Source organism: Dendrobates tinctorius, unplaced genomic scaffold (assembly GCF_039654945.1).
Source record: "Dendrobates tinctorius isolate UK_male_01 unplaced genomic scaffold, ASM3965494v1 ptg000069l, whole genome shotgun sequence".
NCBI classification, from domain to species: Eukaryota; Metazoa; Chordata; class Amphibia; order Anura; family Dendrobatidae; genus Dendrobates; species Dendrobates tinctorius.
Window position 1 is genome coordinate 30430912 of NW_027361737.1, and position 144179 is coordinate 30575090.

General features: G+C 43.6%; 1 protein-coding gene and 1 long non-coding RNA gene across 2 annotated transcripts in view; one reads left to right on the forward strand and one right to left on the reverse strand.

Annotated features, from left to right (window-relative positions):
• LOC141095328 (vertebrate ancient opsin-like) overlaps window positions 1-4377 on the reverse strand; it is a 310270-nt gene extending 305893 nt beyond the window's left edge. The window contains exon 1 of the mRNA XM_073581300.1: window positions 4017-4377. Within this exon, the coding sequence (XP_073437401.1) occupies window positions 4017-4374 (358 nt within the window). The 5' untranslated portion in view covers window positions 4375-4377. The remainder of the gene's footprint in view (window positions 1-4016) is intronic.
• Window positions 4378-51429: 47052 nt separating this feature from the next.
• On the forward strand, window positions 51430-106133 carry LOC141095371 (uncharacterized). The gene is made up of 3 exons (XR_012233367.1): window positions 51430-51581; window positions 99067-99122; window positions 105828-106133. It is a non-coding gene; the product is annotated as an uncharacterized lncRNA (long non-coding RNA).
• The last annotated feature ends 38046 nt before the right edge of the window (window positions 106134-144179 follow it).

Genomic DNA, 144179 nt, shown 5'->3' on the forward strand with positions numbered 1-144179 from the left:
CCGCCGCTAAGCCCCGCCCCCTGCCCGCCTCCTCCGGTCATCTCCGCCTAGTATCGCACACGGCTGCATGCGATCTGCACACCATATGTTTAGCATAGTGTGCGAAGACCATGCGCTGACCGTGCGCTAGTAGAATTTTGCATGCGCTGCGCCCTTTTGACGATGCTTGGAGCACACCGAAATGCAACATGGTGCGTTCGGCGCACACCGGCACACCGTCAAAAGGGCGCAGCTCACGCAAAATTCTACTAGCGCATGGTCAGTGCACGGCCTGCGCACGCTATACTAAAGATAGGGTGTGCAGATCGCATGCAGCCATGTGCGATACTAGGCGGAGATGACCGGAGGGGGCCGGCAGGGGGGCGGCGCTTAGTGGCGGCCGTGCGCTTCGGCCCAAAACGCTAGTGTGAAGCTAGCCTAAGTGCTGCTTAGAGACCCGCAGTGTACCTTAGATACCAGCGCGCTGGTGCAGGGAGCTGGTAACCAAGGTAAACAGCATGTTTCTAAGCGCCACGCAGCGCTTAGAAACCAGCTGTTTACTTTGGCTACCAGCTCCCTGCACCAGCGCACTGGTATCTAAGGTACACAGCGACGCACACGCTCGTCGTCGATGGTGCTGATTGCTGGTGAAGCTGCCTGATTGGCAGTTCACCAGCGATCATGTAGCGACACACCAGCGATCCTGACAAGTTCATATCGTTGTCGGGATCACTGGTGTGTCGCTCTGTGTGACGGGGCCAGTAGTCTCATATTGAATCACTGCATCAGGCTTACACTGCACCTCTATGTTGCTTCATGGATAAAAGTAATGATGTAGTATTACACAGGTATATCTCCATCACAAATATACATTATTGACTGCTGTAACAACCCTGCTGGCATAACTACATGGCCTCCCATCCCCCGCACACCAACTTACTTTCTGCTTCAAGCCATGCTGTGAATTCTGTCTGTTGCCAGCTCTGTGCCTCTGCTCTCCATGTTTCCAGACTGTGTGTATAGGGGGGTGCGGCCTGAACTCTCTGGTTCTTATGCAGTCAGGGTGCACCTGGGTAATCTGTCCCTGACCAATCACCTGGAGCCCTTGACTATTTAGTTTCACCACTCCCACTGAAACATTGCCTGTGCAATGTCTATACTCAGTTAGTATCTTGCTGCTGAGCTAGCCAGGCCCTGTTCTGTGTGTCTCCTTCTCTGGAGGATTACTCTTGTCTTGCCTTGTACCTTGTCTGCCTGCCAGGAGGCTGAATATCCTGGCCCTTGAGTCTTGTTCCCAATACCTTGTCTGTACCCTGTCCGCCTGCCAGGAGGCAGAATATCCTGATCCTTGTGTCTTTGTCCCAGTGTCTCTGTCTGAACTCAGTCTTACCTCTGTCTATCTCCTTGTTTGTGGTTCCTTCTCTGCCGTGTCTTTCCTTGTGTCCCCCCTGTCTGTGCATCTGCACCCTCGCAGCTTTATCTGTGCATCTGCACCCTCGCAGCTTTATCTGTGCATCTGCACCCTCGCAGCTTTATCTGTGCATCTGCACCCTCGCAGCTTTATCTGTGCATCTGCACCCTCGCAGCTTTATCTGTGCATCTGCACCCTCGCAGCTCTGCCTGCTCCGCACTCCTGCGGCTCTGCCTACCTGCACCTCCTGTGTGAACAGGTCCAAATCTGTTCTCTCATATACCAGTCCTTCCTGCCTATATCCATAGCTGCATCTCCGGTGTGAACAGGTCCAAACCTGTTCTCTCATATACCAGTCCTTCCTGCCTATATCCATAGCTGCATCTCCGGTGTGAACAGGTCCAAACCTGTTCTCTCATATACCACTCTTTCCTGTCTATATCCATAACTGCATCTCCTGGGTGAACAGGTCCAAACCTGTCCTCTCATATACCACTCCTGCTTGCCCTGTGTCTCAAGCCGTCACCTACCTGTCCTGTGTCTCCAAGCCGTGCCCGCCTGTCCTGTGTCTCCAAGCCGTGCCCGCCTGTCCTGTGTCTCCAAGCCGTGCCCGCCTGTCCTGTGTCTCCAAGCCGTGCCCTCTTGCCCAGTGTCTCAGCCTGCCTGTTAGTGACACCTGTCCGAGTGACTTGTCCCTGAGTGGGATCAGCAGCCACAGCCAGACACCACCCTGGAGTGGCACCCGACAGCTATCTGCCGCACAAGCCTGACCTCACCCTCAGAGGCTCCAGTGAAGACCGAGGCAGCTGTCATAGTCACACACCTTCCAGGGTAGTCTGGTTTGTGGCACAGTGGGGCCACAACCCCCGGCTCGTGCTACTCAGCCAAGGCGCGAGCGTGACAACTGCCTAGGGGTCTGTATTAGTGATGAGCAAACGTGTTATTGGAGCATACTTTGGTGTTATCCTAGTACCTTGAGTGTGCTTGGATAATATGTTCGAGTACCTGCGGCTGCATGATTTACGGCTGTTAGACTGAACACATGCCTGTTTGATAGACAGCCTCAACACATGCGGGGATTGCATGCTTGTTAGACAGATTCAACACATGCGGGGATGGCATGTTTCTAAGGCTAGTTTCACACTAGCATATGGAGGAGCTGTAGACTTCCTCCGTGAAGCTCCACCCACTGCCGTGCCTCCTCCTTTCAGCTCCGCCTATGTCGGCATGCGGCCTGTGCACCCTATCTTTAGCATTTGGTACGCGGGCCATGCTGATGTATGGGGATGCCTCTGCATGCATCGTTTTGACTGTATAGCGACCACAACAAAATCCAACACGTTGCGTTCGGCCTTAGACAGCCGCAACACTTGCAGGGATTGCCTGTTTGTTACAGTCGCAACATATGCGGGAATTGCCTGTTTATTAGACAGCCGTAAAACGTGTGGGGATTGCCTGTTTGATAGACTTCCGTAACACATGTGGGGATTGCCTAACAGCTGCAAAACATGCAGCTGCACTAACTCGGACATATTATCCGAGCACGATCAAGATACTCGGATAAGCACGTTCGCTCATCACTAGTCTGTACGCAATATGCCATTCAGGCTCTGTGTTCATATCTTTGTGATGTGTGTGATCCTTTAGGCTGCCAACAGCAGAGGTTCCACTGTGATACCCGCTGCAGACATACTTTGCATCATGTGCATGAGATTTCTTAAAATAATCATACACTTTGCTGGCAATGTAAAATGCAGCAGAACTTATCCTTAGGGCTCATTTATGAGTCAGTTTTTCGAGTATCAGTGCTATACGTGGTTTTTACAGAAAGCAATCCTACCTACAAAAGTGTACGGGGCTGTTCACATGCCCATGATTTTTGAGGACCGAGAGGTCAGTGCAAATTTCTGAATCATGTCCTATATTACCGTAAATCCTAGGGTTGGCTCAAATTCGGCAATGAAAGTCTATGGGTCCGTGAAAAAAAAAATCGGATCGTACTCGGATGCCCTCCGAGTGCTGCCCGTTTTTCATGGACTCATAGGAGAAGGTGAAAAAACTTTCTTTTTCCTCTTATCAGACAAAAAAAAAAATGAGACTGTGACCAAACTCTGTTGAAGATCTGATGAAACTATTAAAAGAGACTTTTCACAGAAAAAAATCACAGATGTCAGAATGAGCCCTGAGGGTACAAGGTGTTGATGAAAACTTGGGAAAACTTCAAATCCAAATATTTCTTTGCCTGCTAATAGTCTGAATTTTATTCTAAATCTTTTATTTTATATTTTATCATGCTATAGTTGCAAGTTATTACTTTTACTTATGTTTTTAGTACATTGAACGCATAGCAGGCAAAACTTAGATAAACTCCTAAAGAACTCATTGCCGGGCATGCCCATGATTCAGGAGATGCATAAAACAAGTTTGATTTATGGCAAATAGAAAAAAAAATAAGATTATTAACTTAATAAAACTTGTCAGTTTCATGGACAAATATAGCTCTAACATTTTAGATTTCAAACTGCTGAGCACATTGCGCTTTTACCTTGAGCTACATAAGAAAATCAACAGCTCAGCAAACTACGGCATAATTGCTCTACAAAGATTAATAAAAAATGCGACTCACCAAAAAGCGTATTGACAAATCCATACCAAATGCAGCCAGCCCTGCCAATGAGCCAGCGTCCCTGTGTACTTGCTGCGAAGCTGAATGGAGTGCCCAGGATGCAGACCATTAAGTCACTCATGGAAATGTTCATCAAGAGCATATTAATGGGTGAACGCAGGACCTTGTATTGGCAGAAGAAGACAAGCACCAGCAAGTTATTGAAGAAGCCCAAACTTCCAATGATTCCAAGGGACACAGCTACCAGCAGGTGGCCAGTTGGGGACAAGTTTGCCTGGTCTGTTCCATAGTGATGATTGATTCTGCAGGTAACACTGCTGCTGTTACTGCAGCTGGGACTCATACTCTGGTAAGCCATGTATATTGTGGCAGTAGCATGCAATGCAACACAAACAGCCTCTCATATATATCCTACTTTTTTTTTCCGTGGAATTTTTTTTTTTTTTTTTTTTAGGAATTTTGGGCTCTAAGGGGTTAAAGGCATCTGTGTAAGAGTGCACAGTGCCTGCAAGGCTCCACCATGTGGCCATTTGGCAGCTGGATCAGCTCTGCCTTTTTATGTGTACTGGATTTAAAGGGGGTGCGGCAAGCATCTCTGGGGGGGGGGGGGGGTTGGGGGGGCTGTCATCCAGTAGTGGGGGCTGAGCTCAGACCAGCATTGATGCCTGAGAGCAGAGAATCAGCTGCAGAAGGCTGTAGCATCCTTCTTGGTCTAGCAGATATCATATCCAGAATGCAGAGAATTAACTCAGTTGTATGCCTAACGTTCTGAGAAAAGTGATTTATTGGTGAAAAATGCATAAAAACACTAGATAATGATTTACACATTTTATATACAAATATAGAAGTTATTCTAGAATGGAAAGGCGACCTATGCAAAAACACTGTTTAATGTGGGAAGAGTACTTTCCAAAGAAACAAAAAGTCTTTTACCTTATAATGCATTTTTAACCCAAAATACACATTTTAAAAATGCAACTAAAATGATTTATCAAAGAATCTGAATAATGTCCATTCTTTGCTCTCTAAAAGTCTATTCATCTATTTGGGGTTATCATTATTTATTTTACAGCAATTTTCATTCCAGGTCGCAAGTACACTATATACTAAGGGACTGTGCTATACATAATAAGTGAGTACACTATATACTAAGGGACTGTGTTAGACATAATAAGTGAGTACACTATATACTAAGAGACTGTGCTATACATAAGTGAGTACACTATATACTAAGGGACTGTGCTATACATAAGTGAGTACACTATATACTAAGGGAATGTGTTAGACATAATAAGTGATTACACTATATATTAAGGGACTGTGTTATGCATAATAAGTAAGTACACTATATACTACGGGACTGTGCTATACATAATAAGGCTGCATCCCTGTATCTGTGTGCAGTGTTGGTGTGCTGCCCGCTTTTACAGACGTATTTGAGAATGTCCTATTTTGATCCTCAAAAATCGGATCAGAACAGGACGTTCTCTGACCCTCTCGGATCTCATTCCTAGATCTGTGATTTTTATGTATATGTGAATGGACCTATAAAACTCTTTGAGTCCGTGTGCCATCCGATAAAATAACCTGAAAGCACATGGACATTTCACACAAATGTGAGAATGTAGAATAAGGGATTTTACAAAAAAACATTATCACTCCACGTCACACAGTGCAAATACAGAATAATATCTACATCCAGGCTCTTACAGCTGATGTCTCATCTGATTAGAGACACTTTCTACTGTTTGTTCTCCATCTGGTCAGACCTTCATGTTGACATCTCTCAGCCATGACTCATTTTGTTACAATGACTATCACAGCCCTGAAAATAACAAGGTCAGATATATTGTATACATACATGTGTCTCCCCCCGAATACAGATATGCACAACACCATTAATATACAGTGGGTGCAGAAAGTATTCAGACCCCTTTAAATTTTTCACTCTTTGTTTCATTGCAGCCATTTGGTGAATTCAAAAAAGTTCATTTTTTTCATTAATGTACACTCTGCACCCCATCTTGACTGAAAAAACAAAAATGTAGACATTTTTGCAAATTTATTACACACCTGGATTTGGGGCTCTACTGCCATTTTTCCTTGCAGATCCTCTCCAATTCTGTCAGCTTGGATGGTGAACGTTGGTAGACAGCCATTTTCAGGTCTCTCCAGAGATGCTCAACTGGGTTTAGGTCAGGGCTCTGGCTGGGCCAGTCAAGAATGGTCACAGAGTTGTTCTGAAGCCACTCCTTTGTTATTTTGGCTGTGTGCTTAGAGTCATTGTCTGGTTGGAAGGTGAAGCTTCGGACAAGTCTGAGGTCCAGAGCACTCTGGAAGAGGTTTTCATCCAGGATATCTCTGTATGTAGGGGGGTGCAGGTGAAGCCAAGGCTGAGGCAATTAGGTGATGATGAGGTGATATTGATGCTGATAGGCGGGGAAGGCGTGCTGATCCCACAGAAACTGGGGGGTGACCCACTTCTTGACGCAAACAGACTGCAGACTGAGACAGGAAAGTGCATTCAACAGGTCCGTGTTTTATTCACCAACTTCCTTGACGACTTCCACAAACCATGACAGGACATTTGGCAATCCCTTTTCACACAAACCCGGGTACCTTCTTTTTCTCTCTGTGTCACCGTCGTGGTGTCCCCTGCGGTTCTCCTCACTGTGGCTGCCCTTGGCACTTCCATCACAGCGTTTCCCCGATCAGAGTACACTGTCCCTTAATTCGCCCAGACTGTCTCCGTCTGATGCTTCTGTGTTCCTGGGTCACCCCCCGTGACCGTCTCTACTGTCTGGTGCTCTCTGAGGGCTCTCCACTGCGCAGAAGACCCTCCTTACTAGTGAGCTCCCCTGGATGACTGCCTTTCTGGAAGCTTCTCCCAGCATTTTATCCTACCAGCCTAGGTAGCTCCCCCCACTGTCACCTGACAGTCACCTTTGACCAATGAGAGTTACCTTGACCTGTGGCAGTTATGTAACACTCTCTTCTGTGCTCCCCACAGCCCTCTAATGGTCACTCTCAGTATGGCACCCTTTTCTCTTCTCAGTGCCTCAGTCAGGTCAACCTCCCCACAATTTTCCTACCTTTAACCATTGTCGTCCTCGACAATCTCGTCCTGGGGTGAAAGTGGAGTCAGGGACCTGGCACTGTCATGGTCGGCATCTGGGTCACACAGACCCTTGGTCACACAGACCCCTTTGTCACACAGACTCTTGGTCAAACAGACCCCTTTGTCACACAGACTCTCAGTCACACAGACCCCTTTGTCACACAGACCCTTGGTCACACAGACCCTTGGTCACACAGACCCCTTTGTCACACAGACCCCTTTGTCACACAGACTCTCAGTCACACAGACCCTTGGTCACACAGACCCCTTTGTCACACAGACTCCTTTGTCACACAGACCCTTGGTCACATAGACCCCTTTGTCACACAGACTCTTGGTCACTCAGACCCCTTACTCATGTACCCAGTCTGTCTGTCTGTCTCCTTCTTGTCCTATCGTACTGTCATCTTGGACAAGTCGTGGTCATCATACTCTCCATACCCGGGACCTGCTGAACACACATTTTCTTTTTACAATAAATAACACTTCAAATTCACGACACATTTTTCCATATTTGCTGCAATATGTATTTATCACAGCAGAAAAATTTTCCTATAGATTTTTTTTTAAAACACACTCAAAAAAAAAAAAAAACATCTTAACCAGATGAGGACAGGGGTGCTCCCCCTTCCTTTAAGAACAACAATTCCTGTAGGCATCCTTGATGCACCAGGAGGGTATGTTTGCTATGGGGATGCGGAACAGTCCCCTCATTGTGCAACGGTGCACTGCAGTCCCGGCAGTCCAATGTAGTTGGTGCTCCAGGCCACCTCCTGGCAGCCGATGTCTCACCATAACTGGGACTCCACTGCCATGGAGTCTCTGGGATGCCAAAAATACCTCTGGGCCTCGAGTGTCCCTGATGCCCGAGTCCTCGTCCTTTTATGAAGGCTTGTACCCCTCAGGGTAGGCGATGAAGGCTACCGCGTAATAGCCGCGGGGGCAATACTCCTTATAGTAGGAGACTAGATCTCCCGGTTGAGGAACCCGGCCATGTCTGATGGAGGCCACGTTTAAAATATACTTTGCAGCCGGTGTTGTCTCTAATAAAGCCATAGCCCTTTTCAGTGTCCATATATACCAGCCGCCCGTATGATCGTGGAACAGACATGGCGGCCTCTCCTTTTTCATGCAGCAGCCCCCAGATCTCCCGCTCTCTGGCCTTTTTTCCTTCAATGACCTCCGCAACCCAGGCGGAGGGTCTGGTATAGGCCGCAGAGTCCGGTGGGCGGGTCGCGGTTGAAGGGGCGGAACAGAAGTGGCTGCAGGTTCCGATAGTGAATAGGCCGCAGCCGGCTTTGACAGCGACGTCGGCACGGCCGCAGGGGAGGCCGCAGCTGGTACCAAAGCTCCCACGGGCTCCGGCAAAGCAACCACAGGTAGGGCCACAGATGAAGCAGCGGCCACACTTTCCGGTGAGTCGGACACTGCAGCTGTTGGCTCGATTTCAGTAGTGGCCGGGAGTGGGACCGATGCATTGGAAGTCAGCTTGACAGGAGCTACGCTCTCGCTCAGAGCGGGTTGCACCACAACATAAAGAGGTGGGCGGGGAGGCCAAGGATCGGTGTCAAGGCCCCGTAGCCTGTCTGCTGCATTGTGCGTGGGGACAGGGTAGTCCTAGGGTGTCGCCGGCGGGGCAAGGGGCACGCTCACCTGCCCAGCCGCTGCGGCTTCCAGCAGACTCTCCCACCTCTCCTTCGTCGGCCGTTGATTTTCACCCCGCCGTCCGACAGGGCCAGCCTCCAGGCACAACAGCTCCGCGGGGAGGCTCCCTGAGCAGGTCTCCCGACGAGTCTCCAATTCTTGGCGCCATCGCCATTCCTGGCATCCGATACCCTGACAGCTACAGCGTCTCATGCCGTCCGAGGTCCAGTAGCTGAATGGAGCCAAACAGCCACAGCAGGTCTCTCCACCCGGGCCACTCCCGTTCTTGGGGGTTGCGGCGGTGGGCTCTCCACCCATCTTCCAGGGTCCAACATAAGGGAACAGTTCTCTTCAGGCTCACACCACTCCCCTCAGGGGCAGATTTGACAAAGCCCCGGATCATCCAGCAAAATCAGCAATGTCTGTACCTCTTTCTTTGGGCGCCAAATCACCACAGCCATTTTATTGGCATCCAGCAATCCACAGTCCAGTTTTTAAATTGTAATCCACAGGGAACAGCAACGAAACAATTCTTCACCCCACACAGCTTGGGGCCTTTGCTACTTGGTGGCAGACCTGCCGCTGAAGATGTTGTATTGGCAGCAATTGATCCTGCTGACTACGCCAAATGTAGGGGGGTGCGGGTGAAGCCAAGGCTGAGGCTGAGGCAATTAGGTGATGAGGTGATAATGATGCTGATAGGCAGGGAAGGTGTGCTGATCCCACAGAACTGGGGGGTGACCCACTTCTTGATGCAAACAGACTGGAGACTGAGACAGGAAAATGCATTCAACAGGTCCGTGTTTTATTCACCAACTTCCTTGACGACTTCCACAAACCATGACAGGACTTTTGGCAATCCCTTTTCACACAGACCCGGGTACCTTCTTTTTCTCTCTGTGTCACCGTCGTGGTGTCCCCTGTGGTTCTCCTCACTGTGGCTGCCCTAGGCACTTCCACCACAGCGTTTCCCCGATCAGAGTACACTGTCCCTTAATTCGCCCAGACTGTCTCCGTCTGATGCTTCTGTGTTCCTGGGTCACCCCCCGTGACCGTCTCTACTGTCTGGTGCTCTCTGAGGGCTCTCCACTGCACAGCAGACCCTCCTTACTAGTGAGCTCCCCTGGCTGACTGCCTTTCCTGAAGCTTCTCCCAGCCTTTTATCCTACCAGCCTAGGTATCTCCGCCCACTGTCACCTGACAGTCACCTTTGACCAATGAGAGTGACCTTGAACTGTGGCAGTTATGTAACACTCTCTTCTGTGCTCCCCACTGCCCTCTAATGATCACTTTCAGTATGGCACCCTTTTCTCTTCTCAGTGCCTCTGTCAGGTCAACCTCCCCACATGTACTTGGCCGCATTCATGTTTTCTTCAATTGCAACCAGTCGGCTATCCATGCAGCTGAAAAACACCCCCATAGCATGATGCTGCCACCATGTTTCATTGTTTGGATTGTATTGGGCAGGTGATGAGCAGTGCCTGGTTTTCTCCACACATACTGCTTAGAATTATCACCAAAAAGTTCTATTTTCATCCCATCAGACCAGAGAATCTTATTTCTCATAGTCTGGGAGTCCTTCGTGTGTTTTTTAGCAAACTCTATGTCTTTCATATGTCTGGCACTGAGGAGAGGCTTCCATTTGGCCACTGATGGAGGGCTGCAGTGATAGTTGACTTTGTTGAATTTTTTTCCCATCTCCCTATTGCAAATGTTGAGCTCATCCACAATGATCTTGGGGTTAATCTTTACCTCTCTCACCAAGGCTCTTCTCCTACGATTGCTCAGTTTGGCTGGACGGCCAGGTCTAGGAAGACTTCTAATGGTCCCAAACTTCCTCCATTTAAGGATTATGGAGGCCACTGTGCTCTTAGGAACCTTGAGTACTGCAGAAATTCTTTTGTAACCTTGGCCAGATCTGTGCCTTGCCACAATTCTGTCTCTGAGCTCCTTGGCCAGTTCGTTTGGCCTCATGATTAACATTTGGTCTGACATGCACTTTGAGCTGTGAGGTCTTATATAGACAGGTGTGTGCCTTTACAAATCAAGTCCTATCAGTTTAATTAAACATAGCAGGACTCCAATGAAGGAGTAGAACCATCTCAAGGAGGATCACAAGGAAATGGACAGTATGTGACTTAGATATGAGTGTCTGAGCAAAGGGTCTGAATACTTATGACCATGTGATATTTCAGTTTTCTTTTTTAATAAATTTGCAAGCATTTCTACATTTCTGTTTTTTTCAGTCAAGTTGGGGTGCAGAGTGTACATTAATGAGAAAAAAGTGACCTTTTCTGAATTTACCAAATGGCTGCAATGAAACAAAGAGTGAAAAATTTAAAGGGGTCTGAATACTTTCCGTACCCACTGTACTATTAGCCACGCACCATTAAAAATATAAAGTGATAAACAGCACTGTGTCCCCCATTAACTATAATCTCTGCCGCCCAATAATATAAATGATTAATTCTGTGATTCTCCCCAATTACCTGTAAGGCTATGTGCACATGGAAAATATGCAAGGTTTTACAGTACAGGAAAAGTGTGTGAGATCCCTGAAGTCTCATGCACACGCTGCTTATTTTTTCCTTAGTTAGTTACACAGCAGTAGTTATACCAAATAACCCAATACAATTTTGATTATATATGTGCAGAAAAAATGAATGGCAGACCATTCGGTGAGAACAGAAAAGTAGTTCTGGATCAGTGATCAAAAAATACAAAGGACAATCGCAATGTGTATAATAATAAAATACCTTTATACATGCAAGGGTAGAATACAGGTGATAAAATAACACCGCTAGCAAGAAGTGACCATGCCAGACCACATAGAAAAAGTACAAATATAATAAAATATTCCCAGAGTGGCAACAGAGCATTCAAATAAATTGTCACAAGTGTCCTGGTCTATGCAAAATCCACAATACATGAACAGCAGATAAATAGAATCCTGATAGCCAAATACCAGGGACAAGAGAGTTAAAAAAAAGTGCAAATCAATAAGTGAAAAAATAGTGAATAAAAATATATACAACAAGCATATAATGGGATAAAAAAGTGTAAATACACAATAAATGACTGATAAAGTGAACAGTGCAATCCAATGTAAAGTGCTGGGTGCAGAAAACCCAATATTGACCCGGTATCAGATACCATATATCAAGACCGTATTGAGATAAAATGGTCAAGAACCAGTAAAAAAATAAAGTGCTGCATGTAAAAAAAAGCTCACAATTACTGCAATCTAGAGCACTATCTGTTCTATACTGCAATATCAGTGCTTTAAAAAGGGATGTTCCATAGACAAGGGCACCAAAAATAAAAAATCAACATTACCAAAATAATAGGGCAGTGGTGTGGCACGTTCCTGACGTGCGTTTCAGAAGTATTCCTTCCTGACGAAGGAATACTTTTCTGTCTTATTTTTTCCTTGCAGATTTGTAACAGACTAAAATCTGCATAATGTCAATTCTTGCAGCGTATTTCACCCGTACTAATGTGGAAAAATACGTAACAAAAGCATGGGAAAATGTGTAAAAAAAAAAAAAATGTATTTTCTTCAACTTTCTTCCTGCCAACACATTAGGATATGCAGCAGAATCTTCTGCAAATTTTGAACGTCTGCACATTGCCTTAGTCCTGTCCTGTGTCACCCACCTCTCCCACCCAATTCATTTTGCATCCATATCTAACATCTTCCTCCAACTCTTCTTGTTTGCAAGCCCATTATATATCCCCTTTCCTCCCATCCCAATCCCCTACATCCCTCATTGTCCTCATCCCGCCGCATCCCATCATTGTTCTCTCCCCAACCCCATCTTTGCCCTCTTCACTACCCCAATCATTGCCCTTCCCATCACCTCTATCATTGACCTCTCCACCACCTCCATCCTTGTTCTCCCCTCCACCCCATCATTGTCCTCTCTGCCACCTCCATCATTGCCTTCTCCTCCATCACCTCCATCATTGCCCTTTCCACCACCTCCATTATTGCCTTCTCTCCAACCACCTCCATCATTGCTGTCCCCTCCACCACCCCCATCATTGCCCATTCCACCACCTCCATCATTGCCCTTTACACCACCACCAGTGTCCTTTTTGCCACTACCATAATTGCCTTTTCCCACCACCACCACCCCATCATTGCCCTTTCCACCACCTCCATCATTGCTGTCCCCTCCACCACCCCCATCATTGCCCATTCCACCACCTCCATCATTGCCCTTTACACCACCACCATCAGTGTCCTTTTTGCCACTACCATAATTGCCTTTTCCCACCACCACCCCATTATTGCCCTTTCCACCACCTCCATCATTGCCTTCTCCCCCACTGCCATCATTGCCCTCTTTACCACCTCCATAATTGCCTTCTTCCCCAACCCCATCATTCCCCTTTCCACCAACTTTATCATTGCCTTCTCTCCACCACCCTCATCATTGCCCTTTCCATGACCTCTAACATTACTTTCTCCCCATCACCCCATCATTGCCCATTCCACCACCTCAATCATTTCCTCCTCCTCCACCAACCCCATCATTGCCCTTGCCACCACCTCCATCTTTGCCCTTTCCACCACCTCCATCATTGTTTTCTCCTCCACCACCCCCATCATTGCCCTTTCCATCAACTCCATCATTGCTTTCTCCCCATCCCAGCATTGGCCTTTCCACCACCTCCATCATTGCCTTTTCCCCATCACCCCATCATTGCCCTTTCCACCACCTCTATCATTGCCTTCTCCCCCACCACCCCATTATTGCCCTTTCCACTACCTCCATCATTGCCCTCTCCATCACCCCTATCATTGCTTTCTTCCTCACCACCCCCAACATTGCCTTCCCCATCACCCCCATGATTGTCCTCTCCATCACCCCCATCATTGCCCTTCACCATCTACACACAGGCACACACACACACACAGCACCATTCACCTCACTACACATTCCCCGCAGCTGTACACATACACAGGCACAGCACCACTCACCTTTCTGCACGTTCTCCGCAGCTGCAGCATCTTCATTGTCGGCAGCTTTTTCTCTGGCACAGCCACTCAGATGCTGACGTAATCCAGCCGTGATGCTGTGTCAGACAGGAAACACGGGCAGGAAGCACACGACGGATCCCTGAAGCTCCGCTCCACTGCCATTTTCTCCTGTAGGTAGCGGAGGTGCAGGGATCGCTCCCTGCCCGCCGCACATAGGGCAGTCTGGCCAGGGGCTCCCTGGAGACTCAGGGCTGGATAACAGGCCAGATTGCCCTCGGTGTTAGCTGCACTGCAGGGGCCTCCCTCCCCCTCCGGGCCCCGATACAGATGCACTGGCTGCACATACAGTATGTCCACCCCTACATTACATATTATACAGCTCTGGCAAAAATTAAGAGACCACTGCAAAATTTTCAGTTTGTCTGATTTTTCTCTTTATAGGTATATTTGAGAAAAATGTAAATTGCTCTTTTATTCTATAAACTACTGACAACATGTCTCCGAATTTCCAAGCACTAAATTTTGTATTTATTTTCAGAAAATGAGAAATGGTCAAAATAACAAAAAAATGTAGTGCTTGCAGACCTCAAATAATGCTAAGAAAACAATTTCATAATCATTAAGAAACAACAATACTAATGTTTTAACTCAGGAAGAGTTCAGAAATCAATATTTTGTGGAATAACCATGAAATTTAATCACAGCTTTCATGCATCTTGGCATGCTCTCCACTAGTCTTTCACACTGTTTTTTGGTGACCTTATGCCACTCATGGTACACAAATTTAAGCAGTTCTTCCTTGTTTGATGGCTTGTGACTATCCAGAGGTTTTCAATGGGGTTCAGGTCTGGAGATTGGGCTGGCCTTGACAGGGATTTGATGTGGTGGTTGTTCATCCACACATTGATTGACCTAGCTGTATGGCATGGTGCATTGTCCTGCTTGAAAAAACAGTCCTCAGAGTTGGGGAACTTTGCCTGAGCAGAAGGAATCCTCTGTTTTTCCAGGATAACCTTGAATGCGGCTTGATTCATACGTCCTTTGCAAAGATTTACCTGCCCAATTCCAGCCATGCTGAAGCATCCCTAGATCATCACCAATCCCCCACTAAATTTCAGAGCGGGTGTAAGAACCCGTGTCTTGTACGCCTCTCCAGGTCTCTGTCTAACCATTAGACGACCAGGTGTTGGGCAAAGCTGAAAATTAGACTCATCAGAGAAGATTACCTTACTCCAGTCTAATCCTTATGGTCTTTGGCAAACTTCAGCCTGGCTCTTCCTTGCTTCTCATTGATGAAATGCTTTTTTCTAGCATTACATGACTTGAGCCCTGCCTCTAGGAGCCTCTTACGAACGGTTCTTGCCCTGCACTTCACCCCAGCTGCCATTTACCATTCCTTTTGTAGGTCACTTGATGTCATCATGTGGTTGCTGAGTAACATTTGAATAAGATGACAGTCATCCCGGTCAGTGGAGAGTCGTTTTAGCCCTCTACCGGTCTGTAGCTTTGTTGTCTCCCATGTCTGTTGCTTGACCTTGTTGTAATGGACTGTCGTCTTAGAAATTTTAAGGATGGAGGCAACATGACGCTGACTGTATCCCTCTGCTAGTAAAGCCAGAATCGATCCCTTCTTTTCCTCACTCAAGACTTATCTTTTCAACTCCTTTGGCATGGTTAAAAGTTATTTTTTCATTCCTATTACTTTGGGATATTACTAGCACTTGTTTTGCCATCCAGCTTGTCCCATTGCAAGAAGATTGTGAACACCACAGCAGGGTTTTTTATAGTTTCCTTCGTTAAATAAGATTTGGTTCAGGTGATCACCTAATCAGAAGCACATTAAGTAGAATGAGGTGTACTCTGAATGGAATTCAACTGACACTGGAATGGAATGGCTGTCAGACATGTAGAGAATCTGATTTTTATGAAACTGTGCAGTGGTCTCTTAATTTTTGCCAGAGCTGTATATCACAGTAGCATTGATGCCTTCAGGGTAGGACATGGCAGCTGGTCTAACTCCTAAAACACTACTTGTAATAGAATCTTGATTCACTACTTGTAATGGAAGCATTGTGCTCTACTTGTAAAGGAACCATGGTGCATTACTTGTAAAGGAAGTTGTAATGCTCACTCCCAGATTGGTTGTGGCCCCACTGTGCCTCAAACCAGACTTACCGTGGAGGGACATGATTAAAGGGAATCCGCGGTCTGGTCCGACGCCTCCCATCTTCATACGATGCCGTCCTCTTCTTCCCTTCCTGTAGTGGCTCCGGCACAGGCGCACTGCTCTGCCCTGTTGAGGGAAGAGCAGAGTCCTGCAGTGCGCAGGCATCGGGAGAGGTCTGGCGCCTGCGCACTGCAGTATTCTACTCTACTCTACTCTGCCAGACCTCTCCTGACACCTGCACACTGCAGATACCCGTTCAGATGCCAAACAAATGATTTTACTTTTCTTTTCAACGGTTCCGGGCACATCAGTAACATTACAGTCCATACAGCATTCCTCCTGCACTTTCTCTTTCCTGCTTTCTTTGTCCTCACACACATTACGGGCGGTACCGCAGCATCACTTCTGTAAGACCTCAAGACATAGGGGATCCCTTTCATCCTTCCGTCCCGGACTTACAAGCTTCAACCCTATTTAAGATCTGCTACATTGTGAGTATTCTGCGCCCTGCACGACTCTTGAGCCACTGAATTCTCTCCTTTTCTTGCTGCTGTGAAACACCGTAACTTCCAAGGTGCTTAGGTCTCATCCAGCACCCATCTGACTGTGCCCGTGCGCTTTTTTTTATTATTATTATTATTTATTTATATAGCACCATTGGTTCCATGGTGCTGTACATGAGAAGGGGTTACATACAAATTAAAGATATCACTTACAGTAAACAAACTAACAATGACAGACTGATACAGAGGGGAGAGAGGACCCTGCCCTTTCGGGCTTACATGCTACAGGATGGTGGGGAAGGAGACAATAGGTTGGTGGGTTGCAGCAGTTCCGGTGTTGGTTGAGGTGATATCTCCAGTAGTGGTGAGGAGGCAGCAGGGGTCATTGCAGGCTGTAGGCTTTCTTGAAGAGGTGGGTTTTCAGGTTCCATCTGAAGGATCCAAATGTGGTTGATAGTCGGACTTGTTGGGGCAAAGAATTCCAGAGAATAGGGGATATTCAGGAGAAGTCTTGGAGGCGGTTGGGTGAGGAGCGAATAAATGTGGAGGAGACAAAGAGGTCTTGAGAGGACCGGAGATTACGTGAGGGAAGGTATCAGGAGATAGCTGCTATGTTGTCCCGAGCCTATAGCCCTTGTGGACACTTCAGGCGTCCTAGCCCTTCTAACCTGTTTCTACCTCCTACACTTACTTAACCCATAGCAGCTCCTCCTACAGTTAATCATCTATGAACTTCCTATAAGCTATAACTAACAAGGCCCACTAGTATGCCCCCATCTAGTGGCCCACAACAGAACTACATTTACCCACATCTAGGAACTCTATACTAATAGCGTCCTCCTCTAATGACCCCAAAGGATGGAACAGCTTACCCTAATCTATACATAATATGCAGAACATTATACAACACAATATATTACTGTCTTTACAGCATGGTAACACATCTAATATATAAAGCTCAATGTGTGTATGTATGTATGTATGTATGTATGTGTATATGTCCAGGATTGGCATCAGCACTGTCGCAGCTACAGCCACAAAATTTTGCACAGTCACACGTCTGGACCTCAAGAGTGTCATAGGCTATGTTGTGAGGCGAAATTTTAACCTCACACGTTCCAATTCACCAAAAAATTTTGCCCCTGTGTACATAATGGGGAAAAAGTGTATGTATGTATGCATGTGTATATGTCTGGGATTGGCATCTGCACTGTCGCAGCTACAGCCACAAAGTTTTGCACAGTCACACATCTGGACCTCAAGAGCGTCATAGGCTATGTTGTGAGGCGAAATTTTAATCTCACACGTTCCAATTCACCAAAAAATTTTGCCCCTGTGTACATAATGGGGAAAAAGTGTATGTATGCATGTGTATATGTTCGGGATTGGCATCTGCACCGTCGCAGCTACAGCCACAAAGTTTTGCACAGTCACACGTCTGGACCCCGAGAGTGTCATAGGCTATGTTGTGAGGCGAAATTTTAACCTCACGTGTTCAAATTCACCAAAAAATTTTGCCTATTATTCTTATCATTTCTATGGTGTTATCATCCTTCTGTAAAGCTGAAATGACACAATTTATTACCGTGCCAACACAGACCACCCTCTGACACAGACTGCAGGGGGAGCCCAGTATCACACAGGATAGGATTAGATACACAGCTCAGCAGTCAGTATCACACAGGATAGGATTAGGTACACAGCTCAGCAGTCAGTATCACACAGGATAGGAATAGATACACGGCTCAGCAGACAGTATCACACAGGAAAGGATTATATACACAACTCAGCACACAGTATCACACAGAATAGTATTAGATACATGGCTCAGCAGACAGTATCACACAGAATATAATTAGATACACGGCTCAGCAGTCAGTACCACACAGGATAGGCTTAGATACAAGGCTCAGCAGTCAGTATCACACATGATAAGATTAGGTACACGGCTCAGCAGTCAGTATCACACAGGATAGGATTAGATACACGGCTCAGGAGACAGTATCACAAAGGATAGGATTAGATATATAGCTCAGCAGTCAGTATCACACAGAATAGGATTAGATACAAGGCTCAGCAGTCAGTATCACACAGGATAGGAATAGATACACGGCTCAGCAGACAGTATCACACAGGATAGGATTAGATACACTGCTCAGCAGACGGTATCACACAGGATAGGATTAGATACACTGCTCAGCAGACGGTATCACACAGGATAGGATTAGGTACACTGCTCAGCAATCAGTATCACACAGGATAGGATTAGATACACGGCTCAGCAGTCAGTATCACATGGCATAGGAATAGATACGCAGCTCAGCAGTCAGTATCACACAGGAGAGGATTAGACACATGGCTCAGCAGTCAGTATCACAAAGGATAGGATTCAATACACAGCTTAGCAGTCAGTATCACACAGGATAGGATTAGATACACAGCATCACACAGAATAGTATTAGATACACGGCTCAGCAGACAGTATCACACAGAATAGGATTAGATACACAGCTCTGCAGTCAGTATCACACAGGATAGGATTAGATACACGGCTCAGCAGGCAGTATCTCACAGGATAGGATTTGATACATGGCTGAGCAGTCAGTAACACACAGGATAGGATTAGATACACGCCTCAGCAGTCAGTATCACACAGGATAAAAAGGGTTAGATACACAGCTCAGCAGATGGTATCACACAGGATAGGATTAGATACAAGGCTCAGCAGTCAGTATCACATAGGATAGGATTAGGTACATGGCTGAGCAGTCAATAACACACAAGATAGGATTAGATACACGGCTCAGCAGTCAGTATCACACAGCATAGGATTAGATACACAGCTCAGCAGTCAGTATCACGCAGGAGAGGATTAGACACATGGCTCAGCAGTCAGTATCACACAGGATAGGAATAGATACACGGCTCAGCAGTCAGTATCACACAGGATAGGATTCAATACACAGCTTAGCAGTCAGTATCACACAGGATAGGATTAGATACACAGCTCAGCAGTCAGTATCACACAGGATAGGATTAGATACACAGCTCAGTACACAGTATCACACAGAATAATATTAGATACACGGCTCAGCAGACAGTATCACACAGAATAGGATTAGATACACAGCTTTGCAGTCAGTATCACACAGGATAGGATTAGATACAAGGCTCAGCAGTCAGTATCACACAGGATAGGAATAGATACATGGCTCAGCAGACGGTATCACACAGGATAGGATTAGATACAAGGCTCAGTAGTCAGTATCACATAGGATAGGATTAGGTACATGGCTGAGCAGTCAATAACACACAAGAGGATTAGATACACGGCTGAGCAGTCAGTATCACACAGGATAGGAATAGATACACAGCTCAGTACACAGTATCACACAGAATAGTATTAGATGCATGGCTGAGCAGTCAGTAACACACAGGATAGGGTTAGATACATGGCTCAGCAGATGGTATCACACAGGATAGGATTAGATACACTGCTCAGCAGTCAGTATCACACAGGATAGGATTAGATACACTGCTCAGCAGTCAGTATCACACAGGAGAGGATTAGGTACACGGTTCAGCAGACATTATCACACAGGATAGGGTTAGATACACAGATACACATGTTGTTTATCAAAAGGCTCTTGAATGAGTTGAAAATAAAATACTATCAATACTTGGGTAATCGTTTAGTTAATTTGTGTTGCAAATCTGTAGTGTTGAATATATGATGTGAAATGTTTTTATGTGCAACATAATCATTATAATTTGTTATAACTAACCACAGTTGGTTACTATGCCCAGGCATCGCCGGGCTCTTCAGCTAGTCTAATTCAGGTTTCCCAACTCCAGTCCTCAAGGCCCACCAACAGATCATATTTTCAGGATTTCCTTTGTATTGCTCAGGTGATAATTGCTTCACCTGTGCAATGCAAAGGAAATCCTGAAAACATGATCTGTTGGTGGGCCTTGAGGACTGGAGTTGGGGAACCCTGGTCTAATATATAAAGCTCAATGTGTGTGTGTATGTTTGTGTGTATGTGTGTATGTCCGGGATTGGCATCTTCACCGTCGTAGCTACAGCCACAAAATTTTGCACAGTCACACGTCTGGACCCCGAGAGCGTCATAGGCTATGTTGTGAGGCGAAATTTTAACCCCGCGCGTTCCAATTCACCAAACAATTTTGCCCCTATCTACATAATGGGGAAAAAGTGAAAGGAAAAATGTTGGCGGCAAATTGACAGCTGCCAGATGTGAACAAGGGGGACTTAAAGAATGAGAGCGATGGCACCAAAGAGTATATACCGTACAGTTGCTAAGGTGGGGCCCTGACATGGGATACTCACCACACACGGGGATATGAACACACACACAAAATGCGCCACACACTACCACGTGCTTCACCACATATACCACCCTCAGCTCACATTTCACCACACATACACCAACCTCGCCACATGAAAGTCGAAACACAAAAGTCGCCACTCAAAACTCACCACGCTGTCCCAGAGCTGTTTAAAAGATGAAAAATGAGCTGTGATTGGTTGCTATCAGCAACAGTTTTCTTTGTAGACAGTTGTGGTAACTGAGGCCTATTATTCTTATCATTTCTATGGTGTTATCGTCCTTCTGTAAAGCTGGAAATAACACAATTTATTACCGTGCCCACACAGACCACCCTCTGACACAGACTGCAGGGGGAGCCCAGTATCACACAGGATAGGATTAGATACACGGCTCAGCAGTCAGTATCACACAGGAGAGGATTAGATACACAGCTCAGCAGTCAGTATCACACAGGATAGCATTAGATACACAGCTCAGCAGTCAGTATCAAACAGGAGAAGATTAGATACTCAGCTCAGCAGTCAGTATCAGACAGGATAGGAATAGATACACAGCTCAGCAGACAGTATCACACAGAATAGTATTAGATACACGGCTCAGCAGACAGTATCACACAGAATAGGATTAGATACACAGCTCTGCAGTCAGTATCACACAGGATAGGATTAGATACACAGCTCAGCAGGCAGTATCACACAGGATAGAATTAGATACGCAGCTCAGCAGTCAGTATCACACAGAATAGTATTAGATACATGGCTCAGCAGACAGTATGGCATAGGATAGGGTTAGATACAGGGGTGGACTAAGGGTAGCCAGGGTCCTGGGCTGTTCAGACTCTGTGGGCCCCCCGGTCATGTGACGGGGTCATGTGACTGGGTCGGGAAGTCACTAGTTTTCATGACGCATACTCTGCGTCAAGGAGCGGGAAGGGGTTAAATACTGAGGTAAAAAACTCAGCAAATACACGTGTGCACGAGGTCTCACAAATACTGAGGTAAAAAACACCAAATACTCAGCGTGTCCATGAGGTCTTACAAATACTGAGTGAAAAACTCACCAAATATACAGCGTGTGCACGAGGCCTTATAAATACTGAGGTAAAAACTCACCAAATACTCAGCATGTGCACGAGGCCTTACAAATACTGGAAGGCTTCCACCCAACATCTAGTCCTGACTCACCTGTACCTAACATCGAAGCCAGCTAATAGTCTGCAATCACCTGCTGACCTGGACCCATGACCTGTCAGACAAGTTACTTCACATGAGTCACACAGAGACTTCTGCTTCATGAACCTCCCCAGAGAGAAGAATACACCTTAAAGGGGACGTCTTACTTCACTCCCCTACAGTCTCATAAAATATAAATGGAATGAAGTCTGAGTTCTGATCTTGGGATCTCTAAGGGTCAGCAAGTTATTATCTATCCTACTTGTTATTTTGGAAATACCACTTTAATGAACTTGACACTGCTGACAGCAAAACACAGTAGTCAAATCAGATTTCTATTACAGTACATATTTTTGTGCAGATACCTGTAGAAAAAAAACACGGCAGCAAAAACATTTTCTTATGTGGCAACATGGACCTAGCGTTCTAATTGCTGCCTTCGATCTGCAGAAACTAAAGTTCAATTACATATACTAAATAGGCTGCTTGGTGCACCTTTGATGTGGGTAAGAGGCTCAGTGCAACTTTCTACACATTGTATTGTATGTTCTCTCCTCCCTCACTTATGATTTAGAGCATTGACTTGCCTTATCTTTCTTTGCAGACATTGATCACTACAAGCAAGGCGGAAGGAGGTGGAAGCATTCAAAATTTTTTGGTGATAAAGTACACTATTATTATTCTTGTTTTAATCACTTACAATTGTGTGAAAAAGTGTTTGCCCCTTTCCTGATTTCCTATTCTTGTGCATGTTTGTCACACTTAAATGTTTCAGATCATCAAACAAATTTAAATATTAGACATAGAAACATTAGATAACACAAGTAAACACAAAATTCAGTTTTCAAATGAAGGTCTTTATAATTAAGGGAAAAAGAAATCCAAACCTACAGGGCCCTGTGTAAAAAAGTAATTGCCCCTAAACCTAATAACTAGTTGGGCCACCATTAGCAGCAACAACGGCAATGAAGCGTTTGCAATAACTGGCAATGAGTCTTTTACAACGCTCTGGAGGAATGTTGGCCCACTAATCTTTGCATTATTGCTGTAATTGCTGTAATTCAGCCTCATTTCAGGGTTTCCGAGCAAGAACTGCATTTTTAAAGTCATGCCATAGCATCCCAATGAGATTAAGGTCAGGATTTTGACTTGGCCACTCCAAAGTTTTTATTTTGTTTTACTTAAGCCATTCAGAGGTGGACTTGCTGGTGTGTTTTGGATCATTGTCCTGCTGCATAACCCAAGTACGCTTCAGCTTGAGGTCATGAACAGATGACCGGACATACTCCTTCAAGATTTTTTGGTAGACAGCAGAATTCATGGCTCCATTTACCACAGCAGGTGTTCCAGGTCCTGAAGCAGCAAAACAGCCCCAGACCATCACACTACCACCACCATATTTTAGTGCTAGTAAGATGCTCCTTTTCTGAAATGTTGTGTTACTTCTATGACAGATGTAATGGGACACACACCTTCTGAAAAGTTAAACTTTTGTCTTGTCAGTCCAGAGTATTCTCCCCAAAATCTTGGGGATCATCAAGATATATTCTGACCAAACTGGGACAAACCTTTATGTTCTTATTGTTCAGCAGTGGTTTTCATCTGGATATTCTGCCATGCAGGCCAATTTTGCTCAGTCTCTATCTTATGGTGAAGTCATGAACACTGACCTCAACTGAGGCAAGTGAGGCCTGCAGTTCTTTTGGGTCTGTTGTTATGGGGTCTTTTGTGACCTCCTGGATGAGTCGTCACTGTGCTCTTGGGGTAGTTTTGGTCGGTCTGCCACTCCACTCACCACTGTTCCATATTTTTGCCATATGTGCATAATGGCTCTCACTGTGGTTTGTAGGAGTACCAAAGCTTGAGACATAGCTTTCTAACCAGACTGATAGATCTCAATTTCTTTGTTTCTCATTTGTTCCAGAATTTCTTTGGATGGCGGAATGATGTCTAGGATTAGAGGATCTTTTAGTCTGCTTAACTTTATCAGGCAGGTCCTATTTAAGTAATTTCTTGATTGAGAACAGGTGTAGCAGTAATCAGCCCTCCATGTGCTTTTGTATGTTGTTTGCTTTTTTGTTATCTGATGAAGGCTGCACTATAAAAATAGCAGCTGAAACGCCTTGTACTGTATTTTAAAAATATTTTCTTTTTCTTTGAGAAAGTAAATTAACTTTTAGTAATAGATTTTCACTTGAAATGGATGTATTCAAGAAATTCTAAGGTGATTATTGCCATATTCGCTTGGAGTTTGTTTTCACTACGTCTGCCTAGGAAATTTGAACCCATCTTCCCAAAGATGTGAAAAACCAGTTAATTTATATTTTTAGGCGGGTGATGGGGGGGCAATCACCTTTTCAAACAGGGCCCTGTAGGTTTGGATTTCTTTTTTCAATAAATAAACCTTCATTTAAAAACTTCTTGTTGTGTTTACTTGTGTTACCTTTGTCTAATATTTAAATTTGTTTGGGCATCTAAAACATTTAAGTGTGATAAACATGCAAAAGAATAGGAAATCAGGAAGGGGGCAAACACTTTTTCACACAAATGTATATAGCGCCAGAGCTTTACAGACATCATCACCACTGTTCTCTAAAAGGCTACGTGTCTAGTCTATACCATCAGCTTGGACTGACAGACTCCCTTTAAATTAAGGTGGCAATCCAAAACTATTTGTCTAGTGACATTGCTGACAGTTTTTGCACTCACATGACATGTTGTAAGAAGGCCTGAAGACACAAACTCATTATGTTTGCAAATGTCTCACTGTTTAAAGAGTAAATCTACCCAAAGGGTCAATATTTACAATAATTCTTAATTCAAACCCCTCAGGAATCCTGTAAGAAAGTTTTACAGTATCTATGTTCTTGGGAGACTATAGGAAACATGGAACCCTGGTGACCAGACTAGTAGAACCTCTGATATATGGTTCATAGGAAGATAATATAGTGATGCCCAGAGGTTTTTATGAAATGTAAAAACTTTCAAAACTTGCATTCAGAGATCGACATTAACCCCTTCATGACCCAGCCTATTTTGACCTTAATGACCTGGCCATTTTTTGCAATTCTGACCAATGTCCCTTTATGAGGTAATAACTCACGAACGCTTCAACGCATCCTAGCATTTCCGAGATTGTTTTTTCGTGACATATTGGGCTTCATGACAGTGGTATATTTAGGTCGATAATTTTTGCGTTTATTTGTGAAAAAAATGGAAATTTGGTGAAAATTTGGAAAATTTTGCAATTTTCAAATTTTTAATTTTTATTCTGTTAAACCAGAGAGTTATGTGACACAAAATAGTTAATAAATAACATTTCCCACATGTCTACTTTACATCAGCACAATTTTGGAAACAACATTTTTTTTCGTTAGGAAGTTATAAGGGTTAAATGTTGACCAGCAATTTCTCATTTTTACAACAAAATTTACAAAACCATTTTTTTTAGGGACCACCTCACATTTTAAGTCACTTTGAGGGGTCTATATGGCAGAAAATACCCAAAAGTGTCACCATTCTAAAAACTGCACCCCTCAAGCTACTCAAAACTACATTCAAGAAGATTATTAACCCTTCAGGTGCTTCACAGGAACTAAAGCAACATGGAATGAAAAAATGGACATTTTAATTTTTCCAACCAAAATTTTATTTTAGCATCAGTTTTTTCATTTTCACGTGGGTAACAGGATAAAGTGTATCCTAAAATTTGTTGGGCAATTTCTCCGGAGTACACTGATACCTCATATGTGGTCATAAACCACTGTTTGGGCGCACGGCAGGGCTCAGAAGGCAAGGAGCGCCATTTTACTTTTTGAATGTAAAATATGCTTGAATGTTTAGCGGTTGCCATGTCTTGTTTTAAGAGTACCTGTGTGCCTAAACATTGGAGCTCCCCCACAAGTGAGCCCATTTTGGAAACTAGACCCTCCAAGGAACTTATCTAGATGCATAGTATGCACTTTTAACCCCCAGGTGCTTCACAAATTGATCTGTAAAAAAAAAAAGTACTTTTTTTTTTTTTCACAAAAATTTTATTTGGCCTCAGTTTTTTCATTTTCACACAGGCAACAAGATAAAATGGATCCTAAAATTTGTTGGGCAATTTCTCCTGAGTACATCAATATCTCATATGTGGTCATAAACCACTGTTTGGGCGCACCGCAAGGCCCGGAAGGGAAGGAGCGCCATGTGACTTTTTGATTGGAAAATTAGCTCCAATCGTTAGCGGACACCATGTCGCATTTGGAGAGCCCCTGTGTGCCTAAACATTGGAGCTCCCCCACAAGTGACCCCATTTTGGAAACTAGACCCCCGAAGGAACTTATCTAGATGTGTGGTGAGCACTTTGATCCCCCAAGTGCTTCACAGAAGTTTATAACGCAGAGCAGTGAAAATAAAAAAATAATTTTTTTTCCTCAAAAATGATTTTTTAGCCCGCTATTTTTTATTTTCCCAAGGGTAACAGGATAAATTGGACCCCAAAAGTTGTTGTCCAGTTTGTCCTGAGTACACTGGTACCCCATATGTGGGGGAAAACCACTGTTTGAGCGCACGGCATGACTCAGAAGGGAAGGAGCGTCATTTGACTTTTTGAGTGGAAAATTAGCTCCAATCGTTAGCGGACACCATGTTGTGTTTGCAGAGCCCCTGTGTGCGTAAACTTTGGAGCTCCCCCACAAATGACCCCATTTTGGAACCTAGACCCCCTAAGGAACTTATCTAGATGCATAGTGAGCACTTTGAACCCCCAGGTGCTACACAGAAGTTTATAACGCAGAGCCGTTAAAATAAAAAAAAAATTTTTCCCTCAAAAAATAAATTTTTAGCCTGCTATTTTTTATTTTCACAAGGGTAACAGGTTAAATTGGACCCCAAAAGTTGTTGTCCAGTGTGTCCTGAGTACGCTGGTACCCCATATATGGGGGGGGGACCACTGTTTGGGCACACGTTGGGGCTCGGAAGGGAAGTAGTGACGTTTTGAAATGCCGACTTGATGGAATGGTCTGTGGGCGTCATGTTATGTTTGCAGAGCCCCTGATGTACCTAAACAGTGGAAACCCCCCACAAATGACCCCATTTTGGAAACTAGATCACCCAAGAAACTAATATAGATGTGTGGTGAGCACTTTGAACCCCCAAGTGCTTCACAGAAGTTTATAACGCAGAGCCGTGAAAATAAAAAAATATTTTTTTTTCCTCAAAAAATTAATTTTAGTCCACTATTTTTTATTTTCACAAGGGTAACAGGATAAATTGGACCCCAAAAGTTGTTGTCCAGTTTGTCCTGAGTACGCTGGTACCCCATATATGGGGGGGACCACTGTTCGGGGACACGTTGGGGCTCGGAATGGAAGTAGTGACGTTTTGAAATGCCGACTTGATGGAATGGTCTGTGGGCGTCATGTTACGTTTGCAGAGCCCCTGATGTACCTAAACAGTGGTAACCCCCCACAAGTGACCCCATTTTGGAAACTAGACCCCCCAAGGAACTTATCTAGATGTGTGGTGAGCACGTTGAACCCCCAAGTGCTTCACAGAAGTTTATAACGCAGAACCGTGAAAATAAAAAATCTTTTTTTTCCACAAAAATAATTATTTTAGCCCCCATTTTTTTATTTTCCCAAGGGTAACAGGAGAAATTAGACCCCCAAAGTTGTTGTGCAATTTTTCCTGAGTACCCTGATACCCCATAAGTGGGGGTACACCACTGTTTGGGCACACGTCAGGGCTCGAAATGGAGGGAGCACCGTTTGACTTTTTGAACGCAAAATTGGCTGGAATAAATGGTGGCTCCATGTCGCGTTTGGAGAGCCCCTGATGTGCCTAAACAGTGGAAACCCCTCAATTCTATCTCCAACCCTAACGCCAACACACCCCTAACCCTAATCCCAACCCTAATCATAACCCTAACCACAACCCTAATCCCAACACAGCCCTAACGAAATCCCAACTCTAACCCTAACCACAAGCCTAACCGTAATCCCAACCCCAACCCTAATCCCAATTTCAACCCTAACCCTAAATTCAACCCTAACCCTAAATTCAACCCTAACCCTAAATTCAACCCTAACCCTTAGTCCAACCCTAACCCTTAGTCCAACCCTAACCCTTAGTCCAACCCTAACCCTTAGTCCAACCCTAACCCTTAGTCCAACCCTAACCCCTAGTCCAACCCTAACCCCTAGTCCAACCCTAACCCCTAGTCCAACCCTAACCCCTAGTCCAACCCTAACCCCTAGTCCAACCCTAACCCTTAGTCCAACCCTAACCCTAACCCTAGCCCTAACCCTAGCCCTGGACCTAACCCTAATGGAAAAAAATATATATTTTATTATTTGTCCCTACCTATGGGGGTGATAAGGGGGGCGGTGATTTACTTTTTATTTATTTTGATCACTATGAAAGTTTATCATAGTGATCAAAATAAATGAATGAATCTGCAGCGTTGCAGATTCGATTCGGCGCACTGCGCATGCGCCCGCCATCTTGCAAGATGGCGGCGCCCATGACGCTGGACGGCAGGACACCGGGACGGATAGCGGGAGATCGGAGGCACAAAGGAGGGTGAGGGGGTGATCGGAGGGTGGGAGGGGATGATCGGAGGGCTGGGAGGGCGGAGGGAAGGCGGGGGGGCAGATCATGATGGCGGCTGCCGATCGGTGCCGTCAGAAGGTGGCGGCAGCCGATCGGTGCCGTCAGTCGGTGTGGGGGGGGGTCGGGTCTCGGTGTCCAGCCATGTCCGATGCTATTTCAGCATCGGCCATGGCTGGATTGTAATATTTCACCAATTTTCATTGGTGAAATATTACAATCGCTCTGATTGGCAGTTTCACTTTTAACAGCCAATCAGAGCGATCGTAGGCACGTGGGGGCTAAGCCACACCCCCAGGTGTTAACTCTGAAGGGTCCTTTGTGTGCGGGTCGGGTGACCTTTCAGTGACCCCGGTCACCCGACCCGCAGGGGGGCTATTTATAGCATGACGCCTACATAGGCGTCATAGGTCGTTTGGGCACTGCTTTTCATGACGCCTACGTAGGCGTCATAGGTCGTGAAGGGGTTAAGGAGTGACCCCATCTTAGTTTATTTCATAATTGTCTTATAGCTGTGGATCTCACTTCTGAACCCACACCTTTGTGGAAATCAAGATGGGATCATTGACCCTTAATTTTCTTCAGTAACAAGAAAAAAATGGAGTTCCATACAAAAAAATTAAATTAACCCCTTTCTGCCATCTGACATGCTATCCCGTCCATGGGACCTGGGCCCCTATGCCCATGGACGGGATAGTACGTCATAGCGATCAGCGGCCGGGTGTCAGCTGATTATCACAGCTGACACCTGGCACTATGTGTCAGGGGCAGTCACGGACCGACCCCGACACATTAACCCCTGGCACACTGCAGTGTACCGGGGGTTTAGAGAAGCATCGGCAGGGAGGGGGCTCCCTCCGGGCTTCCCTGAGACCCCTGCAGCAGCGCGATATGCTGCGCTGCTGCGGGGGCCTCCTTTCCTGCAGGTCCCCAGATCCAATATGGCGGCGGGGTCCTTCGGGGCCTGCAGGGAGCTGGCTTCCTCATGCCTGCAAAGCGCAGGCATGAGGAATCCTGTGCAGCGCTTGTGTGAGATCGCTGATCTGTCACAGCGATCTGTGATGTGTCAGGTCAGCGATCTCACACATGACAGTGATGTCCCACCTGGGACAGTATAATAAAGTAAAAAAAAAAAGTGTAACAATTATTTATAAAAAAAAAAAAAATCGCTAAAGAAATTTTAAAAAAGAAGAAAAATATTCCCTAATAAATTCATTTTTTGGAAACAAAAAAACCAATAAAAGTACACATATTTAGTATCGCCGCGTCCGTAACGACCCGCCCTATAAAACTGTCTCAATAGTTAACCTCTTTAGCGAACTCCTTAAAAAATAAAAAACAAAGCAAAAAATAATGATTTATTATCATACCACCGAACAAAAAGTGCAATAACGAGCGATCAAAAAGACAGATATAAATATCCATGGTACTGCTGAAAACGTCATCTTGTCCTGCAAAAAACGAGCCACCATACAGCGTCATCAGCGAAAAAATTAAAAAGTTATAGCTCGCAGAATAAAGCGATGCAAAAATAATTATTTTTTATATAAAATTGTTTTCATTGCATAAAAGCTCCAAAACATAAAAAAAGACATAAATGAGGTATTGCTGTAATTGTACTGACACAAAGAATAAAATGGCCTCATCAATTTTACCGCACGCGGAACGGTATAAACGCACCCCCCCAAAAGAAATTCATGAAATGCTGGTTCAGATCTCGTCCCGAGATCTCGGGGGACGAGATTCAATTCTCGTCAACGAGATCTCGTCCCCCGATCTGAACCTACGCATGCGCCATCCCCGGACCGGCGGCCATCTTTCCGGTGTCCATGTTCCCGGAGGCCACCGCAAAATGGCGGCGGCCAGCAAGGGATGTGCGGGGGCCTCCGGGCTGCGAAGAAATGCCGGCGGAGCCGCCGCCCCTCCACCGGAGCACAGCCCGCCTCCACCCCCACACCGCAGAGCCCCGCCCGCTGCCACCCCCGCACCGCAGAGCCCCGCCCGCTGCCACCACCGCACCGCAGGTTAGTATATTGCAACCATAAGATGCACCCCCAACTTTTCCCCAAAATTTTGGGGGAAAAAAGTGCGTCTTATGGTCGGAAAAATACGGTATGTATATTATTTTGTGCAATAAAATTAATTATTTTTAACCCCTTTACCCCCAAGGGTAGTTTGCACGTTCATGACCAGGCCAATTTTTACAATTCTGACCACTGTCTTTTTATGAGGTGATGTGCTGGGGCTGGGGCAGCTGTGCTGTGCTTGGGCAGCTTTGCTGGGGCAGGTGGGCTCTGCGGGGTGAGGCCATTTTAGGCCTACATATTCTATGTTTTTGCAGTCTGTAAGCCAAAACAACATTTTTACCTACAGTCTAGATAGGTAAAATTGTGGTTTTCCCGAACATGTATCACATACAAGTTCGCTCCGAAATCAGCAATTTGTAGTGAACGTGTATAATATTCTAGTCCATTTACAATGGGCAAGGCACGTGGCAAGGGACAGGGAAGTGGACGTGATGGTGATGGTGCATGCCGAGGCCAAGGCCGTGGCCAAGCTGAAATTGGGCCACCAAAACACCCACATCTTCTCTCTTTTAGTGTCCGAAGTCCTAGGGGACCACGGCAAGACAACACTACTGAAGCCAGAACTGTGTGCAAAGGTTTTTGGTTGGATAGCGGATAATACTTCCAGTTTTTTATCCACCACCACAAGCACCCTGTCTTCAACTAATCCCACACTCGGACACTCCAAAGAGCTCTTCAGTTTTCCATTAGTAGATTCGTGCCTCTCTCCTGGTCCACTTGAAGCGTGCCAAGATGATATTCCATGTAGCGATGCACAAATATTTGAGCAGCCACAGTAACAAGAGGTGGACGATGATGAGACACAATTGACGGAATGTCAAGAGGGGGACCAGGGTGCGGAAGTGGAAGATGAGGTGGTGGATGATATAGTAACAGACCCAATCTGCCAGGAGGACATGCAGAGCGAGGACAGCAGCACACAGGGGGAGGTAGGCGTAGCACCCCTTCAGGCAGGAAGAAGCAGTGTGGTGGCTGCAGACAGAAGGTGTGCAACCGATCCCCGTAACACCAACATAACGGAAGTTGCCAATCCAACTGTTAGGTCTTCCCGAGTCTAGTTATTTTTTTTAAAGACTCTGCCGATAACCTCAAACAGGTCATTTGCAACACCTGTCATGCCAACATCAGCAGGGGTAGTAAAAATACCAGCCTTACAACCACCAGCATGATTAGGCATTTGGCTGCAAAGAACCTGACTTTGTGGGCCCAACCCCAGGCTCCAGGAACAGTGTCTGCGGGTGACACCACTGCTTCTTCCACTGTTGTGTGTGCAAGCCAATCCCCTGTCCACTGTGTATGCAAAGATGCCTCCTCCTCTGCACCTGCCATTGCCCACAGTCAAATAGCACCATCATGAAGCACATCCTTGTCACAAAGCAGCCTTCAGTGTCCATACCCCAGTCATTGCAGAAAAGAAATTCCAGTTTGTCAAGGAGCGCTACCAGCTGATTCATTAATTACTCCGAATATTTCAAGGAATATCCAGTTTATTATTAAACATAAAAACACAACGCGTTTCGGCTATACATAAAATTAGCCTTCATCAGGTAAACCTGTTTCGAGCTGCGGGCCAGCAGATCCAGACGATTACTCCAGTACGCAAATACAGGGTTATACGCTGAGCAACAAGACACCAAAAAGGTGAGAAGAATTTTTTATTTATATCTGACATAATTAATACTCTGCACTTAGATCTGCGCCCCCTTCTTTTTCTGGATATTCCTCGAAATATTTGGAGTAATTAATGAATCAGCTGGAAGTGCTCCTTGACAAACTGGAAATTCTTTTCTGCATACCCCAGTCATTGGAACGTAAGCGGAAATATGCAGCCAATGCTCCACAGGCCACAGTACGCTATTCTCATAGTTCTCATCTGCTTGTGCTCGAAATGTTGCCTTTTAGGCTCTTGGAGACGGAAGCTTTCTGCAACCTGATGGTGGTGGCCGTCCCAAGGTACTCGGTCCCCAGCTGCCACTATTTCTCCCGCTGTGCCGTCCCTGCATTACACAAGCACGTGTCTCACAACATTACATGTGCCCTCAACAATGCAGTCACTGGGAAAGTACACCTAACCATGGACACGTGAAAAATGCTTGTGGTCAGGGACGGTACATCTTGCTTGACAGCACACTGTCTTACATAGTGGAAGCCGGGACCCAGTCAGACCTTGGTATGGAACACGTCCTCCCGATGCCAAGGATTGCGGTCCCTACGTCAATCAGGGTTGCCCCCATTGTGTACAGCTCCTGCATCTCCTCCTCCTCTTCCTCCTTCTCTTCCGCCTCCATGTCAGAAATGAGCAAATCAGTCACAAGCTGGAAGCATTGCAGCACTGCCAAAGCCAAGCAGCAGCAAGCTGTGCTGAAGCTAATTTGCTTAGGCCTCTTTCACACTTCCGTTTTTTACAATCAGTCACAATCCGCCAGGTTTTGAAAAAAACGGATCCTCAATTTTCTTTTGAGGATCCGTTTTTTTCCCCATTGACTTGCATTAATGGCGGATTGTGACGGATTGCTGTCCGTTGCATCCATTTTTTGTGAGGATCCGCCAAAAGTTGCTGTCCGTCACCATCCTCAAAGATTTCAAAACGGAGCTTGCAACGTTTTTTTCTGTGGCGGATCCTCCAGACACTGATTTAACCCGAAATTCTTTCTGGGTGCCGGACAAAATTCATTCATTCTCTCTCTCTCTCTCTCTCTCTCTCTCTCCAGCAGTTCCTTTATATTTCCTCATTTTCAGGATCCGTCTGAAAACGGATCCTGTGCCATCCGTTCGCATCAGTTCAGAACGGATCCGCTTCTCTGACTTTTTGGCGGATTTGAACTGATGCTAAAAAACTGAAGTGTGAAAGAGGCCTTAGGAGACAAACCGCACAATACTGAAGAATTGTTGACAGCTCTGAAAGAGCAGGCAGAAGTGTGGCTGACACTGCTGAACCTAAAGCCAGGCATGGTTGTGTGTGACAATGGCAGGAACCTGGTGGCGGCTCTAAGGCGAGGCGAAATGACACAAGTACCATGCCTGACCCATGTGCTTAACCTCGTTGTTCAACTTTTTCTAAAAAGCTACCCGGAGCTGCCGGATATGCCCATTTTAAAAAGTCAGCTACAGCTTCAGACGCCCTTGCCGTGCTTCAGCAGCGATTGCAGATTCCGACTCATAGACTGGTGTGGGATCTCCCCACGAGTTGGAACTCTACACTGCATATGTTAGAAAGAATTTGTGAGCAGAAGCGGGCAGTTGTTGAATACCAGCATCAAAGGCCGTCGTTATTCAGGCTTGACTCCACACATAAGACCTCAGAAGTGGACATGGATGTCAGACATATGTAACATCCTCCAAAACTTTGAGGAGTCCACCAAGATGGTGAACGGTGATGACTCCATAATTTGCATCACCATCCCGCTCATCTGCATTCTGAAAAGCTCTCTGCTCACAATGAAAGAGGATGCATTGCAGGTGAAGCGCGAGGACATGGAGCAAGGAACTATTCAGGGTGATTACACACAGCCCAGCCTCCTGTCAGGAAGAGGAGGAGGAAGAGCAGGAGCTAATTTAATGCGCTATAAAAGGTACTACAACCAAAACTGTCATACAGTCTGTTCAGCGTGCATGGCCTGAGGACAGGGAGGAAGAGGAGGAGGAGGACACTATGGTCATTAGTCCTGTTGGTGAGGACACAGAAGGCTTGCCTGTTACCAGTCTGGCATGCATGGCTGACTTTATGTTGCGCTGCCTTTCCTGCGACCCTCGTATTGTAAAAATATTGGGTAAGCGTCATTACTGGGTAGTGAGTGACACTTTTAGACTCACGCTACAAGGAAAACTTTCAATCTCTTGTTCCAGAGGCAGACAGGTCTACTAAAATAGTTCACTACCAGAGGGCTATTGTTGCAGAATATTTAAAAAAATTCTCTTCTCAAAATGCTGGCGGCAGACATGACAGTTCATTGGACACCAAGGAGGACAGGCAAGAGAGACACAACTCTAATCCAGCAAAAGCAGGGGAACACTGGCAAAGTTCTGGGACAGTTTTCTCAGACCCCCCCATCGCCCTGGCCCTAAGGCGCGGGGTAATGTCACAAGGAATGCAATATTTTATAAGATGCTGAGGGAGTACTTTGCTGACCATACCAATGTCCTCCGTAATTCCTCTGTGCCATTTAATTATTGGGTATCCAAGCTGGACACATGGAATGAACTGGTTCGCTATGCCTTGGAGGTCCTGGCCTGTTCTGCCGCTAGGGTTTTGTCAGATCGGGTTTTTAGTGCCGCTGGTGGAATTATCACAGCTAAGCGCATTCACCTGTCAATGGAAAATGCAGACAGGCTGACTCTTATAAAAATGTCTCCACACATAAGACCTCAGATGTGGACATGGATGTCAGACATATGTAACATCCTCCAAAACTTTGAGGAGTCCACCAAGATGGTGAACAGTGATGACACCATAACTAACATCACCATCGCGCTCATCTGCATTCTGAAAAGCTCTCTGCTCACAGAAGGTGCATTGCAGGCAGAGCACGAGGACATGGAGCAAGGAACTATTCAGGGTGATTACACACAGCCCAGCCTCATGTCATCCCAACATGTATTGGTTGACAATGAGGAAAAGGAGGAGGAAGAGCAGGAGCTAATTTAATGCGCTATAAATGGTACTGCAACCACAACTGTTATGCAGTCTGTTCAGCGTGCATGGCCTGAGGACAGGGAGGAGGAGGACACTATGGTCATTTGTCCTGTTGGTGAGGACACGGAAGGCTTGCCTGTTACCAGTCTGGCACGCATGGCTGACTTTATGTTGCGCTGCCTTTCCCGTGACCCTCGCATTGTAAAAATATTGGGTAACAGTCATTACTGGGTAGTGACACTTTTAGACTCACGCTACAAGGAGAACTTTCAATCTCTTGTTCCAGAGGCAGACAGGTCTACTAAAATAGTGCAGTACCAGGGGGCCATTGTTACAGAATATTTAAGAAAATTCTCATCTCAAAATGCTGGTGGCAGACATGACAGTTCATTGGACAACCAAAGAGGACAGGCAAGAGAGACACAACTCTAATCTAGCAGAGGCAGGGGAACACTGGCAAAGTTCAGGGACAGTTTTCTCAGACCCCCCCCATCGCCCTGGCCCTGAGGCACAGGTGTTGTGAGTTCATTTTTCCCTTCACCATTGAGGTCTGATGAACTCCCTCCTCTAGTGAAGGAAGGTAGTGAGACTGATTACCAAACACCTGGGCAGCTAGATGATGACTGAGTGGCTGGAATTGAGGACTGGATATAAGGCTGCCGACGCCCTTCTTCCTGGCTGGTGATTTTCCTGCTGGATTCTTGGAGACCAGTCTGATTCCTGCATCTCAAAGCTAAGTTTTTCTGCTCTGCTTTGTACTCTTCAGTTTTGTTTTTGTTGTGCCTTGTTTTTTGGGAGTTCTGCCATCCCCGGCCGGGGGTGAGCTGAATTCCATTTTTGTCTCTGATCTGTTGATCTTTTGCTCTGTCTTCAGAATATACCTGAGTGCTGATATAGTCTTTTGAAGCCTAGCGACTTCAGGGCCTGTTTTTCCTATCAGTCGGTTGGCTCGTTTTTGTGACGTCCGCCTGCGGGTCTGGGCTGCAGCCAGGCAACACCCCGAGAAACACTGATACCCTTTACCCCTATACAGGGATCTGGATTTATAGCAGAGCCCAGGAGGTGCTGTCTGAATAGAAGCAGTGACTAGAGCAGGACGGTCGCCAGAAAGGTGTTCCAATACGGGACACAAACGTGGAGATATGCGAGTCTAAACCAGTCGGGCAGCAATGGTACAAAAACGGTAGACAGAAGCAGAGTCAGATTCAGGCCGAGAGTCATAAACCAGGAGAGTAGCAGAGGTACAGAATCGTTAGGCAGAAGCAGAGTCAGATTCAGGCCGAGAGTCATAAACCAGGAGAGTAGCAGAGGTACAGAATCGTTAGGCAGAAGCAGAGTCAGATTCAGGCCGAGAGTCATAAACCAGGAGAGTAGCAGAGGTACAGAATCGTTAGGCAGAAGCAGAGTCAGATTCAGGCCGAAAGTCATAAACCAGGAGAGTCGCAGAGGTACAGAATCGTTAGGCAGAAGGAGAGTCAGAAGTCCAGGCCAAAGTCAGTCAGTCAGAAAGCAATTCACACAGTAACACACAGGGGAACCAAGAATATATCCGGCAGCTTGCAAGACCAGTCCCAAGGTATTTCAGGGATCAGGTCACCCCTCATAGGTTCCTGGACTGATGATGTCATCAGTACTGCCCCCAGGACCAGGCCAGATGGAGATGCAGTAACCTCTTGATGACTGACAGAGGGGTGGAGCCTGCGTCCACCAGATGCCTGCGCAGGTGCCCTTACTCTGTCAGCACCATAACTCCCGGGCGAGCCATGGCACCTCCTAGTGACCGCGACAGGAGCAGCAGACCCAGAATTTAACGGCGACGTGACAGACCGGCGCCTCCTAGAGGCAAAAGCCGGGACAGTAGGCTCTGAGCCTGACGTGACAGAACCACGGCCCTGTCCAGTGGCCGAGGCAGGAACAGCCGTCCCTGAGTCTGACGATAAAGTGGCGGTCCGGCGCCTCCTAGAGGCCGCGACCGGAACAGCAGGCCCTAAGTCTGGCGGAAACGTGACAGTACCCTCCCCTCCAAGAGGGGCCTCCGGACCCTCAAAACCCGGTTTATCAGGGTGAAGGAGGTGAAACCTTCTAATCAACCCCTTGGTATGAATGTCACTAGCGGGGACCCAGGACCTCTCCTCTGGGCCATAGCCTTTCCAATGAACTAAATATTGCACAGACTTTCTCACTAAACGGGAATCAAGGATGCCCTGGACTTCGTACTCCAAGGCACCCTTGACCAAAACTGGAGGAGGAGGGGACTGGACGGGATGAATTGGGGAGCGGTACACCTTGAGAAGGGATTTGTGGAAAACATTAGGAATTTTAAAAGACTGAGGGAGCCTTAAACGAAAGGCTACCGGGTTAATTACTTCTAATATCTCGTAGGGATCAATAAACCTGGGCCCCAGTTTGGCAGATGGCACCTTAAGCTTAATGTTTCTGGTAGATAGCCAAACTTTGTCCCCAACTCCTAGGTGCGGCCCCGTGGACCTCCGTTTATTTGCGGCCGAAGCCTGCCTGACCTGGGACCCTTTCAAGTTTGTGTTCACCTCCGACCAGATTGTCCTTAAGTGACGTATGGAATTCTCTACTCCCGGAAGCTCCGACATCTTGGCCGAAAATGAACCAAAACGTGGGTGCAAACCATGATTGCAGAAGAACGGGGTGGTTTTGATAGATTCCTGGTACTGGTTATTTAGAGCGAACTCAGCTAATGAGAGATGTTCCACCCAATCAGACTGATGTTCCGAGACATAGCAGCGAAGATATTGCTCTAGAGCCTGGTTGGTACGCTCCGTTTGACCATTGGTCTCAGGGTGGTAAGCGGAGGAGAAGGATAATTCAATACCAATACGTTTGCAGAATGCTCTCCAGAATTTGGAAACAAACTGGGTACCTCGGTCGGACACGATATTCTCTGGAGCGCCATGCAGCCTTATTACATGAACAATAAACAACTTACTCAGAGTTTCTGAATTAGGTAATCCAGAGAGGGGAACAAAATGACATTGCTTACTGAACCTGTCCACCACCACCCAGATACATGTCTTCCCCTCTGAGGGTGGTAGGTCAGTAATGAAGTCCATGGAGATGTGGGTCCATGGACTCTCTGGAGCGGGCAAGGACTGGAGCCAGCCGGCAGGCCGATTGTGAGGGGACTTGGCGCGAGCACAGATTTCACAAGCTAGTACATAATCCTTGCAGTCCTTAACTACCGTTGGCCACCAAAAACTCCTAGTCACAAGTCTGGCGGTATTATTGACCCCAGGATGGCCTGCCAGGACGGAGTCGTGCGACTCCTTCAGAACTTGTAGGCGAAACGGCGCTGGAACAAACAATTTCTGGGGGGGCGTCGAGTCAGGGGCTGGTTCTGGGGACCTACGGATCTCCTCCAGAAGGTCCAGAGACACAGCCGACACAACAATACCATTGGCCAGTATTGGAACTGGCTCCGAGTCCTCAGCCTGTGAGGGGCAGAAACTTCGAGAGAGAGCATCAGCCCTCACATTTTTGGTACCAGGACGAAAGGTTATTAAGAAATCAAACCTAGAGAAGAACAAGGCCCACCTCGCTTGTCTAGGATTTAATCTTTTTGCTGACTCCAGGTAAGTCAGATTCTTGTGATCTGTAATCACAGTGATCTTATGTTTGGCGCCTTCAAGGAAGTGGCGCCATTCCTCGAAGGCCCATTTGATCGCCAATAACTCCCGATTACCTATATCGTAATTCTTCTCAGTGGCAGAGAATTTGCGGTAGAAAAAGGCACATGGGCGAAGCTGAGTGAGTGATGCAGTGCCTTGTGACAGCACTGCTCCCACTCCGACCTCAGAGGCGTCCACCTCTACAATAAACGGGCGGTCCAGATCAGGCTGAACCAAAACTGGGTTGGCTACAAAGCACTCTTTTAACGTAGCAAAAGCCTGAATTGCCTCAGGGTTCCAATTGGTCACGTCTGCCCCTTTTCGGGTCAAATCCGTGAGTGGTTTAGCAATTTCGGAGAAACCCCTGATGAATTTTCGGTAATAATTTGCAAACCCTAAAAATCGCTGCAGCGCTTTTAGCGACTTGGGTTGCACCCAAGTTTTAATAGGTTGGATCTTGGCAGGATCCATACGGAAGCCTGTGCTTGAAACCACATATCCTAAAAATTGTACCTCCTCCGCAAAAAAAACACATTTCTCCAGTTTAGCAAACAGGGAGTGTTCTCGCAGTCTCTGCAGTACAGAGCGAACGTGCTAAGCATGTGTCACAGGGTCAGCAGAATAAATCAAAATGTCATCTAAATACACGACGACATACACCCCACAAATGTCCCTGAAAATGTCATTTACAAAGTGCTGGAACACGGCAGGTGCGTTACTGAGTCCGAAGGGCATTACCAGGTACTCAAAGTGGCCAAGAGGGGTATTAAAGGCTGTTTTCCACTCATCCCCGTCTCTTATGCGGACTAGATTGTATGCCCCCCGGAGGTCCAGTTTAGTAAACCAACGGGCTCCCATTAGCTGATTAAAAAGATCAGGGATGAGTGGAAGCGGATACTGGTTCTTTATAGTGATTGCATTCAATTCCCGGTAGTCAATGCAGGGTCTGAGACCACCATCTTTCTTTTCTACAAAGAAGAAGCCAGCTCCAACTGGTGAAATGGACGGTCTAATAAACCCCTTTTTTAAGCTATCAGCTATGTACTCGTTCATAGCCTGACGCTCTGGACCTGAGAGATTAAATATTCTCCCTTTTGGGAGACGGGCATCTGGAATCAGATCTATAGGGCAATCATACTTTCTGTGAGGGGGTAGCTTTTCAGATTTTGCAATAGAAAAGACATCCTCAAAATCTCTGAAGGCAAACGGTATGTGGAGGGGTTTAACTTTAACTTGGTTTACTGTTAGCGACATGCAGTTTTCCTGACAGTGTGAACTCCAGCGTATAACATCGCCTAGGTGCCAGTCGATGACTGGATTATGCTGGCGTAGCCATGGCATCCCCAAAATGACTGCAGCAGACAAATTATCCATCACAAAAAATGACATAACCTCGGTATGCAATGCTCCCACCGACATAGTGATTTTGTCAGTAACAAATTTAACCCCCTCCTGGACAATAGATGTGCCATTAATAGCCGTAGTTTTTATAGGGGCATTAAGTCTTAATAGGGGTACACCTAGACTTTTAGCAACCAAAGAATCCATAAAATTCCCTTCAGATCCACAATCCACATATGCGTTCACACACTGAGATTTCTGACCAAAAGAAAGGGCAATAGGCAATAAAACTTTAGCCGCATCTGCGGGCAATACCTGTGCCCCTGGGCAACCATAGCCAGAGTTGCCCAGAGGCCGATGTCTCAGTAGTATGGATCTCTGACGCTCAGCTCTCTCTCTGAAGGCTCCAGACTGCAGCATACTGATGCAGGAAGATGAAAGTGCTCCTTCAGGCTGTGCACTGAACCAGGTGTTTAGGCCAGAAATCAGCTCAGTCAGAAGAAGGGAGAGAAAAAAAAAGTTCAGGGAGACTGCTTTTGTATATGCTGGATATATACACAAGAAGCAGTTTTTTTTTTATACGGCCGGATATAATGTGACGTCCGCCTGCGGGTCTGGGCTGCAGCCAGGCAACACCCCGAGAAACACTGATACCCTTTACCCCTATACAGGGATCTGGATTTATAGCAGAGCCCAGGAGGCGCTGTCTGAATAGGAGCAGTGACCAGAGCAGGACGGTCGCCAGAAAGGTGTTCCAATACGGGACACAAACGTGGAGATATGCGAGTCTAAACCAGTCGGGCAGCAATGGTACAAAAACGGTAGACAGAAGCAGAGTCAGATTCAGGCCGAGAGTCATAAACCAGGAGAGTAGCAGAGGTACAGAATCGTTAGGCAGAAGCAGAGTCAGATTCAGGCCGAGAGTCATAAACCAGGAGAGTAGCAGAGGTACAGAATCGTTAGGCAGAAGCAGAGTCAGATTCAGGCCGAAAGTCATAAACCAGGAGAGTCACAGAGGTACAGAATCGTTAGGCAGAAGGAGAGTCAGAAGTCCAGGCCAAAGTCAGTCAGTCAGAAAGCAATTCACACAGTAACACACAGGGGAACCAAGAATATATCCGGCGGCTTGCAAGACCAGTCCCAAGGTATTTCAGGGATCAGGTCACCCCTCATAGGTTCCTGGACTGATGATGTCATCAGTACCGCCCCCAGGACCAGGCCAGATGGAGATGCAGTAACCTCTTGATGACTGACAGAGGGGTGGAGCCTGTGTCCACCAGATGCCTGCGCAGGTGCCCTTACTCTGTCAGCACCATAACTCCCGGGCGAGCCATGGCGCCTCCTAGTGACCGCGACAGGAGCAGCAGACCCAGAATTTAACGGCGACGTGACAGACCGGCGCCTCCTAGAGGCAAAAGCCGGGACAGTAGGCTCTGAGCCTGACGTGACAGAACCACGGCCCTGTCCAGTGGCCGAGGCAGGAACAGCCGTCCCTGAGTCTGACGATAAAGTGGCGGTCCGGCGCCTCCTAGAGGCCGCGACCGGAACAGCAGGCCCTAAGTCTGGCGGAAACGTGACAGTTTTGATAGGGTTTTTGCGGATGGCAGACAGCAGCTTTCCTATCCTGTCCTATGTAGTTAGCTTGGGCCCCATTATTTGCTCAACCTATCTTTCTATCTGTGTTAGTGCTTTCATCTTGCTTCACCGTCATTATATGTTGGGGGCTGCCTATTGCTTTGGGGTCTGCTCTGGGGCAGTTTAGTTATTCCCCTTTCTGTCTTTAGGCTATGTAGTTCTCCGGCTGTGATCGAGGGGTCTAGGGCACCGTAGGAACCCCCCCCACGGCTACTGCTAGTTGTTGTGGATAGGTTCAGGGGTCTGCAATCTGATAGCTGCCAACCTCTCTGGTTTTTCTGGACTTAGCTGGTATTTTGTTTTTTCCTCCTTCGGTGACTCATCATAACAGAATCACCAGCCATACCGCAGATCCTAGGGTACTCAATAGCAGGAGAGAATTGTAAAAAAAGGAAAAAAAAAGGAAAAAAAAGTGTCAGAATTTTTTTTTTTTGTGTGTGCATATTTTTTCCTCTATATCTCTGAGGCCGTAGGGGGAATTTTTCTCTCAATGGAGATGAAGCAATTGTCTGATCGTGTGGAGCAGCTCGCTGCTGAAGTGCGGGGAATTTCCGCCTAGCTTGCTCATTCATATGCTGCTGAACCAAAGATTCCTACTCCTCATGTGTTTTTTGGGATCGGTCTAAATTCTTGAATTTCAAGAATAATTGGAAATTATTTTTTGCCTTGAAGCCTAACTCGTCAGGGAACTCCACGCGGCAGGTTAAAATTGTCATCTCTTTGCTGCGCGGCGATCCCCAGGATTGGGCGTTTTCTTTGAAACCTGATGATCCTATTCTGAATAATGTGAACACATTTTTTCAAGCCTTGGGGTTGTTGTATGATGAACCTAATGCTATTGATCAGGCTGAAAAGACCCTGTTGGCATTAAGCCAGGGTCGGGATTCGGCAGAGTTGTACTGTCAAAAATTCCGAGAGTGGGCGGTCCTTACTACCTGGAATGATGGTGCCTTGGCAGCCCTCTTTCGGAAGAGTTTGTCAGAAACTGTAAAAGATACTATGGTGGGATTTCCTGTTCCCTCTGGTCTTGATGATTCTATGTCATTAGCCATTCAGGTGGATCGGCGTTTACGTGAACGCAAAACTACACGAGAGATGTTGCCACCTGTTGAACAAATGTCAGAACCTATGCAATGTGATAGAGTTTTGTCTAGGGCGCAACGTCAGGAGTTCAGAAGGCTTAATAAGCTGTGTTTTTTTTGTGGAGATGCCTCGCATATTATTTCTGTCTGCCCTAAACGAGAGAAACGTTGTGCACACATGTTTTCTGTGGGTGGTGTGCAACCTAAGTTTCTTCTGGCAATTACTCTGATCTGCTCCCTGTCCACATTTTCCGCCAAGGCTTTTGTGGATTCAGGAGCAGCTCTGAACCTGATGGACTTGGATTTTGCTAAACGTTGTGGATTTCCTATGACACCTCTGCGGACGCCTATCCCTTTGAGGGGTATTGATGCTACTCCTTTGGCAAAGAATAAACCTCAGTTTTGGACCCAGGTGGTAATGCGGGTCGCCCCAGACCATCAAGAAAATTGCAGATTTTTGGTGTTGCATAATTTGCATGATACCATTGTTCTGGGGTTTCCCTGGTTGCAAATCCATAATCCAGTTCTGGATTGGAAATCTTTGTCTGTGGTGAGTTGGGGTTGTCGGTGTGCCCTTAGTGATGCTCCTGTTTTCTCCACCTCTCCCCAGTCACATGATGTTCCTGACTGTTTGGCTGACTTTTATGATGTATTTAGTGAGAATGATTCTGCGTCTTTGCCTCCTCATAGGAGTTATGACTGTGCTATTGAGCTGAACCCGGGGTGTAAATTCCCAAAGCGTCGGCTTTTCAATTTATCTGCACCCGAGCACGAGGCTATGCGATCCTATATTAAGGAGGCATTGGAGAAGGGTCATATTAGACCATCCTCTTCACCCTTAGGTGCTGGGTTTTTTTTCGTGGCTAAAAAGGAGGGTTCATTAAGGCCTTGCATTGACTATCGTGCCCTCAACAAAATTACTGTTAAATATCAGTATCCGTTACCCCTGATATCTGATCTATTCTCCAGAGTTAAAGGTGCTTGCTGGTTTACCAAGCTTGACCTCAGGGGGGCGTATAATCTTATTCGCATTAAGCATGGGGATGAATGGAAGACGGCGTTTAATACTCCGGAGGGACATTTTGAGTACCTGGTGATGCCTTTTGGGCTCACTAATGCCCCTTCTGTCTTCCAGTGCTTCATGAACGATATATTCCGAGACTTTGTGGATAAATTTTTGATTATCTATCTGGATGATATTTTGATCTTCTCCAAGAATCGGGACTCTCATGTGGAACATGTTCGGACTGTGTTCCGGATTTTGAGGGAGAATTCCCTGTATGTCAAGGGATCGAAATGCCTTTTTGGGGTACAGAGGATTTCATTTTTGGGATTTATTTTGTCTCCGTCAACTATTGAAATGGACCCGGCCAAGGTACAGGCCATTTATGATTGGGTTCAGCCCACTTCTTTGAAGGCCCTCCAGAAGTTTTTGGGTTTTGCTAATTTTTATCGGAAATTTATAGCTAATTTTTCTGGTATTGCCAAGCCATTGACTGATTTGACTAGGAAGGGTGCTGATGTGCTGAATTGGTCTCCGGAGGCTGTTTCTTCCTTTCAGGAGCTGAAGCGAAGATTCACTTCTGCTCCGGTTTTGCGGCAACCTGATGTCTCACTCCCGTTTCAGGTGGAGGTGGACGCTTCTGAGATTGGTGCAGGAGCGGTGTTGTCCCAAAAAGATCCTGTGACATCTAAAATGAATCCTTGTGCTTTCTTTTCCCGAAAGTTCTCCCCATCCGAACGTAACTATGATGTGGGGAATCGGGAACTGTTGGCCATGAAATGGGCATTTGAGGAGTGGAGACATTGGTTGGAGGGAGCCAAACACCAAGTCGTGGTCCTTACTGACCACAAGAATTTGATTTACCTGGAGTCGGCCAAGCGCTTGAATCCTAGACAGGCTAGGTGGGCCTTGTTTTCCCACATTTTGATTTTGTGGTCTCTTTTCTTCTGGGCACTAAGAATGTCAAGGCAGACGCCCTCTCTAGGAGTTTCCTTGCTGATTCTCCTGTTGTGACTAAGCCTGCTACCATCTTAGGCGAGGGGGTAGTTCTTTCTGCCATCTCGCCCGATTTGAGACGTGCTCTGGAAGAGTTTCAGGAGGACAAACCTGAGCGTTGTCCCAGTGGAAAGTTGTATGTTCCTGACCAGTGGAGGAAGAGAGTGATGTCTGAAGTTCATTGCTCTGCATTGGCTGGTCATCCAGGTATTTTTGGTACTAGAGATCTGGTGAGTCGATCTTTTTGGTGGCCCGCCTTGTCTCGTGATGTCAGGAATTTTGTGCAGTCCTGTGTGACTTGCTCCCGATCTAAACATTGTTCTCGCTCTAGTGGCTTGTTGATGCCTTTGCCGGTGCACAGGATGCCATGGACCCATATTTCAATGGATTTTATCTCTGATATGCCTGTCTCTCAGAGAATGACTGTTATTTGGGTGATTTGTGATAGATTCTCTAAGATGGTCCATCTTGTACCACTCCCTAAGTTGCCATCTTCCTCTGAGTTGGTGCCCTTGTTTTTGCAACAGGTGGTTCGCTTGCACGGGATTCCTGAGAACATTGTATCTGACAGAGGAGTTCAGTTTGTGTCTAGATTTTGGAGGACTTTCTGTTCCAAGCTGGGAATTCAGTTGTCCATCTCCTCTGCGTTTCACCCTCAGACCAATGGGCAGACGGAGAGAACAAACCAGACTTTGGAGTCGTATTTGAGATGTTTTATTTCTGCCGATCAGGATGATTGGGTTTCATTTTTGCCCTTGGCCGAATTTGCTTTAAATAATAGAGCTAGTTCTGCCACTTTGATGTCACCTTTTTTTTGTAACTTTGGTTTTCACCCTCGATTTTCTTCAGGGCAGGTGGAGCCTTCTGCCTGCCCAGGTGTTGACACTGTGGTGGAGAGAATGCACCAGATCTGGGATCAAGTAGTGGATAAGTTGTCTCTCTCCCAGGAAAAGGCCCAGCGGTTTTCCAACCGGCGTAGGACCGTTGGTCCCCAGTTTAAGGTGGGTGATATGGTTTGGTTGTCATCAAAAAATATCGCTATGAAGGTGGCTTCTCCTAAGTTTAAGCCTAGATTTATTGGACCTTACAAGATTTTGGAGATTATTAATCCGGTCTCTTTTCGGTTGGCTCTTCCTGTCACATTTAAAATTCATAATGTGTTTCATAAGTCCTTGTTGAAGAGGTTTGTTGAACCAGTAGTTCCTGTGGTGGCACCTCCAGACCCTATATTGGTTGAAGGTAACATGGAATATGAGGTAGAGAAGATACTGGATTCCCGTCTGGCTAGACGGAGACTCCAGTATTTGGTTAAGTGGAAGGGTTATGGTCAGGAGGATAATTCTTGGGTCTCTGCCTCTGATATTCATGCCGAAAGATTGGTGCGTGTCTTTCATCGGGCTCACCCAGATCGCCCTGGTGGCATGGATGAGGGTTCGGTGACCCCTCCTCAAGGGGGAGGTACTGTTGTGAGTTCATTTTTCCCTTCACCATTGAGGTCTGATGAACTCCCTCCCCTAGTGAAGGAAGGTAGTGAGACTGATTGAGGACTGGATATAAGGCTGCCGACGCCCTTCTTCCTGACTGGTGATTTTCCTGCTGGATTCTTGGAGACCAGTCTGATTCCAGCATCTCAAAGCTAAGTTTTTCTGCTCTGCTTTGTACTCTTCAGTTTTGTTTTTGTTTTGCCTTGTTTTTTGGGAGTTCTGCCATCCCCGGCCGGGGGTGAGCTGAATTCCATTTTTGTCTCTGATCTGTTGATCTTTTGCTCTGTCTTCAGAATATACCTGAGTGCTGATATAGTCTTTTGAAGCCTAGCGACTTCAGGGCCTGTTTTTCCTATCAGTCGGTTGGCTCATTTTGATAGGGTTTTTGCGGATGGCAGACAGCAGCTTTCCTATCCTGTCCTATGTAGTTAGCTTGGGCCCCATCATTTGCTCAACCTCTCTTTCTATCTGTGTTAGTGCTTTCATCTTGCTTCACCGTCATTATATGTTGGGGGCTGCCTATTGCTTTGGGGTCTGCTCTGGGGCAGTTTAGTTATTCCCCTTTCTGTCTTTAGGCTATGTAGTTCTCCGGCTGTGATCGAGGGGTCTAGGGCACCGTAGGAACCCCCCACGGCTACTGCTAGTTGTTGTGGATAGGTTCAGGGGTCTGCAATCCGATAGCTGCCAACCTCTCTGGTTTTTCTGGACTTAGCTGGTATTTTGTTTTTTCCTCCTTTGGTGACTCATCATAACACACAGGGTAATGTCACAAGGAATGCAATGTTTTATAAAATGCTGAGGGAGTACCTTGCTGACCATACCAATGTCCTCCGTAATTCCTCTGTGCCTTTTAATTATTGGGTATCCAAGCTGGACACATGGCATGAACTGACTCGCTATGCCTTGGATGTCCTGGCCTGTTCTGCTGCTAGCGTTTTGTCAGATCGAGTTTTTGGTGCCGCTGGTGGAATTATCACAGATAAGCGCATTCACCTGTCAATGGAAAATGCAGACAGGCTGACTCTTATAAAAATGAACAAGGGATGGATTGGGCCAGACTTCTCAACACCACCAAATGATAGCAGCGAAATATAACCTCCAATGTAGTGTCTTTCTGGGAGGTGTATTCCCATGCACCCCTTCACACCCACACATGGGTATATGCTTCCTGATTTTTGCTATTTGGTGTCCTCCTCCTCCTTCTCCTCATCCTCACCGTCCACCACCTCTTGATCACCAGAGTGAACGTATTCCTTTGTGCTCCAGCCACTCTATTTATCTATAAGGGTGTTATCATGTCCGTTACCAAATTTAAAAATATATGTACCCCTCCAAGGGGAAATGTTAGGCTACTTTCACACTTGCGTTTTTTTGCTGCGCGCTTTTTGCGCACACAAACGCATTAAAAAAACGCATCAAGCGTTTGTGTGCGTTTTTTTGCGGGTTTTGGTGCATTTAAAAAAAACAAACGCATGCTTTTACAATGCGCACGTATGCGCACCAATAGATTTTAATGGGTGTTTTGCTGTAAAAAAACGCATTGCGTGCGCATTAGTTTTTGGGGACAAGTCGGACGCACAAAAAATGCAACAGGATGCATTTTGTGCACCCGAGCGCACCCTGCAAAAAAACGCATGCGCATACAAACGCGTACGTGCGCATTTGTATGCGCACATATGCGCACACATGTTAAAGTATAGGGGAAAAACGCATGCCTTTTTTTGTGCTAAAAAGCAGCGCAAAAAAACGCAAGTGTGAAACCAGCCTTAGCCAGCCCATACACTTAGTGAATGGGCATTACAAGTGTAAGAGACCCGATCATTTACGTTGGGCCTATTTTTTAATGAGGCCTTCTTCCACGTCTCATCATCCACTGCCAGTGCCTCTAAATCACCAGGGTTAATGTGTTCCATGCTGCTACAGCCAGTGTCGAATTATAAACAAGGGTGGGTGATTATGCTGGGTGTAAAATACTTGTTCAGAAAAAGGTTGAGGTGTACCTCACAAGGGAAATGTTTGCCAGCCCATACACTTAGTGTATAGGCATTACAAGTCTAGGAGACCCGCTCCTTTAAATTGGGCATAATTTTTAATCAGGCCTTCCTACACGTCCCATCATCCGCTGCCACTAGATCACCAGGGTTAACGTGTTCCATGCTGCTACAGCCAGTGTCGAATTCCAAACAAGGGTGTGTGGTTATGCTGGGCTTAAAATACTTGTTATGGAAAAGTTTGAGGTGTGCCCCACAGGGGAAAATGTTTGCCAGGCAATACACTTAGTGTAAGGGCATTACAAGTCTAGAGACCAACTTATTTTCAATGGGACATTTTTTTTAATGAGGCCCTCCTCCATGTTTCTTCCAAGGGGGGATTGGAGTTATTGGGTTGCATATGACTTGGTAGCAGGGCCGGCCTTGCAGTCAATGCATAAGAAAACAGAAAGGGAGTACAAAATGAATAATGTGAAGTGGATTTTCCTGTGCCCATCCAGCACCTGGGCTCAAAGGCATATTGGGATGCATATGACTTGACAGCAGGGCAGACCTTGCTGTCAATGCATAAGAAAAGAGTATGGGAGTACAAAATGAATAATGTAAAGTAGATATTCCTGTGGCATACCAGTACGTGGCTTGAAAAGCTTATTCGGGTGCATGTAACTTAAGGGCAGGTCAGGCCTTGCATTCAATGCAGCATTTTTGAAGGAAGCCATCCTGTACATCTCGTGAAAGGGGTATTGGGGTGCATTGTAATTCTTGGCAGCCCATCCACTCTCTGCATAGGCAATAACAGCATAGGAGACGCAATGTTTAATAATGGCCCTTTAAGAAGATTATTGCTGCCTGATGCCTTTGTAAAAATAGGCTCTGTGACTTTAAGAGTCCCTCTTTCATAAATGAAAAAAGATGTTTCTGCTGATGTGTCACACACCACATGGCCAGCTAGGATTTTTAAATGTTAGAATGACGTTTCCCAGTGAATGCATATTTATATTGGGTGAAAGCAATGCTAAAGTTGAAAAACGCATAAAAAACGCTGTGTGTGAACATAGCCCATGTGGTGGAGGAACATTTTTGCTTTGGGTTAATTATTTTGTCTTAGATAAAAGTCATTAACCTGGAAAGGATGTTTGTTAACATATTTCCCAGCAAAATCCATTTTGGTTTTGTTTTTGTAGGTCTTTTGGTGTGCCTGTAAAAAGGACGTGAAAACTCTGACAACATTGTTTAGAGCTGTGACCTAGGAGTGAGAAATGCTTCCAGGGGCTTTTACCATGATGTTCCCGTGTTATTTGAGCAGTGGTTCCATCATTTTCAGAGATTTTTAGACCTTAAAAGGACCCCCCGGGGGGGGGATCGCGGTAAAAATGCTCGGGTCTCCCATAGACTTACATTGGGCTTGTTGTTCTGTCCAAGTAGCAGAGTACTCCAATTTGCTCGACCTGAGCAACGAGCACCCATGCATTTTAGTGCTCGCTCATCACTAATCATCACCTCAATAAATGTAGACTTAAGCATCCTTACAGTCTGTTTACTGGGGAAGTGGATGAGGTTTAGCTGTATGCTGAAATCCACACAGCACCATACGAGGAGGAAGGCAGAACATACTGTTTTGGAGAGCTGTGGGGGCTTCATACTGTGTATGGGGAGCTTTAGGGTCATCATATTACTTGTGGGGACTGTTCAAGGTACAAGGGCTGAGTACCAGGAGCAGTAGGATTTATTTATTTTCATTAAATTTTATTAAAAGTTAGCAGGAAAATATATGGTTTTTGTTGGCTGCTAGAAGTAAGAATAAATGTTACAATGAACCCTATCGTAAGACATGCAGTATCAGCTAATCATATCATCATACATAATTCTGCTCATTAATAAGAATTAAAATGTATGTTAGTACAAAATAATAAATCAATAATATGTTAATAATACATGAACCCTTTCACAGCACGGCCAATATCTGTTTTTGTATTTTGTTTTTTCTCTCCTTCTTCCCAGAGGCATAACCTTTTTATTTTTCTGCTCATATAGACATTTCAAGGCTTGTTATTTTGCAGGATGAGTTGTACTTTTGAGTGATACCATTCATTTTTACCACATAAAAGTCGGTCAGGAAAACTGTAAACAAAATCCAATTGGGGAGAAAATGTGAAAAAAAATACAACTCTGACATTTTTAGGGGGAATTGTTTTTACGGTGTACATTTGTGGTAGGAATGATGCAAGATGCTTTTGATCATCATTACAATTACAACGACAGCAAACGTCCACTATTGTTATTATTTTAGTGGTAAAAACAATCTGAAGTTTGCAAACAAAAAAAATTTGAGGGTTTTTTTCACCATTTTCTGAGACCAATAACATTTTCATTTCTCAGTCAATGGAGATGTGTGATGACTTATTTTTTTGCGGGGAGAGACAATGTTTTTATTTTTACCATTTTGGGATAGATATGATGTTTTGATCTTTAGTTACAGCATTTTTTGTGGTATTGCAGCAACCCAAAAGACATAATTTTGGCTTTCTTGAATATTTTTGGTATACCAATCGGATTAATTATTTTTATATTTTGATCGGACTTTTCTGAATGTGGGGATACCTCCTGGATATTTTTTATTTTTTTATCTTTATTATTAATTGGGGAAACGTAAGGTGATTTGAACATTTATTTTTTATTTTTTTATTTTTTTCATATTTTTTAAAACTTTATTTTACTTTTCACTGTAATTGTTAGTCCCCTTAGGAGACTTGAAGCTGTGATCATCTGACTGCTTGTGCTATATACAGCAATGCTATAGTATTGCTGCATATAGTAAAAATCCCAGTCTCCTTTCTCCTTTGAAGTCTGGCCACAGGCTGGTGTAAAAGAGCCAAATAGGATTCGATTAATTTCTAGCACCACAGTTCTTAATATGATGCACCTGGCTAGCTAGGTCTATGGAACCAGGCTGGGTGTTCACTTGTCAGTAAGGAAAGAGATCATTTAAAGGTGGACAGTCTACCAGAGGTGTTGGAGCTGGTGAGCAACCAGTGAATTTGAAGCAAACTGAGCTTGGTGTGGAACCTTGATCTGCTGTCTGGGAAAGACTCTGGCATTGTTTGGCCTGCAGCAAGAAAAGGACTGAATTCTGAATAGGTGAGCCACTTCTGGTAGTCCTATCTTCAGGTGCATGAACTGATTATTATTTGCTATACCTTGGTGCCCATAAGAAGGTGTTTTGTGTTTTGCAACCACTAGAGTTTTTATGAAAGCAATAAAACTTCACATGTTTGGACCAGACCACAATGCATGTTTGAACGATACAACTGTTTTTTTTTCTGGAAAGAAGTCCCAAAGAGCACAGACAATTGCAGTCTAAAGTTTAAATGTCCTGGTAAAGGGTTTCAAAGAAGCTTTGTAATGAAAAGCACAGAGGTCTTCAACATCATACTAACATCACAAGTGTGGCGAAGGGCGCATGGAATGATGCATGCTCCTCCCCATGCCTTCAGCTGTTAAAGAACCACTCAAGTGTTTGTTTTTTTCAGTGCTGGAGTGGCAATTTAAATCTAAGCCCCCTGCCTCAGGTCATATACTCACCCTTAAGCATTTTAACTGATTTTCAGTGCTGCTTTAGTCCGTCGGTGCCATCTTGTGAGCGCAACTTCAGGCTGACCGGATGTCAAAATTTATGTCACAAGCTCTCAATGCAAGTCTATGAGAGTCAGAACGAGGCTCTCATAGACTTTTGTTGAAAGTGGCCTCCAGTGTACTTCAATAAACACTGGAGCTGCAGACAAGTCACTTTTCACCGGAGATCGTCAGGACCAGCGTTGAGAAATGATGAAGGCGGCAAGTGAGTATGGGGCAGGGGAATTATTTTTAAAGCACAGCTCCAATGTTTTTGTTTGTTGCACCGTTGGAGTGGTGCTTTAACCCCTTAACCCCCGGGCCATTTTCCGCGTCTGCGTTTGTTTTTTTGCTCCCTTGCTTCCCAGAGCCATAACTTTTTTATTCTGTCAATATGGCTATATGAGGGCTTATTTTTTGCGGGACGAGATGTACTTTTGAAATACACCATTGGCTTTACCATATCATGTACTGGAAAATGGGGGGAAAAAATTCCATGTGTGGTGAAATTGCAAAAAAAAGTGCAATTCCACAAAATTTTTTTCACCATGGTCACCAAATGCTAAAACTGACCTGCCATTATGATTCTCCAGGTTATTTCGAATTTATAGATGCCAAGCATTTATAGATTCTTTTTTAAGTGGAGAAAAAAATTCCAAAGCTTGTCACAAAGAAATAAAAAATTGCGCCATTTTCTGAGACCCTTAGTGTCTCCATTTTTTGTGATCTGAGGTTGGGTGCAGGCTTATTTTATTGCGTACCGAGCTGACATTTTTATTGATTCCATTTTGGTGTAGATACGGTCTTTTTGATTACCCGGTATTGCATTTTAATGCAATGTTGCAGCAAACAAATAAAACGTAACTCTGGCGTTTTGACATTATTTTTCTTGCTGCGCCGTCTACCGATCAGATGAATTCTATTTATATATTAATAGATCGAGCGATTCTGAATGCGACGATACCAAATATGTTTGTATCTTTCTTTCATTGTTTTAATTTGAATGGATCGAATGGGGGGGTGATTTCACTCTTTTTTTTATTTTATTTTAACTTTTCACATACCGTAGTTTAATAGTTTCCATCTGATCGCTTGTGCTACATGGAGTAGGGCTTCATCCCCGCTCTGTGTAGCAGCAATGCTCACTTGCTATCATAGCAATCCAGCAATGACAACCACAAGTTGTCATGCCAATCCATCAGTGACCCGCGGTCATGTGACACAGGCACCGATGGGCGGGATTAGTGATGCACTTCCAGCGCGATCACATTTAGGGTGTGTTCACATGTAAGCATTTTTTTCGCATTTTTAAAGCGTTTTTACCGGCAAAACGCTTAAAAATCGCTTAAAAGAAGCATCCCATTCATTTTAATGAATTCTACACTTTTTGTGCATATTGATGGTTTTTTCTGCGAAAAAAACGCATTGCGGTAAACGCAGCATGCTCATTAATTTTGCAGAAAAATCCGCATCTCTAACTATTTTCTATGAGACTGGGGCCGCCCTGGGAAAAAAACGCATAAAATTGCGCTTTTTTTTTATGCAAAAAACACGTGTTTTCAGGGAAGGAGTCCGGTTTTCATGCAGACATTTTCTGCATACGTGTGCACATAGCCTAAATGCTGCTGTCAGAGATTGACTGACTGTCATTTAACTGGTTAACATGAATGGGTGAATCGTGATGAAATCAGCTGTCATGTGCCAGGAAAGATGTTGGGTCAGCGATGGAGCCCACATTAAAGGGAGAGACACGACATGCGCCGTACATGTACGGCACATGTTGGGAAGGGGTTAAATGCTGCTGTTAAAGTTTGACAGCGGAATATAACAGGTAAACAATCACTGGCAGAGTTTGTTAGAGGCAGGTACTAGCTGTAACACAAACCCATCACCTGCAGAGTATGGGGCACATTGTGAGACAACTCCATACATCTGTTTCCGGCTTGCATCATATAGGTATGGTGCATGTGGTGAAGGGGTTAATACTGAGCAGAATAAATTTTTGCCTATTAGTTTAACCTTCTAGAACAGTCATGGTCTCTCACGTAGCCCTTGAGAAGAATCATTTGTCCACCCCTGCACTATGTGAATGAGGTTTTCTACTCTCCATTCATATTTATTATACTGTACTGTACCCAAAACCTGCACTAAATCTGACTCACCTGACTGCAGCCCAAATGTAAAAATTGGAAATAAACAAATCAGAAGCATTATTGCCAATACACAATTCTAACTTTATACAGGAGCTTGTAAAAATGTAAATTTTAGTATAAATGGTTGTTTGTAACTTTAATCAGCTTTCCTCCCCATCTGTCCTACAAGCTGCTGCTACTTGGGGTTTCATTGCCCTGTATGCGTAACATTTTGCCTGCTGCCACTAATGGAGCCACACAGCTCTTTATATGCATTCTCTGATCTATTATTTCACTCTAATAGTTCACATGAATACTATCATTTATTATTGACAACTGTGCCCTCCCTCTATCCCATAATAACCGTTAAATCTCTATTAAATGCTTTTTTGAGCCTTTGCCAATGCTGCCCATTTTCTAGGTTACTGAGAGATGTGCAGTTTAAGGCTGAGTTCACACGTGGCATTTTTTTCGCGTTTCCTCGGCGGTTTTAACCGTGCGATTTTGCCGCGAAAAATAAGCATCCCATGCATTCCTATGGGATTCTGCAATGCTGTGCTAATGCTGCGGTTTTTACCGCGGTGGAATCGCTTCGCGGTAAAAACCGCAGCATGCTCATTAATTTGCGGAATCGCGGCGATCCCGCACCCATAGGAATGCATTGTTCCGCTTATTTCCCGCATGTGGCTGTGCACACCATGCGGAAAGTAAGCAGAACAATTGCGGATGGTACCCATGGTCCGGAGGAGAGAAGACTGTCCTCCGGGCTTTGGGTACCATATCCCAAAATAGAATTTAAAATAAAAAATATTGTTATTCTCACCCTCCGACGTCCCGCGCAGCCTTCCCGCTTCTCTTCACGCTCTCGTTCTCAGTAGTCCTTTGCGAAAATGCTCGCGATGACGTCCCTTCTCGCGGGATCGCGAAGTCTCAGATCCCATTGCGATCCCTGACTGACGTCATCGCGGGCATTTTCGCAAAGGATTACTGGGAACGGATGCGCGGGACGTCGGAGGGTGAGAATAACACCGTTTTTTATTTTTTATTTTTTTTACATTCTATCTTTTACTACTGATGCCGCATAGGCAGCCTCAGTAGTAAAAAGTTGGTCACACTTGTCAAACACTATGTTTGACGAGTGTGACCAACCTGTCAATCAGTTCTCCAAGCGATGCTACAGATCGCTTGGAAAACGCTAGCATTTTGCAAGCTAATTACGCTTGCAAAATGCTACTTTTTCCGCGGGAAAATCGCGGGAATTTAAAATGCGATTTTCCCGCGGACTGGAATTCCGGAATTCTCGCGGTAATTTCCGCGAGAGTTCCGGTACGTGTGCACTTAGCCTTATAACCTAACTAGATGGACATTTCCTGAAGGAAATACATGGTGCTTGAACAGCGCTGCCAGCTTTACAGCAGTGCATCAGGTGTCGACTGTAAGAAAGTAAAGTTAGAATATGAATGTTGTGTATAGTGATGGCACAACCTGGGGTGGGTTGTATATGAAGCCAATGGGGGTGATGTAGTGATGTCACTATCATATAATATCATACCTCTGTGGCCACTTGGTAGCCACTTTGACACATTCGGCCCCTCTGTAGCCACTTTGGCACATTTGGCACCTTGGTGGATACTTTAGCACATTTTGCACCTCTGTAGCCACTTTAGCACATTCGGCACCTCGGTAGCCACTTTGGCCACTTGGTAGCCACTTTGGCACATTCCGCACCTCGGTAGCCACTTTAGCCGTGTTGACACATGCTGCCACCTTGCCTCGGGGGCCACTTTGGCACTCCGGGCCCCTCAGGGGCCACTTTGGCAAAATGGGCTTCTAAAGCCACTTTGGCGTCTGACTGCAGTGATGGCGAACCTTGGCACTCCAGCTGTTGGAGAACTACAACTCCCAGCATGCCTCAACTGCTGCAGGTTGCAAGGGCATGGTGGGAGTTGTAGTTTTACAACAGCTGGAGTGCCAAGGTTATGTGTTGAAGCTGCATTTGCATAGATGCCTTCTTTGTAAGGTCACTGCACCTGCGCTGTGGCTTCAATCCATGTCAGTTGGGGGTCATTGAAAGGTCACCATTAATTCCTATGGGAAAATTTTTGCTTAATTTTTTTTTTTTTTTAAATCACAAATTGGATCGACTCCAAAAATACACAGAACACCTGTCCCCACCAAGGGCTTCGAATCGCCGCCTGAATGAGATCTCTGCGCCCAGCGGTTCGGGCTGCATTAATTGCAGAAAACGTGGAGAAGAAGTAGAATAATAATGATAAAATATAAGAAATTGGATTACAATATGTTGCTTGAACCTAGAGGTTCAAGCACCATAAATACAGATAATAGCAAAACACGGACATGACATTGTGATAGACCTCATTACAACACCCCTAATGAAGGCTGCTTGGTCAGTGTCACCACTATAGTGTTGTACTAATATTACATTGTGCTATTATATTCCACTGCACTTTACATACATCACTATCAGAGTATGAGCACACGTTGCGGATTAACGCTTGTAAAAATCTGTGAGGATTCTGAGGATTCTTCCCCTCTTGGCAGAAAACGCAGTTGAAAATCTGCACGTTTTTGATGCGGATTTGTCAGCAGATTTCCAAGCTAAATACAGATATATTATTTAACAAAAAAAATTGTGATGTTGTTTCCTTGTCCAACCTCTTCTTTTCCATTCTCCATTGATGACCATAATATCATTACACACCAAGTTCAAATATAATGTTTACACACACAAAACAAATATTTGTGAATATAATACATACAGTATATATATATATATATATATATATATATATATATATAATCTATTCCAGTATGAGTGGAATTCAAAGCACAGTACACCTCATTCTATTTAATGTGCTTCTGACTAAGTGATCACCTGAACCAAATTTAATGAAGGAAAGTATAAAAAACCGTGCTGTGTTGTTCACAATCTTCTTGCAATTGGACAAGCTGGATGGCAAAACAAGTTCTTTAATATCCCAAAAGTAATAGGAATGAAAAATAACTTTTAACCAAGCCAAAGGAGTTGAAAAGAAAAGTGAGTGAGGTAAAGAGAGGCTCAATTCTGACTTTACTAGCAGAGGGATACAGTGAGCATCATGTTGCCTCCATCCTTAAAATTTCTAAGACAGCAGTCCATTACAACAAGGTCAAGCAGCAGACATTGGGGACAACAAAGCTACAGATTGGCAGAGGGCAAAAACGACTTTCCACTGACTGGGATGACCGTCCTCTTATTTGAATGTCACTCAGCAACTGAAGGATGACATCAAGTGACCTACTAAGGAATGGCAAATGGCAGCTGAGGTGAAGTGCATGGCAAGAACAGTTCGTACCAGGCTCCTAGAGGCAGGGCTCAAGTCATGTAAAGCTAGAAAAAAGCCTTTCATCAATGAGAAGCAAAGGAAAGCCAGGCTGAAGTTTGCCAAAGACCATAAGGATTGGACCATAGATGACTGGAGTAAGGTAATTGTCTCTGATGAGTCTAATTTTAAGCTTTGCCCAACACCTGGTGGTCTACTGGTTAGACAGAGACCTGGAGAGGCGTACAAGCCACAGTGTCTTACACCCACTGTGAAATTTGGTAGAGGATTGGTGATGATCTGGGGATGCTTCAGCAAGGCTGGAATTGGGCAGATTAATCTTTGCGAAGGACGTAAGAATCAAGACACATACAAGGTTATCCTGGAAAACCAGTTGATTCCTTCTGCTCAGACAATGTTCCCCATCTCAGAGGACTGTTTTTTTCCATGAGGACAATGTGCCATGCCACACAGCTAGGTCAATCAATGTGTGGAAGAAGGACCACCACATCAAATCCCTGTCATGGCCAGCCCAATCTCCAGACCTGAACCCCTTTGAAAACCTCTGGAATGTGAAGATGGATAGTCACAAGCCATCAAACAAAGAACTTCTTAAATTTTTGAACCAGAAATGGCATAAAGTCACCCAAAAGCAGTGTGAAACACTGGTGGAAAGCATGCCAAGATGCATGAAACCTGTGATTAAAAAATCATGGTTATTTAAAAAAATATTGATTTCTGAACTCTTCCTGATTCATTAGTATTGTTGTTTCTAAATGATTATGAACGTGTTTTCTTAGCACAATTTGAGGTCTGTCACCTCTGCATTTTTTGTTATGTTGACCATTTCTCAATTAGAAAGAGAAAAATCAGACCAACTGAAAATTTTGCGGTGGTCTCTTAATTTTTGCCAGAGCTGTAGACCACAACTATGAGAGTCAAAATGAGAAAACAAATCCAGAAAATCACCTTGTCTGATTTGGCAAGATTTATTTTTCAAATTATGGTGGAAAATAAGTATTTGGTCATCTAAAAACATACAAGATTTCTGGCTCTCCCATACCTGTAACTTCTTCTTTAAGAGGCTCCTCTGTCCTTCACCCAATATCTGTAGTATCTGTAGTAATGACACCTGTTTGAACTTGTTATCAGTAAAAAAGACACTTGTCCATAATCTCAAACAGTCACACTCTAAACTCCACTATGGTGAAGACCAAAGAGCTGTTGAAGGACACCAGAAACAAAATTGTAGCCATGCACCAGGCTGGGAAGACTGAATCAACAATAGACAAGCAGCTTGGTGTGATTAAATTAACTGTGGGAGCATTAATAAGAAAATGGAAGACATACAAGACCACTGATAATCTCCCTTGATCTGAGGCTCCACGCAAGATCTTGTAACGAATGGAAGCGGAAGCACAGATGGTGAAGTTCACATTCGTTTATTTTTTTGAGTGGAACCTCGGGACCACGGTCTGGGGACTCCAAAGGGGGTGTGACTAGTGAGCCCCAGGTATCCGTAGTAAGACCCCTCGAACAGGATCTGAACGGAGTACCGGGGGGACACAGGTGCTACCTCCAATTAGACCCCAGACACATGGCAGCTAGTCCAGCAGGAAAAAACGGGTAACCAGAATATACAGGTATGCTGGAGCTGGCCGGCAGGAGCTGGGTATATGGATAGAAGCTGGCACTGACTGTCACCGAAAATTTTCGGGTATGCAGGTGAAAGCTGTCTCCAATGGAACTGGTAGTTTAGAGGTTCAGATAGCTAAGTGGCAGGACGAGGCAAAACTGAAGCAGCTGGTACAAATGTCATCCTGGATAGCCGAATAACAGGTCACTGATATTCTGTGGAAACAAACAGTGTAGACGGAATACTGCAGAAGCGCAGACACAGAATTTGGAACTAGCAACAGTAGATACTCTTTCTGGCGCCCTCCCTATGGCGGAGGGGCCAGAAATAGCAATCAGTGCACTGCCATTGGCTAATTACTCTTTTTGTTTTAAAACTGCATGCTGTCTCTTTAAGAGACCTAGAGAGCACGCACGGCCTTAATCTCATACCAGGGGATGTGCTGGCCGCACACCAGGAAGCAGGGGAAGGAGCCGAATAGCAGGCAATGGACTGAGAGCGAGGGCCCCACCGGGGGTCTCGCAGAGGTATAGCCCCCACAGCATGAGGACAGGTACTCCATCAAGGGTCTCACTGAGGTATGGGCACAGATGTAACAGATCTCACCCCGTGGGGTCAAAGTGATCACAAGAACGGTGAGCAAAAATCCCAGAACCACACTGGGGGACCTAGAGAATGATCTGCATAGCGCTGGGACCACCGTAACAAAGGCAACCATCAGTAACACACTACACCGCCAGGGAATCAGATTCTGCAGTGCCAGAAATGTACCCCTGCTTAAGCCAGTATATATCTGGGCCCGTCTGACGTTCACTAGAGAGCATTTGGATTATAAAGAAGAGTACTGGGAGAATGTAATATGGTCTGATGAAATCAAAGTAGAACTATTTGGTAGAAACAAAACTTGTTGTGTTTGGACGAGCCAGAATACTGAGTTGCTTCCAAAGAACACCATACCTACTGTGAAGCATGGGGGTGGCAACATCATGCATTTGGTCTGTTTCTCTGCAAAGGGACCAGGGTGACTGATCCATGCACATGAAAGAATGAATGGAGCCATGTATCGTGAGATTGTGAGTGCAAACCTCCTTCCATCAGCAAGGGCACTGAAGATTAACCGTGGATGGATCTTTCAGCATGATAATGATCCCAAGCACACCGCCAGGGCAGCGAAGCAGAGGCTTAGTAAGAAGCATATGAAGGTCCTGGAGTGGCCTAGCCAGTCTCCAGATCTCAATCCCATAGAAAACCTTTGGAGAGATTTGAAAATCCATGTTGCCCAGCAACAGGCCCAAAACATCACTGCTCTAGAGGAGCCCTGCATGGAGGAATGGGCCAACATGCCACCAACAGTGTATCCAACCTTGTGAAGACTTACAGAAAAGGTTTGACCTCTGTCATTGCCAACAAAGGATATATAACAAAATATTGAGATGAAATTTTATTAATGACTAAATACTTATTTTCCACCATGATTTGAAAAATAAATCTTGTCAAATCAGACAAGGTGATTTTTCTGGAATTGTTTTCTCATTTTGACTCTCATAGTTGTGATCTACCTATGATGTCAGTTACAGGCCTCTTATCTTTTTTTAAGTGGGAGAACTTGCATAATTGGTGGCTGTTATGCCTCATGAATGAGACATTTTACAGACTGCCCTGTGCATTTTACATGCTGTATTGCAGTCTCTCATATTGTTTACTGTTGCTATGTTTTCCTGCGTTTTGCATAGCTGAAATCCTCCCTTTCCATCAAGTTTGTCCCTTCTGTCTCCCTCTTCTGGGTGTTATGTCACTTCCTTCTTCTTCCCCCTGTGTCTCATTCTCCATCTTGGCTTCATTAGAAGCACATCTGCTTTCAGCCTGTCTGAAGAAAGTATTTTTCCCTGCTGCTGTTTGTATGCATTCAACAAGAATTCTTAAAGAAATCAAAGTCTCTTCTGGATTCTTCATAACATGTGTGCCAGCAGCTGAGTTGAGCTATCTGTGGTCTTCTCTCTGCTTTGTGCAGTGGATGATTTTGCAAACTTCCCTCTCCTGCTCTCTGACCACAACCTTCTTTCATTCTCTATTAAGAACTGCCAGGCTGCTCAGATCACCCCCACTGTTCATATTTATACAAACATACAGGCCATTAACACCCAGAAACTTATGAAGAACTTGCAGTCTTCATTGGCCCCTATCTCCTCCCTCTCATGTCCTGATTCTGCATTGAAGCATTACAATGAAACACTTCAAAGTGCCCTGGATGAATTTGCACCTCCTATACATAGAACATCACAACACAGATGGCGACAACCCTGGCACACCCTGCAAACACGTTTCCTGCAGCGGTGCTCCAGGTGCGCCGAACGTCTGTGGAGAAAATCCAACCTACCCGAAGATTTCATCCATTATAAGTTTATGCTTCGAACATACAACACTGCCCTTCACCTCTCAAAACAAACCTATTTCAACACCCTCATCACCTCACTGTCCAATAACCCTAAACGTCTCTTTGACACTTTTCATTCTCTACTCAACCCAAGAGAACGGGCCCCAACCACGGAGCTTCGAGCTGACGATCTGGCCAATTACTTCAAAGAAAAAATTGACAATTTCCTGTCGAATCTGATCTCCCAATCACCTCATACCATGCACTGTCCTGCCTCCCTCACAGCATCTAGTTCACTCTCTGATTTTGAACCAGTCACAGAAGAAGTAAGCAGGCTCCTTGCATCTTCTCGCCCAACCACTTGCACCAGTGACCCATTTCCGTCACATCTCCTCCAGTCCCTTTCCCCTGCTGTCAACCCTTACCTAACTAAAATATTTAACCTCTCTCTCTCTTCTGGTATCTTTCCCTCCTCATTTTAAGCATGCCGTCATACATCCACTAATTAAAACACCATCCCTCGACCAATACTGTGCCGCTAACTATAGACCTGTCTCTAATCTTCCCTTCATCTCTAAACTCCTGGAACGCCTGGTCCACTCCCGCCTTATCCGCTATCTCTTTGATAACTCTCTTCTTGACCCTCTCCAATCCGGTTTCCGCTCTTTACACTCTACTGAAACTGCCCTCACTAAAGTCTCTAATGATCTACTAACAGCTAAATCAAATGGTCATTACTCCATGCTAATTCTCTTGGATCTCTCTACAGCATTTGACACTTTGGATCATCAGCTCCTCCTCACTATGCTCCGTTCCATTGGCCTCAAGGACACCGTTCTCTCCTGGTTATCCTCCTATCTCTCTGACCGCTCCTTTACTGTATCTTTTGCTGCCTCCTCCTCTCATCTTCCCCTTTCTGTTGGGGTTCCTCAAGGATCAGTCCTAGGCCCCCTCCTCTTCTCTTTGTACATAGCCCCTATTGGTCAAACAATCAGTAGATTTGGTTTCCAGTACCATCTCTATGCTGATGACACCCAATTATATGCTTCTTCTCCTGACATCACGCCTGCCTTTCTAGAAAACACCAGCGATTGTCTAAACGCTGTGTCTAACATCATGTCCTCACTATATCTGAAACTGAACCTGTCAAAGACTGAACTCCTTGTGTTTCCTCCCTCTACTAATGTACCTATATCCGACATTGCCATTTCCGTGTGAGGTTCCACTATTACTCCCCAGCAACATGCCCGCTGTCTTGGGATCAAGCTTGACTCCAAGCTTTCCTTTGTCCCCAACATACGATCACTGGCTCGCTCTTGTTATCTGCACCTCAAAAACATTTCTAGAATTCGAACTTTTCTAACTTTTGACTCTGCAAAAATTCTTTCTTACTGTTTCTCTTATTCATTCTCGTCTTGACTATTGTGGCTCTCTTCTAATTGGTCTCCCTCTTGCCAAACTCTCCACCCTCCAATCTGTCTTCAATGCTGCTGCCAGGATCATATTCCTCGCCAATCGTTACACCGATGCCTCTACCTTGTGCCAGTCATTACACTGGCTACCCATCCACTCCAGAATCCAGTAAAAACTTATTACCCTCACCCACAAAGCACTTCATGGCTCAGCACCACCCTACATCTCCTCCCTTGCTTCAGTATACCATCCTACCTGTGCCCTCCGTTCTGCTGATGACCCGAGGTTAGCATCCTCAATAATCAGAACCTCCCACTCCCGTCTCCAAGAATATACACGTGCTGCGCCAATTCTTTGGAATGCACTTCCCAGGTCAATACGATTAGTCCCCAATCCCCACAATTTTAAGCATGCCCTGAAAACTCATTTATTCAGACTGGCCTACCGCCTCAACACATTAACCTAATCTATCCCTATGTGGCACAGCCAAAAGTTTTTACCATAACCAGGCTCCCCGCATCATGTCCCCACATGCTTTATGCATCCATTAGCCCTCTGCGTCTGTACTGTTACACACTTAACATTGTCAGGTCTATACAATCAGGGCAACTGTTACCACCCACCTTTCGTGTCTCCCTTTTTTTCCTTATAGATTGTAAGCTTGCGAGCAGAGCCCTCATTCCTCCTGGTATCTGTTATGATCTATGTGATTGTTGTTATGCTGTAATGTCAATTGTCTGTACAAGTCCCCTCTGAAATGTAAAGTGCTGTGGAATATGTCGGCGCTATAGAAATAAGATTTATTATTATTATCTGTGACCGTGGCCAATTGTAAGTAAGGTGAAGAGATTCAGCATCTCACAGAGCCATATTTGCAGCCACAGGCCCCGGGGACAGAATAGTAAAAAAGACTCTCCAGATCCATCTGTAAAGCCCACAGCTTCTATAAAGCTACAGAACTTCCTGCAGAGCACCCGCTCTCAGCATATAAGAGACTATACAGCTCCCCTTTTCCCTGTGAATCAGGATGGCTGAAGGAATGACTACACGTCTCTGCCAGACCCATTGTTAAAGGAAGAGTGCATAGAACTTGATCCTCCATTTAGTGAGAAGGCTAGACGTCCCACAAAGCCAACATGGAAAATAAGGGAGAATCTAGAATCCAGTAAACATGATCTTCTCCGTGCTACAGCAGAGCTATGGCAAAAACTGCTGATTCACATAGACAACCTGTCTCAGCCTGCTTCTCTCCAACGATCACCAGAGGGAACCCTTGTACAACTGTGTTCATATTATCAACGTTATGCAAAAATAGCTGACTGGTATATCTCAGTGTTAAGGAGACTTAATCCATTATTTACCTGCAAGGAGCTACAAGTTTCCAACAACTTAACTCTGAGAGAGAAAACATGGTGCGCGACATAAAAGCCAAGACAGAGGCAAGAATTGCACTAATAGCCGAGATGTCATCTTGTATCTCTGGCTCAGCCAGACAGTCAAAGCGATCATCTAAGTCACGCTCCTCAAAATCTTCAACCCTCAGCGAATAGCTAGTAAAAGCACGTGCAGAAGCCGAGGCCACTAAAACACAAGCTGCCTTCGCTCAAAAGGAAATTGAGATGAAAATGGAGACAGTCGAAGCAGTGCACAGAATAGAAGCCCTAGAGAAGGAACGTGAACATGCCATAGCCATGGAAAGGTTAAAGGTCCTGGAACAAGCCATCAGTGGGAGCCAAAGAGACAGCATCAGTTTAAGTGATTTTGATACTGAAGACCCTCTTAAGCATACTAGAGATTATGAACAAAGCCAATACAGCATTACACCTGCTTCTGCAATCCTTCCTGACCGCATAGATGCTCCCCTGAGTCAACAGGACACAGAGTGTTTACCCGCATCCTGCACCCGAGTTCAGTACAATACGCTGCCAACCTTGCATCCTGATCCTCCTCTGTGCACCGAAATGTACCGGAAACCTGCACCTCACCAAATCTTATACACAGACATACGTGCAGGCCAATATGCAGGCAAGTCACCACACTCCGGTCAGTCACACAATTCCAGTCCCATGCGTGGCAGAAACTAGGCTCATTAAGCCAGTTAATGGACTGAATGCCTACGCTGCCCCATATGTACCTGCATTCCCACGTCAAAGCACAGACTGTATGAACAATGCTACCCAGCCAGCATTGGTTGTTCCAAAATCGGAGAATGCTGATATGACCGGCCTTGCAAGGTACATGATTCGGTGTGATCTAACTAAGATCGGTCTTACAAAGTCTGACGATAAACCTGAGAACTACAGGGGTTGGAAGTGCACCTTTTAAAACCACAATCAGTGACCTCGGCATCACCGCCGCTGAAGAGCTAGACCTGCTAATTAGGTGGCTTGGGCCACAATCCACGGATCGGGTCAAGAGACTTAAATCTATCCACACCAGTAATCCCATTGCGGGTCTCACCACTGCATGGAAGAGGCTAGAAAGAAGCTATGGCAGTCCTGAGGCCATAGAAAAGGCCCTGTTCAAGCGACTAGAGGATTTTCCAAAGGTATCTAATAAGGACAGTACAAGGTTCCAAGAGCTCAGCGACCTCATGTTAGAGCTTCAGCTGGCCAAAGCAGACCCGTACCTGTCTGGCTTCAGCTACCTGGACACTGCTCATGGGGTAAACCCAATAGTTTCCAAGCTGCCACCCAATATCCAAAATAAGTGGGCCATGCTTGGACCAAAATACAAAAGGGAAAACCAAGTCTCCTTCCCTCCATTTTCCTACTTCTGCGAGTTCATCAAAAATATTGCAGAGTGTAAGACCGATCCAAGTTTTTCCTATGGATAACACAGCGACCCTGTTTCATCTCCTAATCACGACAGTCCACGTCTTAACTACAGGAAGCGCCGAGCTCCAATGTCCATCAAGAAGACTGATGTTCTTCCCACATCTTCAGTATCACAAGATAAGAGCGAAAAAAGGTGAGAAGGTTGAGAATCCTAATCGTATGTGTCTCATTCACAAGAAACCTCACCCCTTAAAGAAGTGCATCGGCTTCTGAAGAACTTTGGGATATGTTACAGGTGCTGCGCTTCTACTGCCACTTTGCTAATGACTGCAAAACATCTATTAAGTGTTTGGAGCATGACAGCGAGGAGCATGTGCAAGCGCTCCATCCATCCCAATCTAACATTGCACAGCTTACTCCTTCCCCCACCACAAGGCGAGGCTGGGAGGATGATGTTCAAACAGTGAGTTCTATCTCAATATCTTCTTCATGCACAGAAGTCTGCGGAGAAGGCCTCTGGGACAAGTTGTGTGCGAAGATATGCCTGGTGAATGTGTATCCCAAGGGTCAAACAGAGAAAACCGCAAGGGTGTATGTTATCCTGGACGATCAGAGCAACTGATCACTTGCAAGGTCAGAACTCTTTGACATGTTTGACTTAAAGGGAAAATCTCACCCCTACACCCTAGGTACCTGCAGGAGTGCTACGGAGGTCTCTGGGAGAAGAGCCAATGGACTCATGGTGTCTTCCCTTGAGAACAATGTGGAAATACCCTTACCCACTCTGGTCGAATGCAACCAGATACCGTCCAACAGAGAGGAAATTCCAACTCCAGAGGCTGCACTCCATCACCCTCATCTAAAGACTTTGGCAGGCAAGATACCAGCTCTCGACCACAGCGCAAACATCATTATCCTGCTTGGCAGAGACATTCTGCGACTACACAAGGTACGTCAGCAAATCAACGGGCCACATGACGCTCCCTTTGCTCAACGCTTAGACCTAGGCTGGGTTATCATAGGCAATGTCTGTATAGAAAAGATGAAGAGACCCATGAGGATATCCTCATTTAAGACTCACGTCCTACCAAATGGTCGCAGCACGTACTTTCAACCATGCTCACATCATAACTGGGTGAAAGAGAAGATAAGCGACAACAAGTGGAAGAAAGAAACCTCTGATGGCGCGAACATATTCCTGTAGTGTAATGATGACCTTGGGTCAACTCACAAGCCATCAAACAAAGAAGAACTGCTTATATTTTTTTTTTTGTACCAGGAGTGGCATAAGGTCACCCAAAAGCAGTGTGAAAGACTGGTGGAAAGCATGCCAAGACACATGGAAGCTGTGATTAAAAATCATGCTTATTCCACAAAATATTGCTTTCTGAACTCTTCCTGAGTTAAAACATTAGTATTATTGTTTCTAAATGATTATTAACTTGTTTTCCTAGCATTATTTGAGTGCGCAAGCACTGCATTTTTTGTTTTGACCATTTCTCATTTTCTGAAAATAAATACAAAATTTAGCTCTTGGAAATTCAAAGACATGTCAGTAGTTTATAGAATAAAAGAGCAAATTACATTTTACTCAATTATACCTTTAAAGAGGAAAATCGGACCAACTGAAAATTTTGCAGTGGCCTCTTAATTTTTGCCAGAGCTGTATACCCTTGTATAGACTTGATAAGGACTACTTGTTTCAAGCATCCTCAATTGTGAACTGCGCTTTATATACTGTTTGCATTTTCCGCCAAAGTTTCCAATAGACTTCAAGTTTTTCATTGAGTGTTTATGGACTTCTCGCTGCACTTGTTGTGAAACACTGTGTGTTTATAATATAGACTTTTTCACTTATAAACTATGTTCTCTACTGTCTTTGATCCAAGCAAAAAGACTTCTGAGTTATCTCTTATAATTATTACACTCAGCTCTATGGAGAAACGGGAGGTCTCTATTCCTTGCATGAGTCATCATTAGATCTACAATTCTACATAACAGAAAATAACTGGCAGGAGAAGAGCAGCTGAGTCAGTCGTTAAAGAGGGGGATGACTCGTGAACAGAAGAGACTTCCTATTTATACATAGAGCTTAGAAGGATTCAGCTAGTCTGTTTTTAATCACATGATGTCATAGATCTGATGGAAATGAATTAACTGGGTAGAAAGGCACAATGAACAATTGTAAGTACACAGTTGTATATAACATGATTTCAATATATTAAGAGGATAAAAACTTAGATGGGAGTGCTTCTTTAATCACAATCAGGTCTATTGGTGATTGACAGGTCAATTCCATAGCAATGGACTTGTCAGTTATCTCTAGGAGTCATGGGAAGAGCCATCCCAGGGGGGTGTCATACTAGTTTTGTCTCAGGCGATGGTCCCTGGCTGGATCTTTAAATTATACTTTTTCTTAAATGCAAAATCAATTCAGAGGAAAATATACCTGTCTGCAATCATGCCATCAGCATAAATCAGGTAATAGCTTGTCTTTAAAGCACACATGTAGCCAAAATTGGAACTTGGCTATAATCAGGAAGATGGAGCAGCAATGAAGAGTTTTTCCTACACATTATTGAATGTATTTACCACTAGAGGGAGCACACTGCATTGAGAATTTACAGTGCTCATTGTGCCAAAGTGTAATTGCACTTCCAACTCATTTGTATGATAGAATGTACTATAAAAGGGTTCTTCCGATTTTCCTTTCTAAAATAAGATCGCGTTAAATGTTAAAATTCTAAAAAAAATACTTGTCAATTTACTTGTAAATAAAAAGTTTTCCTCTTTTTTTCAAGAACAAAGTGATTTTTTTAATTATTTGATTAGTTATCGCTCTAATAATAATAATAATAAATTTTATTTCTATAGTGCCGACATATTCCGCAGCACTTTACATTTCAGAGGGGACTTGTACAGACAACAGACATTACAGCATAGCAATAATCACATACAGTAGATTATAACAAATACCAAGAGGAAAGAGCGCCCTGCTCGCAAGCTTACAGTCTATGAGGAAAGAGGTAGACACGAAAGGTGGGTGGTAACAGTTGCCCTGATTGTATGGACCAGCCATAATGTTAAGTGTGTAACAGTACAGACACAGAGGGCTAATGGATGCTTAAAGCATGTGGGAAAATGATGCGGGGAACCTGGTTATGGTAAAACTTTTGGCTGTGCCACACAGTGATAGATTAGGTTAATGTGTTGAGGCGATAGGCCAGTCTGAATAAATGAGTTTTCAGGGCACGCTTAAAATTGTGGGGATTCGGGACTAATCGTATTGACCTGGGAAGTGCATTCCAAAGAATTGGCACAGCACGTGTAAAGTCTTGGAGACAGGAGAGGGAGGTTCTGATTATTGAGGATGCTAACCTCAGGTCATCAGTAGAACGGAGGGCGCGGGTAGGGTGGTATACTGAAACAAGGGAGGAGATGTAGGGTGGTGCTGAGCCATGGAGGGCTTTGTGGGTGAGGGTAATAAGTTTATACTGAATTCTGGAGTGGATGGGTAGCCAGTGTAATGACTGGCACAAGGTAGAGGCATCGGTGTAACGATTGGTGAGGAATATGATCCTGGCTGCAGCATTCAAGACAGATTGAAGAGGGGAGAGTTTGGTAAGAGAGAGACCGATTAGAACAGAGTTACAATAGTCGAGACAAGAATGAATAAGAGAAACAGTAAGAGTTTTTGCGGAGTCAAAGTAAGAATAGGTCGAATTCTAGAAATGTTTTTGAGGTGCAGATAACAAGAGCGAGCCAGTGATCGAATGTGGGGGGCAAAGGAAAGCTCGGAGTCAAGTATGACCCCAAGACAGCGGGCATGTTGCTGGGGAGTAATAGTGGAACCACACACGGAAATGGCAATGTTGGGTATAGATACATTAGTAGAGGGAGGAAACACAAGGAGTTCAGTCTTTGACAGGTTCAGTTTCAGATATAGTGAGGACATGATGTTAGACACAGCGTTTAGACAATCACCGGTGTTTTATAGAAAGGCTGGTGTGATGTCAGGAGAAGTGTATAATTGGGTGTCATCAGCATAGAGATGGTACTGGAAACCAAATCTACTGATTGTTCGACCAATAGGGGCAGTGTACAAGGAGAAGGGGAGGGGGCCTAGAACCGATCCTTGAGGAACCTCAACAGTAAGGGGAAGAGGAGGAGGAACTGGCAAAAGATACAGTAAAGGAGCGGTCAGAGAGATAGGAGGAGAACCAGGAGAGAACGGTGTCCTTGAGGCCAATGGAATGGAGCATAGTGAGGAGGAGCTGATGATCCACAGTGTCGAATGCTGCAGAGAGATCCAAGAAAATTGGCATGGAGTAATGACCATTTGATTTAGCCATTAATAGATCATTAGAGACTTTAGTGAGGGCAGTTTCAGTAGAGTGTAAAGAGCGGAAACCGGATTGGAGAGGGTCGAGAAGAGAATTATCAAAAAAATAGCGGATAAGACGGGAGTGCACCAGACGTTCCAGGAGTTTAGAGATGAAGGGAAGATTAGAGACAGGTCTATAGTTATCGACACAGTTTTGGTTGAGCGATGGTTTTTTAAGTAGTGGATGTATGATGGCATGCTTAAATGAGGAAGGAAAGATACCAGAAGAGAGAGAGAGGTTAAATATTTTAGTTAGGTGAGGGGTGACAGCAGGGGAAATGGACTGGAGGAGAAGTGACGGAAATGGGTCACTGGTACAAGTGGTTGGGCGAGAAGATGCAAGGAGCATGCTTACTTCTGTGACTGGTTCAAAATCAGAGAGTGAGCTAGATGCAGTGGGGGAGGAAGGACAGTGCATGGTATGAGGTGATTGGGAGATAATTGCCTGTCGAATCTGGTCAATTTTTTCTTTGAAGTAATTGGCCAGATCGTCAGCTCAGAGCTCAGTGGTTGGGGCCTGTACTCTTGGGTTGAGTAGAGAATGAAAAGTGTCAAAGAGACGTTTCCGGTTTTTGGACAGTGAGGTGATGAGGGTGTTGAAATAGGTTTGTTTGGAGAGGTGAAGGGCAGTGTTGTATGTTCTAAGCATACATGGCATGGCAAGGCATGGGTTAAACACTAACTCTGCAGTCTAGCAATGCTTACTAAACAAGTACACTGCTGTAGTGCTAAGATGTTAATGGCCATCATGAATCCATATTGGTAGCCTGTCTTTAAGAAACCTTTAAGGTATTAGACAGTAACCGTTCAGCTTCTTATTCAGTGTGTCCGTAAAGTCATGGTGCACTTTTGACCAGTCACAGGAAAGCAACAAAAGACGATTGAAATGTGAAATCTGCACCAAATAAAAGGAAAACCCTCCCAGTTTCTGTAGGATGATGTGGCAGCATGTGCGCATGCGCAGATGATGATGTAAGACCGTGTAAATAGAGAATCACAGACATTATTCAATCTGTTACATCAGATTAGCAAGAACTTCATTATCAGTTGGATGTGTGTAGGGCAGGGGTGGGGAATCTTTTTTTCTACCAAGGGCCATTTGGATATTTATACCATCCTTTGGGGGCCATGCAAACTCCACCCACAAAGTACATCCTGACTCTGGCACTGGTTTCATGATTTAATCTTTCATTGCATGCTCTTCAATGTTCGGTAGTGAACACTGCGTGTGTGTGCTAACAGAGCAAGAAGAAATTAATGAGCTTGTGGCAATCAAAATACAGCTCCCTGCCCAAGAATGCAGTCCCTGAGAATCTGCTGAGGGGCCTTATAAAAGGTCATCAAGGGCCGTAAATGGCCCTGGGGCCTGAGGTTCCCCACCCCTGGTGTAGGGCAACAAATGGAGCTCACATCAAACTGCACTGAATAGGTATGAAACTAGGAGAGTTTTTCTTTTATTTGGAGCAAATGTCACATTTCTATCATCTTTTGTTGCTTTCCAATGACTGGTCAAAAGTGCACTATGACTTTATGGACACACTGTATTAGCCTTCTATTTTCTGTAATATTCCCAACACCTGGACCGCATAGCTCCTTTATCAATCTTTAGTGGGAAAGCGTATGTTTATATTATCATCCAATTACTGCATAGTTTCGTTATCCATGTTTAGTGAGAAATGTCATGTTTATAGTATGATAAAACATTTGGTGCCAGGAGAGTCTTTGGCATATTTTATCTGGTGATATATTTGTCCAATGTTTGACGTCTGAAGAGTTGGCCACTCAGCCAGAGGGATAATATATTGGACAAATAGAACTTGTTAGGGCTTGTGTAATACTTGGTTATGCAACCATTTGTTTCTAAACAAGATCTAAGTTGGGGAAGACTTCAGCTAAGACAAAAACCCTGTTAACCTGTGAACTAAAAAGGGGACACCTGTGATGCCGCAGTGTGGATCCCAGGAATTTCTCTGTCTTTGCTGTTCTGCTTCTCACAGCTGATGTTCCCGGACAGATGATGTGCTACTCCTGGTGAAGTTTTTCCTGTGTAGTGTGCAATGTAAGTACTTGACCTTTGTCATTTATATTATGCAAAAGTGTGCACAATATTACACTATTTCCTATTTTTTGTAATTATTTAATTATTATAATAAAATTAATCGCCTTCTTTAAAGCCATATCTGACCCCTTAAAATACTTGGCAAAGCACATATCTATCTAGTTTAAGGGCTTAAGAATTAAAATTTATAAAATTGTGACCCTTTTCTAAATTTTTGCCAAATTTCCAATATTTTCACAAATGAACGCAAGTCATATTGAGCAAATGTTACCGCTATCATGAAGTACAATATGTCATGAAAAAACAACTTCAGAATCAGTGGGATCCGTTGAAGCATTTCAGAGTTATTACCTCAAAAAGTGAGAGTGGTCAGATTTAAAAATGAAGCCATGTCATTAGCCTACAAAGTGTCTCACTCTTTAAGTGGTTAAATTAAGAATTTGGATTTGTTTCAAAATCTGCAATGATTGGTTTAATATGTCCCTTGTTTACTTGTACAGTGTGAATACAAAAAAATAGAAGCAGCTATTAAAGGGAACCTGTCATGTCCATAAATTCTATTAACATTCAGATATGGGGTCAATCTGTATTTTAATAGCATTCTAAAGCTGTGAATTCTTTCCGACAGCCCCTGGCTTTCAGTCATGAACCTTCATCCAGGGAGGCTTCTGTTAAAGCTGAGTACATAGTGAGAACAGACTCTAACCACACCCTGGCACTGACTGAGAGCAACAAGTGGGAAGATAACACTGATGAAATTTCAGCCTGGCTAGGTGGGGGGAAATGGAGTTTCAATGGATTTTCAAAAGCAAGTACATCAGCCTCTTCAGGCATATATTTGTAATTGATATTGAATCCAGATGGTATTTTAAAATCTGGTGACAGATCTACCTGAACAGTATTTGACAATTTTTATTTAAACAGATTTAATGACCACAACAGCAACCTTAGGTTGCAAAGATGGACAATCCCTCTCGGCCTTGACTAGACGTTTAGCAGATTTATGAGATCCTTTAGTAATTACACTCCTACCCTGACTTTAGGGGGTTTTACACTAAGCGATATCGCTAGCAATATCGCTAAAACGTCACTGGTTTTGTGACGTTATAGCGATATTGCTAGCGATATCGCTATGTGTGATACTTACCAGCGACCGGCTCCCCCGCTGTCCATCGCTGATCGCGCGAGAATGTCCGGCTCCATTTCTCGTCGGGCGCTTCCTGCTGAGACTTCCTGCTGTGACGACGAGCGACGCTGGACGCGGGCGGGAGGACGCAGGATCGCTGTGTGTGAATGGTAAGTATCGTGCGCTGCGTCGCTGCTGCATCGCTGTGAGATCTTTCTGTATGAAAGCTCACTAGCGATCATTTAGCGATGCACCAGCGATCCTGACCGGGTCGGATCGCTGGTTGGATCGCTGGTGCATCGCTAAATGTAAAAGGGCCTTTTGACAAAACTGCTATAGAAATTTCAATTACATTTTATCTGCTGACGCATATAGGAAGATATCAGGCTAAGAAAAAAGTATCAATAGAGCACGTCAGCAGCAGATACAGATTTCTTTTCTTAGAACTGACACTCACAGGTTAGTCTTTTATACGCTAATGCTGATGTGCAGATTCTTAGTGTACGTAGTTTTTTGAGATAATGAATAGAGTTATATTCCAAGAACTAATTTGTTATTTTTGCACAGTATAACACCATAAGATGTCGAAAAAAATATCAGAACAGAGGCTGTTTTCCCACTTTGATGTGTATATAGATTATTTAAACCAATATGCGCAATTTGAATATGGTTTGATGATGTCAGCATTGCCAACTTAAAACAGGAATGAGCAAATTATCAGTTCGCTATGATGTGACATGCTTTGTTAGAAAGAAATCTCCTTTTTTTCCCTTAAAAAGCATAAAGATCAATAAAAAAACACAAACCATGATCCCGAAGCCTTTCAGCAGAGTGCTTAGAACTTAAAGCAAGCAATTTAATGTGATATTTTCAAAGTAATTGACTGTGCAAACAGTGAAAAAAGAGTAAGGGGATAATGTATTCCCTTCTCAATTTAGTTGGGATAACTTTTGATAACAAAAGTTAATTAATTCCTGAAACATTTTACTTTTAAATTATTTTTTGCACCATATTTTATATAACATTTGTAAAGAAAAGTTAACAAAATGTGCAGATAGCACCGTCAAGAAGAGAGATGTATGAAATAAATATGTATCCGGGACTGGATTTACTTATAGTCACAGTAGACTTGTGGTCCAGAGATGTCATACTGGGCCCTTGTCCTTGAAGAGAGGCCAACATGACAGGGTTGATGTGGGAATATAGTGAGCTGGACTGATGTTTAGAAGTGTGGGGGCTAACAGATAAGTGCTGATTGCACAATTGATTAATTTCCACGTATCAGTGCAGTTCACACTCTCAGGTTATATTACTGCTGGACTTGTTTGCTTTTGTGGACGCGCATCGCTATTACATTTGCTGAACATTTATGTTTTGTGCTGTGCATTTCGCCATAATTGCTGGAAAACCTCTGTTATTTTTTTATGTATTTCTTACTTTGTTAAAATACAGTTTATTTGTCTCAACTTTGTTCTCAGATCCATTTTATCCTACGATATCAGATTCCATAGTGCATACATAATTGTTACACTTAGTATGGATGTCACCTCTCAGGTCAGATGCCATATCAGGAGCCCCTCTGAAGACCCTCTGGAGCAGAGCACAAGTTGCAGGACGGCATCGCAGTGCTCAATAACTGGGAGGCATCCAGAGTGATGCGTGCGGTGTCGGAGTAGGAGCAGCAGGTGTCCTATCCAGAGCAGGACCCACTCAGCGCTGGTGTACAGAGGAGATGAGAGGACAGGGACCTTACCGGACAGCTCTTCGGCGCCATAATGAAGTTAACCAGCACCCGGCTGGCTCCACCCACAACTTGGTAATGTTGGTTGTTCAGCAGTATGATGGGCAGCAGCAGGCTGGCCCTGGCGGCACAGCAGGGTTTGGGTCTCCAGGATATGATGGGCGGCAGGCAGCTGGCCCAGACATCAGAGAGACAAATGCAGCCATTATTGCGGGGGGCCTTCCCACATGGGCAGCAGTCGACTATCCCTGAACAGCTTTGTACAGCAGCAGCTATGATGGTCCCTGCACAGATGGCTGACAAGGCTTCACACTGCAGTCAGCAGTGTGGCAGTCATGGGGATCCAGGTTCATCAGGACCAGTGGTGGACCAGCTGAGGGACGTATTGAGTCAAGGAAATCATCTGCAGTATTCTGGATTTTCAGCTGCTGAGATCACAGCTCCCAAGCAGCTAGGTGAGGCATCTCAATCTGTTCCTTTTAATCCTTCTTTAGCTTCCCCCATAATTAAGAGTCAGGATGTGTTTTCTGGTGGGGTTAATGGGGGCATGGGGCTAATAATACATGGTCTAAGGGATTTGGCTTTGTTATGGGGGACTGGGAGCTCTTAGGGAGGGGCATCTCAGTCTGCTGAATAGCTGGGGAATCCAGGGGTGTTTTTAGGGTCAGAGGGGTTTCTTGGGGGATCTAGAAGGCCTGAAGTGTCCGGTTTGGGAATAGGCGGTATAACTTCTAAGTGATAAGTGATTGGACATTGGTTGCTAATGAGGTGGCTGAAAGAGCTTCAAGTTCGGGTCGATCTGTGAGTGAGGATAATGAAAGAGAGGGAAGATTCTGTATGTTTGGGTGAGAAATGGCAGGTATGTGTGTTTTGAAGGTCCATTATAGCAAGAAGTGAGGGGAAAAGATTTGGAAGGGGGAATATGTGGAAATTTATTCTTTATTACCTTTAGAGAGGTTTAATCTTGATAGGGCCAGAAAAGAGGACTCTAAGAAAGAGGATGATGTAAGGAGGAGGTATGGTTTCCTAGAACCTTCTCTAATTGGTTTCAGGAATTTGCTATTTTAGCTAGTGCGATAGGAGAGAAGGCCCCGGAGAATTGTTCGGGCCTGTTTTGTTATATACAGTAGACGTGATTGGGGAGGCTTACAGGGTATATGGCCATCAGGGATGACTGAGATATAACAAACAGTTTCATCAGCGGAAGGCAGTATTCACTGGGACCATAAGGATATAGTTTTATGGTTGAGGGTGACGGGACCCATTAGGTTAAATCAAGGTCTTCAGTCATTTCCATGGGGCACTGAGAGTTTGGGACAGTCCGGGCACTCGGTGGCAATGCAGAATGGGCTGTTTCTCATTTAATGAGAGGACATGTAAATTCAGGAACAAATGTAAATTCAAGCATGAATGCTCAGCATATGTAGGCACTCATGGGGCAGTAAAGTGTTTTAAGGGTGGCAAACAAAGGGGAGGTGATAATATTGTAAAAAACAGGAGATGCCAGTGCGTCTGGATGAGATGGAGTACTTCCTAAATAAGTACCCAGATACAGTAGCAGCGAGTTTGTTACGGAATTGTTTAGGGATGGATTCAGAATCTTTTTGCTGATACAACAGTTCGGTTGTTCACTAAGAATTTAAAGATGGCACTTCAATTTCCCGATGTGGTTACTGAGAAATTAGAAAAAGAGGTGGCATTGGGTAGAATGGAAAGACCTTTTGCTGTGGCTCCCCTCAATAATTTGAACCTGCATGGCGCGAATCAGATTATCTAAAGCTGACAATGAATTAAGGCTTGCAAGAGACGTCAAAAGCAATAAAAAAGGATTTGAGGGGATATGTCAAAAGTAAAAGAAAAGACAAAGATGCTATAGGATTTTTACAGGATGAAAATGATGAAATGGTAAGAAAGGATGTTGAGAATGCCAAACTTTTAAATTCCTATTTTGCATCTGTTTTCTCTCAGAAAAGAAATGCAATATCAACTGATCTTCACTGTCCTTTTAAAGGAATAGAAGAATCCAGGATATCTATAAACAGAAATATAGTGAGGCAACATTTAGCTAATTTAAATGAATTCAAGTCTCCAGGTCCAGATGAATTACACCCCAGAGTACTGAAGGAGATAGCAGAAAAAAATTTGAACCACTCTCGATAATCTTTGAAAATTCATGGAGAACAGGAGAAGTCCCAGAAGACTGGAGAAGAGCAAATGTTGTTCCTATCTTCAAGGAGGGCAAGAAGGTGAACTCTGGCAACTATAGGCCGGTGAGTCTGACATCTATACCAGGAAAGATCTTTGAACAAATTATTAACCAACATGTATGTAAGTACCTGGATAAGAATGAAGTGATTAAACAGAGTCAGAATGGGTTTGTAACTAATAAGTCATGTCAGACTTACTTAATTTCCTTCTATGACAGAATCACTGACTGGGTGGATCAGGGAAATGCTGTAGATATAGTATACAGTATCTTGACTTCAGCAAAGCATTTTACAAAGTATCTCACACCATTCTTATTGAAAAAATGACTAAATATGGAATGGACAAGGCAACTGTTAGGTGGATTCATAACTGGCTTAGTGATCGGACCCAAAAAGTGGTCGTAAATGGCTGTACATCCAGTTGGAAGATTGTCTCAAGTGGGTACCACAGGGCTCTGTTCTGGGCACTGTATTGTTCAACATTTTTATCAATGATTTAGATGAAGGAATTGAGGATACACTGATTAAATTTGCAGATGACACAAAGCTAGGAGGGATAGCTAATACAAGAGAAGAGTAAGAGAGGATTCAAAAAGATTTAAATAAACTGGAGCAGTGGGCAGCAACTAACAGAATGGTTTTTAACAGGGAAAAATGCAAAGTACTACATCTGAGCAATAAAAATGAAAAAAGCATGTACAGAATGGGATGAATAGGGCTAAGGAACAGCACATGTGAAACAGACTTTGGTATACTAATAAATCATAAACTGAACATGAGTCAACAGTGTGAAGCAGCAGCAAATACAATTCTGGGATGTATTAACAAAAGCATACAGTCTAGATCACATGAAGTCATTATTGCCCTCTACTCCTCTTTGGTCAGACCTCATCTAGAATACTGTGTACAGTTTTGGACACCAGATTTTAAAAAAGACATCAACAAACTGGAGCAAGTTCAGAGAAGAGCGACCAGAATGGTGACCGGTTTGCAAACCATGTCCTATGAGGAACGGTTACAGGATTTGGGAATATTTAGCTTGCAAAAAAGAAGACAGAGAGGTGACTTAATAGCTGTCTACAAATATCTCAAGGGCTGTTATATTGTAGAAGGATCATCTTTATTCTCATTTGCACAAGGAAAGACTAGAAGCAATTGGATGAAACTGAATGGGAGGAGACACAGATTAGATATTAGAAAAATCTTTTTGACAGGGTGATCAATGAGTGGAACAGGATGCCACGAGAGGTGGTGAGTTCTGCTTCTACGGAAGTCTTCATCTGTCTGGGATGATTTAGTGAATCCTGCTTTGAGTAGGGGGTTGGACCAGATGGCCCAGGAGGTCCCTTCCAAGTCTACGATTCTATGATTCTATGTGGGTTTCACCACTTGGTGTGGTTTCAAAAAAAGAGCCAAATAAATTTAGGTTAATCCCTAATCTATCTTTTTGTAAGGGTTTTTCAGTGAATGACAGGCTTGAACTGCATTTATGTTCTGTGTTGTATACTTTATTCGACGTGGCTATGGACTTGGTACAGTTGTGTAGTAAATGGGCTTTGTTGGCAAAAACGGACTTGGAGGCGGTATTCAGATTGTTACTGGTACATCCCCATAGCATGTATTTGTTAGGTTGTTTTTGAGATGGGGGATTTTTTTTGTAGATTGCTGTCTTCCCATGGGTTGTCTGCTTTCATGTGCTTATTTTGAGACATTTAGTACTTTTTTAGAATGGGTAGTTAACGAGATGTCCAGTTTGAATTTGTGCATTCATTACCTCGATTATTTTTTGTTCTTTGGATCAACTCAGGCATATTTGTTCTATGGTATTGCATACAATGGTGTCAGGACTCAAACATCAGGACCCTGTCAGCGTCGGCAAACTGCCACGCCGAGCAGGGTGACTTACCCCCACTATGGGAGAGCACGGGGTCCAATACAGTAGTGACGGTTCAAGCAGACAGGACCTGCGGCACTGAAAATAGTAAGAAGTCCCAGGACCTAGATCATGTGACTTCCAGGGGGCGGGGCTTAGCGTCCTACTGCTGCAGATGATGTACCTACTGCAGGGAAACTGTAGTAGAGGAAAACACAGGTCAGACAAGCGAGGTTTCGTACACGGAGAGGGCTGTGTGGTACCAGAGGGACGAGTAGAGAATAGTCAAGTCACAGGCAGAGGGTCATACACAGAGGTAGCGCAGTACAAGAGGGACAGGCAGAACTCGTAACAGGGACAGAACCAGATCAAAACCAAACAAGCAAGCAAGATATCAGGCACAAGGCACATGTACGCACGAGGTCAACTAACTCAGCCGAGGGCAAGAGTATAACTGACACCGGACCTAGGTCAAGTGAGCATTAAATAGCCGCCCTCTGACAGAGAGAGGCAGAAACAATTAACCCCTGTCTGACCAGGATGGGCCAAAGACAAGCCCATCCTGGATCATGACAAATGGAAAGCTTATTAAAAAATTTGGGGTTCCCTTAGCAGTGGAGAAGACTGTGGGGCCAGTGACTTCTCTGAGTTTCTTGGGGATTGAGAGCTATACCCTGGCAATGGAATGTAGATTGCTGGAAGAAAAGGTGGTTGGAATGCAAGTAGAAGTGTTGTGATTTTGCGGTTTACAATCCTTATTGGGAAAGTTAAATTTTGCGTGCAGAATTATGCCAATGGATAGAACCTTTTGTCAGCGTCGATCTTTTGCGACGGTGGGGGTAAAATCCCTTACGCATTTTGTCAGACTGAAGAGAGAATTGAGTGATGATTTGAAAGTCTGGGCGCTCTTTTTGGAGTCATACAATGGCAGGTCTATTTGGATTGAACCGGTGATGAATTCAGAAGGTTTTCTTAGTTACGGAACAAAAAGGCTTTGGTTTGTATTTTTGAGGGAATTGGCTGGCAGAAAAATGGCCTAGTTCTTTGCTAGAACAGGGTTTGACAGTGAACCTTATATTGCTCCTTTTATTCCCCATCATTGCAGCATTGTCATTGTGGGGGGACAGGGTTCAAAATATAAAGATACGTTTTTGGTATGAGATCGAAGGGGCAGTTGTTGCGATAAATTCATTATCGTTGTCAGCGCTGTCGATGGTTAACGTTTTACAGCATTTGGTCTTACTGGGCCTGACATTTAATTTGTGGAAAGTGGCAGAGTTCAGTCAAGCTTGAATAATCCCATTGCTGATGGTCTCTCTTATTCACAGTGAGATCGTTTTCGGGATCTGGTGCCTCAAGCAAATACATCAGGCCTGGTGTGTCTGTCAGAGTTGTGGAACCTTCCTTGTCAGTAGTAAGGGATTTGTTTTCTAGGTCATACTCATTATCAGATAGGACATGGGTGCATTACAGCCGACCTTGGAGCATGTGGGCTCCAAGGTCCACCTTTCGTGTCTACCTTTTTCCTCATAGACTGTAAGCTTGCGAGCAGGGCCCTCTTTCCTCTTGGTATTTGTTATAATCTATATGATTATTGTTATGCTGTAATATCTATTGTCTGTACAAATCCCCTCTGAAATGTAAAGTGCTGCGGAATATGTCGGCGCTATAGAAATAAAATTTATTATTATTATGTGGGAGGATTGGAGAGTATCAATGTTGGAAAATGAAGGATGAGAGTAGGCTATTGTTGCTGATGGGTCATTGGTGAGAAACTGGTTGGTCAGTGGCAAAACTGAATAGACTGATGGCTGGGCTGGCCTTTGGTTTTAAGGTAAGAGGTCTTAAGGATGAAACAAAGTTCTTTTTGGTTCTTCAGGCTTTGAAAGGATAGAAAAAGGGTCAGAGGGTAGCGGACGGGAGACGTTCGGTTTCTTATGAGGTGCAGTTAATTATAGGTAGTCAGTTTATGGACGTGTGCTCATCGCAATGGGGGGTAGACCTTTTTAAGTTGGCCTTTTGGATGGCCTTGTTTGGAGATTTTTGCCTGGGTGAGTTAGTTAGCCCCTCGAGAGTTAAAAAAGAGAAGGCTTTTGAGGGAAGTTGTGGATGTTTACAGTGATAGAGTGGTGGTGTTTATTTGTTCTTCTAAGATGGATGTTAGTGGGAAAGGATGCAGAGTGGTATTGACCGAGGTTATTGGTTCCCCACTATGTCGAGTGGGTTGTATAAATGGTTTTATGAGTCAGAGTGGAGTGCTGAATGCTCTGTTGATACTCCATGAGGATAGTTAATTTTTTCGCATCATTTTCTGGTTGTGACTATATTTAAGCATTGCTTGGAACTTGGTGGAATTTCCTCAAAGGAATACAGCGGGCATTAATTTCATATTGGGGCAGCTATGGAGGTGGCCAGGATGGGTTTGGATGAGAAAGTGAAGAGAAATGGGCGTTGGGCGTCCACGAGATTTCGGTCATATGTTCGCCCAGCATTGGTTTAAAGTTTGAGGCAAGAGTGATTTTATGAGGTTCAATATGGTGTTGTTCTTTTGTTTCAGAACAGCTGCTCATGTGGATTATGGAACATACATTTGTGTTCTGTGCGGCGTTGAGGGCGGCAGTTCGTCCAGATAGGTTTCTCAAGGAATACGGCAATTCTACGGTGAATTGAAAAGTTGGGGATGGTCTGGAAGCAATTACTCCTGGAGTTTCACCATTTTGTGCGTGTTGACCATGCTCCAGATGTCATGATAATCAAGTTTGATATCTACAAGCTTCAGGCAATGTTCCCTAGGGTTCTGGCAATTTGGTCGGATATTAGTCCCAGAAAGGATTGATGGGAAGCTTGGTCTATTGAGGGGGTGAATAAAGCAAATTAAAGTTAATAGGGCAATGTCTCGTTTTATGGTAAGAAACCGTGCGGTGGTGGTGCGCAACTTAGAATTGGAGTCAGGTGAAGGGAAATTTTGAAGAAGGGATGGAATTCAATTGAACGCTGTCGGTAGGGACATGTGGTGTTTGGCGGCACAAGAAGGTATTGATAAATGTCCGAAGGTGTGGAGGGACATAAATGTTTGAAGGGTCAAAACATGTATGCTTGTGGCATGGTCCTCGAAGTTGGTGGAGTTGGTTAATGGCAGATCAGAGGGGGGTCTCAAGAGGTTCTAGACCCCCTGGGTGGATTCAAGTGGACGAATGTTTAAATAATCCTGTGGAAGGGGACCTGTGGTTAATGGTTTTGAATATTGGCCAAGTTGGTTAATAAGTGCTTCTGAGCTGGTGCATAGTGGCTAGACGTAAGACTGGACTTGGGGCCAAAGTTGGGATTACTAAACCTGTAGTTTACAGTTTTTTGGGGGTTCGAGGACCACCCCTTCTGGGAGGTTGCTGCTTAAACTGTTTTTGTATTTAATATTAATACAATGCTGCTGTGGCCAATTAATCCAATCTGTGTGGTGTGTTTATTGGGTCTTTTATTATAAAGGATGAGGTGGTGATTAGGAGGATAAAAGGGTAAAAATTGAAGCTCACGTGAATCACGAATACCCCTTATGTCTAGAGAGGCTGTACTGGGCCCATGGTCTTGAAGGGAGGCTGACATGACAGGTTTGATATGGGAATATAGTGAGCTGGAGGGACATTTGGAAATGTGAGGTTAACAGATTTGTGCAGAGGTGGAGATGGGGTCAGGTCTTGGGGAAGGAGGGGTCTGAGATGGGGTTATGGGCCAGCAATATAAGAGGATCAGTCATCTTATTTGTGGTAGCCATCTTAGGTACTACTTAACAGTGTTAAGAAGCTCCCACCCACCATCCCTTATTTGGCTCTGAGATTTTATGGGGGTGTCTTTTTTTGTTTCAGTTTTTGTAGTGTTGGGATTATTGTGATTTAGAATTTTTTTTATTAATAATATATATAAATGTATGTCATGGCAGTGTGGCATAGGGGGAGGTCCTCGAAGTTGGTGGAAATGGTTAATGGCAGATGGGAGGGGGGGATCTCAAAAGATTCTGAACACTCCCTGTGTGGATTCAAGTGGACAGGTGTTTAATTAATCTTGTGGAAGGGGTTAAAGGGGAACCACGCTTAATAGTTTTGGATATTGGCCAGGTTAGTTAATAAGTTCCTCTGTGCTGGTGCATAGTGGCTAGAAGCAAGACTCGACCTGAGGCTAAAGTCGGGATTCTTAAACATGCGGTTTACAGTTTTTTGGGGTTTCGAGGACCACTCCCCTCTGGGAGGTTGTTTTTAAAATTTATTGTATTAAATGTTAATAAAAGGTTGCTGTGGCCAATTAATCCAATCTAAGCGTGGTGTGTTTATTGGGTCTTTTATTATAAAGGATGAGGCAGGGATTAAGGAGGTAAAAGGGTAAAAATTGAAGCTCGCATAAATCATGAATACCCCTTATGTCATGGTTCAATAGTATCCGCTGAAGGGATGCTTTAAAAATGAATCAACTGAACAGTATGTACATCATGTTTTTGTCCATTGAAATTAACTATGCACTCACTGTATCCTTGGACTGAGGGCAGGCCATCCTGACAATGAAAAGGGAAAACCTGTAGAAGGATCTAGAGGCTGTGATAAGCACACAGACTGCATCAGTTTGTAATTAATGTATTAAATAATTTACTTATCTGAGATGAAAAATTAAGAATTTCATCTTGATGAAAGAAGTTATCATCTAAATCAGGTTAGGAGATCTTGAGGCTGGGACATCTCTAGGGGGTAGGTAGTAACATTGTGTTGGTCGCAGCAAGAAAGCAGCAATCGAAAGTGTCTCCCAGGTGGTGGTATTTGACCCCTCCCCCAAGGAGTGGTATTATCCATTTTACAAGCTGGATATCAAAATGCATAGAGAACATGTAAAATACTTCACGCATTCAATTCTACTTGCATCTTTCTGGTGTAATCAGGTCAGTTAATCATGCTAATGATGTTACTACTGAGCTGCAGAAGAGGTCAGTGATAAGGTAATCACTTTTAGGGTTTGTTTCCACTGTCAGGATTTGGTCAGGATTTGCTGCGGATTGGACGTTGCGTACAGCCGCAGCATCCAATCCATAGCATCCAGATGTTACAGTATAGTGGAGGGAGTCTTTATAGACCGCAGCATGTCTATTTATCTTGCGGAGATGCTCCGTCTCCACAAGATAAATAACAGTCTATGAATAGGATGCGGTATCACCGCACATACAACAGGGGATGGCGCTTTGGGTGGATTTGGGTTTCCGCTGCATCCAAAGTGCTGCATATCCGGACCATTGACAAATACCCTAACAGGGGGAAGTGTTTGGAGGGGTGTAGGGATAGTATGAGTGTAAGCTATGGAAGGGACAGAATGGGGGAGAAAATTGTGAGGGACTACATGGAGGGAATAGTGTGAGGAGAGACTAAGTTGAAGAAATAATGTCAGGGGACAGTATGCTACATAATAATGTAAAGGGACAGAATAGGGGAATAGTGCGAGGGGACAACAAGGGGGGATAGTGATGGAAGAGTGTAACGATAATGTAAAGTGTCATGTATTTTTTCCCTATTACCACTATTTCTGGAACATGCCAGACTCTTCTATTCACACTCACACACGCTGAATGGAATGCTAATTAGACAAAGTAGTCCTTTGTCCAAAAGAGACCATGTGCTTTATATATATATATATATATATATATCTATAATTAAAGAGGCCATAACTCGGGTCCAATCAGTGACAGAAAAATAAAAACTACATATCTGGGACTTGCATCGGCCAAGCGTCCTAGCCTGTGTTTTTCACAGTTCCAGCGCCAACAGAACCAGAGAAATGGATTTCTCCTGTACTGTGTGAAATAACTAGTTTGAGTTTGGTTTTGAATGATCGCCAGCGACAAGTTGGAAAAGGTAATACTATGTGCATTTCTATACGAGATACCCTCTGCAGGTTATGATTATTATAAGTTTTTAGCCAGATTGTACCTATGAAAGCAAGGGGGAGGGAGACGGAAAACCATCCCCTTTAGTGATGTCACAAGCCCAAAGGTATAAGGTATTGTCCCCTACCCCCAGTCAGTCTAGCTTGGGATGCCATGGCAATAAGATCTCAAATGCACAGTGATGTTTGGCTCCTCCTCCTCCCTGCATGGTTTTGCCTAAGATAATCTGACCAACATGTGAGTGCCTCTTTTCTTCTGTTAATCCTTTATTTTATTTGTAATTGCATTGTACATAATTTAATTGTCTCCCATTGTAAAATCTTTTTTATATCTCTGTAAACTCTGCCTACCTTTTGGAGTAAATCTAAAATTCATTAGTTCCGTCTGCTTGCTCTGTGACAAATTCATACTTTCCTGAAGATAATCACGCTACTAATTTGGGTTGCCTTTGTACCCCTTTATTAATTTTAAATATTAATACAGAGAAGGGAAACTGGTGGCAGCGAAGTGTGTTTTGGCTAGGTGGGTAGCGCTGGCAGTGACTGAGTGGGTTTTATAAGCTGATTGTGTAGCTGCGGCCAAAGCATTTATAACTCCCTTGCTGTTCGTGGGCCTAATAGCCATTGCACAACAAGTAGCCCGTCCAGCGACTAATTATCCTAGGTGCAGTTCCTTGACTGACCTGAGGGTAAGAAGGGGCACCGACTAGCTGCGAGTTCCAAAGTGGGATATACATAAATCCCAGCAGTTTGTGACATATTGTGGCAGCAGTGGGATATCTACAATAAACCCCTGCGATAAATTGTTAGGGCAAGACTAGCTTGCTGTTTTTGTCACATTGTTGGCAGTAGTGGGAAATCTAAGATAAGCCCCCCTGCACATGTGATAGCCATGTGCGGCCAAAGGTCATTCGAAACCCCCTGATTGTGACAGAGAGTATGAGTGAAAACAGGGTAAATGTGACAGTTTGGAGGGAGAGTATGAGGGGACATTACAGGGGAGAAAAGTGTAGGGGAAAAAGTATGTAGGTGAATACTGGGAGGGGACAGGATAGGTGGAATAGTGTGAGGGGACAGTATGTAGGGTAGTTTGAAAATTGTGAGGGGGCAGTAAAGTGGAAATAGTATGTGTAATGGGACAGTATGGGAGAAACTCACTGGAGAATCCAGGAGACCTCCTCTGCTATCTGTTATTACTGTGTAGGAAAAATGTGTCATGAAAATAAAAGATATTATCTGCTACAGTGTAGAAAGCCTAGTTTAGCAGAAAATACTAGGTTTAGTATAAAAGAATGCACACATAATGTAATAGCTGACATATTATTCTTTACTTTGTATTTGTTTCCTGTAGTTCAGGTAATCTGATGATAGCTTCAAATGAAAGCCAGTAGAATTAGCGATTTAAATCATTCATTCAGTAAAGTCTAACATCCATGACTCATCAGATTCAAAAAGATAATAATGTAGCGAATATTCTTTTGTAGCCTCTCTTTATCTTATGATAAAACACTGGGCACTTAGAAAAACATCTTTTAACTAAGGTATAATGCAAACAGCATTTATCATCTACCGGGGACTATATGGTACCATATGCAATCTCTCAGAATTTTCACTAGAGCAGTAGACAGTGTCTCCCTAAAGTGCTTTTCTAATGACACTGTATTATATTATGAAGATATTCTCCCCTAAAATCAATATGGTGATTTTTTTTTTTTATATTTTTGACAATGCTAAATAGGTACAGCATATGTTTTATGGTTTCACTAGCTGAAGAGCCCAGCGTTGCCCGGCATACAGTTGTGGCCAAAAGTATTGACACCCCTGCAATTCTGTCAGATAATACTCAGTTTCTTCCTGAAAATGATTGCAAACACAAATTCTTTGGTATTATTATCTTCATTTAATTTGTCTTAAATGAAAAAACACAAAAAAGAATGAAGCAAAAAGAAAAAAAATTTATCATTTCACACAAAACTCCACAAATGGGCCAGACAAAAGTATTGGCACCCTCAGCCTAATACTTGGTTGCACAACCTTTAGCCAAAATAACTGCGACCAACCGCTTCCGGTAACCATCAATGAGTTTCTTACAATGCTCTGCTGGAATTTTAGACCATTCTTCTTTGGCAAACTGCTCCAGGTCCCTAATATTTGAAGGGTGCCTTCTCCAAACTGCCATTTTTAGATCTCTCCACAGGTGTTCTATGGGATTCAGGTCTGGACTCATTGCTGGCCACCTTAGAAGTCTCCAGTGCTTTCTCTCAAACCATTTTCTAGTGCTTTTTGAAGTGTGTTTTGGGTCATTGTCCTGCTGGAAGACCCATGACCTCTGAGGGAGACCCAGCTTTCTCACACTGGGCCCTACATTATGCTGCAAAATTTGCTGGTAGTCTTCTGACTTCATAATGCCATGCACACGGTCAAGCAGTCCAGTGCCAGAGGCAGCAAAGCAACCCCAAAACATCAGGGAACCTCCGCCATGTTTGACTGTAGGGACCGTATTCTTTTCTTTGAATGCCTCTTTTTTTTTCTCCTGTAAACTCTATGTTGATGCCTTTGCCCAAAAAGCTCGACTTTTGTCTCATCTAACCAGAGAACATTCTTCCAAAACGTTTTAGGCTTTTTCAGGTAAGTTTTGGCAAACTCCAGCCTGGCTTTTTTATGTCTCGGGGTAAGAAGTGGGGCCTTCCTGGGTCTCCTACCATACAGTCCCTTTTCATTCAGATGCCGACAGATAGTACGGGTTGACACTGTTGTACCCTCGGACTGCAGGGCAGCTTGAACTTGTTTGGATGTTAGTTGAGGTTCTTTATCCAACATCCGCACAATCTTGCGTTGAAATCTCTTGCCAATTTTTCTTTACCGTCCACATCTAGGGAGGTTAGCTACAGTGCCATGGGCTTTAAACTTCTTGATGACACTGCGCACGGTAGACACAGGAACATTCAGGTCTTTGGAGATGGACTTGTAGCCTTGAGATTGCTCATGCTTCCTCACAATTTGGTTTCTCAAGTCCTCAGACAGTTCTTTGGTCTTCTTTCTTTTCTCCATGCTCAATGTGGTACACACAAGGACACAGGACAGAGGTTGAGTCAACTTTAATCCATGTCAACAGGCTGCAAGTGTGATTTAGTTATTGCCAATACCTGTTAGGTGCCTCAGGTAAGTTACAGGTGATGTTAATTGCACAAATTAGAGAAGCATCACATGATTTTTCGAACAGTGCCAATACTTTTGTCCACCCTCTTTTTTATGTTTGGTGTGGAATTATATCCAACTTGACTTTAGGACAATTCTTTTTGTGCTTTTTCATTTAAGACAAATTAAATGAAGATGATAATAATACCAAAGAATTTGTGTTTGCAATTTTTTTTAGGAATTAGCTGAGTATTATCTGATAGTATTGCAGGGGTGTTCCTCTGTATATAGTATATACCTGTATGTCATCTCCTTTTGTATATCATATATACACCTGTATGTCATCTCCTGTATATAGTATATACCTGTATGTCATCTCCCCCTGTATGTAGTATATACCTGTATGTCAACTCCCCCTATATATAGCATATTCCTGTATGTCATCTCCCCTTGTATATAGTATTTACCTTTATGTCATATCCCCTTGTATATAGTATACATCTGCATGTCATCTCTCCTGGAATTGGTATACACCTGTATATTTTCTCTCCTGTATAGAGTATATACCTGTAGGTCATCTCCTGTATATAGTATATACCTGTATGTCATCTCCCCTGTATATAGTATATACCTGTATGTCATCTCCTTCTCTATATAGTATATACCTGTATGTCATCTCCCCTGTATATAGTATATACCTGTATGTCTCACAGGTTCCTTCCCATCTGTACACGGTGGAGGCGCAGTCTCTGCTGAGACATTTCAGTGGCCCATGAGGAAGCAGCTCTTGCCTCCCTTTCTTCCATTTCTGTACTTCTTTCTGTAAGTCTTGGCTCCCTTTCTTCTTTCTGTAAGTCTTGCTCATTGAGGCGTAATACAGCTTTTCTCTTAGAGAAAGCAGATTTCAACCTTGTGGGAGTGTACTACCATTTAGCTAGAAATTGTAAAGAAGGACTAATTTAGAGTGGCATTAGTTGTAGCTGTATAAATAAGTTTAAAGCAAACCAGGCATTGTCAGGTTGGTGCTGTTACACCGATTTAAATGATACCTTGGTTGGAGAAATCCGTCTTGTGTTTCTTTTTTTAATCTGTGTTTAAATTTTTACGATAATGAGATGCTTCATACTAGACAAAGAGAAGTTCCTGATTCTGGACTTCCCCTGCAGTCTGTGTCAGAGGGTGGTCTGTGATGGCACGGTAATAAATTGTTATTTCCAGCTTTACAGAAGGACAGTAATACCATATAAATTGTAAGAAAAATAGGCCTCCGCTACCACAACTGTCTACAACGAAAATAGTTGCTAATAGCAACCAATCACAGCTCAGCTTTCATCTTTTAAACCGCTCTGGTGAAATGAAAGATGCTTAGTGATTGGTTGCTATGGGCAACACAGGCAGTGTAACCTATTGTGGTCATGAATATGTGACTATGAAATATATACATATTATCTAATATATTCAAACAATGTGATTAGAAGGAGAGGAGGAAGACGCCATAAGAGAACAGGCTTATCAGGACAAACTCCGGAAACGGAAGAAGTAACTGTACCAGTCTACAACCTTTCCAGTTATATACTTTCAGCACTGCAACTTTCACTTTTGTCAAAAGGACTTGGTTTTTCCCCGGCATGTAAATTCAATGTATATGACAGTGTTGGATGTCAATCGTCTAGCACGTAGTTTAACCCTAAAATGTCACTTTGTGGATAATATTGGTACTGATAATTTTCGTTCTGTAGAAAATAGGGATGTTGAAAGGTTACTTACGTTTGATCAACAGGTGGGTTTGTACAATTTGAGACAACTAGAATCTGAAAGCTCCAAAGAATACCAGGTTAATTTAACCTTGCCAAATCAGATCTCATACTTTGCACTGACGAGAGCCAACAGCTCGAAACACCGTGTCTGCAAATTGAGATTCTGATTTGGCTTGTATCCTAAGTCATACTACAAGACTCGTTAAAGGGTTGATTGTGACTTGTAGGATCGCTACTACCAATAGGTGGCGCTGTAGAGTAAAAGTCCTCTTTCTTTCTGAAGAGGCAATTTGCAGGTTAATTTAAATGATTCTTTTCATGTAAAAAATACAAAATTTTATCCACTTAAATCTAGACCTCCGATGCTGGATGTTTTTCAAGAAGCGGTGGAAAAGGATTTGGTGGAATTAAATAACAGAGTGGAACTGACCCATCATAATCTGACATTCAATGAGCATAAAGCTCTTCAGGAATTGAGTAAGAACAAAGATCTAAAAATTGTCCAGTCGGATAAGGGTGGATCAATTACCATTCTGGATGTTGGTTTATATAAAAAACTTAATTTAACCGCATTGGGAAACTCCAGTGTGTACAGGGAATTAAATGAAAATCCCACTCTCCCTTTTAATAAGGAAATGAAAAAAATTTTGCAGGAAGGTGTGTTTACAGGAGCTATTTCAGAGAAATTGAGTGAAGCTTTGTATTGTGACCATCTCATTATACCCATTTACCACTCACTCCCCAAGGTGCATAAAGAAATTTTTCCTCCCCCACTAAGACCTATCGTTTCAGGGATAGGATCTTTTAGTGAACGCCTTGGAGAGTGGGTGGATCATTATCTACAACCCCTGGTGCCTTTAACTCCTAGTCACTTGAGAGATAGCAAAGCGGCTATTAACATGGTAGAAAAAATAGAATGGGGGAATGATTTTCTGTGGCTTTCATGTGATGTTATTGGATTATATCCATCAATTCCACATTCTGTTGCATTGGAGAGCCTCAGATATTACCTATCTAAATACAGTGAGTATACATTTGAAATTCAACATTTTTTATTGCTTGCAACTAATTTTTTGCTCACTCATAATTATTTTGTTTTTGATGAGAAATATTATTTGCAGATACAGGGAGTGAGCATGGGGGCCAAATTCTCACCGTCTTTAGCAAATTTAACTATGTCAGTATGGGAGGAGAGGTATATTTTTCATTCTAACAATCCATTTAGACATAACATTTTTTGGTTGGGACGCTTCATTGATGATTTGGTTTTTGTGTGGAGGGGGAACAAGGATTTAGCATCTTCCTTTTTTTCATATTTAAATAACAATAGTTTCAATCTCAAATTTACATGCCACATGAATGAGCTGTCAATTAATTTTCTTGATTTGACCTTGAAAATAGATTCAAATCGAAAAAAAGTGTTGGTGGAACCTTATCGCAAATCTACAGCTGTGAATAGTATATTGATGGCAAACTCATGTCACGCCAACCATGTAATTAGGAATATACCCACAGGTGAACTGATTCGAACAAAAAGAAATAGTACAGAAAAAGATACCTATATGAAAGAATCTGAATTTTTGGCAAAAAGATTAAAATCCAGGGGTTACCCAAACTGGTCTCTAAAAAGAGCGAGAGGCATAGTAGATAATTTAAATAGACAGGAATTGTTGGAATATAAAAATATCAAAGAACATAACAATGATTTGGGTATAGGTTTCAGTACTAAATTTAGTCCACAGTATCAAGAAATAGTCTCTATTATTAAAAAACATTTACCCATTTTAGAACAAAGTGGTGAATTGAAAGAAATACTAAAAAAATTTCAATTAAATTTGTTGCGAGGAGAGCTCCTACTATAGGATCCATGTTGACGGCAAGCTTATTTACTGATCCAGACAAAAAATTGAAACAAAATTGGATAAACTGTAGGCTGTTATGGTTGTGGTGCAAAAATTTGTAAGTGTTGCAAATATATTGTTAAAACAAAAACATTTTCTTCTATAAAAAATGGAAAAAACTTTGAGATTTTTTCTTTTATTAATTGTAATACAGAAAATGTAATATCTTATTGATTGCAATATTTGCGGACTTCAATATGTGGGTTGCACCACTAATTCATTGAAACAGCGTATGCGAAAACATTTGTCGGATGCAGTTAATTTGCCTATTGCAGGAGCCTCTGCGGTTTCCAAACGCTTTGCTAATGTGCATAAAGGAGATTTAAAAAGCTTTTCCTTTAGGGGAATAGAGGTGGTTACAAAACCACGTAGGGGTGGTGATTATAAAAGTAAAATCCTATCCAGAGAAAGTAGGTGGATCTTTTTATTAGAGACTAGAGTTCCTGACGGACTGAACAGTAGAATGGATTTTATTACACAATATTAAGTAAGAAAATAAGAGAAAATTTTTTTTTTTTTTTTTTAAAGATAGAGTGCATATATTAATTTTTAAAAGATTATATCTCTATCTTAAACCTACTCCAATATATTATACCTTTTGAGAGTTATATTTGTGATTGTCTCTGATATTTAGATCGCGCCTACTACATGATGTATTTTTTCATATATGTTTATATATATATATATATATATATATATATATATATATATATATATATATATATATATATATATATATATATATATATATATATATATTTTTTTTTTTTTGTGGCAGTTATTCCATATCACTGTTGATCTATTACCAAATGTTTATATCATCGGTCTATGTATAAAACATGTTCAATATATGTATTTTTCTAGCAATATTTTTGAACTGAGTTTCAACCATCTACTCAGGTGTTTTTAACTGGTTTGTTTCACTGCTTTTAATTAAGGGTCATTTGAATATGTTCCACAAAGGAGGATATATTGTCAGTGTTGGAGCTCAGTTCAAATAGGACCGTGAAGAAGGCACATAGTGCTGAAACATGTAGTCCCTTGCTGGAATGTTACCAATTGATTGGAGTTTCTCATATATTTTTTATATGATTTAATGGATTAATAAAGAAGAAGATTTTATAATTCTGGTGAACTTTCATCTTTTTGCTGGATCCCAATTCTCTTATATTTCTATTATCTAATATATATATATATATATATATATATATATATATATATTAGATTAGATATTTATTATATATATATATATGTATATATTAGATATTTATTATATGGGGCCATGCGTGTGGAGTGAGTGTGGCTATGTGGAGTTGGCGTGGCTTGATACATACACACACATACATTCATACATACATACACACACACACACACACACACACACACACACACACACACACATACACTCATTTTTATATATATATAGTTTTTTTTAAGATTGCAAGTAGATATAATTTTAATGAATTCAACCTAAGACCTAACATGTTAATACAGAGGAAGGCAAAAACCCCAAAAGGCAATTTCTAATTAGCCCATATTAGAGGAAAAGTTTCTTCCCGACTGCACATAATAATAATAATAATAATAATAATAATAATAATAAATTTTATTTCTATAGTGCCGACATATTCCGCAGTACTTTACATTTCAGAGGGGACTTGTACAAACAATAGACATTACTGCATGACAATAATCACATAGATCATAACAGATACCAAGAGGAATGAGGGCCCTGCTCGCAAGCTTACAATCTATGAGGAAAAAAGGGAGACATGAAAAGTGGGTGGTAACAGTTGCCCTCATTGTGTGGACCAGCCATAATGTTAAATGTGTAACAGTACAGATGCAGAGGGCTAATGGATGCATAAAGCATGTGGGAACATGATGCGGGGAACCTGGTTATGGTAAAAGCTTTTGGCTGTGCCCCATAGGGATAGATTAGGTTAATGTGTTGAGGCGGTAGGCCAGTCTGAATAAATGAGTTTTCAGGGCATGCTTAAAATTGTGGGGATTGGGGACTAATCGTATTGACCTGGGAAGTGCATTCCAAAGAATCGGCGCAGCACGTGTATAGTCTTGGAGACGGGAGTGGGAGGTTCTGATTATTGAGGATGCTAACCTCAGGTCATCAGCAGAACGGAGGGCGCGGGTAGGATAGTATACTGAAACAAGGGAGGAGATGTAGGGTGGTGCTGAGCCATGAAGAGCTTTATGGGTGAGGGTAATAAGTTTGTACTGGATTCTGGAGTGGATGGGTAGCCAGTGTAATGACTGGCACAAGGTAGAGGCATCAGTGTAACGATTGGCGAGGAATATGATCCTGGCAGCAGCATTCAAGACAGATTGGAGGGGGGAGAGTTTGGTAAGAGGGAGACCGATTAGAAGAGTTACAATAGTCAAGACGAGAATGAATAAGAGAAACAGTAAGAGTTTTTGCCCGGTCAAAAGTAAGAAAAGGTCGAATTCTAGAAATGTTTTTGAGGTGCAGATAACAAGAGCGAGCCAGTGATCGTATGTGAGGGACAAAGGAAAGCTCGGAGTCAAGTATGACCCCAAGACAGCGGGCATGTTGCTGGGGAGTAATAATGGAACCACACACGGAAATGGCAATGTCAGGTATAGGTACATTAGTAGCGGGAGGAAACACAAGGAGTTCAGTCTTTGACGGGTTCAGTTTCAGATATAATGAGGACATGATGTTAGACACAGTGTTTAGACAATCGCCAGTGTTTTTTAGAAAGGCTGGCGTGATGTCAGGAGAAGAAGCGTATAATTGGGTGTCGTCAGCATAGAGATGGTACTGGAAACCAAATCTACTGATTGTTTGACCAATAGGGGCAGTATACAAAGAGAAGAGGAGGGGGCCTAGGACTGATCCTTGAGGAACCCCAACAGTAAGGGGAAGATGAGAAGAGGAGCCAGCAAAAGATACAGTAAAGGAGCGGTCAGAGAGATAGGAGGAGAACCAGGAGAGAACGGTGTCCTTGAGGCCAATGGAATGTAGCATAGTGAGGAGGAGCTGATGCTCCACTGTGTCGAATGCTGCAGAGAGATCCAAGAGAATTAGCATGGCGTAATCACCATTTGATTTAGCTGTTGGTAGATCATTAGAGACTTTAATGAGGCCAGTTTCAGTAGAGTGTAATGAGCAGAAACCGGATTGGAGAGGGTGGAGAAGAGAGTTATCAAAGAGATAGCGGATAAGACGGGAGTGGACCAGGCGTTCCAGGAGTTTAGAGATGAAGGGAAGATTAGAGACAGGTCTATCGTTAGCGGCACAGTTTTGGTCGAGGGATGGTTTTTTAAGTAGTGGTTGTTTGACGGCATGCTTAAATGAGGCGGGAAAGATACCAGAAGAGAGAGAGAGGTTAAATATTTTAGTTAGGTGAGGGGTGACAGCAGGGGAAAGGGACTGGAGGAGATGTGATGGAAATGGGTCACTGGTGCAAGTGGTTGGGCGAGAAGATGCAAGGAGCATGCTTACTTCTATGACTGGCTCAAAATCAGAGAGTGAGCTAGATGCAGTGGGGGAGGGAGGACAGTGCATGGTATGAGGTGATTGGGAGATAATTTCCTGTCGGATCTGGTCAATTCTTTCTTTGAAGTAATTGGCCAGATCGTCAGCTCGAAGCTCCGTGGTTGGGGCCTGTACTCTTGGGTTGAGTAGAGAATGAAAAGTGTCAAAGAGACGTTTAGGGTTATTGGACAGTAAGGTGATGAGGGTGTTGAAATAGGTTTGTTTTGAGAGGTGAAGGGCAATGTTGTATGTTCGAAGCATAAACTTATAATGGATAAAATCTTCAGGTAGGTTGGATTTTCTCCACAGACATTCGGCCCACCTGGAGCACCGCTGCAGGAAACGTGTTTGCAGGGTGTGCCAGGGTTGTCGCCATCTGTGTTGTGGTGTTCTATGTATAGGAGGTGCAAATTCATCCAGGGCACTTTGAAGTGTTTCATTGTAATGCTTCAATGCAGAATCAGGACATGAGAGGGAGGAGATAGGGGCCAATGAAGACTGTAAATTACTGGGTGTTAATGGCCTGTATGTTTCTATAAATATGGACAGTGGGGGTGACCTGAGCAGCCTGGCAGTTCTTGATAGAGAATGAAAGAAGATTGTGGTCAGAGAGCGGGAGAGGGGAGTTTGCAAAATCATCCACTGCACAAAGCCGAGAGAAGACCAAGTCGAGGGAGTTTCCGTCTTCATGCGTTAGAGAATTAGTAAGCTGCAAAAGGCCAAACGAGGAGGTTAGAGATAAGAGGTGAGTAGCAGATGGGGAGAGGGGAAGAGCAATGGGGATGTTGAAATCGCCCATGATGAGGGTAGGGATGTTACAGGAGAGAAAATGTGGAAGCCAAGTGGCAAAATGATCCAGGAACTGATGGGAGGGACCAGGAGGACGATATACCACCGCCACTCGCATGGAGAAGGGGGTGTAGAGTCTGATAGCATGGACCTCAAAAGAAGGGAAGACAAGTGAGGGTACTTGAGGGATAACGTGAAAGGTACATTTTGGTGATAGGAGCAGACCAACGCCTCCACCTGCTCTATTGTCTAATCTTGGGGTATGGGAGAAGTGTAGTCCACCATAAGAAAGAGCAGCAGCAGCGGTAGTATCTGACTGCTGGATCCAGGTTTCAGTAAGAGCCAGAAGGTTAAGAGAATTAGAAAGGAAAAAGTCTTGAATGAAGGAGAGTTTGTTACACACTGAGCGAGAATTCCAAAGGGCACAATTAAGAGAGACAGATGGCAGGCTGGGAATATTAATAAGATTAGAGAGGTTTCTGAGTGCAGCAATTGGGGGTTTGACTTTCTATAACATGGGGGACCAGGGTTGGGAGCAATGTCTCCTGCGACTAGGAGGAGGTTAGAGTGAGCAGATGGTTGAGTGATTTGTGAGAGTGTCTCTGATGTTGAATGGTGGGACTGAATGGATCTGTGCTGTGTAGCAATGTGAAAAGAGCGTGAGTGCTATACATGGGACAGGAAAGGAATGAGGGGCCAATATGGACGGAGTGTAGAGAGTTAATATCAGGGCGGTGGATGTGTGTAAATGCAGCGGCCAGGATATAAATTATACAAATGCATATGGTAAATATTTGCGATAGCCCAAATGTACAGTGAGTAGATTTATTTATTTGTCAAACCTGTCTCCTGCCCTGTCTAACTCCCATGTTATAACTGCCAGCGTACTTTGATACATGTACTTCGATTACATGTACATAAATGCCCCCTGCATAAATGCCTTCCCCAGGTTAGCTCTGAATTTATTGAAGGCCAGTTCTAAGATCTTCCTTTTTTTTGTCTCACCTTACTCGTTAGCAATCAATCAAACTAAGTTAGGACAGCAGGGCACAATAAATGTATTTAGTAGATAAACAAGTGTCCAGGCCTACATGGATCATAAACCACTTTGAAAAGTTACTTGACCTCAATAGCATAAGGGGACAAGCAGGGTGAGTTGAAATAACTATATACCATTATATTTCTGCAAAGATGAATGATAGAGGTTGGACACATGGAGGATTCAGTGAAGTTGCTGGAAATAGTTAAATACCATTATATATGCTGCAAAGATGAATGATAGAGGTTGGACACATGCAGGATGACATGTAATTACATTGACATGTAAAAGTTTGGGCATACCTAGTCAAACTTTCTCTTATTGTGAACAGTTAAGAAAGTTGAAAATGAAATAATCTCTCAAAGGCCTAAAGATTTAACACATTTTCTCTGTATTTTAGGCTATATATATAGAGGGAGAGAGAGCGAGAGAGAGAGTTGTTGTTTTTTTTTTACATTTTAAAAATTACAAAAAGCGTAATTGTCCCATACAAAAGTTTTGTCCCCCTTTGGGATTTTTGTACTCAGATAACTTTTACCAAAGTTTCAGACATTAATCAGCCTGTTGGGGTTATAGCTTGTTGACTATGATCGTTAGGAAGGTTCAGGTGATGCAAATTTCCCAGCTTTATAAAAACATAATCTTGAGCCCAAAAACCAGCCAAGGGTTCTTCTAACACTTTGAAAATGGTGGAGGCCCATGAAGCAGGAGAAGGCTATAAGAAGCAAAGTGTTTTCAAATTGCCCTTTCCTCCTTCTAAATGTAATTAAGAAATGGCAGTTAACAGGAAAAGTGGAGGTCAAGATAAGGTCTGGAAGACTAAGAAAAATCTAGGATTGCTAGAGAGGCAAATCACAACCCCTGCTTGATTGCAAAAGACCTTCAGAAAGATTTAGCAGACTCTGGAGTTGTGATACATTGTTCTACTCTTCAGAGACACCTGCACAAATATGGCCTTCATGGAAGAGTCATCAGAAGAAAACCTCTCCTGTGTCCACATAAAATTCAGCATTAGAAGTATGTAAAAGAACATCTAAACATGCCTGATGCATTTTGGAAGCAAGTCCTGTGGACTGATAAAGTTGAAATATAACTCTTTGACCACAATGATCAAAGGTATGTGTAGAGAATAAAAATGGGCACAGAATTTTAGGAAAAGAACATCTCGCCAACCATTAAGCAAGGGGGTGGATCAATCATGCTTTGGGGTTTTGCTGTGACCAATTCCACAGGGAACATCTCAAAGGTAGAGGGGAAAATGGATTCAATGAAATTTCCAAAAAGTCTTGATGCAAACACAACACCATCTGTAAAAAAAAAAAAAAGCTGAAGTTGAAAAGAGGATGGCTTGTGCAAATGGATAATGATCCTAAACACATGTCAAAATCCTCATTAGACTACCTAAAAAGGTGTAAGTTGAAGGTGTTACAATGGCCCTCAGTCCCCTGACCTGAACATCATTGAAAATCTGTGCCGCCAGGCACTAACCATGCCCAAACTTTTACATCAGCCCATTTTCCTTATTAGAATTTTTAAAACATAAAAGATTAAAAAAAAGTGTGTGTATGTGTGTGTATATATATATATATATATATATATATATATATATATATATAATGGGAATGTGTCATCTTGTTCTTGAACTTTAGGCCACTGTATGTAACTGTATGTACTTTTTTGAATTTGTGTTCCCATTACAGTTTTAGAAATATTAGGATGCTAGCAGTATCAGAAGTTTACTTAGTCTGGTATCTATATTTTCACTTTTCTAAATAGTTTTAATAGTTTGGTGATAATCACCCCAACTAGACCCCCGATGATGGCAATTGTTTGTTATGTTTTCTTCACAAATTGTTCTCCACAGTTTCTTCTGCCACATCCTAAAAGCCAACTCATTTCTTGTTATTTTCAGTGACTGGATATTCACATGAGAAGTTATTCATGGCTCCCATCTCCAGCACAATATATGTAAGGTTACAGCTAAATAACACAGACAAAGGTCTTATCCTGTGTCCAGCCATAAACATTCACAATTATTCAGACACTGCTGATCTGTATATAAAAGGTCTGTTTTCTGTTTACTGCAATGTTGTTATAACATCAATGAGCCCCACTGCTTTTTAAATAGAATATGCCATAAAACATGTTTTTCAAAAATTGAAAAAATGTAAATACCAATGTTTTATTTTCTAAAAATATTAGAATTTGTTTTTAAGTAAAATATGAAAAATTGTTTTAAAAGGTTTGGTATTTTGACTTTTAAACACTAGGGGGAGCAGCTGCTGGAATTTCCATTGAAAACCTAATGTATAACTAGCTCACATTGCGACTGCAGTAAATGTGGGTGGGGTTCTGCTGACATGTTTGTGATGTCACCTCTCTCCACCCCTTCTGGGTGTTTGCAACAGGATAAGTAAGAGAGGATGAAGTTTGGTATCACAATGCGGAACCATTTAATTTGTGACTGCAAAGCAATACTGGCAAGTAGACTGCCAACAAATATGGCCGGCACCACTGATTCTGTTAGTTGGTGCTGCCCGCTGTATCATAAGCTGTGGTTAGATACATGAAATGTATCACATGCGCTATCAGATACACTGAGAGTACATATGCTGGGATTAGATACAGGCTAAGTGTAGTTTATCACATGATGGGATTAGATATTGAGCTCAGCAGAGTGTATCACACAGGATGGGGTTAGATATGCGTTATCTAATCTGTGTAAGATGTGACCCCATTTCATCCACTTCTATGGGATCAGTGGTGTAATGTGTGACCCCACTCCATCTTCTATATTACTACTACTATAGAAGTAGAGGGAGCGGGGTCACACATTACACCACTGTTCCCTTAGAAGGGGTCAGAACAGGGTCACACATTCCTAAGGGAGCCATGGTGTCATGTGTGACCAGAGGCATATCTATGGGAGGGTAGCCGGGTCATGTGCCCCTGGCGCAGCTGTTAGGAGGGCACAGTTGGGCCTGCCTAATGCAGCGGTCCGAAGTGTCTTCCCCAGTGGCTGCATTCTGCCATTCCACGAACTGGGAGTCGGTAGTTCTCTGAGCCGGCTGTCAAGCTGACAGCTGGCATAGAGAAAATGCAGAGCGCCGGCTCCCAGTGTTCAAAAGTACTCATGTCTAACAGACGTGAGTACAATTAAAGCTCTCTGACCTCCGGGTCAGAGCGACGCCAGCAGTGTGTTCATGCCATGTGATCACGCTGCTGACATCAATCGCCGGCGCTGCAGAGGTGCAGATGGGTGGTAAGTGCTCTGTTAGTAGAGCTGAAGACACTGAAGATGGGAGGGGAACTACTGGGTGATGTTTACTGAGGGTGGTGTATTTAGTGTGCATTGGGTATTTGCTGTGTTTGTGTGAAGGGAGTAATTACCGTGTGGGTGTATGTGGAGGGAGGTATTTACTGTGTGTGAGGGGGTATTTACTGTTTGCGTGTGAGGTGGTATTTACTGTGTGTGGGGGGTATTTATTGTGTGTGAGGGGGTATTTACCGTGTGTGGTGGATATTTACTGTGTGTGTGTGACCGGGTATTTACTGTGTGTGGCGGATATTTACTGTGTGTGGTGGATATTTACTGTGTGGAAAGATTTACTGTGATGGGGTTTTTAGTGTAATGGAGCTGGGTTTGATTTTATGTAACAGGGTATGATTTGAGGACACAAAATTAGGGAGCAAGGAAATTACAGGTGCAGGCACAATATGGGGACGGGGACAAACTTGAAGACACAATATGAGAAGGAAGGTATGAGATGGGGGCATGTATGGGAGAAGGGTGCAGACACAGTATGGTGAGTGATGGTATGTGTGCGGACACAGTATGAGGAGTGAGGGGGAAAATGTATGAGGACACAGCATGGGAGGTGATTGGATGGGTGTGTATGTACAATGATATAATGAGGCAGTTTGGAAAATGAAAGTTTAAATGTATGAGGAGGGAAGGGGAAACATGCAAGGAGACAGTATGAGGGGAAAAAAGTGTGCATGGGCACAGAATAGAGACTGAGTAGTGTGGATAGTGTAACATGAGGCAACGGTGTAAGGACACAGCCAGGAGGTGACTGTATACCAAGGGGGGTGTGATGAGGGGGCACAGGTTAGAAACTGGGCCCTATAGGGTAAATTCAATGTGAGAGAACATTGTGAAGAGTGGGCCCAGTGTGGAAAGTTGGTGACACGGTGATTGTTCAGTGTGGAAAGTTGGTGTCACGGTGAGTGTTAGACAAGCACTCACCAGCTGGGGAAACAGTCCGGACCGCAGCAGACAGGAGTCTCTTTTCACTTGTCACGGCAGCGCTCAAACCACTCAGAAGCTGCAGGAGTCAGGAGCGGTGCAGCACCACTGGAGGAAGCTGGACGCCGGGAGTGGAATGTGCTGACAGGACCTGTGGCACGTGACCGCAGGTCAGGGGACAAGGGGGCAGAGCCTAGCACACTCAATCCGTGGAGATGGGGGAATGCTTCTGAGACCACCGGGCTGAAGGGAAGTAGTGCGTGACCGACACCATGAAATAATGAGGCGCGGTGATTTAGACAGGTCAGGGACAAGCCAAGGTCAGTAGCCAGGAGAAGCAATGCAGTACAAAGGGAGCAGATTCACAGGGAAAGTTAGGGACAGAGTATAAGTCAGAAAACCGTATAAGCAGATAAACAAGCACCAAGTCAGAAAGCCAAAACACAACAGAAGACAAACTTGGGTCAGAACCATAAAAGCAAATCAGAACACAGGCACAGGCACACTGGGGTCGACACACTCAGCCGAGGGCAAAAGTATAACCGACAAAGCATGGCCCCACAGAGAGGCTATAAAAAGCCTCAAAGGGAGGCTGCCTGGATTAACCCCTGACATTCCAACCAGAACCAACCATGACAGTACCCCCTCTTAACGGGGGGTCACCGGACCCCAGGTTTCCCAGGATGCCGAGCATGGAAAGCCCGAACCAAACAGTCGGCATGAACCATTCGAGCAGGCACCCAAGACCGATCCTCCAGTCCGTATCCCCTCCAGTGCACAAGGTACTTCAATGACCTGCGGACCAGATGGGAGTCCACAACGTGTTTCACCTCAAACTCCATGTGTCCATCCACCAACACCGGAGAAGGAGCTGAAGCAGGATCTTCCCGTACTGGTCCTAGTGGTTTTAACAGAGACCTATGGAACATGTCATGAAGTTTCAATGAAGGTGGAAGTTGTAACCGATAAGCCACTGGATTAATCTTTTCAATAACCTCATAAGGACCAATAAATTTAGGGGCCAGCTTGGTCGAAGGTACCTTAAGACTGTTTTTTTCGAGTGGAAAGCCATACCTTATCCCTGAGCTGAAACCACTTGTCAGAGTTTCTTTTTCTATCAGCAAAGGATTTATACTTCTCCTGTGCTTTGGAGATATTTCTCCGAACTTCCGCCCATAGATGACTGAGCCGTTTGACCGATCCCTCCACATCGTTTTAAAACGATGTGTAAAGGACAGAGAACTGCTGTAAGTAAAAGCTCATGTTAAAATCTCATTGCATACGGATTGCATACGCATGTCATACTGATGTTCTGTTTAAAAATCGCATGACACTCGCATGGCACTCGTCCAGTTTTTCGGTCTGGAAATAGCACCTTTTTTTTCTTGCATATGAGTATGTACCCTAAAAGAAAGTCTTTTTTTTTTTCTTAGCCAGATGCTAATCTGTGTAGTCCCACATCCTAATACTAGAGCTCATACAATGAGCAGAGCCACAGCTGAGTGGTAGCTCATTGTAATAAATATTGGTTCATGTATGTTCAGCTTTAAAACATACACTAACCAATATTTATTACATGGCAACTTTAACTTCTGATAGGGTCTGAAGCAGTTTCCTCTAACAGGAGCCACACTACACAGTACTGCTAGTGCCCAAGTTTTGCATTGTAGGCTGCAGACAGTTCCTTCTGTCACTGACATGTTCCTGTTGTCTTCAACTCCTAGGAGACAGCTAACTTGCCTTTTACTCGATTGAATTCCCATCCCTTTAACCCGGCCTCCGCTCACAATGACCAAGATTCTGTCTCTTTAACCAGGCCTCCGGTCAAGCGACTGAGATTCAGTATCTTCACTCATGTCTTCACTCACATGACTGAGATTCCATCCCTTTAACTGAGCCTCTGTAATCAGAATCCCTTATTCTTCAGCAAGGCTCTGCACCCCTCAGTTCTTCCATCTCTGATGATGGCTATGTGTTTCAGACTACACTTCTCAAGGGTTTCACTGCATGCCAGTGTAGAACATGCATCACTAGTGACTTGTTTTACCAGTCCGAGTGATGATTGAGCTTTTGTCCTGGCCTCTGTAGCTTTTGTATTTTCATGATGAGTCACAGTAGATCACATGTCCTTCTGTGCATCTAGCTTCTCCTTTCGCCCGTCCAAACAAACAGTCTTGCTCTTTTTATTTCCTATGTTGTTTATGGCTCCTTCCTCTATTGCATCTGGTCACTAGATGGCAGCATCTGTTCACACATGCTTTACAGTAGATTTATGTTGCATGAGTCACTTCACTTCCTTACAAGTCCATAAACACATTCTAAACATCGATACACATCTTAAAGAGAATTTGTATCTGTCAGTATGTACCGTATATACTCGTGTATAAGCCAAGTTTTTCAGCACTTTTTTTGTGCTGAACACGCCCCCCTCGGCTTATATATGAGTCAATTGTCCCAGAAAGATGGCGGGGAGGGGGAGCGTGAAGCAGCAGGTCACAAAGGCAGGAGCCGGCAGGTGTGGCTAAAGCCTGTGCCGCTGTTGTAATATCGCACAGTGAAAGGCGCAGCCACCAGCTTCCAGCACACATTCTACTTACCTTCCTGTGCGCCCTCGCTGCATCTTGTTCTTTCGGGCGCCAGCAGCTCTTCCTGCCGAGCGATCACATGGCCCTGCTCATTAAAGTAATGAATATGCACCCCTCCCCACTCCCATAGGCATGAAGTGAATTTTCATTGCCTTAATGAGCGGGGCCACATGATCGCTCGGCAGGAAGAGTTGCTGGAGCCGCAACGAGATGAGGCGAGGGAGCGCAGGCAAGGTAAGAAGGATGTTTTTTTTTTTTTAATAGGAACCATGCATACACGGCTAGGGGATAAGTTGCCATGCATACAGGGACGGGATTGGGGAGCCATGCATACAGGACAGTGATGGGGGAACCATGCACACAAGGACAGGGATGGGGAAGCCATGCATACCAGGACAATGACAGGGGAGCCATGCATACCAGGACAGGGATGAGGAGCCTTGCATAACAGGATAGGGATGAGGGGACAAAGCATACCCGGCTTATACTTGAGTCAATAAGCTTACCCAGTTTTTCGTGGCAAAATTAGGTGCCTCGGCTTATACTCAGGTTGGCTTATACTCGAGTATATACAGTAAGTCATGTACCGGGGGGTGTTCTTCAGGATCCAGCGCAGTCACAGGGCGAGAAAAAGCAACTCCTATACAGTCTACTTTCCGTAAATACTTTACTTAGATCTGAGGGTCTTTTAACCAGACAATAGAAAACATAAATAAAAAATTATACAGACATTTAGCCAGAGGGTTGAAACACCTGTGTTGAACAGCACGGCACCCAAACAATCTGTACCTACTGTATTTCCTATAAATCTACCTACTGGCATGCCTATCTAAACCAGCCGCCTATTACCTGTTTTCACCATGGAGACTGGATTAATTATATGATTGTAATGTATGGCCTTGCATGCAGTTCAACACAGCCGTTTATAATCTTACAAACATTTACTTCTGTTCCCCAACCAAATACCCCTCTCCAGTCCCGATGAGATCTCAATGAACTCAGAGGAATAGTCCGTCCTCATTTATATTGAAAATACTTCAAAATTAACCATCTGTATCAGCGAATTAGCCATGAACAAAGTCTATCAAAGTTGAACAACTGCCCCGTATTATAATGTTAAACAGAAACTCTCTCCTGAAACAAAAGGAAGCTCAAGTTTGGTCTGGGGTCCATTGCGTGCCATGTCAGCAACTAGGTGTAGTATAGGATTCTTAGTTACAGAGCAGACAAGAAGTGTGGCAACAAATCAAAAGTTTGGAAATAAAAGTGGCCTAAATAGTCAATATACCTAACTATCTACCTATAGACTTTATCCTAGACTTAAGTTTTTGGCGCCAGAATGTAGTGGTGTGTGCATGGTTACTTACTCTGGCGGTGCAGTGGGCCTTAGTGTTCTTGCAAGAAGGGCAACCGGGGTGGTAGTTATGGCTGGTTCACTTAAAGTCACAGTCCACAAAAAGATTCCACTGAGCCCACAATCAGCAAGCACCCTGGCCCCCTTGCACATGAAAACGGACAGTCAATATAATTCCTTTTGGATAAAAATTTGGGCTTACTGTGCGCTGCTGAGACCACGATAAAATCACCACATGAGAATCTTTTTAACTCTTTATTCCCAACGCGTTTCAAAGTGAAAAGCCACTTCTTCTTCAGGGGATGACATATAGTGCATAGATCCAGCCATCTCTGATTAAATACATTCATCATTTGAATTTAGGCGCCAAAAACCACATGGGATAAGGGGACGGGTGTCAAAGTTCAAGGGTTAAATGGAGCGAAAAAACAGTTTACAATTATTCCTATTGTTTAACAATAAAATTTCTTAATTTCCATTCACAGATAAAAATATCGAAATAAAAAAGAAGAAAGAAAAAAGAAAGAAAAAAATGTATTCTAAAAAAAAGGGGTTTATATCGGGGATGGATCGAACTCATGGAAAATATATATATATCTCGTAGTCCAGAGTCCACACCACTCGGACAGAGCAGACTTTATTGGAAAAAGGAAGAAAAACGGGGAAGCGTATTAAGATATATTTATAATAAAATGTCATTAAAATTTCTTTTATTAAAAATATGAACGTATTAAAATGTGTATTAAAATGATGTAAAAATTGTGTATAATAAAATTGTGTTGGATTAATAATTATTTAAAAAGAATTTTTTCAATAGGGACTAAGGGATATAATTCTGATGGAGGATGACAGAAATGATTGATTAGTGCAAGGTTAAAAACGGGGACCTACAAAAAGGAATCCAGACATACCCCACAGGTGCAAGTTCTCATCCCAAAGGAAAAAAGACTTAAATATTCAAAACATTTTTTTGTAAGAGAAAAGAGAATTATTAAAATTCAATCAATAAATCAGTAAAAGCGCTCCAATGGAAAGAAGGTTAAATACACACAGAATTCACACCAAATGTACTCCAAAAAATTGCTAGAAGACGAAAATATTTTAAAAGAGGAAAATTAAAGGAAGACTTCTGTAATTTCGTTTAGACCGTTAGGCTTCAGGGTATTTAGTCTATAAATCCAAAAAATCTCCTTACGGTTTAGTTGTCCCATTCTGTCAGGGTGATCACTGGGTATGTGTTCGATAGGGCTAATTTTTAACCCCTTATAGTTTTTCCCATGTTTCAGAGCAAAATGCCTTGATAAGCCGTGTTGCATAAAACCTATTTTAATATTATGTCTATGGGAATTAACCCTTCGGTGCAAGGGCTGAGTTGTTCTTCCCACATATTGCTTTTTGCAGTCACACTCTATTACATATATCACGAATCCTGTGGTACAATTTAAAAAACTTTTGATAGGGAAACTTTCTTTGGTGAAAGTGGATTGAAAGGTTTTTTCTTTATGGGAAATGATGCCGCAACATAAGCAATTACTCTTGCCACATTTATATATCCCTATTACTGGATTTAAGGGATGAGAGGATGGTTTTATTCTGAGACGACTTGGAGCAATTAAATTTTTAATGGTTGGTGCTCTACGAAAAGTGATACCGGGATTTCTCGGAACGATATTACATAAAATTGGATCATTTAAGAGAACATGCCAATTGCGTGTTAGAATTTCTCTAATTTTAATGTTCTCAGCACTGAATTGTGTGATAAAATTACCTGTAAAATTCTTACTATCAGTTGTGGTTCCCCTAGTTCCATGAATTAATAAATCCTGGGAGAGGTTTTTACTAATATTTTAGGCGTCTTTAACCAAACCCTCGGGGTATTTTTTCGCTTTAAACCTATTCCTCAATATTTCAGCCTGATTTTCAAAATCCTTTATATCAGTGCAGTTTTTTCTGATTCTTTTATATTGGTTTGCGGGTATATTTTTTAACCATTTATTAAAATAACCACTGCTGAAAGGTATATAGCTATTTCTATCAACATGTTTGAAAAAAGTTTTCGTTAGAATATTATTATTCTCAATAAATATTGTGATATCTAAAAAATTGATGGTAGAAGAATTATATAATGAAGAAAAAGACAAACCCCAGGAGTTATTGTTCATATCTAGGATAAATTCATCGATATCATTCCTGGAATTATCCCACACAAAAAACAAATCGTCTATGAATCTTTTGTAGGTGATGATGTTATTATAAAATTTGGATTTAAAAATATAGAATTCTTCAAATACCCCCATAAAAATATTTGCGTATGTAGGTGCGACCTGGGACCCCATTGCAGTCCCAAGCCGCTGATGATACAAGCTCCCTTCGAAAGTAAAATAATTATTTTTTAAAATAAATTCCATTCCTTTCAATAAAAACTTTTTTTGCATAGATGATAATCTCCTATCTTTCACTAAAACCTTATTAAAACAAGCCAATCCAAGGTTATGAGGAATATTGGAATATAAAGAGGACACATCCATGGTTAAAAACACATATTGCGGTTTCCATCTAATGGTTTGAAGTATTTGGATGAGATGTGTGGAGTCTTTGATAAAACTATTAAATAAGGGTATTTGGGTCACCATGATTCTGTCAATATATTGTGACAGATTACTTGTAATGGAACCAATACTAGATATGATAGGTCGGCCTGGAGGATTATCAATATTTTTATGAATTTTAGGGAGGTGATAAAAAAAGGGGGTACGAGGGTTGGATATGGTTAAAAATTTGAATTCATTTTTATCAAAAATATGATGATTATTTCCTTCCAAAATAAGTTTATCATAATTATCCTGTATTTTTGTAAGTATTTCAAATGTAGTTTTCATATAATATTTTTTATCAGATAAAATTCTCATTGCTTCACCACAATAATCATTATAATCCTGGATGGCTATACCTCCTCCTTTGTCTGCTGACCGAATAACAATGTCGGTGCGGGATTTTAGCGTGTTGAGTGCTATTTTTTCGTTTTTTGATAAATTATTTTTATAATTAATTCTCTTGCCACGGAATAGGTCATTAAATACATTCAAGTGATGTCCTTTACTTTCAATTGGATAAAATTTAGACTTTTTTGGTACTTCCAAATGAAATCCCAGGTTGTCTGTGTCAATTGGATCCTCTGTAACTTTCTCGCAGGTTTTTATTTGGCCACTATTCTGTAGTGCAAAATGCCGCTTGAGAGTTAGTTTTCTTATAAAAATTTGTAAATCTAAAAACAGATTAAAATCATTTGTTCTGAATGTGGGACAAAAAGAAAGCCCTTTGGACAAGACATGGATTTCATCAGGTGTAAGGTTATATGAAGAGAGATTAAAAATATTATTACCATCTTCTATTCCAGACATATCTCTGTTTCTTATATGATTTTCCCTTTCTTTTTTTATCCCCCCTCTGCTTCCTCTATAGACCCTTTTCTTTTTCCATTTTTTGGTGAGAAAAAATGATTTATATGTACAGGTTTTAGTGCTCGCGGTAAAAAAGGAACAGTTGTATTGTCAGTATTGGAATTATCAATTAAAATAGTGTTAATTTTGGATGTGTCTAATACAGGAAGATCTAAAAGTGATTCTTGTGTTCCTTCTGGAAATTCCATAAGTGCTGGAGAAGAAGTCTCAATAGGAATGGGTGTGATTATTGGATTAATGTTGAGAACAGGATTGATTGTGTCCATGATATTTTTTTCTTTTTCAAAATAATTAATTTTATCATTATTGAGACGTGTCATTTGATTTTTAATACTCTCTAAGTGTTTCATGGCTTCAATTAGTGGTGCAGTCATCTTAGTAGTTTTTATCATGGGGGTTTAGAGAAAATATTCTCTTTTTTTTGTGATGGCTGAATTGATTGGATTTTATCTGTTGAGATTGTATCAGATGTGTTAGGCAAAGATTTATTGATTTGATCTATTGTATGTGAGGTATCATTATTTCTGATATTTATTTTACTATTCTCTATTTCTTGCGGTGGTTGTAGTGATTTAATTTTTTCCATTGGTGTTATATCAGATATTTTCGATATAAATTTATTGCTTTGATCAATTTTTCTTCTATAATATAATTTTTCGCTCCATTTAACCCTTGAACTTTGACACCCGTCCCCTTATCCCATGTGGTTTTTGGCGCCTAAATTCAAATGATGAATGTATTTAATCAGAGATGGCTGGATCTATGCACTATATGTCATCCCCTGAAGAAGTGGCTTTTCACTTTGAAACGCGTTGGGAATAAAGAGTTAAAAAGATTCTCATGTGGTGATTTTATCGTGGTCTCAGCAGCGCACAGTAAGCCCAAATTTTTATCCAAAAGGAATTATATTGGCGGTCATGGTTGTGAACCTCGGGCGTGCAGCAGGCTGACATTGATTTACATGCGTTTATTCGTTCGTGGAAAGGTGAGTAGATTCCATTTGAATTTATTCTATCTTCCACCCAGATAAGACCCTATTGCGCTCCTTCCTTTTCAGTTTTTATCCTGTCTTCTCTTCGGCTGTGCCTGGATAGTACAACCGCTGTATAAAGGAAACCGTCAGCAGCAGAGGTTCCGGTACTTTGTGTCAGCATGGAATACTTCCAAAATAGTATATCATCAAGAGAACGTCTTATATTACAAACCATCGGGAATATTAGATTTGAAGTAACCAATGATGACACTTCCAACAATTTCAGCGAAGAAGAAACCAAGACCTTCCGGAGGATCTTTACGAATTTAAAAGAAGCTCTGAAAGAGGAATTACACTACAGTTTGGACACTCGGTTCCTATCCATTTATTTGGAGGAGAATATCTGTCCACGTGGACTAAGGTTGGTCTTTGATTCACCTTTTGATAAGGACTTGGACTTTACTAAAGAATGGGACAATAATCTCAATAACTGTATGCACAAAATGATTTTACTTTTGTACAAAAAGAGGTCTAAACTAGCTGAAACAGCAGTTTCTAAAATTTTAGAACTATCTAAAGAACTTATCCCTTATCATAAACATCCAGAATATAAAAAAATCAATTCTAATATAATCACACACGTCATGCAGGTTGAACATGAAACTGTTCTTAAAAAATCAAAGAAATTACAAAGAGATAGGGAAGATTATAGAAGAAAAATTGATCAAAGCAATAAATTTATGTCGAAAATATCTGATATAACACCAATGAAAAAATTAAATCACTACAACCACCGCAAGAAATAGAGAACAGTAAAATAAATATCAGAAATAATGATACCTCACATACAATAGATCAAATCAATAAATCTTTGCCTAACACATCTGATACAATCTCAACAGATAAAATCCAATCAATTCAGCCATCACAAAAAAAAGAGAATATTTTCTCTAAACCCCCCATGATAAAAACTACTAAGATGACTGCACCACTAATTGAAGCCATGAAACACTTAGAGAGTATTAAAAATCAAATGACACGTCTCAATAATGATAAAATTAATTATTTTGAAAAAGAAAAAAATATCATGGACACAATCAATCCTGTTCTCAACATTAATCCAATAATCACACCCATTCCTATTGAGACTTCTTCTCCAGCACTTATGGAATTTCCAGAAGGAACACAAGAATCACTTTTAGATCTTCCTGTATTAGACACATCCAAAATTAACACTATTTTAATTGATAATTCCAATACTGACAATACAACTGTTCCTTTTTTACCGCGAGCACTAAAACCTGTACATATAAATCATTTTTTCTCACCAAAAAATGGAAAAAGAAAAGGGTCTATAGAGGAAGCAGAGGGGGGATAAAAAAAGAAAGGGAAAATCATATAAGAAACAGAGATATGTCTGGAATAGAAGATGGTAATAATATTTTTAATCTCTCTTCATATAACCTTACACCTGATGAAATCCATGTCTTGTCCAAAGGGCTTTCTTTTTGTCCCACATTCAGAACAAATGATTTTAATCTGTTTTTAGATTTACAAATTTTTATAAGAAAACTAACTCTCAAGCGGCATTTTGCACTACAGAATAGTGGCCAAATAAAAACCTGCGAGAAAGTTACAGAGGATCCAATTGACACAGACAACCTGGGATTTCATTTGGAAGTACCAAAAAAGTCTAAATTTTATCCAATTGAAAGTAAAGGACATCACTTGAATGTATTTAATGACATGGTACAGAAGGAATTTAAGGACCTATTCCGTGACAAGAGAATTAATTATAAAAATAATTTATCAAAAAACGAAAAAATAGCACTCAACACGCTAAAATCCCGCACCGACATTGTTATTCGGTCAGCAGACAAAGGAGGAGGTATAGCCATCCAGGATTATAATGATTATTGTGGTGAAGCAATGAGAATTTTATCTGATAAAAAATATTATATGAAAACTACATTTGAAATACTTACAAAAATACAGGATAATTATGATAAACTTATTTTGGAAGGAAATAATCATCATATTTTTGATAAAAATGAATTCAAATTTTTAACCATATCCAACCCTCGTACCCCCTTTTTTTATCACCTCCCTAAAATTCATAAAAATATTGATAATCCTCCAGGCCGACCTATCATATCTAGTATTGGTTCCATTACAAGTAATCTGTCACAATATATTGACAGAATCATGGTGACCCAAATACCCTTATTTAATAGTTTTATCAAAGACTCCACACATCTCATCCAAATACTTCAAACCATTAGATGGAAACCGCAATATGTGTTTTTAACCATGGATGTGTCCTCTTTATATTCCAATATTCCTCATAACCTTGGATTGGCTTGTTTTAATAAGGTTTTAGTGAAAGATAGGAGATTATCATCTATGCAAAAAAAGTTTTTATTGAAAGGAATGGAATTTATTTTAAAAAATAATTATTTTACTTTCGAAGGGAGCTTGTATCATCAGCGGCTTGGGACTGCAATGGGGTCCCAGGTCGCACCTACATACGCAAATATTTTTATGGGGGTATTTGAAGAATTCTATATTTTTAAATCCAAATTTTATAATAACATCATCACCTACAAAAGATTCATAGACGATTTGTTTTTTGTGTGGGATAATTCCAGGAATGATATCGATGAATTTATCCTAGATATGAACAATAACTCCTGGGGTTTGTCTTTTTCTTCATTATATAATTCTTCTACCATCAATTTTTTAGATATCACAATATTTATTGAGAATAATAATATTCTAACGAAAACTTTTTTCAAACATGTTGATAGAAATAGCTATATACCTTTCAGCAGTGGTCATTTTAATAAATGGTTAAAAAATATACCTGCAAACCAATATAAAAGAATCAGAAAAAACTGCACTGATATAAAGGATTTTGAAAATCAGGCTGAAATATTGAGGAATAGGTTTAAAGCGAAAAAATACCCCGAGGGTTTGGTTAAAGACGCCTAAAATATTAGTAAAAACCTCTCCCAGGATTTATTAATTCATGGAACTAGGGGAACCACAACTGATAGTAAGAATTTTACAGGTAATTTTATCACACAATTCAGTGCTGAGAACATTAAAATTAGAGAAATTCTAACACGCAATTGGCATGTTCTCTTAAATGATCCAATTTTATGTAATATCGTTCCGAGAAATCCCGGTATCACTTTTCGTAGAGCACCAACCATTAAAAATTTAATTGCTCCAAGTCGTCTCAGAATAAAACCATCCTCTCATCCCTTAAATCCAGTAATAGGGATATATAAATGTGGCAAGAGTAATTGCTTATGTTGCGGCATCATTTCCCATAAAGAAAAAACCTTTCAATCCACTTTCACCAAAGAAAGTTTCCCTATCAAAAGTTTTTTAAATTGTACCACAGGATTCGTGATATATGTAATAGAGTGTGACTACAAAAAGCAATATGTGGGAAGAACAACTCAGCCCTTGCACCGAAGGGTTAGAATCATAGAATCATAGAATCGTAGAGTTGGAAGGGACCTCCTGGGCCATCTGGTCCAACCCCCTGCTCAAAGCAGGATTCACTAAATCATCCCAGTCAGATGTCTGTCCAGCCTCTGTTTGAAGACTTCCATTGAAGGAGAACTCACCACTTCTCGTGGCAGCCTGTTCCACTCATTGATCACTCTAACTGTCAAAAAGTTTTTTCTAATATCTAATCTGTGTCTCCTCCCATTCAGTTTCATCCCATTGCTTCTAGTCTTTCCTTGTGCAAATGAGAATAAAGTTGATCCTTCTACAATGTGACAGCCCTTTAGATATTTGTAGACAGCAATTAAGTCTCCTCTCAGTCTTCTCTTTTGCAAACTAAACATTCCCAAATCCTGCAACCTTTCCTCATAAGACAGGGTTTGCAGACCGGTCACCATTCTGGTCGCTCTTTTCTGAACTTGCTCCAGTTTGTTGATGTCTTTTTTAAAATGTGGTGCCCAAAACTGGACACAATATTCCAGATGAGGTCTGACCAAAGAGGAGTAGAGGGAAATAATGACTTCACGTGATCTAGACTGTATGCTTCTGTTAATACATCCTAGAACTGCATTTGCCTTTTTTGCTGCTGCATCACACTGTTGACTCATATTCAGTCTGTGATCTATTAGTATACCCAAGTCTTTTTCACATGTGCTGTCACTTAGCCCTATTCCTCCCATTCTATATATGCTTTTTTCATTTTTATTGCCCAGATGTAGTACTTTGCATTTCTCCCTGTTAAAAACCATTCTGTTAGTTACTGCCCACTTCTCCAGTTTATTTAAATCTTTTTGAATCCTCTCTCTCTCTTCTCTAGTATTAGCTATCCCTCCTAGCTTTGTGTCATCAGCAAATTTAATCAGTTTACCCTCAATTCCTTCATCTAAATCGTTGATAAAGATGTTGAACAATACAGGGCCCAGGACAGAGCCCTGTGGTACCCCACTTGAGACATTCTTCCAACTGGATGTGCAGCCATTTACGACCACTCTTTGGGTCCGATCACTAAGCCAGTTATGAATCCACCTAACAGTTGCCTTGTCCATTCCATACTTAGTCATTTTTTCAATAAGGATTGTATGAGAGACTTTGTCAAATGCTTTGCTGAAGTCAAGATATACTATATCTACAGCATTTCCTTGATCCACCCAATCAGTGATACCATCATAGAAGGAAATTAAGTTAGTCTGACATGACTTATTAGTTACAAACCCATGCTGACTCTGTTTGATCACTTCATTCTTATCCAGGTATTGACTTACATGTTGTTTAATAATTTGTTCAAAGATCTTTCCTGGTATAGAAGTCAGACTCACCGGCCTATAGTTGTCTGGGTCCACCTTCTTCCCCTTTTTGAAGATAGGAACAACATTTGCTCTTCTCCAGTCTTCTGGCACTTCTCCTGTTCTCCAAGAATTTTCAAAGATTATGGAGAGTGGTTCAGAAATTTCTTCTGCTATCTGCTATCTCTGCTATCTTCATTTAGGTTAGCTAAGTGTTTCCTCACTATCTTTCTGTTTATAGATATCCTGGATTCTTCTATTCCCTTAATAGGACAGTGAATAACAGTTGGTGTTACATTTCCTTTCTGAGAGAAAACAGATGCAAAATAGGAATTTAAAAGTTCAGCCTTCTCAACATCCTGTCTTACCATTTCATCATTTTCATCCTGTAAAAATCCTATAGCATCTTTGACTTTTCTTTTACTTTTGACATATCCCCAAAATCCTTTATTATTGCTTTTGACATCTCTTGCAAGCCTCAATTCATTTTCAGCTTTAGCTAATCTGATTTGTGCCCTGCAGATTCTGCAGACAGCATTATATTCTTCTTTAGATATGCCTCCCTCTTTCCATTTTATAAACATTTTTTTCTTCCTTTTTAGCATGTGCTTAAGTTCTGTGTTCACCCATCCTGGTTTCCTTAAATGCTTCCTATTCTTCCCTCTTTTCGGAATTGTTAACAACTGTGCTTTGAGAATTTCATTTTTCAAGATTTCCCATCCTTCGTGGACATTTTTGTCTTTAAGGATATCCAGCCATTGGATCCCTCCAATTATCTTTCTGAATCCCTTAAAATCTGCCTTTCTGAAATCTAACCTTGACGTCTGAGTCTTCACAGGTCTTCCGCCTCTAGTTATCCAAAATTCTAAAATAGCATGGTCGCTACCTCCTAGGGTTCCAGCCACTTTTACCTCCTCAACCATTTCCTCCCTGTTTATAAGGATTAGATCCAAGGTAGCAGTTCCCCTTGTTTTCTCCCCTACCTTTTGGAAGATAAAGTTGTCAGCAAGAGAGGATAAGAATTTCCTTGACCTGTTAGTTTTGCCTGAGAGAGATTCCCAACAAATGTCTGGATAGTTGAAATCTCCCATGACAACTATGTCATATTTTTTGGAGAACTTGGCCATTTGATGCATAAAGAGTTCATCCATATCTTCAGCTTGCACAGGCGGCCTGTGGTAAATGCCTACAATGGTGTCCTTTCCATTGTCCTGTCCTTGTATTCTTACCCAAACAGTTTCCACAGAACTCCCAGTCTCTGAAGCTTCAATCTCTGTGCAGATATACGCGTTTCTAACATACAATACAACACCCCCTCCTCGTTTATCAAGTCTGTTTCTTGCAAATAAGTTGTATCCTTCTAGTCTTGTATTCCAATCATGTGTATCATCCCACCAAGTTTCAGTGATTCCAATGACATCATATTTCTTTTCCTGTGTTAGTAGTTCCAATTCTCCTTGTTTGTTGCCCATGCTTTGTGCATTAGTATAGAAACATTTTAGTTTGTGATTGGTTTCTCTTTCTCCAATATTTTTATTAATTAGATTCTTTCGTCTTTGTTCTTCCTTTCCACTTCTATTAGCAGAGTTCTCAATAGCATTTGTCAGGTGTATGGCTTTTTCTGGTCTTTTGCTTCCCTTCCCATGTTGTTCTAGTTTAAAGCTCTCCTTACAAGTGTAGCAAGGCGACTTCCAAATACATGCTTTCCAGTCTTCGTAAGGTGCACCCCATCTCTAGCAAGTAGTCCATCGTATAAGTAGTTCACTCCGTGATCCAGAAATCCAAATCGTTGCTGACGGCACCATCGACGTAGCCAGTTGTTCACCTGCAGAATCTTATTCCACCTCCTTGTTCCATGGCCATCCACTGGGAGGATGGAAGAGAAGACCACCTGCGCTCCCAGTTCTTTCACTTTCTTGCCTAAGTCTTCAAAGTCTCTGCAGATGGTTTCCAGGTCGTTTCTTGCGGTGTCATTTGTCCCCACATGTAGTAGCAGGAATGGGTAGTCATCTGTAGGTCTGAAGAGTCCTGATATCCTGTCAGACACATCTTTAATTTTTGCACCTGGAAGACAGCACATTTCTCTTGAAGTTATATCCGGTCTGCAGATAGCGGCCTCTGTTCCTCTCAACAGGGAATCCCCCATGACCACCACTCTCCGTTTCTTCTTCACAACATTTTTCTTTCTCCGTCCAGGAGGACTCTGAAGGCGTACAAGGTTGCTGTTTGTTGGCAAAGTCTTATCCTGATGTATTTCTTCATCATTTTCCTGCGTGAGAGCCTGGTACTGGTTTCTGAGCAGTATGGGTGCTGACTGCCTCCTGATCCTCCTGCTTCTCTGGGTCACATGTCTCCATTCCTCTGTTTCTTCAGGTGCACTTCGAATTTCTTCTCTTTCTGTAACATGAAGAGATAATTCTGCTCTGTCCAAGAACTCTTCACCTTCCTTAATGATCTTCAACGTAGCCAACCTCTCTTCGAGATTTTGCAACTTTTCCTCCAACAGGGACACAAGCTTGCATTTGTGGCATGTGAAGTTTGGCTTTTCCACTGGTAAGTCTGTGAACATGTTGCAAGAAATGCAGCTCACCAAATGGCTCCTGGCCTCTTCCATCTTGAGATTTCTTAAAAACGATGAAAGATGAGCCAAAATTTGCGCGCCGATAGGCGCGCGGTTTTTCCGATTTCCTCTTTTCAGCTGCAACGGCCAAAACCCAGTGATCGTTGAGCTCGCGGAGACTCTTCACTTATCCCAGAAGGCACTGGGAATATGCAAATGATCTCCTCAAGACTCTTCCCCTGGTTAATTCCCATAGACATAATATTAAAATAGGTTTTATGCAACACGGCTTATCAAGGCATTTTGCTCTGAAACATGGGAAAAACTATAAGGGGTTAAAAATTAGCCCTATCGAACACATACCCAGTGATCACCCTGACAGAATGGGACAACTAAACCGTAAGGAGATTTTTTGGATTTATAGACTAAATACCCTGAAGCCTAACGGTCTAAACGAAATTACAGAAGTCTTCCTTTAATTTTCCTCTTTTAAAATATTTTCGTCTTCTAACAATTTTTTGGAGTACATTTGGTGTGAATTCTGTGTGTATTTAACCTTCTTTCCATTGGAGCGCTTTTACTGATTTATTGATTGAATTTTAATAATTCTCTTTTCTCTTACAAAAAAATGTTTTGAATATTTAAGTCTTTTTTCCTTTGGGATGAGAACTTGCACCTGTGGGGTATGTCTGGATTCCTTTTTGTAGGTCCCCGTTTTTAACCTTGCACTAATCAATCATTTCTGTCATCCTCCATCAGAATTATATCCCTTAGTCCCTATTGAAAAAATTCTTTTTAAATAATTATTAATCCAACACAATTTTATTATACACAATTTTTACATCATTTTAATACACATTTTATTACGTTCATATTTTTAATAAAAGAAATTTTAATTACATTTTATTATAAATATATCTTAATACTCTTCCCCGTTTTTCTTCCTTTTTCCAATAAAGTCCGCTCTGTCCGAGTGGTGTGGACTCTGGACTACGAGATATATATATATTTTCCATGAGTTCGATCCATCCCCGATATAAACCCCTTTTTTTTAGAATACATTTTTTTCTTTCTTTTTTCTTTCTTCTTTTTTATTTCAATATTTTTATCTGTGAATGGAAATTAAGAAATTTTATTGTTAAACAATAGGAATAATTGTAAACTGTTTTTTCGCTCCATTTAACCCTTGAACTTTGACACCCGTCCCCTTATCCCATGTGGTTTTTGGCGCCTAAATTCAAATGATGAATGTATTTAATCAGAGATGGCTGGATCTATGCACTATATGTCATCCCCTGAAGAAGAAGTGGCTTTTCACTTTGAAACGCGTTGGGAATAAAGAGTTAAAAAGATTCTCATGTGGTGATTTTATCGTGGTTTCAGCAGCGCACAGTAAGCCCAAATTTTTATCCAAAAGGAATTATATTGGCGGTCATGGTTGTGAACCTCGGGCGTGCAGCAGGCTGACATTGATTTACATGCGTTTATTCGTTCGTGGAAAGGTGAGTAGATTCCATTTGAATTTATTCTATCTTCCACCCAGATAAGACCCTATTGCGCTCCTTCCTTTTCAGTTTTTATCATGAAAACGGACAGGACGGATGTAGCTTGCACGATTTACCTTTTCTTCCCCTCAGCCACAGCAGTTCAGGCAATTAAAGTCCAAGATCCAGATGCGGTCCAACAAGGAATAAACTTTAATAAAACGGTAATGAGCACAAGGGATACAATACTGGCTTCCTGCTCTTTGCCTGACACTTTCCACGGCTGCACCTACTACAGCCACGGTAGCCAAAATCAAGCAGCAATCCACTTGCTGTGATCTGGACACTTTCATCCCTTCAGCAGGGGCCCTTTTGAAGTCCTGGGGTGGTGTTGCGGTCCTTAAGTCTATAGTCCGTGGCAGCAGAGTCGCTTCCATCCTGGGATCTGGCAGTGCCCTGGCTGTTCCTATGCTTCCTGACATCTTTTTCTGAGCTGCTGATCCAGGCCACTTTTAACTATTAACTCGCTGATTTCCTTAACTCTAACACAGCAGATACATTTAGAACATAGACAACTTAAAGACGCACTTACACTTTAATACATTGCAAGCGTAGCACTTGCATTACATTACATCAGTGATCCCCAACGTGTAGCTCGGGAGCCATATATGGCATACTGGAATTTGGCATACTGCCTTGGTGTGATTTCAGTGGAAAAACTTTGGCTGCCATTATACCGGTAAAGGGATCTGGGTGTCACTATTGTGAGTGGGGCAGGTGCTTTAGCACTAGGTCTAGCAAACATTTGGGAAGGACAGGTCTTCAGATGGTGACTTATGAGTAGAAGAGCAGATCTGGATGGGCTTATAGTGGTCTTGTGGTTGCAGAGGTACATTAAGTACTAAACTGGGCATAGGATGATGCTGCCAGATAAAGGGGGTGCTTGCAGCTGGATGCATTTGCATGTTAGGAGTGATTGATGTACGAATATCGAATGAGGATAAGGTGGGAGTCCATGCATGTAAGTATTCTGCCACGGTGTGACTTAATATACCGATAATAGGTGCTCTTGGTATAACTGTGGGAGAAGGGGGTTTCCTGGATGTGGCTCACGACCCTCTTTCAGAGTTAAATCTGGCTCTCAAGATGAGAAAGGTTGAGGAACACTGCATTACATAAAGTGGATACAACAGCAGACACATATGACACCAATATACAGCACAATACAGTTAATTCAACAAAATGCACAAGGTCAACTCATAGGAGAAAAAGAGTTTCCTACCACCTCCTTACAGTATTACCAACCTTCTCCGGACAATCAGTGCATACAGACGGATGCAGGGCTCCTCCAACAGATGAGCAGTACCGTTGATGCTTGGCTTAACTCTTGAGCGGCATCCAACACTCTTCACTTTAGGTCCTGACCTTCTCAGTCTGTTAGCAGCATTCCTGGCAGAAATCTCCTCACATCTTGCCAGGTTCTGATCACGGACAAGTGCAGCTCCAATCTGCTGCTGCTCTGGTCTTAGTGAGGTGCTTCTGTAGGGTCGGTGGTGGGTCGGGCGAGCTGGGGGGGTGATCCCTCGTTATACCGCGCAGAGATGACACAGAGACAAGATGGAGGCAGGTACTGGGTACAACAGGTCCAAGTTTATTTCTTTACTTGCCGTCCATTTAACGGCCTCCGCAACACACCGCACTTCTCTTCACTTGTCGGCCCTTCGTTTTCAGAGCCGTTTTCGCACTGTACTTTTCACCAGGGACGTATTTGTACGTACCGTCCCTCCTTCAGTGTTTGACGTTCCTGACAGGTCCGTCACTGTGGCCGCCCTAGGCCCGTAAACCAACAGCGCTTCACTAACCAGTCGTCGTGTTAAATACGGTATCTTGCACCCACTGCCACGTCTCTTCTGCGGTACCTTACTGTCAGGACCACCCCCCTGACGTTCTTTCTCCTCAGTCCCCTTGGTCGGATTCTCCTCAGAGCGCACAGACTGGCGCAGTCATCCTGTCACCTGAGCTCCCCCTGGGGACTGGAACTTTCTGGAACCCTCCCTCAGAATTTATAGCTCACCCGGTTCCTTGAAACTGTCACTCCAACTGTCACCACGCCCCCCATGACCAACGGTTTCTAAAGCCCTAAGCTGCTGTCAAGTCCTTTGCTCACACTCCTCCCTGCCATCTAATGTCCACCCAAGGTACTGCACGTCCACTACACTTTCCTAGCTGTTTCCCCTCTATAATAACTGACACCTACCTACACTGTGCATACCTATCTTTCTCCATTCTGACTAGTCCGTCCGTCCGTCAGGTCACCTTCCCTACACTCCCCCTTCCTTTGTCCATTGTCGTCCTCGACAATCGTCATCCCTGCCTTCGTCGTTCTGAAGCTACACCTACATTCTGTTGTCGGACCAGCTGTTGAGCCAAACCCACTATCTGCGGGGGCCGTACCATACTGGGAGCACTATGCTCTGAGCAGCCTACTGCTACTCACCAGCGCGCACGCCACATGACAACGTCTTTCAAATTGGGCTAGGTACACCCATATTCTCTCTATGGCGTGTACCTTCCCCTACTGTCACCTTCCACTATTCGGTACGCCTTGATCGAGGTCTCTTACCTTCCAGATCATTACCAGTGCCCGCCTTCCTCCTTCAGGGGTGTCCGTGGTGTTGGGGACCTGACCTAGGACGGCTGTCTTCCTCACGTCTTCCAACTCATTTTCCTTTCTTTCAATAACATGTCATGGTCGGCGTCCCGGTCTCCCAGACCTCCTCAACTCTTAGATCCCTACCGGATCTCACACTTTCCTTTGGTCCCGCAGACCTTCCCTTACCCGGACCTGTTGCATTTTACTTTGCATATTATACATCATACAACTTTATAATAGCACAAGTACCCCATTTTTTATATTTTGTTTTTCATTTTCTCTTGCTTTTAAAACCAAAATATAACATAACATTGCATTTCCTCTTTCTTCCCCCTTCCTTGGACATGGACACTCCCTCTCTTCTAAGTATCCCCGCTCTGTCAGTCGAACAAGTAAACACAAACTATCCTGTAAGAGGAACATAGAAAAACAGACATAAAAATCACAGATAAACATTTCTTTTTTTAAAAGCTGACCGCGAACTGTCCTTTTGACCTGCACAACGGTGCAACGAACTCCTGACAGTTCAATCCTCCTTTCGGTGGTCAGTAGTATGGGACCCCACAACCGTGGAGCTCCCAGGATGCAAGAAGTGTCCCTTTCTGCAAGATAGTATAAACGAGCCGTCCCGGGGGTCGTGCAGCCGCCATGCCAGCCTCTCCCCTCTCATGGAGCAGGTTCCAGACTTCCTGCCCCCTGGCCCTCTTCTTCTCTATAACTCCTGCGACCCAAACAGAGGGTCCGGCACGAGCCCTGGAGTCCGGTGGGCGGAACTTAACCGAAGAAGGGTGTGGATCAGAGGCGGCCGATGATTCCTGCGGCTCAACAGCCGCTGGGGCCAGGTGGCAAATGGGGACAAACGGGTCCTCGGAGGCTGGAATCACAGGGCCCACTAAGTCAGCTGCAGTCGACTCCAGCAGTGGCATAACCGTGGCCTCAGGACAGGCTGCATCCACTACTTCCAATGGAGCTGGAGTAACGGCCGGTTCCAACGACGCAGCTGCTATCAGCAGGGGGAACGCAACAGCGTCTTCTTTGGATGACTTCCACACTGGCGGCTCCAGGCGGGGTACCTCAGGGACTTGAGCAGGGGCCTCGCTCAACTCTGCATACACCACCGGGCCCGATGTACCAAGGCCTTCCAGTGCGCAGGGGGCAGCGTGCTGCGGCGGAATGATGAGGGCCGCTGGCGGAGGCACTGGTGGTGCCGGGGGTACTCTCACCTTCCCCGGCGCTGCGGCCTCCATCACATCAATACGCGGCTTCACCCGCAGCCTCCGTCCCTCGCTCCACTGTCCCGCGGGTCTTTCTCCCAAACTCGGGGGCTCCGCTGAGAAGTCCTCTGCTGGTATTGGTGGCGGCCGTTCTCGCTGACTCCGCTCAGGCTCCGCTCCCCAGCTTAGCATCCCGCTGCTCTCCCGTGGCTCTGAGGGCGACTTCTGGCACAGCTCCATCCCCTGCCGCCACTGCCACTCTAGGCGGCCGATGCCCCGACACCTGCAGAGTCTCATACCGTCCGTTGGCATCAAATGGCATCGAATGGCATCAGACAGCCGCAGCCAAGTTTTTCTTCTGTGCCACTCCCTCTGTGAGGTGAGGTGTCGGCAGGCCTCTCCACCCTCCTGTCAGGGTCCAATATATGGAAGCGTCGATCTCCAGGCACATACTGCTTCCTTTTGGGGTACGTTGGAGGGGGTCCCAGTCCATTCAACATGACTGCAAACACCTGGACCTCTCCTCTGCGCTGAAGCAACACCGCCATACTGCACAGTACCTGGTACCGCCCCGGATCCTCTGCTGGCCACACAGATCCGCCACAGCGCTTCCCATTTGTATTCCACAGGTAGGTCATTTGTAATCCACAGGTAATTGTAATCCAAACAGAGTAGTCCAAGTCCTTTTCCATTCTTTGAGGCAGGTCTGCCGCAGAAGATGGGGTATTAGCGGCGGCGATCCTGCCGACTACGCCAAATGTAGGCTCGGTGGTGGGTCGGGCGAGCTGGGGGGGTGATCCCTCGTTATACCGCGCAGAGATGACACAGAGACAAGATGGAGGCAGGTACTGGGTACAACAGGTCCAAGTTTATTTCTTTACTTGCCGTCCATTTAACGGCCTCCGCAACACACCGCACTTCTCTTCACTTGTCGGCCCTTCGTTTTCAGAGCCGTTTTCACACTGTACTTTTCACCAGGGACGTATTTGTACGTACCGTCCCTCCTTCAGTGTTTGACGTTCCTGACAGGTCCGTCACTGTGGCCGCCCTAGTTCCGTAAACCAACAGCGCTTCACTAACCAGTCGTCGTGTTAAATACGGTATCTTGCACCCACTGCCACGTCTCTTCTGCGGTACCTTACTGTCAGGACCACCCCCCTGACGTTCTTTCTCCTCAGTCCCCTTGGTCGGATTCTCCTCAGAGCGCACAGACTGGCGCAGTCATCCTGTCACCTGAGCTCCCCCTGGGGACTGGAACTTTCTGGAACCCTCCCTCAGAATTAATAGCTCACCCGGTTCCTTGAAACTGTCACTCCAACTGTCACCACGCCCCCCATGACCAACGGTTTCTAAAGCCCTAAGCTGCTGTCAAGTCCTTTGCTCACACTCCTCCCTGCCATCTAATGTCCACCCAAGGTACTGCACGTCCACTACACTTTCCTAGCTGTTTCCCCTCTATAATAACTGACACCTACCTACACAGTGCATACCTATCTTTCTCCATTCTGACTAGTCCGTCCGTCCGTCAGGTCACCTTCCCTACACTTCCATGAGAAGATGTTGTCAGATTCCTCTACAGCACATCCTCTCCCTGGTCTCATTAGCTGCAGACTACATTTAAGATGGTCGCACTTCCTCTTCCTGTGTCTCACATCAGTCACATTGTAGTCCCACCTATTGATATTTTAAAAGCATATCACAGTCTTTCAACAATGCTTTGACACCTACATCTTGTGGCCAAATAACATTACTGTAGAGAAGCAAACCTATTTATAACAAGTAGAGAGATTATACAGGTATACAAAATTATACTACTCTGGTGAGCGAACACCCATGTCACAAATAGGACCAGCCCTCCTAAGCAGTCTAAATGGGCATGCAGGTCATAGAAAGAATCATAGAATCATAGAATCATAGAATCGCAGAGTTGGAAGGGACCTCCTGGGCCATCTGGTCCAACCCCCTGCTCAAAGCAGGATTCGCTAAATCATCCCAGTCAGATGTCTGTCCAGCCTCTGTTTGAAGACTTCCATTGAAGGACAACTCACCACTTCTCGTGGCAGCTTGTTCCATTCATTGATCACTCTAACTGTCAAAAAGTTTTTTCTAATCTGTGTCTCCTTCCATTCAGTTTCATCCCATTGCTTCTAGTCTTTCCTTGTGCAAATGAGAATAAAGTTGATCCTTCTACAATGTGACAGCCCTTTAGATATTTGTAGACAGCTATTAAGTCTCTTCTCAGTCTTCTCTTTTGCAAACTAAACATTCCCAAATCCTGCAACCTTTCCTCATAAGACAGGGCTTGCAGACCGGTCACCATTCTGGTCGCTCTTTTCTGAACTTGCTCCAGTTTGTTGATGTCTTTTTTAAAATGTGGTGCCCAAAACTGGACACAATATTCCAGATGAGGTCTGACCAAAGAGGAGTAGAGGGAAATAATGACTTCACGTGATCTAGACTGTATGCTTCTGTTAATACATCCTAGAATTGCATTTGCCTTTTTTGCTGCTGCATCACACTGTTGACTCATATTCAGTCTGTGATCTATTAGTATACCCAAGTCTTTTTCACATGTGCTGTTGCTTAGCCCTATTCCTCCCATTCTGTATATGCTTTTTTCATTTTTATTGCCCAGATGTAGTACTTTGCATTTTTCCCTGTTAAAAACCATTCTGTTAGTTGCTGCCCACTTCTCCAGTTTATTTATATCTTTTTGAATCCTCTCTCTCTCTTCTCTAGTATTAGCTATCCCTCCTAGCTTTGTGTCATCAGCAAATTTAATCAGTTTACCCTCAATTCCTTCATCTAAATCGTTGATAAAGATGTTGAACAATACAGGGCCCAGGACAGAGCCCTGTGGTACCCCACTTGAGACATTCTTCCAGCTGGATGTGCAGCCATTTACGACCACTCTTTGGGTCCGATCACTAAGCCAGTTATGAATCCACCTAACAGTTGCCTTGTCCATTCCATACTTAGTCATTTTTTCAATAAGGATTGTATGAGATACTTTGTCAAATGCTTTGCTGAAGTCAAGATATACTATATCTACAGCATTTCCTTGATCCACCCAATCAGTGATTCCGTCATACAAGGAAATTAAGTTAGTCTGACATGACTTATTAGTTACAAACCCATGCTGACTCTGTTTAATCACTTCATTCTTATCCAGGTGCTGACATACATGTTGTTTGATAATTTGCTCAAAGATCTTTCCTGGTATAGAAGTCAGACTCACCAGCCTATAGTTGCCTGGGTCCACCTTCTTCCCCTTTTTGAAGATAGGAACAACATTTGCTATTCTCCAGTCTTCTGGGACTTCACCTGTTCTCCAAGAATTTTCAAAGATTATGGAGAGGGGTTCAAAAATTTCTTCTGCTATCTCCTTCAGTACTCTGGGGTGTAATTCATCTGGACCTGGAGACTTGAATTCATTTAGGTTAGCTAAGTGTTTCCTCACTATATTTCTGTTTATAGATATCCTGGAATCTTCTATTCCCTTAATGGGACAGTGAAGAACAGTTGATGTTACATTTCCTTTCTGAGAGAAAGCAGATGCAAAATAGGAATTTAAAAGTTCGGCCTTCTCAACATCCTGTCTTACCATTTCATCATTTTCATCCTGTAAAAATCCTATAGCATCTTTGACTTTTCTTTTACTTTTGACATATCCCCAAAATCCTTTATTATTGCTTTTGTCATCTCTTGCAAGCCTCAATTCATTGTCAGCTTTAGCTAATCTGATTTGTGCCCTGCAGGTTCTGCAGACAGCATTATATTCTTCTTTAGATATGCCTCCCTCTTTCCATTTTATAAACATTTTTTTCTTCCTTTTTAGCATGTGCTTAAGTTCTGTGTTCATCCATCCTGGCTTCCTTAAATGCTTCCTATTCTTCCCTCTTTTCAGAATTGTTAACAATTGTGCTTTGAGAATTTTATTTTTCAAGATTTCCCATCCTTCCTCGACATTTTTGTATTTAAGGATATCCAGCCATTGGATCCCTCCAATTCTCTTTCTGAATCCCTTAAAATCTGCCTTTCTGAAATCTAACCTTGACGTCTGAGTCTTCACAGGTCTTCCTCCTCTAGTTATCCAAAATTCTAAAATAGCATGCCTCCAGAGCTTATTATAAATGAAAGGGGGTGTTACCAATGTGAGACATTTAGATCAGGAGAACAGGCTGTCAGTCATTACATGTCTCACACTGTTATCACTGTTAAATATCGGATGACAGATACCAAGGTATCATTTTATTCAGTGTCCTATGACCATAGTGCCCATATAGATGACTAAGGAGGGTTGATCCAGGTGACAGATTCCTTTTAAAGAGAGCACAATACAGTATGTGCAAAAAATAAAGGTAACCAGCTCATCTGCTTTCTTGGCTAGTAGTGGTGTGTGGAAGCTCGGATATTTCGTGAAGCCACACGTGGAGTAAATCAATAATAAAAAAGTTTCCAGCTTCCAAAAATGTATTCAAGGCATAAGAACAAGGATAAATGGACATGCCCCATGATAGCGGAAAGACACAGCAACGCGTATCGAACAATATGTTCTTTTTCAAGCTGCTTTGGGGTGAACATAATTGGAGATATATACTACCACCCACCAATCAAGTTACAACACACATGGTGTATAATCATAATAAAATTACATGCCAAAAAAATCAAAAAACAAGCAATAGTTAAAAACAATCTAATATAAGATGTATTACCAGGTATGGCACAATATATACATGAACAATTCCAATGTGCAACAAAGAGGGAAAAAAAAATGTTGTACATATCAATACTGAAACGTAATCTCTTTGCGTGCATTCAATCCATTTGGGACACAGGTTTTAAGCTGAAACATCCAGAAAGCTTCTCTCATCATAAGGCGTCTTTTAAGATCACCACCTCTCAACGGAACACATACTTTCTCAATTCCCATCACTTGAAACAGATATATTTCTTTGATGTTGGAAAATAAAATGTTTGGAGGCAAAAGATATATTCCGATTGTGTTCACCCCAAAGCAGCTTGAAAAAGAACATATTGTTCGATACGCGTTGCTGTGTCTTTCCGCTGTGATGGGGCATGTCCGTTTATCCTTGTTCTTGTGCCTTGAATACATTTTTGTATATTTGGAAGCCGGAAACTTCTTTATTATTGCTTTACTCCACGTGTGGCTTCACGAAATATCTGAGCTTCCACACCACTACTAGCCAAGAAAGCACGCGAGCTGGTTACCTTTATTTTTTGCACATATTGTCTGGCTTTTTTACCGTGCTCAACCTGGGGCTAATTTTATCAATGTTTAGAGCATTTGGATCATTGCCTGACTTTCGCAAAAGTCGGGTCGAACGAAATCGGCCGGTTATCGTGAAAAGTCGAAGGCCGACTGAAACACGAAACCCAATGCAAGTCAATGGAGAAGAAAAGTCGGCAGTGAGTGGAGGACAGGAAACACACCTACAGTGCCCATTTTAATGCCAAACACATCAATTCTTATTACTTAAGCTTGTCAACCTTAATTTACTTTATAATAATAGTTAGGCATTGTAAACTGGGGGTTATTTGGCTAAAGTTGTGGGGGGGGGTAGAGCTGGCTCCAGATTTTCATGGGCCCAGGGCCAAAGAGTGTCATTGGGCTCCTTTAACACATGCCACAATTCATGATCCTCTGATACGGCAGAGAAATAGCGGTATAGTACAATGAAAAATACTTCACTTCTTAAATCACATGACTGATATCCATTTTAAATTCTCCAATAGCTCCAAAAACGGACAGTATATTACTCCATACAGTTTTATGGCCACCGCATAGTGCGCCATACAGAGTAATGAGGCTCATATATTTCTCCATACAGAATCATTGGTTCCATATAATGTTCGATACAGTATATGATGAGCTCCATATAATACTACAGTATGTGATGGTCCCCATGGATGAAGCTCCACTGTCTTATGGGCCCAAATAATGCCCCATTTCTAATGCTCCAGTGTATAATGGGCCCTGTAAATGCTGCTCCAGTGTCTGATGTCCACCTTTGGAATGCTCCAGTGTATGGTGGGCCCCATATATCATTCTCCAGAGTATAGTGCTCCCCAAAAATTGCTCCCAACCTTTAAAACAATTAAATAAGTCTCCTCGCTAGGGAATCCCTGTACTCTGGACTCCTCGTCATCCCCATCTTCCATCTCTCTGCACATGGCCTGTTTAGGCAGAGGGCGTACAGACGTGGTGTCATCGCACTCTCTGACCAGAATGTCACTGTCAGGAAACGCAGAAGACGTCACGGCGGTGCAGCAGGGAGAGGTAAGTATTTCAACTTTGCAAGTGCTGTGATCCTGAGCAAGCAGGGGGGCCCACTCATTGGCGACTGTACTGGCACAGGGCCCCTCATAGTACGGCGGTGTGTCTGACGGCGGGTGGGCCCTCCCCCTCCTCCTCCCACCGGCAGAGACACTTTTGCATACTATGAGGGGCCCTGTGCTAGTGCCGTTGCCCATGAGTATGCCCCTCACCTGCTCAAGGAACCTGCACTTTCATCTGCATCTTCCTCTTTGTCATCGTGTAAGGTGGTATAGTATGCGGGAAGGGGAACCTGAGTTTCATCAGGGTCAGATTCTGGCTGTGTAGAGTGCAAGGGGAACGTAGTGGTCTGGGTCAATGTACCAGCAGAATCATCTAGCAGTGGCTGGGCATCAGTGCACTTGTGGCGCCCCAAGGAGTACGGTCGCCACAGTGGCATTACCTTCGTCCTATGGAGTGTGATGTCATGCTTGGGAGCAACGAAGGATCTCTCTAGCAGTTCAACCAACACACAACACAGTTCCCACTCCAGGCCAGCAGGGAGAGCTCTGAACCTGACTGCTGAGGAGCTGCTCTCTGTGGTCGGGAGGAGGGAAGTTAGGGCAGTCTGTGAAGGGAAGGGGAAGTGTGTGGATGTGAGAAGGGGACTGGAGGATGAGCAGAGTTAAGGCTCACTCCTAGCTGGAGCGCATGGTCCGGATTCCGGTCTCCGAGTTTGTAGGGACACTGACGGTCCTGCAGCAGAAACCGGAGGAAGTAGCAGCTGTAAATGCTCTGCTCCCAACTAAGGCTCAGAGGCCCCATCAGCGACTTGTGTGAGCCAGAAGGAAAAGGCTACGGCTGCCTGCCATATGAGAAAGTTTCAAAAGAGCATCAACAGGGGGAACTTCAGTGAAGTCAGTACTGCGAGTACCTCAGATAAGCGCTAGAACGGAGGCCACACTATCTGCAGAGACAGAATTCCTAATTTGCTTCCAGGCTAACCAACTCCTTCTCCATCTGTACTCTAGGTCCTGAATGGCACTTACCAAGTACAGGTAAAGGAACTGCACGACTGTGTCTGTCATCTTTCTCCTGCGCCTGGCATACGGCTCTGCTACATCCTGCACTGCACACCATCTACCAACTCTTTCATCTGCCCTGCAACTACGGCCCCACCTGTGCAGGGCTTCTACATCTTAGTAGCACCACAACATCTGTCCCAGAGAAGCGACACTGCAGCACTGGTCAATCTGATCAGAAACCACAGGTGGCGTCACGTATCATTCACCTATAAACGTTATTCACCCCTTTGCATGGACGCCCATGCCCACGGACCGGGTCACCACCACCGTGACACACCCCTCTGAGACCCCGGCCCGGTACCGATTAACCCCACTGCCCTGGCTGGCCACCCACACTCGATGTCATATTCATCTTGGACTGGGGAATTCACGATTTGACTTGATAACCCAGGCATGGTATGTGAAAAGAGCTCCATGGAGTAATCTGTAGTGTGGCCTGCTGCATCCTTCACTTTTGGTAGGCGTGAAGGACACAAGGAAAGGTGTTGTTTCTGACCATGAGCCTCCACTGACGACTCAGTGATTTTATTTTTTGAAACTTCAGAAGAGGAGGCGATAGAGCTGGAGGCTGTCAGCAATGTAAGCCAAAACTTGTTCCTGAAGCTCCAGCTTTAAAAGCGGTTTACCTACTCCCAGAAAAGGGAGCCTTTGAGGCCTTGTGGAGCCAGACGATGATGCAGGCTCAACAGCTCCTGCCTTATGTGCTATTGTGCTTTTCCCACTACCAGCAGATGCACCACCACCCCCACCGCCATCAGTACCAGCTGGCAACCCCCGCCCACTTCCACGACCTCTTCCACCATACTTCCTCATTTTTGGAAAAATGTACCGAAAATACCACCAGCTATATGGTACTGTAAAACAAGGTACAAGGTGTATATAGTATTGGGGAGAATTGGAAGCTCCCTAGAGATTTTAGGAGGCAGAACTATTATCTCAGGCCCAATAGAATAGAAAAACACGGCACTCAATGAGGAGAGAGGTGCACAAGTCGGGTATCCAGCCACCTAACAATGTAGTACAAAAACTTGGCACTCAAAAAGAAAAATTGATTTGACAGTTCCTTTATTGTGAAAGGCATCCAGTTGAGTACATTCCTTTAAACGTTTTTGGTCATACAACTGACCTTCATCAGAAACAGAATTTTTTTCACACTTGGTTTTAACTGAGAGGAGCTGTAATGGAAAATTCCATATATTATTATTAACCCCTTCACCCCCAAGGGTGGTTTGCACGTTCATGACCGGGCCAATTTTTACAATTCTGACCACTGTACCTTTATGAGGTCATAACTCTGGAACGCTTCCATGGATCCCGGTGATTCTGACATTGTTTTCTCGAGATATATTGTACTTCATGTTAGTGGTAAAATTTCATTCAAATAACTTGCGTTTATTTGTGAGAAAAACGGAAATTTGGCGAAAATTTTGAAAATATCGCAATTTTCCAACTTTGAATTTTTATGCCCTTAAATCACAGAGATACGGCACACAAAAAACTTGATAACTAACATTTCCCACATGTTTACTTTACATCAGCACAATTTTGGAACCAAAATTTTTTTTTGTTAGGAAGTTATAAGGGTTAAAAGTTGACCAGCGATTTCTCATTTTTACAACACCATTTTATTTTTAGGACCACATCACATTTGAAGCCACTTTGAGGGGTCTATATGATAGAAAATACCCAAAAGTGACACCATTCTAAAAACTGCACCCCTTAAAGTGCTCAAAACCACATTCAAGAAGTTTATTAACCCTTTAGGTGCGTCACAGGAATTTATTTGAATATTTAAAAAAAAATGAACATCTAACTTTTTTTCATAAAAAAAATACTTCAGGTTCAATTTTTTTTATTTTACCAAGGGTAACAGGAGAAATTGGACTGCAGAAGTTATTGTGCAATTTGTCCTGAGTACGCAGATACCTGATATGTGGGGGGGAACCACTGTTTCGGTGCATGGCAGAGCTCAGAATGGAAGGAGCGCCGTTTGACTTTTTCAATGCAAAATTGGCTGGAATTCAGATTGGACGCCATGTCACGTTTGGAGAGTCCCTGATGTACCTAAACAGTGGAAACCCCTTACAAGTGACTCCATTTTGGAAACTAGACCCCCCAAGGAACTTATCTAGATATGTGGTGAGAACTTTGAACCCACAAGGGCTTTACAGAAGTTTATAACGTACAGCGGTACAATTAAAAAATCATATTTTTTCCACAAAAATAATCTTTTCACCCCAATTTTTATTTTCCCAAGGGTAACAGGACCCTAAAAGTTATTGTGCAATTTGTCCTGAGTACGCTGATACCCCACATGTGGGGGTAAACCACTATTTGGGCGCATGGCAAAGCTCGGAAGGGAAGCAGCGCCATTTGACGTTTTTGGCTGGAATTGAGATCGGACACCATGTCGCGTTTGGAAAACCCCTGATGTACCAAAACAGTGGAAACCCCCCACAAATGACACCATTTTGGAAACTAGACCCCCTAAGGAACTTATCTAGATGTGTGGTGAGAACTTTGAACCCGCATGGGCTTCACAGAAGTTTATAACATAAAGCCATACAATTAAAAAATCATATTTTTTCCACAAAAATGATCTTTTCACCCTCAATTCTTATTTTTCCAAGGGTAACAGGACCGTAAAAGTTATTGTGCAATTTGTCCTGAGTACGCTGATACCCCACATGTGGGGGTAAACCACTATTTGGGCGCATGGCAGAGCTCGGAAGGGAAGCAGCGCCATTTGACGTTTTTGGCTGGAATTGAGATCGGACACCATGTCACTTTTGGAAAACTCCTGATGTACCAAAACAGTGGAAACCCCCCACAAATGACACCATTTTGGAAACTAGACCCCCTAAGGAACTTATCTAGATGTGTGGTGAGCACTTTGACCCCCCCAGTGCTTCACAGAAGTTTATAATGCCCGGGCGTGAAAATAAAAAATTCGTATTTTTTCCACAAACATGATCTTTTAGTCACCATTTTTTTATTTTCCCAAGGGTACCAGGAGAAATTGGACCCCAAAAGTTGTTGTCCAATTTGTCCTGAGTATGCTGATACCCCATATGTGGGAGAAAACTACTGTATGGGCACACGTCGGGGCTCGGAAGGGAAGTAGTGACGTTTTGGAATGCAGACTTTGATGGAATGGTCTGCGGGTGTCATGTTGCCTTTGGAGAGCCCCTAATGTACCTAAACAGTGGAAACCCCCCACAAATGACCCCATTTTGAAAACTAGACCCACTAAGGAACTTATCTAGATGTGAGGTGAGCACTTTGAACCCCCAAGGGCTTCACAGAAGTTTATAATGCCAGGGCATGAAAATAAAAAAATCGTATTTTTTCCAGAAACATGATCAATTAGTCCCCAATTTTTTCATTTTCCCAAGGGTAACAGGAGAAATTGGACCCCCAAAAGTTGTTGTCCAATTTGGCCTGAGTACGCTGACACCCCATATGTGGGAGAAAACTACCGTATGGACACACGTCGGGGCTCGGAAGGGAAGCAGTGACGTTTTGGAATGCAGACTTTGATGGAATGGTCTGCGGGTGTCATGTGCGTTTGGAGAGCCCCTGATGTACCTAAACTATTGAAACTCCCCACAAGTGACCCCATTTTGGACACTAGACCCCCCACGGAACTTATCTAGATGTGTGGTGAGCACTTTGAACTCCCAAGTGCTTCACAGAAGTTTATAACACTCGGACATGAAAATAAAAAAATCATTTTTTTCCACAAAAATGATATTTTTGCCCCCAATTTTTTATTTTCCTAAGGGTAACAGGAGAAATTGGACCCCAAAAATTGTTTTGCAATTTGTCCTGAGTAGGCTGATACCCTACATGTGGGGGTAAAACACTGTTTGGGCGCATGGCAGAGCTTGGAAGGGAAGGAGCACCATTTGACTTTTTCAACTCAGAATTGGCTGGAATTGAGATCAGACGCCATGTTGCATTTGGAGAGCCCCTGATGTGCCCAAACAGTGGAAACCCCCAATTATAACTCCAACCCTAACCCCAACACACCCCTAACCCTAATCTGAGCCCTAACCCTAACCCTAGCCCTAACCCCAACCCTAGCCCTAACCCTAGCCCTAACCCTAACCTTAATGGGAAAATGGAGATAAATACTTTTTTTTTAATTTTATTAATTTTCCCTAACTAAGGGGGTGATATCGGGGGGTTTGATTTACTATTTATGGCGGTTTTTATATTTGGCAGCTGTCGCACGCGAAAAGACGCTTTTTATTGTAAAAATAGTTTATGCATCACCACATATTGAGAGCTATAATTTTTCCGTATTTTGACCCACCGAGTCATGTGAGGTCTTATTTTTTGCGGGACGAGTTGACGTTTTTATTGGTACCATTTTCGGGCATGTGACATTTTTTGATTGCTTTTTATTCCTATTTTTGGGACGCAGAATGAACAAAAACCAGCGTTTCATGAATTTCTTTTGGGGGGGTGCGTTTACACCGTTCCGCGTACGGTAAAATTGATAAAGCGGTTTTATTCTTCGGGTCAGTACGGTTACAGCGATACCTCATTTAGGTCGTTTTTTTATGTTTTTGTCGGTTTTATGCAATGAAAACTACTTTATATAAAAAATAATTATTTTTGCATCGCTTTATTCTGCAAGCTATAACTTTTTATTTTTTCGCTGATGATGCTGTGTGGTGGCTCGTTTTTTGCGGGACAAGATGACTTTTTCAGCGGTACCATGGATATTTATATGCGTCTTTTTGATCGCGCGTTATTACACTTTTTGTTTGGCGGTATGATAATAAATCATTATTTTTTGCTTCGTTTTTTATTTTTATTTTTTAAGGGGTTCGCTAAAGGGGTTAACTAATGGGACAGTTTTATAGGGCGGGTCATTACGGACGTGGCGATACCTAATATGTGTACTTTTATTGTTTTTTTTTTTATTATTTCCAACAAATGGATTTATTGGGGGAATATTTTTTTTTTTTTTTCTAATTTATTTGGCGATTTTTTTAAATTATTTTAACACTTTTTTTTATTTTTTTTTTTACTTTATTAAATAGTCCCAGGTGGGACATCACTGTCCTGTGACAGATCGCTGATCTGTCACATCACAGATCACTGTGACAGATCAGCGATCTGACACAGGCACTGCAGAAGGCTTCCTCATGCCTGCGCTTTGCAGGCACTGAGGAAGCCAGCTTCCTCAGGCCCCCGAAGGCCCCCGTCGCCATCTTGGATTCGGGGGCCTGGAGGAAAGGAGCCCCCGCAGCAGCGCTGCACATTGCGCTGCCGTGGGGGGCTCAGGGAAGCACGGAGGGTGCCCCCTCCCTGCCGATGCTTCCCTTTAACCCCCGGTACACCGCGATCATGTTTGATCGCGGTGTGCAAGGGGTTAACGTGTCGGGGGCGGTCCGTGACCGCCCCTGACACATTGTGCCGGGTGTCAGCTGTGATAATCAGCTGACACCCGGCCGCGATCAGCGGCGCTCACCACGTGGGCGCCGCTGATCGCGCCGACGTACTATCCCGTCCATGGGCATAGGGGCCCGGGTCCCATGGACGGGATAGTACTTCGGATGGCAGAAAGGGGTTAAAGAACCGCTGTCGTGAGTAGGCACTATTCAGTACTGGGTATATTCGTTAATAATGTGGAGAAACAGACGTCTGAGAGGCAGCAGCTACTGAGGATGAAAGGACACCATTCATGTAGGAAATCACAACATCCACTGGATTGACACCTTAAGTTTATGCAGGGACCGGTATAACCAATAAATGGTATGGGTGTCCAGAAATTTGCACTGTAATATATTCAGGAAACTATCCTATATTGTTTGTGACAGGCATGAATGTCCACAGGTGGGTGCTGTGATTTTCCAAATGGTCTGTCCTGGCGGTGAGACACGTGTGTCACGGGGAGGGTGAACGTGCTGTTTAGGAAGAGCACCGAAGGTGCAGAGGAATAGCGCTTGGCCTGTGGCTGGACGCTTGTGCTGCTGGGGTGAGAGACACAAACAATACAGAATAGTTTCCTGAATATATTACAGTGCAAATTTCTGGACACCCATACCATTTATTGGTTATACCGGTCCCTGCATAAACTTAAGGTGTCAATCCCGTGGATCTTGCGATTTCCTACATGAATGGTGTCCTTTCATCCTCAGTAGCTGCTGCCTTACAGACGTCTGTTTCTCCACATTATTAACGAACATACCCAGTACTGAATAGTGCCTACTCATGACAGCAGTTCTTTAATAATAATATATGGAATTTTCCATTACAGCTCCTCTCAGTTAAAACCAACTGTGAAAAAAATTCTGTTTCTGATGAAGGTCAATTGTATGACCGAAAATGTTTAAAGGAATGTACTCAACTGGATGCCTTTCACAATAAAGGAACTGTCAAATCAATTTTTCTTTTTTAGTGCCAAGTTTTTGTACTATATTATCTTAGGCCCACTATAGATTACACCTCAATTTAACAGGCTGAAATTGGCTGGTGTATGAAAAAGTACAAGGTGTGTATATAGTATTGGTGTGAATTTGAATCTCACTATAGATTTGAGGACGCTGAACGATTGTCTCAAGCCCAGTAGAGATTACATCTCAATGTAACAGGCTGAAATTGGCTGGTGTATGACAACGTGGAGGGCAGTGGCGGGCTGGGCCGGGTGGCAGGGAGGCATTTGCCCCCCGGGCCGGTCCCCAGACGGCTGTTCAGGGCCGCCGGACGCCTGGCACTGTACTTTTTATTGCGGCCGCCAAAACTTAATTTGCGGTCGGGCTGGCAGACTCCTTCCTGATTGCGCATGAATGATGCATCCAGATGTATTTGCATCTTTGAGAAGCGAATACATTTGAATGCATTATATCTGGCACAGAGCAGAGCATCGCTGTTGTTGCTGCTCCGCGGCCTAGCGTGCAGCAGAGTGATGAGGTCATCATGCTGCAACCTCCTCACACTGCTGCTGGCGACGCAGAGCAGGGCAGAAGAGGTGGGGACAAGGCGGCCGGCGGGAAAAATGGTGAGCAGCAGCGCTCCAATGAGGAGCAGGAGCTGACCTGCTGAAGATTCGAGAGCTGTCATTTGCTGTGCATGCATAAGGTATGGGGCATGAATCCATGGTGTTAGTCAACAAGGGCAGCCGCACAGCATTGTGTGTATGAGAGTGTGTGTATGAGTGTGTGTAAGTGTGGTGTGTGTGTGTATGTGTGAGTGTGTGTGTGTGTATGAGTATGTGCAAGTGAGTGTGTGTATGAGTATGTGTAAGTGAGTGTGTGTATGACTGTGTGTGTGTATGAGTGTGTGAGTATAAGTATGTGTAAGTGAGTGTGTATGAGTATGTGTAAGTGTGTGTGTATGAGTATGTGTTAGTGAGTGTGTGTATGAGTGTGTGTGTGTGTGTATGAGTATGTGTAAGTGAGTGTGTGTATGAGTATGTGTGAGTGTGTGTGTATGAGTATGTGTAAGTGAGTGTGTGTGTATGAGTATGTGTAAGTGTGTGTGTATGAGTATGTGTAAGTGAGTGTGTGTATGAGTGTGTGTGTGTATGAGTATGTGTAAGTGACTGTGTGTGTATGAGTATGTGTAAGTGAGTGTGTGTATGAGTGTGTGTATGAGTGTGTGTATGAGTGTGTGTAAGTGAATGTGTGTATGAGTATGTGTAAGTGACTGTGTGTGTATGAGTATGTGTAAGTGAGTGTGTGTATGACTGTGTGTGTGTATGAGTGTGTGCATGAGTGTGTGTAAGTGTGTGTATGAGTGTGTGCATGAGTGTGTGTATGTGTATGAGTATGTGTAAGTGAGTGTGTGTGTGTGTGTTCAGACGGGCAGTGTAGAGGGAGGACATTATAGAGACTAGGGGCAGTATGTGGGGGACATTATGGAGATGAACATTATGGAGAGGGACGTGTAGGTGGGATATTATGGGATGGAGAGGTATGTGTTGGAGAGGGGTGGTGTATGGGGTATATTATAGGGAGAGTCAGCGAAGGGGATATTATGGAGAGGGGTAGTGTAGGCAGGATATTATGGAGAGGGACATTTATCATGGGGAGGGGCGGCATGTGTGGGGGTATATTTTGGTGAGGGGCAGTGTAGGGGGTATATTATGGAGAGGGGTGGTGTGGGGGGTATATTATGGAGAGGGGTGGTGTGGGGGGTATAATGGTGAGTGGCGGTGTAGGGGGTATATTATGGAGAGGGGTTGTGAGGGGGGTATATTATGGAGAGGGGTGGTGTGGGTGATATATTATGGGGAGGGGTGCAGTGTGTTGGAAGTATCTTATGGGGTGGTGCGGTGTAGGGGCATATTATGGGGAAGTGTGGTGTAGGGGGTATATTATGGTGAGGGGTGGTGTAGGGGGTATATTATGGGGAGGTGTGGTGTAGGGGGTATATTATGGGGAGGTGCGGTGTAGGGGGTATATTATGGAGAGGGGTGGTGTTGGAGGGATATTATGGAGAGAGACAGTCTAGGGGGATTTTTTGTGCAGGAAGCACATTGAAGGGCAATTATTTAGTCAGGGGCACAACATGGTAGATATTTATACTTTGTTGGCAGTATAATGATTTTACAACGGCACAAAATACTCCTGGCCATGATGAGAGCCACGCTCGTTGTTTATAAAAGCTCGGCGTCCGCGCCGCCGCACGCGGCTCTCATCGTGGCCAGGAGTATTTTGCGCCGTTATAAAATCATAAGCACACAGCAAAAGGGCTAAGCCTCTTGATGTACCCTAATATGATACGAGTTGAGGCAACATTGCTGAGGTGTGACAGAGCTTAATATCACGGCTTAACATCTCAGGCACATTGTGGACATATTAATCCCATTATGAGTACGGGGATGATGCAAAATTGCTGGGATGTGGTAGAGCCTTAAGTTTATGGCTCAGTATACTGGCAGACTATATTAATGTTACTCCCATGTGAATAAGGGGATAGCATGTGCATGTGAGAGGTGACATCTACGGACTGAGTGAGATAAATCATTCGGTCACTGGCTGGCATCTGTTTCAATTGGGAAAAGGAGCCTTTGTATAGTCAACGGATGACACTGTATTAGGGAGATTCCGTTATTCTATTGGGGACAATGTGCAATAGCATTAGCACATTAGTCTACGGATATTGGAGTGTAAAATTGTCTATTAATGATTGAGAATGATGCAATGGTATATCCATATATGCAATAATTGTTAAACACTTCCCCTAAAAAAGGATGCCTAGTGAGATTTTCCCTCATTAAAGGGTGTCTTGGAGTCCATGAATACAATGCTGCATAATTATATTAGTGTCCTGACTGTTGTGACCCAGGAATAAAACCAAAATGGCATTTCCTCTGCCCCACTTAACCATAATAAACAAACTCAGAAACCAAATGATGGGTGAAGGTCGGTCACAGCTTTATTGAATGTTTTCTTAACAATCATTTTAAAGGCACTTTACTTCTCTTAAGAACGCGCTCGCTACCAAATGCCCTGCTCTGTATTCGCAGGCAAGTCGGCCAGCAAGCCGTAACTTTGTGCCAATCCTTGTTTCACCGCCGCTGTGACTTGAAAACTATAATAAACAGAACAAAATGAACATTAGGAAATCATCATAACAAAAAAGGGGAGGGAGGGTGGGACAAGCACCTCCGGGATCCGGTCAAAAGGAAAGAGGGAGGGTAGCCACGGATTTGGTGCTATATAACCCCCAGGAAGGGGTTGTGCTAATCCCTACCCAATCCCATTAGCCCCCATACATAATACTCCGCCCCAGCATGACATGGGTGGGCGAGTTCAACTTTAACCCATAATGGAAGGGGAGGGGAGGAAAGGCGCCACAGTCAGGGGCACTCTCCTTAATCAGTACAGTGCCCACCAGACTGTTGTGACCCAGGAATAAAACCAAAATGGCATTTCCTCTGCCCCACTTAACCATAATAAACAAACTCAGAAACCAAATGATGGGTGAAGGTCGGTCACAGCTTTATTGAATGTTTTCTTAACAATCATTTTAAAGGCACTTTACTTCTCTTAAGAACGCGCTCGCTACCAAATGCCCTGCTCTGTATTCGCAGGCAAGTCGGCCAGCGAGCCGTAACTTTGTGCCAATCCTTGTTTCACCGCCACGGAGGATCCTGTTTTAAACAGGACTCCGACCCCCACCCATCAATAGCAAAGCTTGCTCCACTCCATCTTGCAGACCGGATAAGAAAATATCGAGCCCGATGTCATTCAGATGAACCCCGTCAGGCCTTAGCAGGGCGCTATTATCCCCTTCCAGTTGCCTGTGTCGAATGACTACACCAAACCTCTCGCGTACAAACCGAGAAACACGGGCATTGATTGACCTCCTCGTGCGCTCGACTGCCATCCCATCACGAGCCCCTTGCCAAACCGCCCTCGGGACAATCTCAGACCATACTAGCACCAATTCCGGAAAAAAACTATGAAAGCATTCCATGTCAGCTCGCATCATAGTTAAAAGTTCCGCCATCTTATACGAGCAAAGATCGTTACCCCCCGCATGCAAGATCAAAATAGTCGGCCCCCGAGCCCCTCTCGCGATCGAAACAACCTCGGGTAACACTTGCGGCCACTGCAAGCCCCTAATGCCTCTCCACATGAAAACGACGTCCCGGAATCCCAGATGCCGTCCTCCTGGGCGACACTCGGCCCGCTGTGCAGCCCAGAAAATATAGGAGTGTCCCAGCAACCAGACAGTCGGTCTGACGGAACCAGCGGGAACTCCCAGCCCCTTCAAACATCTGGTAAACACAGTCTGGAATTGATACCTGGTTAAAGGTAGGTAATCTGCATGCGTGAAAAAGAAACTACCCCCTTTTCTAACAACCAAGTATGCTTTAAGCAACGCGACCGGACACATTGACGAATTGGCAGCATGCAGCAAAACCCAAGAACCCCGACCCAACGGATCCGTCTTTGATTTTCGAATTCTCACCCGCACCGAGACCTCCAAAAAGACCACATCCTCAAACCGCAAACCACACCCCAAATCGAGCTTTGAACGCGGAACCAACTCCCCAACCCTTAAGGCTCCGAAAAAAGCTAAACCAAAAGCAGCGGACACAAGGGCTGCTTCAAAGACTGAACTACACACCTGATCCGCAATTGCAATAAGTCGACTAAGGAGAGCTAGGGACACCGGACGCCGACACTCAGTACTAGGCTGGACCCTCCTCCAACCCTTCATAGCCTGCCTAACAATAAAACATTTCGTAACATCAGACCAGCCTAACAGCTGAAAATGAAAAGCAACACCAGACAAACGTTGCTGTGCTGACGCACCCGACAAACCCTTACTATTCAACTGACACAAGAACTCAATCGTAACTTGTAATCGTGAATTCTCACACACCTGAACCGGTCTGCTACCTGCCAACTGACACCACTCCAACCATGCCTTACCATACGCTTGCCACGTCGACTGGGACACCGAGGAACGAACAAGGGACATCAACTGTTCCCGATCACGTCCCACAGAATCGGCGGGCAACTGCAAACCTCCGGAAGGGCATGGAGACCAAGATCCAAGAAAACCTGTAAATCAAAAGAGTCAGAAGAGTTAGCAAACAAACCATCAGGGCCCTGTTCAAGTTGAGCCCGAAACCAAATGTTGAATTGCAAACAAAGCAGAGCCAGTCTACGAAGAAGAGCCAAAACCTGCGGGGACCTGGAAGACATGTGGTTAATACAGCGAACCACCCCAGGGTTACTTGACCTAAAATGAATCTCCTGATTACACAACAAACTACCCCACAACTCAATCGAAACGACGATTGGAAAAATCTCGCAAAGGGTTTTGTCATGGCCAAAACCCGACCTGGCCCAAAAATCCGGCCAAACCTCGCGACACAGTCGATGCTCAAATCTTGTCATGAAACCCACAACTCCGTCCTCCGATGCAAACAAATTTAAGTCATGCGCCGTCCGGCACGGTAACATGAAGCAAGTGTGACCATTGAATGTTCGTAAAAAAGAAAGCCACACCTCCAAATCTGCCTTCATGGCTCTTGTAACCCGCACCCTGTGGTGTGGGCTGGAGGCTCCTTTCGTAGCCAATGACAGTCGTCGTGAGAACGCCCTTCCCACCGGCATGACTCTGCACGCAAAAACCAACAACCCCAACAGTGATTGCATCTGCAAGAGGGTAACCTTTCGAACTGACAGGAAACCCTCAATCAGAGAGACCAATTTTTGAATCTTCTCAGCGGGTAGTCGATACACCATCGCTATCGTATCAATTTCAATGCCCAAAAAAGACAAAATTTGAACCGGGCCAATGGTCTTTTCTGGTGACAACGGAACACCGAATTTCTGCGCAATTGACTTGAACGTGGAAAGAAGCTTATCACACACATCCGAGGAATTCGGACCAACAAAAAGGAAATCATCCAGATAGTGAGTGACAGACCGCGTTCCCGACTCCCATCTCACTACCCATTCTAAAAAAGAACTGAAAAGTTCAAAATAATAGCAAGAAATCGAACATCCCATGGGGAGACACATGTCAAAATAAAATTCCCCATCTACCTGACAACCCAACAGATGAAAACAATCCGGATGCACCGGCAACAAACGAAACGCCGAATCGATATCCGACTTGGCCAACCAAGCACCATCCCCTGCGATCCTAATCAAAGCCACAGCCCTATCAAACGATGCATAGGATACTGACGCATCGTCGGGAGAAATACCATCATTCACCGAAAACCCCTTTGGGTGCGACAAGTGGTGAATCAAACGAAAGGAACCAGGATCCTTTTTCGGGACCACCCCCAAAGGTGACACCCTAAAATCCTGAAAAGGCGGGGATAAGAACGGACCGGCCATCCTACCCAGCGCTACCTCCTTCTGCACCTTCGCCAACAAAACATCCGAGTGATCACGGGCAGACTTCAAATTTGCCGAAAAACCGGGGGACCTATGCAATTTAAACGGAATGAAAAAACCTTCCGAAAACCCAAAACGCAGCTGACCCGCTGCCTCCTTGTTAGGATATCGGTCTAGCCACGGCTCCATCGCGACTACGCTCACCGGTGTCTTTCCTCTCATTTTGCTGTGGCTTGACCGGTAGCTTTCCCGCAGGACGGGAACACTTAGAGGCCGGGTGGGAGCCTCCACAGGCCGAACACTCATGCCGGAATTTACAAAGGCCGTAAAACCTACAGTGTCCCTCATTGAACAACCAACAGGCACCGGGTCTCCGCACGACCACTGAACTGGAACCCGTTGAGCCTTGTCCAGCAGCCGCTGATGGAAAGGGATACTGCTTCTGAGTCATCATAAGACGCAACCACACCTCAGTCGCCTTAACCCCCCAGCCAATGTCTGGATGGAGGGCTAACCGTCTCCTGAATTCCTCATCATACCTCCACCACGCAGACCCACCGTGAGCCTTGTATGAATTGTAGATCATATCCTGATAGATAAACAGCTCAGAGCAGCGACCCGGGTGCTGCTGACCCATAATGCAACCCAACACAGCGAAAGCTTGCAACCAATTATTCATAGTTTTCGCCACCTTTTGGCGCACTCTCTCCGAAAACCTCTCAACCGGTCTCCTTTCCTTGTCCACAGTGTGTTGATCCACCGACACCAACGACCAAATATCTACATAATCATTGCTCCAAATCTTCTTCTTAGTGTCGTCATCTATGTGCGATCCCAGCGCACTAACCCCGCAGAACATGGTATCCTTATACACCCCCGCTAGCGGGGCGTCCACCTTATGACACTCCTTTGCTGTACCAGCCGTGGAGGGCAATTGCCCGATCAACGCTCTCAAGACAGATATCATAGCAGCATTATCCATACTTGAAGAACCCAATAGGGAACACTCACCCGGATTGACCGTTGGAGGAGGGACTCCCGCAGATGGAGGAACTCCAGCTCCCGGATAACCCGCCGTACTGTTGATGCCATAACTTGTAGCCTCAGGGGTTGCGCTCGACTCGACCAGGCTGTAAGTCCTTGAACGAGCCCTCGACTCCCGACGCTCGGGAGGAGGGCCTCGAACATGCTCGGGACTCGCAGACGCGCTGGACACCTCTGACAACGAAGATGGATAGCCACGTCTCGAGGACCGGGGACGACCACGGGAGGAACCTTTGTGGCCGGAGCGCCTAGATCTTTTATGACGCCGCTGCGAAGCATGGCGCCCATGGCGACGCAACTGCGGGGATGAAGAATAAGAGGAGGAGGAAGAAGATCTCCGGCGTCTACGCCTGTCCCGCCTCCCCCTCAAGGGACCGTCATCTACAGGAGCAGCAGCCACTGAAACTTCCCCGCTACCACCAGGTACGGCAATAGCCGGAGCCGGGCCGCGAAC